General features: G+C 46.0%; 1 protein-coding gene and 2 pseudogenes across 1 annotated transcript; 1 reads left to right on the forward strand and 2 right to left on the reverse strand.

Annotated features, from left to right (window-relative positions):
• Positions 1-79,157: 79,157 nt before the first annotated feature.
• Positions 79,158-80,477, reverse strand: LOC100985889 (small ribosomal subunit protein eS1-like; annotated as a pseudogene).
• A 10,700-nt stretch (positions 80,478-91,177) lies between these two features.
• Positions 91,178-92,351, forward strand: LOC117978110 (small ribosomal subunit protein eS24-like; annotated as a pseudogene).
• An 11,377-nt stretch (positions 92,352-103,728) lies between these two features.
• LOC117974836 (translation initiation factor IF-2) lies at positions 103,729-112,068 on the reverse strand. The gene is given in 4 exon segments (XM_055094003.2): positions 103,729-105,634; positions 111,477-111,568; positions 111,571-111,753; positions 111,756-112,068. Coding segments are annotated over 4 exon segments (717 nt in total). The 3' UTR covers positions 103,729-105,505.
• Positions 112,069-121,896: the final 9,828 nt, after the last annotated feature.

Below are 121,896 nucleotides of genomic sequence, written 5' to 3' on the forward strand. Positions count from 1 at the left end.
ATTATAGGCATGAGCCACTGGTCCCAGCCAATTCCGTTCCTTTTATGCAGACTAGAAAATAGGTGATCAGAAAGGCCTGCCCTATCCACCTCAGGGAGTTGCTATGAAGATCAAATTAGATCATGTGCAACAGAAGTTTAGAAAAGATTCCCAAAGCACTGTGCAATGGGGATGTATTTTTAAACTCCACTGAGTGGACTTAAAACTATGTTTTTTTACTTTCTTTTTTTTTGTTTGAGACAGAGTTTCACTCTTGTTGCCTAGGCTGGAGTGCAATGACGCCATCTTGGTTCACTGCAACCTCCACCTCCCAGGTTCAAGTGATTCTCTGCCTCAGCCTCCCGAGTAGCTGGGATTACAGGCGCCCACCACTATGACTGGCTAGTTGCTTTCTTTCTTTTTTTTTTTTTTTTTTTTGTCTTTTTAGTAGAGATGGGGTTTCACAGTGTTGGCTAGGCTGGTCTCGAACTCCTGACCTTAGGTGATCCACCCACCTTGGCCTCCCAGAGTGCTGGGATTAAGGCTTGAGCCACCGCACCCAACCTGTGTTTCTTTTTTAAGCAAGAAAACAAATGTCTCTCCCCAGCACTCACTAAACCAATCCCTCTTTTTAATTTTTTTTCCATAGGATTCTTATCCTTCTTGCCCCAGTGCAAACAATCTATTTTCTTTTGGCCCTTCTGTCCATCTGTGAAAGGGTCAGGCTTTCTAGCTAACCCTTAATCAAATATTTTTGATGACCACAGTCAAGATAGTACTTATTATATGTTTTGAGATGGAGTTTCACTCTTGTTGCCCAGGCTGGAGTGCAATGGCACAATCTCAGCTCACTGCAACCTCTGCATCCAGGGTTCAAGTGATTCTCTTGCCTCAGCCTCCCAAGTAGCCGGCATTACAGGTGCGCAACACCATGCCCAGCTAATTTTTGTATTTTTAGTAGAGATGGGGTTTCTCCATGTTGGCCAGGCTGATCTCGAACTCCTGACCTCAGGTGATCTACCCACCTCGGCCTCCCAAAGTGCTGGGATTACAAGGGTGAGCCACCCAGACTGGCCAAGACAGTGCTTATTAATGCCTGAGATGCATTCAGGAGCACATGACCTGGCTGTGACTGTTCTAACAAAGTTCCCCAAATGGGTGGCTCAGGACAACAGAAAGTCATTCTCTCCATTTCCAGAAGCTTGATGTCTGAAACGGGCAGGGCCGTGCTCCCTCTGAAGGCTCTAGGGATGAATCCTTCCTTGCCTCTTCTGGCTTCTGGTGGTTGCTGGCAATCCTTGGCTTGTGGCCACATCATTCCATTCTCTTCCTTCACTCTCATGTGGCCTTCTCCCCTGTGTGTCTGTGTCTCTTCTTCTCTTCCCGTGAGGATGCCATTATTACTCCATTTAAGGTCCACACTATTCCAATATGACCTCTTTGTAATTAGATCTGCAGTGACCCTATTTTCTTTTCTTTTTTTTGAGATGGAGTCTTTCTCTGTTGCCCAGGCTGGAGTTCAGTGGCACAATCTCAGCTAGCTGCAACTCTGCCTCCTGGGTTCAAGTGATTCTTCAGCCTCACCCTCCGAAGTAGCTAGGATTACAGGTGCACGCCACCATGCCTAGCTAATTTTTGTGTTTTTAGTAGAGACAGGGTTTTGCCATGCTAGCCAGGCTGGACTCGAACTCCTGACCTCAAGTGATCCTCCTGCCTCAGCCTCCCAAAGTGCTAAGATTACAGGCATGAGCCACCATGCCCCGCCCCTATTTTCTAATAAGGTCACATTCTGGGATGCCTGGTGAATGTGAATTTTTGGAGGACAGTATTCAGTCTAGCAAAAGGCAGGGCATCCTCATTTTCTTCCCTACCTCAGAAATAAGGAAGTTAACTTCAACCCCTCGGAGAGAGAGAGAGGCTTCCTGAGCTTCCAACAATCAATTATCCAAATATTAGTCACAGAAGAGCACTAAGGGTTGTGCACAGCACGTGGCCAGCCCGTTCTCAGAGTCTGTCAAGTTTAAGGTGAACGCTAATCCTGAATGAGTTTTAAAATGTATTTGGCATTTCCTCATCATTGTAAAATGTTCTCACATCGTGATGGCTGGGGCTTCCCTCTCAGGTGTAATCTGCGAAGTCAGATGTGACACAGCCTGGGTGAGGTGGGCCAAGCTGGGAACTGGGTTAGGAGGGAAGCTGGGGAATAAGCGCCAAGGTCTCAGATCCCAAACTGGCTTTAGCCTGATTCACCCAGAGGGACCTGGTAAAAAATACACATTCCAGGGCCCACCCCAGACCTAATGAATCAGAATTACCTGGGAAGGAGCCTGGGGAGCTCTGTTTTCAGAAGCAGCCCAGCAGAATCCTACCGTCACACAGGGCTAGGAAACCTAGCTCAGTCTAGGGCAGTAGTTCCCAAACTCGTCTGTGCTTCAAAAAATACAGATGTTGATGGCCAGGCGTGGTGGCTCACACCTGGGATCCCAGCAATTTGGGAGGCTGTGGTGGGAGGATCACTTGAGCCCAGGAGTTTGAGACCAGCCTGGAGAACATTGGGAGATACTGTCTCTATAAAAAATTTAATAATTAGCCAGGTGTAGTGGTGCCCGCATGTGATCCCAGCTACCCTGGAGGTTGAAGTGGGAGGGTTGCTTGAGCCCAGGAGTTGGAGGCTGTAGTGAGCTATGATTGTGGCACTGCACTCCAGCCTGGGTAACAGAGCAAGGCTCTGTCTCAAAAACAAAAAACAGAAAAGAGATGCTATGTCCCATTCCAGAGGTTGAGGTTTAATTGTTCTGGGGTGTGGTCTGGGTTTTGGAAGATTTAAAAAAAATCCCAGGTGACCCTAAAGTGTAGATGAGTTTGGAAACCACATATCGAAGGCACACTTGAATGGGGGAGCAGTGAGGTGGCGTGGGCTAGCCGGCCAGAACCCAGGGGCGGGGCGGTAGGAACCAGCATTGCAGAGGCCATGAAGGCTGGGAAGCATAGTGTCTGGGACCCATAACCATGCTTGGAAGTGAATGCTTTAGACCTAAGACAATTGGCTCCTAAATGTGCAAACTGCAAGGCTGAAATGAATGCATGTTTAATGCTTTACAACACTGTCAAGGGATCAGCTGCAACTCCGTTCTGAGGGCATGATGCCTGAGATATGCCTGTCATGGGGGTTGATTTTAATGAATTTAATATGGTGTGGAGTGGGGCCTTCAAGAGTAAAGATGTCAGTTCTAAGTTGGTTGCAGGGGTCTGGGCAAAGGTCTTAAAACCCCATGGTGAGCAGATGGCCAATCCTGAACACCCCAATTTTAAAGCAGGGCCTTTTTTCCAAGAGGCTTTTTGAAAATAGCTCCTATTTTGAGGGGAGGAACCCTGGTAAGAAAGAGCCAAAGTTAAGCCCAGCTGAGAGGGGGTTGGCAGGCAGGGGTCTGCCTGATCCTCACTGAAGCTTGCTACTCAGGGTGAGCTTCCTAAACCAATGCAGATTTGCTGGCCCATTCAGCCTCCCAGATGAGAACCTGCATTTCAACAAGGTCCTCGGTGCAGCAAAGTTTGAGATATACTGGGCTAGAACACCCAGGGGACCCAAAGTTTCTCTGAAAACTAAGGAAAATAGGGTGTGGTTGCTCACACCTGTAATCCTTGTATTTTGGGATGCCAAGGTGGACGGATCACTTGAGGTCAGGAGCTCAAGACCAGCCTGGTCCAACATGGTGAAACACCGTCTCTACAAAAGATACAAAAATTAGCCAGGTGCAGTGGCAGGTACCTGTAGTCCCAGCTACTCGGGGGGCTGAGACAGGAGAATCGCTTGAACCTGGGAGGCGGAAGTTGCAGTGGCCCGAGATCGCACCACTGCACTCCAGTCTGGTGACAGAGTGAGACTCCATCTAAAAAATAAATAAATAAATAAATAAATAAAAATACTGGGCTAGAAGACCCAGGAGACTCAAAGATTCTATCAAAACTAAGGAAAATAATCTAGATCACAAATATATTCTCTTTCTTCTTCTCCCCATTGCCCCCCTCCGCCAGTAATCTTTATACACTCAAATAGAGTTGATATTCTACAATCAATTCTAGTCACTTTTATTTATATTTATTTATTTTAGAGATGGGGGCCTCACTATGTTGCTCAGGCTGGTCTCAAACTCCTGGGCTCAAGTGATCCACCCACCTCGGTCTCCCAAAGTGCTGGGATTATAGGCATCAGCAGCTGCACCTGGCTGTTACTTTTATTTTTGATGTTCAAATTATCCCTAACCTGGCCAGTGGGAGCTAATGCCTGTGAGACCATAGATTCTTTTTATGCACTCAATACATTTTTTGTTTATCTTACATTTTTATTATGGAAAAGATTCTGTTTTTTCCATTTGTTTCTATTTGATAATGAACCCCTCTGTGCCTATCACCAGCCTCAGCCGCCATCATCTCATGACTAAGTTGGGTTATTTTGAAGCAAATATCTTCTAATATTTAGCCAGTGTTCAAATTTCCCTAACCATCCTAAATGAGTGTTTAGAATAGTTGTTTCATTGGAAACAAGGTCAAAACAGGTACATTTTACATTTTTAGGCCAGTGTTGAAATTAAGTGTGAAACCATATGTGGGGTAGGAGGTGGGACTAACCTCTCAAGCGGGGCCTGGATACCAGACCCAATTGTGGACTAGCTAAGACAGATTCCACGATGAATAATACCAGGAGGTGGGAACATTAAGGTCCATTGTGAAGGTTGGCTACCACAATTATTTGATCAACTAGTTATCAACCCTGACTGCAGCTGAGAGAGATTTGTTTTTGCTTTTTTTTTTTTTTTTTCAGAGACAGGGTCTTGCTATGTTGCCCAGGCTGGACTCAAACTCCTGGGCTCAAGCGATTCTTCTGCCTCAACCTCCGGAGTAGCTGAGACTACAGGTGTGTGCCACTGTGCCCAGCAAGATTTTAAAAAATACATATGCGTGGACACCACTCTAAACCAACTAAATCAGAATCAGTATAGTGAAGTCATTAATCATTTTGCTCCTGGGTCTTTATGACAGTTTTGCTCCTGGGGAACTCCTGGGAATGTGGTAGAGAGAGAGAAAGAGATGGGAAAATAAGATTTTAAGAAATGTTGCTATGCATTTTGAAAATAATTTTTCTTTGGTGTTTGTCTTGAGGGACGGCGGTAAACATTTCAATTGTCTTTAAGTATGCTTGCACGCTGGAATGATGGTTCTTTGAATGCAGCATCGAACTGGGATTGGGCCACATGGCAGCCAGCGTGAGCCTTTATGCCACATTTATAAAACATGAATATCATGAGCCCACTCTCAGGGACCTTACAATTTGGAGGGTTAGGTCAGACACACAAATCTCTTGTATCTCATGGTAAAGGAAAGCTGGCGTGTAGCAGGAGATGGTGTGATAACAATAACATATTGCATGATCAATATGTGTATTCTTCTTGACAATATTAAACTTTTGGACCCCCTCCATTGTGTCATCAATTTGCTTAATACAGTTTCTTCTTCAGCGTCGGTTTTTAGGCCTGGCATAAGCTGTTTGAAACCCAGGCATGTACCCCGCCCATCATCTTTGGCCTAGTTAACACCTCCCCTCCCTGCATGGTGGTTTGCAGAACCTGCTTGTTCCTCATCCCACTGATCCCAAACCCAGGACACCCCACAGCTGCTGACCATGATTAAGCCTAACGGAGATTTAATGCCTTTCTTCTGATTCTCAGGGACTGACATTCATTCACTTAAATACTTGCAGAGTCAGCCAGGCGTGGTGGCTCACACCTGTAATCCCAGCACTTTGGGAGGCTGAGGTGGGTGGATCACGAGGTCAAGAGTTCGAGACCAGCCTGGCCAACATGGTGAAACCCCATCTCTACTAAAAATACAAAAATTAACTGGTGTAGCAGTGCGTGCCTGTAATCCCAGCTACTCAGGAGGCTGAGGCAGGGGATTTGCTTGAATCTGGGAGGTGGAGGTTGCAGTGAGCCAAGATAATGCCATTGCACTCCAGCCTGGGCAGCAGAGTGAGACTCCGTCTCAAAAACAAAAAACCCAAAAACTTGCAGAGTGAATTCAGGAAACCATGAAGTCCAGAGTTTGATCCAATCCCTTCCTTTTTCTCTTTCTCAAATATTTTGAGCCAGGTACTATTCTAGATTGTCCTGTGACATTTACAATCTAGGAGAAGGCAGGAGAGAGAACTAAGAACAGAGAGCATGTTCTGAGATGTCTGCTGTGTTTGCAGGTACCTTCCCTCAATTTCCCTACTCATTGGCCATGCTAGAAAGCAGGTCTTGGCACCATATTTGTACCATGGTACTTCCCCTCCCTATACTCAATTGGTTGGCCAGAAGCCCAATTGTCATTCTCTCTCTCTCTCTCTCTCTCTCTCTCTCTCTCCCTCTCTCCCTCCCTCCCTCTCTCCCTCTCCCTCTCTCCGTCCCTCCCTCCCTCCCTCTCCAAGATATCCAGTAACTGACTGATCAGCTGGTGATGGGTTCTGCTGGCTGCCATGATGGGCCACCAGCAAGAAGGGAAAATTGGTTGTGAGTGAGAGAAGCAGAGATAAGAAAGTCCACAGGGCTGATAAGAAAGACCATGGGCTGCCGGGCGCGGTGGCTCATACCTGTAATCCCAGCACTTTGGGAGGCCAAGACGGGTGGATCATGAGGTCAGGAGATCGAGACCATCCTGGTCCACACGGTGAAACCTCTTCTCTACTAAAAATACAAAAAATTAGCCAGGTGTGGTGGCGGGTACCTGTAGTCCCAGCTAATTGGGAGGCTGAGGTGAGAGAATGGCATGAACCCCGGGAGGTGGAGCTTGCAGTGAGCTGAGATCGCACGACTGCACCCCAGCCTGGGCGACAGAGCGAGACTGCATCTCAAAAAAAAAAAAAAAAAAAAAGAGACCATGGGCTTCTGAGAGCCAGAAAGAGGCATTTTGGTTTCTGTAACTGCAGTTTCCGTCCTCTCATGGCCTCTCATTTGTTTCTCGTGCCCATGAGTTTGCCTGTTAGAGATAAGGTGTGCTCCTTTCCCTCCAGCTCATGCAAATGGGTTTTTGTTTCTTACAATCATTGCTCCCAGATATGGATGGTGACTGATGCCCTACTAAATGCTGAAAAACAGCGGAGTGGCAGCACAGAAAAGCGGGCTTCTCTGAGGAGGTGACGTTAGAGCCCAGTTGGAAGGCAGGAGTAAATGTGCACGATGATTTTTTAGGATTAAAACCCAGTATCTCACTGCTTGGGCACATGTAGTTAGAGGTGATTTAAGAGTAAACTGTCCCAGTTGTACCCATTGTCAGTTACCTCACCACAGGGATTATGTAGCCCTGAGTTTGCTTAGTGCTTATTTATTTTAGGTTGTTGTTTATCCAAACCTCTTAAATGATACGCGTTTGGAACATGTGACAGCATCGTTCATTGATGTTGTGGACAAACCACTATTTTATTACTCAAGACTGGGTAATTTATAAAGAAAATGAGGTTTAATGGGCTCACAGTTCCATGTGGCTGAAGAAGCCTCAAAATCATGGTGGAAGGCAAAAGGCACATCTTACGTGGTGGCAGACAAGAGTGATGAGAGCTATTTTGGTCATTGTTCACTGGCCATAGAATTTACTTCTATATTTTGAACTAAGACGAGAGCCAGGTACACAAGACGGTTACAGGTCTGTCTTGTTGATGATGATGATGATGATGATGATGATGATGATGATGATGATGAAATGACTGACATGGTTCATGACTTGCTGTTTCTCATCATCTCAGAGCTAGATTTTTGGCTGGACTATTGGCTTGGGATAGATGAAAATCATTCCTTGTATCCCCTGATCTTAAAGTCAAGACTGAAGCAGCCTCCAGACTCAAGCCTTCATGGGGCTTCAGATACCATGAGGAATGGGCATCCCTGCAATATTGTCATGGCTGTCAAAAGTGTTATTGGAGCTGGGCAAGTGGGCGCTCTCCTGCCATTCCATCTTGCTTGGATTTCCCATTCAACATCAATCTTATTTCCTTTTTTTTTTTTTTTGACAGAGTCTCACTCTGTCTCCTAGGCTGGAGTGCAGTGGTGGGATCTCGGCTCACTACAGTCTCCACCTCCCAGCTTTAAGTGATTCTTTTGCCTCAGCCTCCCAAGTAGCTGGGATTGTGGGTACACACCATCAAGCCTGGCTCATTTTTTTTTTTTTTTTTTTTTTTTTGTATTTTTAGTAGCGACAGGGTTTCGCCGTGTTGGCCAGGCTGGTCTTGAACTGCTGACTCACGTGATCCACCTATCTTGGCCTCCCAAAGTGCTGGGATTACAGGTGTGAGTCACCGTACCTGGCCCCAATTTCCTCTTATACCATAAGTCATTGCCTGCAAATGTGTTTTCTCCATTAGTTTGCAAAAGCTTCCTGAGAGTAGGTCTGTGCCTCATTTATTCTGGAATCTTCCTGGCACAAAGCACAGGGCTTTATCCTCAGTAGGCATCCAACAAATGTTTAATATCATTCAACAGCTCCTCTTACCACTGCCCCCACCTTATTTGCAGGTGGCTAAGTACAATCAGAATAAGTAGGTATCATAAGATTTAGTCCAGAGTCAATTTGGGAAGAAATTACTTTAGTGATATGAAAAGAAAGCATACTATTTAGTCAGAATACTTCTGAGAGTATCCCCTGTCCAAGCATTTGCTGAATTTCTGTCTACTAATTTTCAGGTGGAACAGTATGGTTGCAGAGAGTACATTTGGACATAGATACACTTTCATGCATTCATGTCTTTAACAATAATTTGTGAGCCTACTGTGTTTGTTCACTAACTCCTTCGAACCTACCATATAAACTATATCTTTATTTTCCTTGTAATTTGGGAGGTCCAATGCATCATTAAGCTCACATGCCTGAAACTAATGAAGAAAATAGCTCGTTAACCAGCTAGTATAAAAATAGCCACCAAAACAAGTCAATCACCCGCCTTAAATCAGCCCAGTACTCCCATCTTGAGCGGAGAAGCTCATTCTGAATCACATTCAAGACACTGATGGAAGAACAGCTCTCTCTGGGTATCAAAACCACGCTCACCCCAAATCCTCCTCCCCAGAGTTCTACTCATTCCTCACCCACTGAACCCAGAACAAACCAGAAGTGCTTGAAATGAGGTCGGGTGGCTCCGTGTACCAATCGGAATTTAAAACTGTATCAATTCCTGCTATAGAAATGAAGCGTCTCCCCAGGACCAGCATTCCACGAAGGCAGCCCTTTTCTAGATGGAGAAAACAGAACCTGAAGACACCCGTTTCCCTAAACTGCTCTTGCTCATATGTAAGTACAAATGAAAAATGCTGACGCTGCTTCTGTTGGCATTGCTTTTTAATTACGGCCATCAATAAATCATTTTATCCTTGAACAAGACTTGAGAATGGCCCTAAGGCAGAGGCATGATTCCTTAGGAATTAGGCCAACAGAGAATGGGCTATCTCTCTTCCCACCCCTTCTCTTACTCTGCTGTCAGAAACAGAAACATTCTCTGTGAGTAGCTGGGAGCAGACGGCCGCACTTGAGTTCCATCTGGGGGTTCTGTTGACACAGTTTTACCCCAGCCTGCCTTGATGGCCACTGCCACACAAGCTGCATCTGTTCTTTCTTCTGCGCCTTTTGTTACTTCGTTATTTTTCCTCTTTCTACTGTAGTGAGCTGAATGGTGGCTTTGCACAAGATATATGCAGATCCCTGTGCCTAGAATCTGTGGAGGTGGCATTATTTGGAAAAAGGGTGTTTGCAGATGTAATTAAGTTAAGGATCTTGAGATGAGATTCTCCTGGAGTATTTTAGGTAGGCTGTACCTCTAAAGACAAGTGTACTTATAAGAGGACACTTTTGTCCGGGCGCAGTGGCTCATGCCTGTAATCCCAGCACTTTGGTAGGCCGAGGCAGGCGGATTGCCTGAGGTCAGGACTTTGAGACCAGCCTGACCAACATGGAGAAACCCCATCTCTACTAAAAATACAAAATTAGCCGGGCATGGTGGTGCGTGCCTGTAATCCCAGCTACTGGGGAGGCTGAGGCAGGAGAGTTGCTTGAACCCAGGAGGAGGAGGTGGCAGTGAGCTGAGATCATGCCATTGCACTCCAGCCTGGGCAACAAGAGTGAAACTCCATCTCAAAAAAAAAAAAAAAAAAGGACACTCTTTTTCACGCGCATCCGTGTGAAGAGACCACCAAACAGGCTTTGTGTGAGCAAAAAAGCTGTGTATTTCACCTGGGTGCAGGCAGGCTGAGTCCAAAAAGAGAGTCAGGGAAGGGAGATAGGGGTGGGGCCATTTTATAGGATTTGGGTAGGTAAAGGAAAAAGGGGTTGTTCTCTGGCAGGCAGGAGTGGGGGTCACAAGGTACTCAGTAGGGGAGCTTTTGAGCCAGGATGAGCCAGAAGAAGGAATTTCACAAGATAATGTCATCAGTTAAGGCAGGAACAGGCAATTTTAATTTATTTTGTGGTGGAATGTCAACAGTTAAGGCAGGAACCGGTCATCTGGATGTGTACGTGCAGGTCACAGGGGATATGATGGCTTAGCTTGGTCTCAGAGGCCTGACGTTCCTGTCTTCTTATATTAATAAGAAAAATAAAACGAAATAGGGGTAAGGTGTTGGGACGGCGAAAATTTTGGGGGATGGTATGGAGAGATAATGGGTGATGTTTCTCAGGGCTGCTTTGAGCGGGATTAGGGGCAGCGTGGGAACCTAGAGTGGGAGAGATTAAGCTGAAGGAAGATTTTGTGGTAAGGGGTGATATTGTGGGGTTGTTAGAAGAAACATGTGTCATTTAGAATTATTGATGATGGCTTGGATACAGTTTTGTATGAATTGAAAAACTAAACAGAATAAGAGAAGGAGAAAAACAGGTATTAAAGGACTAAGAATAGGGAGGACCTAGGACATCTAATTAGAGAGTGCCTAAGGAGATTCAGCATAGTCCTGCCAGCAAAGATTATTTATTTAAGAGTTAAGAGTGGCGGTTTGGGGATAGCACCAGGAGATATAAGCTGTGATGGCTTGGAGAAACAGTGTAAACCGGCAGCGTGAACAAGAGCAGGGCATGTATGAGTAGTTGAGAACGGTGAATAGGAGTATGACTAGACAGAAGATAGTAGGGATGACAAGTTTTTTGGGGCACAGTCCACGTTGGTCTGGTGTCTGGAATGAGACTGGGGCCTAATAAAAAGGAGCGTCTATACAGGAGCTCAAATGGGCTGTACCTTGTAGCATTCTGAGGACAGGCCTGAATTCTGAGAAGGGGAAGTGGTAAAAGTATTGTCCAGTCCTTTTTAAGTTGGTGGCTGAGCTTGGTGAGGTGTGTTTTTAAAAGACCATTAGTCTGTTCTACTTTTCCTGAAGACTGAGGACTGTAAGGGATATAAAGGTTTCACTGAATACTAAGAGCCTGAAAAAATGCTTGGCTGATTTGACTAATAAAGGCCTGCCTACTATTGGACTGTATAGAGGTGGGAAGGCCAAACTGAGGAACTGCGTCTGATAGAAGGGAAGAAATGACCGTGGTGGCCTTCTTAGACCCTGTGGGAAAAGCCTATACCTATCCAGTGAAAGTGTCTACCTAGATCAAGAGATATTTTAGTTTCCTGACTCAGGGCATGTTGAGTAAAGCTAATTTGCCAGTCCTGGGTGGGAGCAAATCCCTGAGCTTGATGTGTAGGGAAGGGAGGGGGCCTGAATAATCCCCGAGGAGTAGTAGAATAGCAGATGGAACACAGAAATTATTTCTTTGAGGATGGATTTCCACGATGGAAAGGAAATGAGAGGTTCTAAGAGGCGGGCTAGTGGCTTGTACTATAGCATAGCCTGACTTTTCTGGTGTGTGGCGATTAGGCTGGGTGGAACTGCAATCAATAAACTAAGTGTGATCAGGGTGAGAAACAGGAAAGAAGGACATATGGGGAAATGGGGTGAACATCAGGTGGATCAGAGAGATGCCGTCATGAGGGTCAGGTGTGGTATCAGGAATAATGTGGGAGGCCGGATTGAAGTCTGGGCCAGGAACAATGGTAATTGTGGGAGACTCAACAAAGAGTGAGTTCAGCTGAAGGAGCCGGGGAGCAGAAAGTATATGCGTCACTTGTGAGGAAGAAAATAGATTTTGGAAATTATGAGAGCGTAGAGAGTGAGTTGAGCATAGTTTGTGATTTTAAGGGCCTCTAAAAGTATTAGGGCAGCAGCAGCCACTGCATGGAGACATAATGGCCGGCCTAAAACAGTAAGGTCAAGTTGGTTGGACAAAAAGGCTACAGGAGGCAATCGTGGTCCTTGTGTAAGAATTTCGACTGCACAGCGCTGCACTTCGGTTGTGTGTAATGAAAAGGGTGGGGATGAGACAGGGAGAGCTAGGGTGGGGGCAGTCTTTAAAGCTGTCTTCAAGGAACAGAAAGAGGAGTGGGGAAAGGATTTAGGATCTATGGGGTCAGCTAGGTTTCCTTTTTTGAGTTTATTTAATGGTTTTGTTAGGATGGCAAAACCAGGTATCTAAAGGCAAAAGTATCCAACCATGCCCAGGAAGGAAAGGAGTTGTTGTTTTGTAGCTGGGGTTGGGGTTTGAGGGATTAGTCAGACACTATTGGCAGGGAGAGCACGTGTGTTTTTATGAGAATTATGCTGAGATAGGTAACAGACAAGGAAGAAATTTGGGCTTGACTGAAGTAATGGGGGCTGTCTGTGAAGCTTTGCGGCAGTGCAGCCCAGGGAAGTTGCTTAGCCTGATGGGTGTCAGGGTCAGTCCAAGTGAAAGCGAAGAGAGGCTGGGATGAAAGGTGCAAAGGAATAGTAAAGAAAGCATGTTTGAGATCCAGAACAGAATAATGGTTTGTGGAGGGAGGAATTGAGGATAGGAGAGTATATGCGTTTGGCACCATGGGGTGGAGAGGAAAAACAATTTCGTTGATAAGGCATAGATCCTGAACTAATTTGTAAGGCTTGCCTGGTTTAGGACAGGTAAAATGGGGGAATTGTAAGGAGAGTTTATAGGCTTTAAAAGGCCATGCTGTAGCAGGTGAGTGATAACAGGCTTTAATCCTTTCAAAGCATGCTGTGAGATGGGATATTGGCATTGAGCTGGGCAAGGGTGATTAGGTTTTAATGAGATGGTAAGGGGTGCATGATAGGTCGCCAAGGAGGGAGTAGAGGTATCTCCTACTTGTGGGTTAAGGTGGGTGGCAATGAGATGTAGCTATAGTCCAGGAATAGTCAGGGAAGCAGATAATTTAAAGTGTCTCGGCCTAATAAGGGAACTGGGTAGGTGGGGACAACTAAAAAGGAGTGCTTAAAAGAGTATTGTCTAAGTTGACAACAGAATTGGGGAGTTTTAAGAGGTTTAGAAGCCTGGCTGTCAATACCCACAACAGTTATGGAGGCAAGGGAGACAGGCTCTTGAAAAAAGGTAATGTGGAGTGGGTAGCCTCCGTATTGATTAAGAAGGGGACAGACTTACCCTTCACTGTGAGAGTTACCTAGGGCATCTGTGACGGTCCTGTAGGCTTCCAAAGTGATCGATCTGGCAGTGTCAGTCTTCAGCTGCTAAGCCAAGAAGATCTGGGAAGGGGTCAGTCAGAAAGGCTTGGGCCAGAGTTCCAGGGGCTCTGGGAGTGGCTGCCAGGTGAGTTGAACAGTCCAATTTCTAGTGGGGTCCTGCACAGAAGGGACATGGCTTAGGAGGAATCCAAGGCTGCGGGCATTCCTTGGCCTGGTGGCCAGATTTCTGGCACTTGTAGCAAGCTCCTGGGGGAGGCAGTTCTGGAGGAACACCTGGCCACTGCGCTTTAGGCGTTTGGAAGTTCTTATGTGCTGGAGATGCGGCTGGGGTTTGTCTCACAGTGGAAGCAAGGAATTACAACTCAGAAATATGTTGCTACTTGGCTGCCTCTACTCTATTATTATACACCTTGAAGGCGAGGTTAATTAAGTCCTGTTGTGGGGTTTGAGGGCCGGAATTTAATTTTCAGAGTTTTATTTAATGTTGGGAGCAGATTGGGTAATTCAGTGTATATTGAGAATAAGGTGGCCTTTTGACATTTTAGGGTCTAGAGCTGTAAAGCATCTCAGCGTTGCTGCCAAATGAGCCATGAACTGGGCTGGATTTTTATATTTGATGAAAAAGAGCCTAAACCCTATCTGATTTGGGATAAAGAAAAAGGAGCATTAACCTTGAATATGCCTTTAGCTCCAGCCACCTTTTTCAGAGGAAATTGCTGTTCAGGTCGGGGAGGGCTAGTCATGGAATGAAACTGTAAGCCGGACCCAGTGTGAGGAGGGGAGGTGATAAAAGGATTATAGGGTGGAAGAGCAGAGGCTGAGGAAGAATTGGGGCCTAGCTCAGCCTGGCGAGGAGGGGAGAGGTCAGATGGGTCTGTAGAAAAGGAAGATTAGAAAGACTCAGTGACGCTTGGGGTTGCGACTGAGGGGACAGGTGGGAGGGAAAGAAGGAAGATTTGGGATGATTTGCACTGGGAACAGACTAGGGAGGGACCCATGTGTAAAAGAATGCCTGGACGTCAGGCACCTCAGACCGTTTGCCCATTTTACGACAAGAATTATCTAGATCTTGTAGGATGGAAAAATTGAAAGTGCCATTTTCTGGCTATTTGGAACTACTGTCGAGTTTGTATTGGGGTCAAGCAGCATTGTGGAAGAAAATAAGGTATTTAGGTTTTAGGTCAGGTGTGAGTCGAAGAGGTTTTAGGTTTCTAAGAACACAGGCTAAGGGAGAAGAAGGGGGAATGGAAGGCAGAATCTTGCCCATAGTGAAGGAGGCAAGCCTAGAGAAAAGAGAGAGTAGAGACACAGAGAGAAGGGGTGGGGGGTTCTTGCCTTCCAGAAAAGCGGGAAAGGGGTCGGGGTGCAGAAATAAAGGGTTGTGATGCAGAGCTAAGAGGTCAGGGCACAGAAATAAGGGTTTGGGGTGCAGAGATAAGAGGTCAGGTCACAGAAATAAGGGATCAGGTCACAGAGATAAGAAGTTGGGGCATGGAAATAAGGGATCAGGGCACAGAGATAAGAGGTAGGGGCATGGAAATAAGGGATCGGGGCACAGAGATAAGAGGGGGTTCCTGCCCCTCCCCCAGAAAAGGGGGACTTGCTGCTAAGGGTGAAGGAGAAGGGGTTGAGGGGTTCTTGCCCCTTCCCCCAGAAAAGCGGGACTTGACACTAACGGTGAAGGACCAAGGCAGGCGTCCCTGCGTGGTCTGACACCTCTGAAACCTGTGTGGATAATCGTAGAGGTGTCCCTGCAATGATTAAACATCAAGGAAAGGCTGCCTTCCCTAGTCCATGACAGGCGCCGGAGTTTTGGGTCCACGGATAAAACATGTCTCCTTTGTCTCTACCAGAAAATGAAAGGAATTGAAATTAAGAGAAGGGAGAGATTGAAGTGTGGCGCCAAGACTGAAAGGAGAAAGAGGTTGAGGGATAGTGAGGGAGGTTGCAGAAGAGAGTAAAAAGAAGCCACTTACCAGATTTGAAATTGGTGAGATGTTTCTTGGGCTGGTCGGTCTGAGGACCTGAGGTCGTAGGTGGATCTTTCTCACAGAGCAAAGAGCAGGAGGACAGGGGATTGATCTCCCAAGAGAGGTCCCCCAATCCGAGTCACGGCACCAAATTTCACATGGGTGTGCATGAAAAGACCACCAAACAGGCTTTGTGTGAGCAGTAAAGCTGTTTATTTCACCTGGGTGCAGGTGGGCTGAGTCCGAAAAGAGTGAGTGAAGGGAGATAGGGGTGGGGGCATTTTATAGGATCTGGATAGGTACAGGAAAAAGGGGGGTTGTTCTCTGGCAAGCAGTAGTGGGGGTCACAAGGTGCTCAGTAGGGGAGCTTTTGAGCCAGGATGAGCAAGGAGAAGGAATTTCACAAGATAATGTCATCAGTTAAGGCAGGAACTGGCCATCTAGATGTGTACGTGCAGGTCACAGGGGATATGATGGCTTAGCTTGGGCTCAGAGGCCTGACACTCTTCCTCCAGAGGAGGAGACCCAGACAGAAGAGGAGAAGAGGATGAGGCAAGGTGATCACAGAGGCAGAGATTGGATCATGCAGCCACAAGTTGAGGAATTCTAGTAGCCTCTACAAGCTGGAAGAGGCAAGGAATGGATTCTCCCCTAGAACCTCTGAAGGAGCATGGTCCTGCTGTGCAGTGGTTGTGGAATATGAATGCACTCGTGCTGTTGGTTGGACTTTGCTGACCTTGTGTCTGTTATTCCCTGGCAGTTCTACAGGGCCTGGAGCTGATACGAAAAACCTCCCTTCTTTCCCAAATGGTCCCCAGCTTCCCCGTTCACTGAAGGCCCTGCAGTCGGGAACAGTCAGGGCTTTGGACCCAGTTGTGGGTATTTGGCCGACCCTTCCTCTTGTGTGATTCATGGACCCGCAGCATTGTGTCACCTGTGAGCTTTTGGAATTGAAGACTCTCAGGGCTCACCCGGGAGGACCTGCTGGGCCAGAATCTGCATTTTAACAAGATGTCCATGTGATTTGTGTACACGTTCAGATCTGAGAAGCGCTGGTAGGAGAGGCTTTAAGGTGGTAATTAGATCTTTTCTCCACCTGCAAGAATCTTAGTTTCTTCATGTTAAATCTATTAACTGTGGCAATGGCATGGGGGTTATAAAACAAAACAAAATCCTTACATCAAGAATGCACCCTGGTGTGTTATGGTTGTGGGTGAAATGAAATGTCTGGAATTTGCTTTAAAATGTTGTAAAATAGCAAGAAGGAAAAGAAAAGCGGGAACTGGAATGAGATTGGCGAACTGTTGACAAGTTCTTGCAGTGGGACGATGGGTGCATGGGGGTTCGTGGTGCAATTCTCTCCCCGCTTTTTGTGCATATGGGAAATTTCCATAATGAAAAGTTAGAGATCAGGCACGGTGGCTCATGCCTGTAATCTCAGCATTTTGGAGGCTGAGGTGGGTAGACTGCTTGAACCTAGGAGTTCAAGACCATCCTGGACAACATGGCGAAACCCCATCTCTACTAAAAATGCAAAAATTAGCCAGGCATGGTGACAACATGCCTGTAGTCATGTTGAGGCATGAGGTTGAGGCATGAGAATCACTTGAACCCAGGAGGCGGAGGTTGCAGTGAGCTGAGATAGCACCATTACACTCCAGCCAGGGTGACACAGTGAGACCTGGTCTCAACATCTTTTTAATTTTTTTTTGAGATGGAGTCTTGCTCTTTTGCCCAGGCTGGAGTGCAGTGGCATGATCTTGGCTCACTGCAAGCTCCACCTCCTGAGTTCACTCCATTCTTCTGCCTCAGCCTCCAGAGTAGCTGGGTCTATAGGCATCCACCACCATGTCCGGCTAATTGTTTGTATTTTTAGTAGAGATGGGGTTTCACTGTGTTAGCCAGGATGGTCTCATTCTCCTGATCTCGTGATCTGCCCACCTTGGCCTCCCAAAGTGCTGGCATTACAGGCATGAGCCATCGTGCCTGGCCTTAATTTTGTTTAATTTATTTCTTTTTTGAGACAGGATCTCACTGTGAAGCCCAAGCTGGTGTGCAGTGGTGCGATCCCGGCTCACTGCAGCCTCTACCTCCTGGGTTCAAGCGATCCTCCCACCTCAGCCTCCAGAGTAGCTGAGACCACAGGCATGTATCACCACACCTGGCTAATTTTTTCCCTTTTTCTAGAGTCTATGTTGCCCAAGCTGGTCGTGAACTCCTGACCTCAAGCAATCTTCCCGTCTCAGCCTGGGAGTAATCCCAAAGTGCTGGGATCACAGGTGCGAGTCACTCTACCCAGCCTCAACTGTTTTTCATGACTCCACTTTTTCTCCCCTCTTGGAAATGAGTAGTCTTTGAGGGAATGTCATTTTGTCTCCATCTCTGGTTTCTTTGCTCAGTGCACCTGTGTTTGGGGCTTTGTTGATCTCCAGGCCTTTTTCAGCAGCGTTGTCCCTGGAGAGCAGGATGGGAGCTGATGGCTTCTCAGCATCTTTTAACTCAGTTTAAAGATGACTATCAACAACATCTAGTCAGCATCTGTTGCTCTCGGCAGCTGGGACTTCATTTCCTTTCTCTTTCTCCACCTCTCTAACCTCTTTAAGACTCTATCTTTGTCATGGGCGCAGCATCACCTGTGTGGCCCTTAGGCTCTCTTACTTACATGTGATCTGCATATTATGTCTTTACTTCAGGGCTTCTCAACCAGGGGGTGATTTTGCCCCCCAGAGAACATGCGGCCATGTCTGGAGACAGTTTTGGTTGTTGCGGCTGGAGGAGGTGGTGCTACTGGCAGCTAATGGGTAGAGGCCAGGGATGCTGCTAAACATCCTCCAATGCCCCGGACAACTCCCACTAAGACAGAATAATGATCCAGCCCCACATGTCAATAGTGCTGAAAGTGAGAGACCCTGATTCCATCTTAGAGATCATCCAAGCACACTTGGCCAAATTGTTTTTGCTACTGTCCCATGAAGAAAAGGCAGACTCATGACTGACGGCAACATCGATGGGAATTTTGTTTACCTCTTCTTGGTGGACTTTGGGATATGATGACTTACCATTTGTGCAAGTTGTGCATTGCACACCTCCAGGGGGCGCCACCCACATATTTATGAAAATGCCACCCCAGGAATTGCACAGTACATAGTCTACATGGCTATAAGCAGTTTCTCTGGCTTTGGTGTTGCCCTGGGGTGCTCTGGAACTGGGAGGAACTTTATTTCTGGCCATTAGAGGCCCTGAGCCTGACATTGAGTATCCTTTCAAGAAAGGAGAAATGTTGAACAGAGAGGACCTCATTTTTTAAAAATTTTTTTGTTATTATACTTTAAGTTCTAGGGTTCATGTGCACAACATGCAGGTTTGTTACATATGTATACATGTGCCATGTTGGTGTGCTGCACCCATTAACTCATCATTTAGTATTAGGTATATCTCCTAATGCTATCCCTCCCCCCGACCCCCACCCCACAACAGTCCCCGGTGTGTGATGTTCCCCTTCCTGTGAGAGGACCTCATTTTTATAACTCTTGACCATCATCTAGTTAGGGAGTGTCCACTTTTCACCCCGGGCCATATCCGTTTGACAGATGTAAAATCATCAAATGATAATATCATGAATTACACTTTTGATAGCTTCTGCCCGGAACATGGTGGTAAGAGCTTCTCATTTTCAATTGATTCATTGGGGGAGAAAATATACACGGCTGCCCTAAGACTTTCTATGACACACCATTTGCTTGATGGGATTTCTTTAGTTTCTGTAGCATAACTTCTTCTAACTGGTCCTCAATCACTTTGCAATAAAACCTGAGATTGTGAAGATGTTCATTGTCATTACCAGTGACGGAGCAGTAAGTACAGAGTTCTGGAGAGGGAAGGAACCGAGAGATTTAAACTAGCAGAATGAGCCGCTCACCCTCAGAATTGCTTTTAATCTTGGTGAGAACTGAGGGGAATTTCGACAGGGTTCAGCGGGACTGCGGGGAGTGGGGCTGGGAGGTGGCTGTTTGCACGTGTGGTCAACAAATCCAGTGAGGAGGTCCATGTACTGTGGGCAGCCCCACAGTTGGAGTTGGGATTGCCCTGGACTGAGTACTGGCTCATCAGACTGCAAACCGCCATTCTCAAGACATCGAGGCCCAGGCTGGTGCAGGAGATGCATTGCAGTGTGTCAGCCTTTCTTCCATCGCTCCTCTCCAGTGACAGCCCCCGATTTTCCACCGGGGAGTCACTAGTCCCCCACAGCATGTGTGCGACTGGCCACTCCCCACCCTGATCTGGGGCTGGGGCATGTGGTCCCAGCCTGGAAGTCAGTATCCTTCCACCACCCTGGCCACAGTGATTGGGTCTGAGAAGCAGATTAGCCAAAGGAGAGACAATCTTGGAAATTTCATGTTCATGCTTAAGAAACTAAAATGGAAAGTTGAGGGAGGGTGAGGGGTCATTCTGATGATATAGTTTGAGGACCTGGATGTAGCCACACCTGTAGCTGTCAACTCTGTGCCATAGTACTGCTTTTTTTCTTTTTCCTTCAAATTTAAATACTTTCTAGAGGCAAGGTCTTTCTATGTCGCTTGGGCTGGGTTTGAAAAGTCCCTTTTGGGGGGATGCTTTCACTGCTTCACTTCCTTTCTATGACAGCTCAGGGACTCAGAAAACAAGGGAGAAGACTTTTTTTTTTTTTTTTTTTTTGAGACAGGGCTTGCTCTATTGCCCAGGCTGGAGTGCAGTGGTGCAATCACAGCTCGCCACAGCCTTCATCTTCTGGACTCAAGCTACCCTCCTGCTTTAGCCTTCTAAGTAGCTGGGACTATAGGCGGGTACCACCATGCCCAGCTAATTAAATTTTTTTTTTTTTTTTTTTTTTTAAGAAATGAGATCTCCCTATGTCACCCAGGCTGGCCTCAAAGTCCTGGGCTCAAGTGATCATCCTGCCTTAGCTTCCCAAACTTACAGGTGTGAGCCCCCAACACCAGTCAACACTGTGGTCTTATGCACCTGGTGTCCCCCTAGGCACTGAGCAATGATCCTCCTGCTTCAACCTCCCAAAGTGCTGGGATAACAGATGTGAAGCACCATGTGTGGCCCACATAGTATTGTTATGGGTTAAATTGAGTCCTCCTCAAAAGATGTTGAAATAAGGCTCTGAATGTGACCTTATTTAGAAATAGAGTTTGTGCAGGCCGGGCGTGGTGGCTCACGCCTGTAATCCCAGCACTTTGGGAAGCCGAGGTGGGTGGATCACCTGAGGTCAGGAGTTTGAGACCAGCCTGACCAACATGGAGAAACCCCATCTCTACTAAAAATACAAAAGTAGCTGGGTGTGGTGGTGCATACCTGTAATCCCAGCTACTCGGGTGGCTGAGGCAGGAGAATCGCTTGAACCCAGGGGGCAGAGGTTGCATTGAGCTGAGATTGTGCCATTGCACTCCAGCCTGGGCAACAAGAGTGAAACTCCATCTCAAAAAAAAAAAAAAGAAAGAAGAAAGAAAAAAGAAATCGGGTTATTGCAGATGCTATTGATTAGGATGAAGTCATCCTGGAGTAGGGAGGGCCTAAGTCAATGACTGTTGTCCTTATAAAAGAGGAGAGGGCACGCTGAGTCACAGAGACACAGGGAAGAAGGCCGTGGATCGGACGGAAGATTGGACTGATGCGTCTGCAAACCAAGGAACACTGAAGACTGCCAGAAGACCACCGGAAGCTAGGACGAGGCAAAGCAGGACTCCCCGACAAGTGCAGGAGGGAGTGTGGCCCTGCTGGCACCTCCATTTCAGACTGGTGGCCACCAGAACCACAAGACAATTTCTCTTGTTTCAAGTCACCCAGCTTGTGGTACTTGGTTGTGGCAGCCCTAGGGAATGAATATAAGTACTTTCTTTTTTTGAGACGGAGTCTCACTCTGTCGCCCAGGCTGGAGTGTAGTGGCGCGATCTCGCCTCACTGCAAGCTCCGCCTCCCAGGTTCATGCCATTCTCCTGCCTCAGCCTCCCGAGTAGCTGGCACTACAGGCGCCTGCGACCACGTCCAGCTAATTTTTTGTATTTTTAATAGAGACGGGGTTTCACCATGTTAGCCAGGATGGTCTCCATCTCCTGACCTCGTGATCCGCCCGCCTCGGCCTCCCAAAGTGCTGGGATTATAGGCGTGAGCCACTGCGCCCGGCCGAATATAAGTACTTTTAAATTAACTCTCCTCTTCTCTCCGTCTTCTTCTAAATCATCATTTTTGCCTAAGCAACAGCTAGGGTCTAATACGGATGTGATGACTCACTTCAAAGTGGGGGAAGCCAGGCCCGATGTCCGCCCAAAGCTCCTGCTGCCTTGGCCCTGGGCTCAGAGACTGGACCATCATTCTGGAGGCTTGCTGGAGATCTGAGACAAGGCAGCATTCTCTGTTGCCTTTAAACAAAGGCTGGTGGTCGCCCAGCATGTGAGCTACACCGAGGATCTATTTGGAAGGCAGAATTCTGAGATGACCCCTTAGGTTCTTGCCCTGGATAAATGCCTGGTGTAATCTCTCCCCTGGAGTGTAGGCAGGGCCCGTGGCTTGCTTCTAATCTATACCTATGGAAAAGTTGAAGGGATTTTGCAGATGTAACTAACCCCCTAATCCGTTCGCTTTTAGTTAATCAAAACGGAGATTATTCAGAGTCGGTCTGACATCTTCAGGTGAGATCTTCAATGAGGGTCTGGAGGAGAGAGACTCCTTCCTCCTGGTTTTTGGTTTTTGGTTTTTGTTTGTTTGTTTTCGAGATGGAGTTTCACTCTGTTGCTCAGGCTGGAGTGCAGTGGCACGATCTCGGCTTACAGCAACCTCTGCCTCCCGGGTTCAAGTGATTATCCTGCCTCAGCCTCCCAAATTGTTGGGATTACAGGCGTGCGCCATCATGCCCGACTAAGTTTTGTATTTTTAGTAGAGACAGGGTTTCACCATATTGGCCAGGCTGGTCTCGAACTCCTGACCTCAGGTGATCCACCAGCCTCTGCTTCCGAAAGTGCTGGGATTACAGTTGTGAGCCACCATGCGCAGCTGTTTTTGAAGAAGCCAGCCACGTGAGTTCCACAGTTGCATGGAAATAAATTCTGCCAACAACCATGTGAGGTTGGGAGAAGACCCCAAGCCTCATATGAGACACTAATTCCAGCCGACACCTTGATCACAACCTTGTAAGGACCTGAGCAGAGCACCCAGCTAAAGCTGCACCCCCAGACTCCTGACCCACAGGAAAGGAGAGGGAATAGATGGGTGTTTTAAGCTGCTAAATTTGTGTTGATTTGTTATGCAGCTTAGAAAACGAATACATCATTCCATGTTTAAAAAATCATAAGCTAATCACACCATTCGATTTTTTTTGTTGTTGTTGAGACAGAGTCTCACTCTATCACCCAGGCTGGAGTGCAATGATGCAATCTCGGCTCACTGTAACCTCTGCCTTCGGCGTTCAAGTGATTCCCTTGCCTCAGCCCCCCAAGTAGCTGGGACTACAGGCATGCACCACCACACCCAGCTAATTTTTGTATTTTTAGTAGAGATGGAGTTTCACCATGTTGGCCAGGCCAGGCTGGTCTCGATCTCCTGACCTCAAGTGACCTGCCTGCCTCAGCCTCCCAAAGTGCTGGGGTTACCGACATGAGCCGCCGCACCCAGCCCGACACACCATTCAATTTTAAGGAACTTCCAGGTGCTGTGGTCAAGCCCCTCTTGTGTGGCATGGAGGTAGGGAGAGATGGGTTGGAAGATGACTGGATGGGGGCATGGAGTTAGGTAGGAAGAGGAAAAGTGTCTTGAAGGAAGTAAGTCCCTTCAGATAAGGGAGGGAGAAGCTTGATTAATATGCAGACTTGCACAGTCCTTCAGTCCTGGGGATACTAGAGGAGAGACAGGTCTTGCTTTGTATTTGAGAGTTGCCATCCCAGGCAGAGGCCCTACTTCCACCTTCTTGCAGGTGGGGCTGGGGGGCAAATACTTAGAGGAGAAACGAACACCCTTTGTAAGCATGTGAAAAGTTTCTGGAGTGGAGAGATGAAGAAGCAGGATATTTGGAGTCAACAGCCAATGTTTTAATTTTATTTTTTATTTTTTATTACACTTTAAGTTTTAGGGTACATGTGCACAACGTGCAGGTTTGTTACATATGTATACATGTGCCATGTTGGTGTGCTGCACCCATTAACTCATCATTTAACATTAGGTATATCTCCTAATGCTATCCCACCCCCACCCCACAAAAGGCCCCTGTGTGTGATGTTCCCCTTCCTGTGTCCATGGGTTCTCATTGTTTAATTCCCAGCTATGAGTGAGAACATGTGGTGTTTGGTTTTTGCGATAGTTTGCTGAGAATGATGGTTTCCAGCTTCATCCATGTCCCTACAAAGGACATGAACTCATCATCTCTTATGGCTACATAGTATTCCATTGTGTGTATGTGCCAAATTTTGTTGATCCAGTCTATCATTGTTGGACATTTGGGTTGGTTCCAAGTCTTTGCTACTGTGAATAGTGCCGCAATAAACATACGTGTGCACGTGTCTTTATAGCAGCATGATTTGTAATCTTTGGGTATATACCCAGTAATGGGATGGCTAGGTCAAATGGTATTTCTAGTTCGAGATCCCTGAGGAATCGCCACACTGACTTCCACAATGGTTGAACAGTTTACAGTCCCACCAACAGTGTAAAAGTGTTCCTATTTCTCCACATCCTCTCCAGCACCTGTTGTTTCCTGACTTTTTAATGATTGCCATTCTAACTGGTGTGAGATGGTATCTCATTGTGGTTTTGATTTGCATTTCTCTGATGGCCAGTGATGATGAGCATTTTTTCCTGTGTCTTTTGGCTGCATAAATGTTTTCTTTTGAGAAGTGTCTGTTCATATCCTTTGCCCACTTTTTGATGGGGTTGTTTGTTTTTTTCTTGTAAATTTGTTTGAGTTCATTGTAGATTCTGAATATTAGCCCTTTGTCAGATGAGTAGATTGCAGAAATTTTCTCCCATTCTGTAGGTTGCCTGTTCACTCTGATGGTAGTTTCTTTTGCTGTGCAGAAGCTCTTGAGTTTAATTAGATCCCATTTGTCAATTTTGGCTTTTGTTGCCATTGCTTTTGGTGTTTTAGACATGAAGTTCTTGCCCATGCCTATGTCCTGAATGGTATTGCCTAGGTTTTCTTCTAGGGTTTTTATGGTTTTAGGTCTAACATTTAAGTCTTTAATCCATCTTGAATTAATTTTAGTATAAAGTGTAAGGAAGGGATCCAGTTTCAGCTTTCTACATATGGCTAGCCAGTTTTCCCAGCACCATTGATTAAATAGGGAATCCTTTCCCCATGGCTCGTTTCTCTCAGGTTTGTCAAAGAACAGATAGTTGTAGATGTGTGGCATTATTTCTGAGGGCTCTGTTCTGTTCCATTGATCTATATCTCTGTTTTGGTACCAGTACCATGCTGTTTTGGTTACTGTAGCCTTGTAGTATAGTTTGAAGTCAGGTAGTGTGATCCCTCCAGCTTTGTTCTTTTGGCTTAGGATTGACTTGGCAATGTGGGCTCTTTTTTGGTTCCATATGAACTTTAAAGTAGTTTTTTCCAATTCTGTGAAGAAAGTCTTTGATAGCTTGATGGGTATGGCATTGAATCTATAAATTACCTTGGACTGTATGGCCATTTTCGCAATATTGATTCTTCCTACCCATGAGCATGGAATGTTCTTCCATTTGTTTTTATCCTCTTTTATTTTGTTGAGCAGTGGTTTGTAGTTCTCCTTGAAGAGGTCCTTCACATCCCTTGTAAGTTGGATTCCTAAGTATTTTATTCTCTTTGAAGCAATTGTGAATGGGAGTTCACTCATGATTTGGCTCTCCATTTGTCTGTTACTGATGTATAAGAATGCTTGTGATTTTTGCACATTGATTTTGTATCTTGAGACTTCGCTGATGTTGCCTATCAGCTTAAGGAGATTTTGGGCTGAGATGATGGGGTTTTCTACATATACAATCATGTCATCTGCAAACAGGGACAATTTGACTTCCTCTTTTCCTAATTGAATACCCTTTATTTCCTTCTCCTGCCTGATTGCCCTGGCCAGAACTTCCAACATCATGTTGAATAGGAGTGGTGAGAGAGGGCATCCCTGTCTTGTGCCAGTTTTCAAAGGGATTGTTTCCAGTTTTTGTCCATTCAGTATGATATTGGCTGTGGGTTTGTCATAGATAGCTCTTATTATTTTGAGATGCGACCCATCAATACCTACTTTATTGAGAGTTTTTAGCATGAAGGTTGTTGAATTTTGTCACAGGCCTTTTCTGCATCTAATGAGATCATCATATGGTTTTTGTCATTGGTTCTGTTTATATGCTGGATTTTGTTTATTGATTGTGTATGTTGAACCAGCCTTGCATCCTAGGGATGAAGCCCACTTGATTATGTTCGATAAGCTTTTTGATGTGGTGCTGGATTTGGTTTGCCAGTATTTTATTGAGGATTTTTGCATCGATGTTCATCAGGGATATTGGTCTAAAATTCTCTTTTTTTTTGTTTTGTCTCCGCCAGGCTTTGGTATCAGGATGATGCCGGCCTCATAAAATGAGTTAGGGAGGATTCCCTCTTTTTTTATTGTTTGGAATAGTTTCAGAAGGAATGGTAACAGCTCCTCCTTGTACCTCTGGTAGAATTCGGCTGTGAATCCATCTGGTCCTGGACTTGTTTTGATTCGTAAGCTATTAATTATTGCCTCAATTTCAGAGCCTGTTATTGGTCTATTCAGAGATTCAACTTCTTCCTGGTTTAGTCTTGAGAGGGTGTATGTGTCAAGGAATTTTTCCATTTCTTCTAGATTTTCTAGTTTATTTGCATAGGGGTGTTTATATTATTCTCCGATGGTAGTTTGTATTTCTGTGGGATTGGTGATATCCCCTATATCATTTTTTACTGTGTCTATATGATTCTTCTCTCTTTTCTTCTTTATTAGTCTTGCTAGTGGTCTATCAATTTTGTTGATCTTTCAAAAAAACACCTCCTGGATTCATTGATTTTTTGAAGGGTTTTTTGTGTCTCTACTTCCTTCAGTTCTGCTCTGATCTTAGTTATTTCTTGCCTTCTGCTAGCTTTTGAATGTGTTTGCTCTTGCATCTCTAGTTCTTTTAATTGTGATATTAGGGTGTCAATTTTAGATCTTTCCTGCTTTCTCTTGTGGGCATTTAGTGCTATAAATTTCCCTCTACTCACTGTTTTGAATGTGTCCCAGAGATTCTGGTATGTTGTGTCTTTGTTCTCGTTGGTTTCAAAGAACATCTTTATTTCTGCCTTCATTTTGTTATGTACCCAGTAGTCATTCAGGAGCAGGTTGTTCAGTTTCCATGTAGTTGAGTGGTTTTGAGTGAGTTTCTTAATCCTGAGTTCTAGTTTGATTGCACTGTGGTCTGAGAGACAGTTTGTTATAATTTCTGTTGTTTTACATTTGCTGAGGAGTGCTTCACTTCCAAATATGTGGTCAATTTTGGAATAAGTGTGTTGTGGTGCTGAGAAGAATGTATATTCTGTTGATTTGGGGTGGAGAGTTCTGTAGATGTCTATTAGGTCCGCTTGGTGAAGAGCTGAGTTCAATTCCTGGATATCCTTGTTAACTTTCTGTCTTGTTTATCTGTCTAATGTTGACAGTGGGGTGTTAAGATCTCCCATTATTATCGTGTGGGAGTCTAAGTCTCTTTGTAGGTTTCTAAGGACTTGCTTTATGAATCTGGGTGCTCCTGTATTGGGTGCATATATATTTAGGATAGTTAGCTCTTCTTGCTGAATTGATCCCTTTGTCATTATGTAATGGCCTTCTTTGTCTCTTTTGATCTTTGTTGGTTTAAAGTCTGTTTTATCAGAGACTAGGATTGCAACACTTGCCTTTTTTTTTGTTTTCCATTTGCTTGGTAGATCTTCCTCCATCCCTTTATTTTGAGCCTTTGTGTGTCTCTGCACATGAGATGGGTTTCCTGAATACAACATGATGATGGGTCTTGACTCTTTAAAAGACACACACTGGTAAATTGGATAATCAGATAATTTAGCCCATTGACATTTAAGGTTAACATTGTTATGTGTGAATTTGATCCTATCATTATGATGTTAGCTGGTTATTTCGCTCGTTCATTGATGCAGTTTCTTCCTAGCCTCAAGGTTCTTTACAATTTGGCATGTTTTTGCAGTGGCTGGTGCCAGTTTTTCCTTTCCACGCTTAGTGCTTCCTTCAGGAGCTCTTGTAGAGCAGGCCTGGTGGTGACAAAATCTCTCAGCATTTGCTTGTCTGTAAGGATTTTATTTCTCCTTCACTTATGAAGCTTATTTTGGCTGGATATGAGATTCTGGGTTGAAAATTCTTTTCTTTAAGAATGTTGAATATTGGACCCCACTCTCTTCTGGCTTGTAGAGTTTCTGCTGAGAGATCAGTTGTTAGTCTGATGGGCTTCCCTTTGTGGGTAACCTGACCTTTCTCTCTGGCTGCCTTTAAGATTTTTTCCTTCATTTTAACTTTGGTGAATCTGACAATTATGTGTCTTGGAGTTGCTCTTCTCGAGGAGTATCTTTGTGGCATTCTCTGTATTTCCTGAATTTGAATGTTGTCCTGCCTTGCTAGATTGGGGAAGTTCTCCTGCATAATATCCTGCAGAGTGTTTTCCAACTTGGTTCCATTCTCCCTGACCCTTTCAGGTACAACAATCAGATGTAGATTTGGTCTTTTCACATAGTCCCATATTTCTTGGAGGCTTTGTTCATTTCTTTTTATTCTTTTTTCTCTAAATTTCTCTTCTCACTTCATTTCATTCATTTCATCTTCCATCACTGATACCCTTCCTTCCAGTTGATCAAATCAGCTACTGAGGCTTGTGCATTCATCACGTAGCTCTTGTGCCTTGGTTTTCAGCTCCATCAGGTCCTTTAAGGACTTCTCTGCATTGGTTATTCTAGTTAGCCATTCATCCACTCTAGTTAGCCATTCATCTAATCTTTTTTCAGGGTTTTTAACTTCTTTGCCATGGGTTTGAACTTCCTCCTTTAGCTCGGACTAGTTTGATCATCTGAAGTCTTCTTCTCTCAACTTGTCAAAGTCATTCTCTGTCCAGCTTTGTTCCATTGCTCTGCGTTCCTTTGGAGGAGGAGAGGCACTCTGATTTTTAGAGTTTCCAGTTTTTCTGCTCTGTTTTTTCCCCATCTTTGTGGTTTTATCTACCTTTGGTCTTTGATGATGGTGACGTACAGATGGGGTTTTGGTGTGGGATGTCCTTTCTGTTTGTTAGTTTTCCTTCTAACAGTCAGGACCCCCAGCTCCAGGTCTGTTGGAGTTTGCTGGAGGTCCACTCCAGACCATGCTTGCCTGGGTATCAGCAGCAGAGGCTGCAGAACAGTGGATATTGGTGAGCAGCAAATGTTGCTGCCTAATCGTTCCTCTGGAAGTTTTGTCTCAGAGGAGTACCCAACCATGTGAGGTGTCAGTCTGCCCCTACTGGGGGGTGCCTCCCAGTTAGGCTACTCGGGGGTCAGGGACCCACTTGAGGAGGCAGTCTGTCCATTCTCAGATCTCCAGCTGCATGCTGGGAGAACCACTCCTCTCTTCAAAGCTGTCAGACAGGGACATTTAAGTCTGCAGAGGATTCTCCTGCCTTTTGTTTGGCAATGCTCTGCCCCCAGAGGTGGAGTCTACAGAGGCAGGCAGGCCTCCTTAAGCTGCAGTGGGCTCCACCCAGTTCGAGCTTCCCAGCAGCTTTGTTTACCTACTGAAGCCTAGGCAATGGCAGGCACCCCTCCCCCAGCCTTGCTGCCGCCTTGCAGTTTGATCTCAGACTGCTGTGCTAGCAATGAGCAAGGCTCTGTGGACGTAGGACCCTCCGAGCCAGGTGTGGGATATAATCTCCTGGTGTGCCAATTGCTAAGACTGTTGGAAAAGCACAGTATTAGGGTGGGAGTGACTCGATTTTCCAGGTGCCATCTGTCACCCCTTTCTTTGACTAGGAAAGGGAATTCTCTGATGCCTTGTGCTTCCCAGGTGAGGCAATGCCTCACCCTGCTTGGGCTCACACTCAGTGCGCTGCACCCACTGTCCTGCACCCACTTTCTGACACTCCCCACTGAGATGAACACAGTACCTCATTTGGAAATGCAGAAATCACCTGTCTTCTGCGTCGCTCATGCTGGGAGCTGTAGATTGGAGCTCTTCCTATTTGGCCATCTTGGCTCCACCCCACTATTATGATTCCTACACAGAGTCCTTTGCTTTCCAGCAGCCTCCTCTCCCTCCTTTTTAGGTCAGAATCCCTCTATTTTAGTGGCAACTCGGATTCTGAAATGACCAGGTCTTTGTCTCAGAGACCTCACACATGCTTTTCCCTCTGCCTGGAACACTTTTCCTTGCTCTGGTCCCCTGAGATCTCTTTCAGCTCAACTGCCCCATGCTCTGAGAGCCCCTTTCTCCCTCTCTAGGTTGAAGCCAGTTTACCCCTGTAGTTTGTGCCTGGAAAACTCGTTTTCCTCCTTGGTGCCTCCCGAGTTGTCATGGGATGTATGTGCCTGTTAGGGTGTCTGGTGTCTGCCTCCCCACTGGACTGCATGCTCCTGGTGAGCTGGAGGGACTGGACTAGCGCAGGCCAAGTCCCTGGGGCTGGAAGCAGCAGGGCAGAAGGCACAGGCAAAAGGCCTTTGTGATCTGGGGGGAGGTGAAGGAGAGGGAGAGAGATGAGAGAGGCTGGCCGAAGATGGGCCAGGGGCCAGGCTGCGTGGGATCTTTTGGGCCACAGAAAGACATTTGAATTCTCATGTAAGAGAACCAGGACACCATTGGAGGGTATGAGTCACCTCATCTAACTGAGCTCTGTAAATGTCAATGTTGTATTATTTGTATACAATTCTTTAAAAGTGATTTTAATTATTTACCTTTTTATTTTTATTACTTTTATTTGTTTTTCTGAGACAAAATCTTGTGCTGCTGCCCAAACTGGAGTGCAATGGCATGATCTCAGCTCACTTCAACTTCCACCTCCTGGGTGCAAGTGATTCTCCTGTATCAGACTCCCAAGTAGCTGGGGTTATAGGCGTCTGCCACCATGCCCAGCTTATTTTTGTATTTTTAGGAGAGACGATGTTTCATCATGTTGGCCAGGTTGGTCTTGAACTCCTGACCTCAGGTGATCCACCCGCCTCAGCCTCCCAAAGTGCTGGCATTACAGGGGTGAGCCACCATGCCCGGCTTTATTTACTTTTTAAAAAAAGATCAGGCCAGGCACGGTAGCTCACGTCTCTAATCTCAGCAATTTGGGAGGCTGAGGCGGGATGATTGCTTGAGGCCAGGAGTTCAAAATCAGCCTAGGAAACATAGTGAGACACCCCCGGCCCCAATCTCTAAAAGAGTGAGAAAATTAGGCACGGTGGTTGGTCTGTATCCCCAGCTACTTGGGAGCCTGAGGTAGGCAGGACTGCTTGAGACCAGGAGTTTGAGGCTCCACTGAGCTGTGACTATGCCACTGAGCTACAGCCTGGGCAACAGAGTGAGATCCTGGAGCCTCCTCAGTCTCCCTAGAGCTGACCCAGCTCTGCTTCTTATTCCGGGAATGACGGGCACTGGGGCTTTGATGGGCATCGGGTGAAATGGGCAGAGTGGCGCTTACCCAGGATGGTGGTGAAGTGGGATGGGGAGGTCATCGTGACAAGGGGCGGCATGAGGTACTTGGCCTTGACACCCTCCCTGGCCAGACGGTCCAGGTTGGGGGTGTCCACATCCTGATCCTAGTCCCAGCAGAAGCCCTGGAAGGAGGTCAGCACCAGCTGTGAATGCTCTTCCTCCCTGGGACGGGGTGGCTACCCAGTAGGACAGGTGGCAGCAGCAGCAGCAGCTGGAGGGCCCCGAGCCCTGTCATCCCACGAGCACCTGTCATGCACTCCTCACAGAGTTCATGGGCTTCTCCCTCTTTAGTCCGTTGTTGAACAAAGTCCACGTTAATAATTCAGCCCAGCTCTGTTGTGAGACAAACAACACGGAGTGTAGCAAGGTGCCGCATATTTGCAGGACAGGATGAAAGCGTTCTGGAGATGGATGGGGGACATGGCTGTACAATGTGGTGGATGCACTTAACGCCACTGAATTTTTCCTTTGAAAATGGCTAAAATAATAGATTTTGTGTGTATTTTACCACAATAAAAAATTAAACTGGCCGGGCATGGTGGCTTACACCTGTAATCCCAGCACTTTGAGAGGCCGAGGCGGGTAGATCATTTGAGGTCAGGAGTTCGAGACCAGCCTGGCCAAAATGGAGACACCTTATTTCTACTAAACATGCAAAAATTAGCAGGGCGTGGTGGTACAGGTCTGTAATCCCAGCTACTTGGGAGGCTGAGGCAGGAGAATTGCTTGAACCTGGGAGGCGGAGGTTGCGGTGAGCCGAGATTGTGCCACTGCAGTCCATCCTGGACGATGGAATGAGACTCCGTCTCCAAAAAAAAAAAAAAAAAAAAAAAAAATTCAAACGGTGTGAAATATTTTGGACTCTTATACTAATTCCAACATTTTGAAGATCTGGGGAGAACAAACTAGATTGGTGCTTTCCTTGGCTTAGTATGTCCTGTTTTTATAGGGAGAGCAAATTATTGTTCACCAGCACTATTAAAATAGCTACAACCGGATGGGCATGGGGGCTCACACCTGTAATCCCAGCACTTTGGGAAGCTGAGGTGGGAGGATCGCTTGAGCCCAGGAGTTCAAGATGCCAGCCTGGGCAACATGGTGAGACCCTGCCACTACCAAAAATACAACAACAACAACAAAAATAGCTGGGTGTGGTTGTGTGCACCTGTAGTCCCAGCTACTTGAGAGGCTGAGGTGGGAGGATCACTTGTGCCCAGGAGGCTGAGGCTGCAGTAAGCTGTGATTATGCCACTGTACTCAGCCTGGGTGACAGAGTGAGACCCTGTCTCAAAAAAAAAAAAAAAAAAAAAAGCTGCAGTGGACTCAGTGATCATGAGCCAGGCACTGAACACATATACATCATGTCATTTAATTTTTTCTCTTGTTTAAAATTATTTTTTCCTCTAATCCCCATGTTGATCAACATTTTCTTAATCCTAGGAACTTATTAGTTGAAAATTTTGCATAAGAATTAAAAATTGCCTGGCATGATGGCTTACACCTGTTATCCCAGCACTTTGGGAGGCTGAGATGAGAGAATCGCTTGAAGCCAGGAGTTTGGGCCAGTCTGGGCAATATAGTGAGAATGAGACTCTATAAAAAAATTAAAAACCCTGGGTGTGGTAGCGTTCACCTGTAGTCCCAGCTACTTGGAAGACTAGGTGGGAGGATTACTTGAGCCCAGGCGGTAAAGGCAGTAGTGAGCTATGATTGTGCCATTGCACTGCAGCCTGGGTGATGGAGTGAGACTATCTCTAAAATAAATGAATAAAATTGTGGTATAATATATGCAACATTTACCATTTTGTGCATCTGAAAGTGTACAATTCAGTGACATTTTGTACATTTATCATGTTGTGCAATTATCACCACTACCTAGTTTCAGAGCTTTTTCAACACCTCAATTGGAAGCCTCATATCCATTCAGCAGTCACTCTGCATACCCACTCCTGCAGCCCCTGGAAACCTCTCATCTACTTTCTATCTCTGTCGATTGGCTTAGTCTGAACATTGCATATAAATGGAATTGTACAATATATGACCTTTCATGTCTGCTTCTTTCACTGAGCATGTTTTTAACGTTCATCCATATCACAGCACGGATAAGTTTTATTTTCTTTTTAGACCCTGTCTAAAAGGAAAAAAAAATTGTAAAACAAAAACAAAAGAATATACAGGATGGAGATCAGATGTATCCTGCAAAGCTGATAATATTTACTATCTAGCACTTTACATAGAAGCTTGCCTACCTCTGAATGACATGCAGGTACAGGGATGACATTTATCTTGACACTTATAGAAAGACCTGGAAATTGTATAAAGACGTCATCATTGGAGTTCCAGTAACAAGAAGCGGCAAGACATGACGGTGTGTCCAGGTGTTCAGGTGAAGTTTAGGGAAGGTCTTGTCTTGACAAGGTCGGATGTGAGACCCAGATGAGATAACCCCATTTCCCTTGCTGAAATTGCCTGAGAATTTCGTTCCAGTTATTCGCGTGGGTTGATTCTTTCGGTGGGGGGTGGGGTGGGTGAGGAGGTGAAGTGTCAGGGGAGTTCTATTTTGTATTTGCACAACTTGGCTTTCTTTTCACTTGGTGTGGTGTTTTGCTGTCTGAGGAATTTCACAGAATTTTGTGATGAGTATGCAGCGTAGTGGTTTGAATCCTGCCAGGCCAAGGGTCATATCTCAGGTCTGCAACTCATTATCTGTGACGCCTTGGGGCAGGTCCCATCACTCTCCAAGCCTCTGTTATATAATCCATGGAGTTGTGAGGTTCAGATGAAATAATGCATGCTGGCAGGAATGGTTACTGCTCATGGGATTTCCATGTGCTCCCCGTATTCCCCAGACCCCCAGTAGTTAGATGGATCCATGCCAGGGTCCAATGCTCTATAAGTGGAAGTCACTGACATCACCTCTAGTCTACAGCTTTTGAGGGCTTGGAAATAACTATCTCATCCTCTCATCTCCTGGTGCAGTAATTATGAGAGAATCCCTGCAATAAGATGTTAGAATTTCCATTATTCTAGGTCTTTGAGTGGCCATATGGAGCACACCATACCCAGCCAACCCATTGTGGACATGGAATGTAAGAAATCAACCTTGGTTGCTAAGCTGCTGAGACTCTGGGGTTAATTTGTTACTGCAGCATAACCTAGCCCATCCTGACACATGCAGCATGCAAACCACTTATGTTGACCCTTAGCCATGGTAAGTGCTCCACAGATGTTAGTTACTTTTGGTAGGAAGATAGATTGCCTCTGAAAGTTTTGTTAGCTGATCTCATGATGCCAATGTTGTTATTTTGTAATTGGATAAATTGGACTTGGCTCTCCTTCCAGCATGTGGGAGACACAGATGACTGAGAGACAATAAAGCACTATTATCTTCAGTTTGTGTCCTTGGATACCCTTGGTGGCAATGAACAATGTATGCTCCTCTGAGAAAACTGGACCTAAAGGAGAAGGGGAGGTGATACCAGAATTGGGAATGTCCAAGGCCCCAGGCATTCCCTGGTCTGGAGACCACTTTGAGTCCTTGGTTGGGAAGATTCTCCAAGGGAACATAAATGCTTTTATTGTCTAGTTTGTCTCTTTGAGCATTAAAACTCTTTTTTTTTTTTTCATTCCAGTAGCTTTTGGGGTAGAGTTTGGTTCTTTGAGAATTGCATACTAATTAATTTTAGGGGTCATCCGTACACATCTCTATATTCCTGAAACACAGTAGAAACAGCCAGCAATCAGGCAACCATCTACCATGACCACTAAAACAGCCCCAAAGTGAAACACCAGATGTGATCTGCTAGGTTTAGTGGAGGTGGCTGGCTCGAGAGTTGATTATATTCATTATCGTCACTGTGGTGATTATGGCCACAACATTGTGATGTGTCTTGGTCTTCTTCTGGTGAGTTGCAGTTTGGAAGGAATAAATCCATTATTCTTTTTTCTTTTTCTTTTTTTTTTTTTTTTTGAGTCTCGCTCTGTCACCCAGGCTGGAGTGCAGTGGTGCCATGTCAGCGTACTGTAAACTCTGCCTCCCAGGTTGAAGTGCTTCTCCTGCCTCATCCTCCCAAGTAGCTGGGATTACAGGTGCCCACCACAACACCTGGCTAATTTTTATATTTTTAGTAGAGATGGGGTTTCGCCATGTTGGTCAGGCTGGTCTTGAACTTTTGACCTCAGATGATCCACCTGCCTGAGCCTCCCAAAGTGCTGGGATTACAGGTGTGAGCCACCACCCCCAGCCCCATTATTCATTTAACCAATATCTATTGAGCACGTTGGGTATGGTGGAGGATGAACTGCAGGAGAGGGAGGAAGCCTCCTCCTGCCATTATGTTTTCAAGTTGTGCTAATACTGCACCATGGGACACGCAGGCTTGTGGGTCCCAGAGCTCCAAAAGCATCTCCCAACCACACCATCCTGACCCAGGTTCTACTGAAAAATACATGAGTCTAGCAGAGCCATCTCTGAGACTTCCCTTCTTTTGAACGGCTGATCTGTCAGTCATGGGGATCCCTTATGAAACTGCAGTGTGCTTTGTGAAACTTGAGGTTGATCAAAGAATACCATTAAACTTTGTTAAGAAATCTACGTATTGATGACATACGCAGTGGGGTGGAGGTGGGGAAATTCCCAGATACATTTTAGAAATTATCTCAGAAGGAGGTAATAGTCAGACTCTTGGTTGCCAGTGACAGAAACTCATCTTACTAGTGTGGAGTGGAAAATGGATCATGTTTTGGTCTGCACTCCCCAACCCCAACCCCAAGCAGATCCTGAAAGAGGGACAGGATTGCAAGTGGATTATTTAGGAGATGATTCCAGGGAACACCAACAGGGGAGTGAGGAACTGATTCATGAAAAGGCAGGAGGCGACACAGGGGGCTTCAGTGAGCAGCTTACCACTCCAGGCAACTAGGATTTGACCCCACTGGGGACCTCTGGGAGGTGATGTGGAATGCATTTCAAAGTTGTTCCATCCAGGGGGTGAAGATATTGAAGGATTTATAGCCTGGCTCCCATCCATCACTGGCTGAGGACTGGTCCCAGGGCATCAACTCTCTGGCTTTTCATTTTTCCTTTTTTTTTTTTTTGAGACATAGTCTTGCTCTGTCACCCAGGCTGGACTGCAATGGCATGATCTCGGCTCACTGCAACATCTGCCTCCAAGGTTCAACCGATTCTCTTGCCTCAGCTTCCTGAGTAGCTGGGATTACAGGCGCCTGCCACCATGCCCTGCTAATTTTTTTAATTTTTTGTAGAGAAGGGGTTTTGCCATGTTGGCCAGGCTGGTCTCGAACTCCTGACCTCGTGATCCACCTGCCTTGGCCTCCGAGTGTTGGGATTACGGGCGTGAGTCACTGCACCCGGCTTCTGTGGCTTTTCTGACATATTCCATGCCTGACTTTGAAAAAACTCTCAGGTGAAAGTCTTGGTTGTATGCAGTAGCAAGCATGGACTAGATTGATAAATACCAAGGGGCTTACCACAAGATCTCTTTCTCCATCTCTGGATGGAGACACCATCAGATCTCTCTCTCTCCATCTTTGTCTCTAGATTTGTCTGCATACTGGCTTAATTTCTTCTTACTCAAGCCTTTTCTCCATAAGGCGAGATATGTGGCCACAAAAGCTCCTGTATTTCTCACTACACACAGTTCCTGTCATCACAGAGAATGATTAACTTGGTCTGGTTCCAGTTTGGAAAAATATTCAAGGGAAGAATTCTGATTGGCCAATTTAGGCCAGATGTTCATCCCTGGACCAATCAACTGAGGCCAGAGGGGTGGAGTCATGTGAGAACATGGCAACCCCCATGAGAGCCATGTGACTGGAGTAGGAAGTGTGAGTCTCCATAGAGGGGAGGGCTGCTAGGCTGAAAAGGCAATAGATGTCTGCAGCGAAAGGAATAGATTAGGAGATGTATTCTGTTAAACCTGTTAATTATTAAAAAAAGAAACTTTCAATATAGAGTTACAGTATATGTGAGCTGGTGGCTCACGCCTATAATCCCAGCACTTTGGGAGGCCGAGGTGGGCAGATCAGAGGTCAGGAGTTCGAGACCAACCTGACCAACATGGTGAAACCCCGTCTTGTGCACCTATAATCCCAGCTACTCAGGAGGCTGAGGCAGAAGAATCACTTGAACCCGGGAGGTGGAGGTTGCAGTGAGCTGAGATCACGCCACTGCACTCCAGCCTGGGCAACAGAGTGAGACTCCCTCTGAAAAAAAAAAAAAAAAAGTTACATTGTGGTTCCTTCAGCATGATTTATCAGAAAGGAAAAACCATATGCATATTTCTTATGCACAGGCTACTGCTAAGAATTCAAATTCTTAAATTCCAAAGATTAATTACAATGTTTCTCAAGACACATAAACTGTGTTAGAATCTGTTTATAATGAGGCTGAAGTTGAGTAAGAAGAGAACTGGCATTTAGTACACTACTTTTCTTCTGTCGAGTACTATCAAGTTTACGTTCTGCCTGGAAGTAGATGCACCTCAAGGGAGGGTTACATGTAAAGGTGTGTGTGTGTGTGTGTGTGTGTGTGTGTGTGTGTGTGTGTGTGTGTGTGGTAGTTTCCAAAGATGGGCACGACTTTCTGCAAACGCTCGTGCAGTGTAATTGAACCAATCTTTCCTTTAAGATTGGTTAGATTGTAGAGTTTATATTCCTGTACATGAATCTGGCCTGCCTATGAATTGTTTTGGCCAGTGGAATGCTGCCAAAGTGATGGTGACCAACTTTTAGCCGTGAAGCGAAAATAAACCTTGGGGCCCCAAGATCACTAAGCTAGGCCAGGCTCGGTGGCTCACGCCTGTAATCCCAGCACTTTGGGAAGCTGAGGCAGGCGGATCACCTGAGGTCAGGAATTCCCATCACTTTGGGAAGCTGAGGCGGGCAGATCACCTGAGGTCAGGCGTTCAAGACCAGCCTGGCCAACATGATGAAACCCCGTCTCTACTAAAAAATATGAAAATTAGCCAGGTGTGGTGGCAGGCGCCTGTAATCCCAGCTACTTGGGAGGCTGAGGCAGGGAAAATTGCTTGAACCCTGGAGTTGGAGGTTGCAGTGAGCTGAGATCGCACCACTGCACTCCAGCCTGGGCAACAGAGTGAGACTCTGTCCCAACAACAACAACAAAATATTACTAAGCTAAAGAGAAAAGTCAAGCTGGGAACTGCTTAGGGCAAACCTGCCTCCCATTCTATTCAAAGTCACCCCTTTGCTCACTGAGATAAATGTATATCTGATTGCCCCATTTGGAGAGGCTAATGAGGAACTCAAAAGAATGCAACCATTTTTCTCTTAACTACCTATGACCTGGAAGCCCCCTCCCCGCTTCGAGTTGTCTCACCTTCACCTTCATCTGGAGTTGTCTCGCCTTTCCAGACTGGACCAATGTACATCTTGCACATACTGATTGATGTCATATGTCTCTCTAAAATGTGTGAAACCAAGCTGTGTCCCTACCACCTTAGGCACATGTTGTCAGGACCTCCTGAAGCTGTATCACAGACGTGCATCCTCAACCTTGGCAAAATAAACTTTCTGAATTAACTGAGACCTCAGATTTTTGGGGTGCATATAGTCTTAGGCCTTGAGAGCCCTCTCGTAGTTTCCATATTTTTGCCCTCTTGGATGCTGGCACCAAGCAAGCCTTGGTTATCCTGCTTAAAGGGCCACTTGGAGAGGGGCTCTGGAGGGCGAGGGGCCACATGGAGGAAAACAAGGTTCCCCGGCTGACAGCCAGCACCAACTGACAGGCACATGCGTGAGGCTGTCCTGGATGTTCCGCCCAGCTGGCCCTCCAGCTGCAGGTAGCCACACAAATGAGCCCAGGTTAAACCAGCCAGGAAGTCTCCATGCAACTCACAGGGTCATGAGCAATAATGATTTGTGGTGGTTTAAAATTTCTAATTTTAGGGTGCAATAGGTAACTGAAATAGCCCACAAGTCTGTGAGCCTGTGGAGGGTGCATTTCCCACCTGTTGAAGCTTCTCAATTCCCAGGATCCAATCTGGATAAGACTCTTGTTCTCAGTGTCCTTGATGGAAATGGCAATGAACTTTTTGCAGATTGGACCATCTCAGGGGAATCCCAAAGATCGGAAACTATTTTCTTTCTTAGAAACTTCCACACAGCATTGAGCCTTAGGAATTTCTAAGAAGGATCTGAAATGAAAAAACATCTTTTGAAAAGGTATTTGTGTAGCTTCACTTCAGCGAGATTCATGGTGGGTGTTAGACTTAGTGCTGGTGTTAAGCCAAACCATGTTTTTCAAAGACTCATCTGGCCTCAAGGTTGGCAGGATCGGAGTGGCCTCCCAGGATCTATCACATCCTCAGAAGAATTGGTTCAACTGGCATGTACCCAGATCTCTTTGAGCTAGTATGACAGTCCCTTGAGTCAAAGGCTGCCACATCACATCTCCTTTAAGTCCCCCTAAGTACTACCCCAGAAGCATTGACAAAGTGTGCTATTACTGAAGATTTCAGGGGGACATAAATGAAGAGATTAAACTGCAAGGTACCAAGACTTCCATCTTTGCTAAAGACCCTCATCCAGGCTGGGTGCGGTGGCTCATGCCTGTAATCCCAGCACTTTGGGAGGCCAAGGCGGGCGGATCACCTGAGATCGGGAGTTGAAGACCAGCCTGATCAACATGGAGAAACCCCATCTCTACTAAAAATACAAAATTAGCCAGGTGTGGTGGCACATGCCTGTAATCCCAGCTAGTAGGGAGGCTGAGGCAGGAGAATCACTTGAACCGGGAGGTGTAGGTTGCGGTGAGCTGAGATCGTGCCATTGCACTCCAGCCTGGGCAACAAGAGCAAATCTCCATCTCAAAAACAAACAAACAAACAGAAAACCCTTATCCAATGGTCATGCCACTCTATCTGGCCATGAAATTTCTCCTCCTGGCTTTCTGTAGCAACAGCCTTCTGAGGAACCTCACTCTGCCATTCAAAACCCCTTCAACTTGTACCCTTCATCAGCAAAGTATTTAGCTCAATATGTATGCCTCTGGGGGAAATCATCCACATGCCATTTAAGGATATTTCCAGCAACATCATCTTCACTACCCCAGGACAGCATTTTGGAGTGGATGACCTGCCTGCTGGATGTGGTGTTCTTGAGCGAGTTAGAGAAAACCCTACACTTTGAGATGAATTAAGAGTTTGTTTATTTAGCCAGCGGCTAAGAAACGGCTAACGTTTAAAGTTCTCTCGGCTTCGAAGAAGGGGCTAAGATTTTCTTTTATACTTTGGTTTAGAAACGGGAGGGGGGTCTAGTTAAAACAATTTTACATAAGTAAAGTAGGCAAAAAAGTTAAAAGGATAAATTGTTACAGGAAAGTAAACAGTTCTAGGTCTAGGGCCTTTAAGACTATTATAAGGTGATAGACGCGGGGCTTTGGGCGTTATCAATTGGATGAATTCCTGGGAACTGCGGATATTGCTCACCACAGCATCTTATCAGTTAATTGCATTCTTCGATGTGCTGGGAGTCAGCTTGCACAAGTTAAGTCCTTGAGGAAGGGGCTGCCAGTGAAAGAGCCAAGATGGAGTCTGTCTGGCTCTCTTAGCTAAGGGAGAGTCAATTCAGGTGGAAACAAGGCAAGGTGATTAAAAGAAAGGGAGAGTCTAAAAACAGGGTGAGTAAAAACAAGGTTGGGCATTACATTCCTCACTTGTGTTTTTGGGGAATCAAATCGTTGATTCTTCAGTTATAACAAGGGGTTATATTGGGTCTTCAGATACATAAGTTTGACAGAAGCTATGCGTTGTTTTACAAAATTAAGAAAGGAATTTAATATACAAGGCCCCAAAATTAGACTTATTAGTAGGATGGGGAGGGGGTCCCGCTAACTTAGTAATTAGAGTGGTTAGCTATGGGTTCTAGTTGAACATGCTTTGATACTAGGGGATGTTATTTTCTTGTTCTTGTTGGCCCTTGTCTAGATTTTCTTGCACTTCTTGGAGTGTATCTTTTATGACTAAGAAAGGTGGAGGAACAGTTAAATCAACTTTGTCAGGGTGTTTCTGCAACATAGGGTTACTTAGATCAGTTAAAGGCCTGACTGGCTTGGGTGGTCTTTATGAGACTAGGGTTTTTTTGGATGGTGAACATAGACTTAACATTAAATCCTGGGATAAAAAATCTTAATCTTCATGACATGCCATGATACTATTGAGTTGAATTAAGGTCATGGACAGTTATAGTAAGAGGATTACAATTTTTTCTAGTACATAATTTAGGATAAGAAGCACGACTTATGGAAAGAGTTGAAGATCTGGTTGATCTTTTAGAGTAGGTGGCTAAAGTTACACATGTCTAATCAGGGCAGAAAAACTGATAAGCATCTTGACAGCTAGCATCAGGGTGATTTCTAGGACAGAGGTGAAAGTCAATATTTTGGAGTCTTTTTTCTGTACTATTGGAGCTTCTACAATTAGTTTGGCTCTTGGAGTGTCTGAATCTTGCTGCAAGGTCAACACTTCCTGCTCCTGGGACTGGCAGATTGTGTTGCTTTTCGTGGGTATGGGCTAGCTTTGGGAACAGTACAAATAAATCAACTGCAAAGGAGACTTCCTTGGAGGTACTGGCCTTCTAAGTGGTGTTTGCAAATACACGTCCTGATGTGAAAGAGGTGAGGAGAAAGGAGTAGGAAGGCACAGAGGATGTAACGGGCAAAAACAAATAAGTGAGGTAGATAAAAAGAATGAATCTAATGGCTTCACCTGACCTAGGCGCAGTTTTAAGGTGCCTGACTTAGGCCTGGGGACTTATGTTTTGAGCTGGGCTCTGTTGGCCTTTTTGATGCGGGAGTGATGAATCTAGGCAGGAATGCCGTCTACTTTCAGAGCAGTTGGAGTCGTGAGGATGACGGTGTGAGGTCTTTTCTAAGCAGGAGTGAGTCTTTCTTTTTGGAACTTTTTAACAAACGCTGGGTCTCCTGGCAGGAAAGAATGGCAGGACTTTTTCTGGTCAGGAATTTGATTGGGATGGGCTCCTTGAACAAGTGGCAGGATGACCTCTTGTACCTGTTGGAGAGACTACAGGTACTGTAATAAATTAGTTTGTGATATTTCTGCTAATTTGGCATCTCTTAGCTTAGGCAAGATAGGCAGCGCCTTCTTATACATGATTTCAAAGGGTGAGAACTTAGCCTGGTAGGGGGTGTACCTTACTTTAAGTAGGGCTAAAGGAAGGAGACTTACTTAATTTACACTGGTTTTTAAGATTACATTTGTAAGAGTGTTTTTTAGGGTGTGGTTCATGCTTTCTACTTGCCTGGAGCTCTGGGGTTGATAGGCACAATGGAGCTTCTATTGAATGTTTAACCCCTTACTGACTGACTGAGCTATAGGTGAGGTGAAGCCTGCTCTGTTATCAGACTTTGTGGCAGCAGGCAGCCTATATTGAGGGATGATTTCATTGAGTAAAAACTTAACTACTGTGTTGACTACTGTGTTGGTGGTTTCGTTTTCGGTAGCAAATGCCTTAGTCTATCTGGAGAAGGTGTCTACTAGTACTAGAAGGTATTTGTACTCAGCCTGGTGTGGTTTTACTTCTGTAAAGTCAATTTCTTACTATTTTCTTGGCGAGTTTTTTCAGAGACAGTGGCCTGGGCTGGGTTTAGGACTTTGTTTGGCATTTACGTGGGCGCAGGTTGTGCACTGGAGAGCTGCTTAATCTGTTAGGCTTTGAAGATGGGGGATCTTAAAATCGCTCCGGAGGAGCTGAGGTAGTTTTTCTCTTTTTAAGTGGGTGGTAGACTGTAGGTGACTGATTAAAGTTTCTTTAAGAGTTCAGGATATGAAGATTCTAGAGTCAGGAAAAATCTACTAACTTTCCTGATTTTTATTGGTTCTGAGATCTGAAGCCAGTTTTTTGTTGTTGTTGTTGAGTATACGGGATTGTCAGGCAGATCTGGCTGTGGAAAGGAGACTGTGGGCAGCAAGTTTAGAGGCGTGACTGAAAGTTGCGCTGCGACCTGAGCTGCTGAATCAGGTTTCTGGTTACTATGGGCAACGGCCATGTTTTCTTTTTGATGTCCTTTGCAGTGGATCACAGCTACCTGCTGAGGTGAGTAGCCTGTTTTCCTGGTAGATGGCTTTACGTACATGCACAGTAGCTAAGGCGTACTTGCTGTCAGTGTAAATGTTAATACGTTTATTCTTTCTTTATCAGAGAGCCTGAGTGAGGGCGATCAATTCAGCCTTTTGTGCTGAGGTGTTCACTGGTAAAGCTTGAGCTTACAACACATCTGTCTCCATGGTAACAGCTGCACTGGCTTTTCATACTTCCTGCTTGAGGAAGCTGCTACTGTCTGTGAACACGGCGGCATCTGCCTTTTCTAGGGGCCCATCTTGAAGATCAGATCGGCCAGTTTCGATAGTTTCTAACAGTTCTTGACAGTCATGAGCAGGAATAGTGGAGTCTGGGTCAGGAAGTTGTGTGGCTGGATTGAAACACTTTGTGGGAGAGAAAGTCCAACGAGGCTGATCTAACAGTAAACTTCGATACCGCAAGATGCGAGCATTTGACATCTATTTGCCAGAAGCACTTCGTAGTAAGGTCTTCACAGCATGAGAAGCTGTAAGGGTTAAATTTTGGCTTAGGGTTCACTTATCATCTTCTTGGACTAGGCTTGCTGCAGCCTCTATGGCTCGCAGACAACTTGGCCATCTAGAGGCCACAGGATCTAGTCTCTTAGATAAATAGGCCACTGGGTGTCTTTAGGGTCTTAGATTCTGAGTCAGCACCTCTTAAGCCACTCCTTGGCTTTTATGGAGATATTAGGGAGGGCTAAAGCAGGGGCTGCAATTGATGCTAAATTAATGCGCTATTTCATTCTGCACTTCTTGGATAGCTGCCACTAAGATTTTTGTTTGTCTTTTGAGTGCTTTATCAGCGGCCTTTTCAGCTGCCTGTGTTGCTTGTTTTTGTTTTTTAACCTTTTGATGGTCAAAAGCTTTTTGGGCTATTTCTAAAAGCTGACTGATATTTATTCTAGCAAATCTTTCTAGTTTTTGGAGTTTCTTTTTAATATCCGGGGCTGCCTGAGCCACAAATGCTAAATTAAGAGCACGGCTATTTTCAGGAGCTGCCGGGTCAAAAGGGGTGTAAATCCGATAAGCCTCCTGGAGGCGCTCTAAAAACCTTCTTGGTGACTTATCGGGCCTTTGGACAACTTCGGTGATCTTAGACAAGTTTATGGGTTTCTGAGCGGCTCTTTTAATACTTGCGAGGAGATACCGGTGAAAATCGTCTAAAGCTCCCTTTCTACTTGAGGAATTTGGGTCCCAGTTAGGCCGGGTAGAGGGAAAGACCTCCTCAAGGAGGTCTCTAGCTTCTTCTTCCTGTCTATTGGCTGATGTGAGGAAGTACTTTTTGGCTTCTTTTTGGATACGTTCTTTCTTTTCAGAGGTGAAAAGGGTTAAAAGGAGCTGTTGGCAATCATCTTAGGTGGGCGGGTGAGTCCGGAGTACAGACTCTGTCAGAGAGGTCAAAGCCTGGGGCTTTTCAGAGAAGGGAGGATTATGGGTTTTCTAATTATATAAGTCAGAAGTAGAAAAAGGGACATAAACTAAGAAGGGTGCTGAGCGCTCGTCACCTGGAGGGACTTGTGCCTCTCTCAGTGGTAGTAGAGGGGCTACTTCTTCCTGCCACGGTCATGACTGAGAGGCAATGGGTGGCGAGCCTACAGGGGACGTCGTCGAGGAGGCACGGGATAACTTTAAGGGAGCACGCTGGCTGTAAGGCGGTGGGACTGGGTGAGGGAGACTCTCCTCTTCTTCAGAGGGAGGCAGTACAGGGGAAGCCGAACCGGCTGAGGGTCGAGGTGAAAACGCGGTCTGGCTTAGGAGGACCTTGGAGGAAGAATTATGAATGGCGCATGAACGGAGCCATGGAGGGGGCTCCTCACTAAACTTAGCTATTGATCAAAGTGGGGAAACTGATCAGGGTGGCTAGGAGTTTCAGTAACAACCTGCCACACAGCTTGAACAATTGTGAGGTTCAGTGACCCTTCAGGGGGCCACTTGACTTTAAACTTTGGCCATTTTATTTTGCAGAGTGTCTGGAGCTTGCCTGTTTTAAGGCGGACTTTATAATCCTCTGAGAAACTGAGAGGAAAATTCTGCAGCACACATTGGGGTGGGCTTTAACTTTTACAAGGCTGGGAGGAAGTGTTTCTTATTTTTTTTTTTTGAAGACAATTTAATAAGATTTGAGCATAAATATTAAACTTAGCATGGACAGAGAAACTTATTTCTTGGGGGACTGGAGTATTGAAAGAACAGAATCAGCATGACTAGAAAGAGCAGAAAAACTACAACAGCTAATACTACTTGCTACATTACTGTAGCTTTAAGATTGAGGGATGAGGACTAGAGCCAGCCTGAGATCTTCTGGGTCAGTTTGATCTAGGTGTTCTTCTTCTTCTAGATCTGCACTTTAAATACTTTTGGTGTCTTTATGACTTAAAGGAAATAGCTTAAACTTAGCTTTTTCTTTTAAGGGTTTAAGGAGTGAGAGCAGAACCAAGTCCTGGAGATGCTGAACTTGCCGTCGCACCGGAAAATGAGATGTGCAGGGTAGGGGGCAGGGACGACGCGAAAAGGACTACTCAGATCACTTTTAAGATGGGAGAGTAGCCACAGAGGAACAGAGTAAGAATCTCAACGAAGTAAAGTAGTACGGGTGTACGTTCTATTTCAGGGCACAGGAAAAGTTACAGAATGACAAAAGAGGTGAGCAAGGAAATCTGCAGGGTGGCTGTTTTGAACTCATTACTGGTTTAGTTTAGAGGAGGTCTAATCACTTGGACGTGGAGTATGACAGTCTAAATACTTAGAACTTTCATGGTGCTAGAAATCTTAATCAGGCAAACGTGTTTCACACTTGTTCTTGTAACAACACTTGACTTGCTTCTGGCAGAAAAGACAGGACTGTGGTGGCCATCCTAAACGATTGATGAGAAATATAACCTCCTGTGACAAAAAGTCAGCACTAAGGACTTTGAAGAAGTTTTTACTTAGATGTCTTGGGCAATATCACCGTCTTGACATGCAAAACTTTCACAACTACTAACAAGACAATAGACACTGAACAGAACAATCAACATAAACAATTGACTTTAGGGCACGTAAACAGTTATGACAGTTTCTTCCTTTTTTTTTTTTTTTTTGTTAGACAGACAAGGGGAGGGGATCCAGTGATGGGATCAGTCAGATGCCTGCCTGGCCGCTCCCCCTGAGGGGACTTGGGCTCCTCTTAGCATTGGCAGACCGGTATCAACTTGCGGCTCAGATCGAGCTATGCCTGATGCTGCCTTAAGCCTTAAGAGGTCGCCACGGAACCGCAGGTGAGGGCCCACTTGAACTCCGTAGCTTTCGCCGTGGAGCTACAAACTGCAGGACAAACGCAAGCCCTTGTCCTCCGTCATTCATTCATTATTCACACAGAGTTTATAACAGTTTTTTTTTTCTTTCTTGGAGATTCTTCAAGAAACTTGAACAAGAGATAGAAAAAGAGAGACAGAGAGAGTGACTGGTCTGCCAGAAACCAGGACTCAGTCCTCCAGCATCCTGGGATGTGGACTGAGCCAAGGGAGTGCCCCTGTCAGGGCCACTTCCCTCCTAGACAGAGACACAGAGGTGCCTAACAGAAAAGCAGGGCTCCACCTTCTAGCGTCCTAGAGAAACGGGCAGAGTCAAAAGAGGGACGCCCTCATCAGGGCCGCTTTCCTCTTACTAGAACTGAAGTCAAATCTGACCTACCTGACCTCGGGGTCAGAAGTGGAGGACTCAGAGGTGGAATTTTTGTGGGCACCCACACGGTAGTCGATCCGCTCTCCTCTGGAAGACGGTCACCTTTCGGGGACCTGAAAATTTTATTTTCAGGTGGCGCCCCCACTACAAGCCGGCCGTCCTTCCGGGGGGGGCCCGGAGCAAGCCCGGCTCTCGCCTGGTGGTGTTTCTCACTGGGGCCTCCAAATGTTGTACTTGAGCGAGTTAGAGAAAATGCCACACTTTGAGACGAATTATGAGTCTATTTATTTAGCCGGTGGCCAAGATACGGTTAATGCTTAAACTTCTATTGGCCCTGAAGAAGGAGCTAGATTTTCTTTTATAGTTTAGTTTAGAAAGGGGAAAGGGGTCTAGTTAAAACAATTTTACAGAAGTAGGCAAAGAATTTAAAAGGATAAATTGTTAGAGGAAAGTAAACAGTTCTAGGTCTAAGGGCTTTAAGACTATTACAAAGTGATAGACGCGGGGCTTGGGGTGTTATCAATCAGACGAATTCCTGGGAACTGCGGATATTGCTCGCCACACAGTATCTTATCAGCTAATTGCATTCTTAGCTGTGCTAAGAGTCAGCTTGCACAAGTTAAGTCCTTGAGTAAGGGGCTGCCAGTGAAAAAGCCAAGACAAAGTCTGTCTAGCTCTCTTAGCTAAAAGAAAGTCAATTCAGGTAGAAACAAGGCTAAGTGATTAAAAGAAAAGGAAAGTCTACGAACAAAGTTAATAAAAACAAGGTTAGGCATTACAGATGGGGTCATCCTTATATTCAGCACAGTGTTTGTTCTGAAACTTCAATGGAGTGCTCCTAGTTCGATAACTTGGGCCATGCCAAATAAATTGAATTTCTCTTTCTTAACAACAGATGTTTGAATACAGCCCCGTGTCCCTCTCTGCTCCTTCCTGCCTTCCTCCTCTCCTCTTCCTTCCCTTCCTTTTCAAGAGCAGGCTTTGCAAACTTTCTTGAAAGCATCAGATAGTAAATATTTTCGAATTCGTGGACCATACAGTCTCTTGTAGTAGTTACTCAACTCTGCCACCCATAGCATGAAAGCAGCTGATATAGGGTGAATATGTGTCCCCACCCAAATCTCATGTTGCAATGTAATACCCAGTGTTAGAGGTGGTGGGGCCTGGTGGGAAGAGATTTGATCATGGGGGTGGATTTCTCATGAATGATTTAGCGTCATCCCTTTGGCCCTGTCCTTGCAATAGTGAGTGAGTTCTTGCAAGATCTGATTGTTTACCAGTGTGTAGCACCTCCCTCCTCACTCTCTTGCTCCCACTTCAGCTTCTGCCATGATTGTAAGTGTCCTGAGGCCTCCACAGAAGCTCAGCAGATGTCAGTGTCATGCTCCCTGTACAGCCTACAAAACTGTGAGCCAATTAAACCTCTTTTCTTTATACATCACCCAGTCTCAGGTATTTCTTTATAGCATGAGAGAACAGCTTAATCCAGCAGCCATAGACAATATGTAGCAGTGTTTCAGTAAAACTTTATTGACAAAAACATGTGCAGGCAGGTCAGATTTGGCCCATGGGCCATAGTATCCCTACCCCTGCTCTGGAATATTCTCTTCAGCCTGGATGGACATTTCTAGGTTCTTCTTCTTTTTTTTTTTTTTTTTTTTTGAGACAAAGTCTCACTGTTGCCCAGGCTGGAGTGCAGTGGTGCAATCTTTGCTCACTGCAACCTCAGCCTCCTGGGTTGAAGCAATTCTCCTGCCTCAGCCTCCCAAGTAGCTGGGATTACAGGCACCTGCCACCACACCTGGCTAATTTTTGTATTTTTTAATAGAAATAGGGTTTTACCATGTTGGCCAGGCTGGTCTCAAACTCCTGACATCAGGTGATCCACCCACCTCAGCCTCACAAAATGCTGAGATTACAGGCGCCCACCACCACACCTGGCTAATTTTTGTATTTTTAGTAGAGATGTGATTTCACTATGTTGCCCAGGCTGGTCTCAAACTCCTGATCTCAAGTGATCCACCTGCCTCAGCCTCCCAAAGTGCTGGGATTACAGGTGTGAGCCACTGCAGCTGCCCTCTAGTTTGTTTTTTTTTTTTTTTTTTTTTGACCATTGCTTATTTGGTGTAACTTTCATTTTCTTTCCCATTGTGGTAGCCATTTTCTGAATGCCTGTTAGTTTTTCCGTCTCTCTCCTCTGTAGTCCCTGGAATCAGATGAACTCCTCTGCAGGTGCAATGGTGTAACACTCTCTAGTGCTGAATTTTGAGCAGGAGAAAGAGAGCAAGAGTGACCAGCACTCTTGGAAACTCTGGCCTCCTGAGAATTTGGTGTCTTCTCTACAAAGGCTGCAAACCTGTTAACCCACAGGCCAGAGAGAGAGAGAAGCCAGAAGCATGATCTGTTAAGCGTGAGTTTAATATTTGATGCCCAGAGATCACGGTGTTTTTTCATGAGAATTAGAGGGGGAGACACGGCCACAGAGAACAATTTCTATCCCCAGGTGAGGATTCAGGAGATAATTGTGTGAACAGAACTTCCTGAGAATTGAGATGGGGGAAAATCGCTGGTGTTAGAAAGGTGAAAAGGTCACTAATTAAGGCTACGACTATGCTCTGAGAGGCGAAAGAAGAAAATGAGACTGCCAGGCATGAATAATGAGAAATCTTTGATGGAATTAGCCATGCAGAACAGATACTAAATGCATCCTCATTCCTCTCATAGTCAAAAGTTTTTGCTGAAGCTGGATGGGAAAAAGAGAATCCCATTTCACTAAGTATAAAAGAGGGGATTTTAGAGACGGTCTCAGAAGAAAGAGATGTGGGGGTTTGGTGAAACTCACCAGAGGCTGAACCCTCTCCAGCATAACACAGGGATTGGGAGGAGTGGGGTGGCATTAGGCCAGGTGCATGGCCCAGTGCTGCTCTCTCTGGACTTTCTGCTCTCTCTGGACTTGTTTGCTAGCTGAGCTCATCCATTTGCATAATTTTCAGTGCCATTTCTCAGCTGATGAGTCCTGAACTTTTGTCTTGAGGCTAGACTTCTCCTTCAAACAGCAGTTTTAAACACTCAACTTCTTTCTTGTTTTTTCCACTTGTCAACTCATGAACACCTCAATCTTGTTACATCCAAAGCCAAACTCATGGCTTGGAGTGGTAGGTGGTGGCTGTATTCCCAGTGCTATGGGAGGCTGAGGTGGGAGGATTACTTGAGGCCAGGAGTTTGAAGCCAGCCTGGAAAACACAATGAGACTCCCTATCTACCAAAAAAAAAAATTAGCTAGGCATGGTGAAGTGCATCTGTAGGATCTGTAATCCTGCTACTTGGGAGGCTGAGGCAGGAGGATCATTTGAGCCCAGGAGTTTCAGGCTGCAAAGAGCTATGTTAGACCAATGCACTCCAGCCTGGGTGACAGAGCCAGAGACCCTGTCTTAAAAAAAAACCCAAAGCCAAACTCTCTTTTTCCTCCTCTTTCTCCATGGGCTCTGTCCCTGCCATCTCTGTTCTGTAAATGGCATCACCCCCTGCTGAGCTACTCAAGGTGGTCATAACTCATGTGTTGTGCTAACTCTGTTTTTGCCCTCTTCTCCAGTCAGCAAGTCCTGTGATTCTAAACTTTATCCAACTTGTCCACTCTCTGTAGCTTCACTGTCATTATCTTTGCCTAGGGCACTGCTATCCCAGCTGGGCTACAGCAGCAGCCTCCTAACTGGTCTCAACTGGCCCTCTGCACCTGCTCTTGATGCTCAGCAATCCATTTCCCACCTGGCAGCTTCAGTGATCTTAAGGTGTCCACTGAGTCTCATCCCTGCCTTTCCTGCCCATGGCACATAGAATAAAATCAAGACCCCATGTCTTCTGCCTGTTCCTGCCGCCTCTGCAGCCCTCTCCTATCTCCTCCCCTTGGCCTAGTCTATTTCAGCCACTCTGGCCTCCTTTTGTTTTGTTGGGCTTTCAAACCTTTTTCCACAACAGGGCCTTTGCACTTGCTGCTTCAGCCTGGAATGATTTTCCTCTGCACCTCCCCAAATTAGACCATCCTTTAGGTCTCAGCAAAAATGGTGCTTCCACAGAGAGCTCTTTCCTGACCCCTTTATAAAGTGGACTTCCCTGCTCTTCTCCACCTTAACCTCTTATTATTTCTTGTTGTGGGAAGTCAGGGACCCCAAATGGAGGGACTGGCTGGAGCTGTGGCAGAGGAACATAAATTGTGAAGATTTCATGGACATTTATCAGTTCCCAAATAATACTTTTATAATTTCTTATGCCTGTCTTTAATCTCTTAATCCTGTTATATTCATAAGCTAAGGATGTACATCACCTCAGGACCACTGTGATAATTGTGTTAACTGTACAAATTGATTTTAAAACATGTGTGTTTCAACAATATGAAATCAGTGCACCTTGAAAAAGAGAATAACAGCAATTTTTGGGGAACAAGGGAAGACAACCATAAGGTCTGACTGCTTGCAGGGTCAGGCAAAAACAGCCATATGTTTCTTCTTGCAGAGAGTCTATAAACGGATGTGCAAGTAGGAGAGATATCACTAAATTCTTTTCCTAGCAAGGAATATTAATACCCTGGGAAAGGAATGCACTCCTCGGGGGAGGTCTATAAATGGCCGCTTTGGGAAAGTCTGTCTTCTGCAGTTGAGATAAGGACTGAGATACACCCTGGTCTCCTGCAGTACCCAAAGGCTTACTAGGGTGGAGAAAAACTCCACCCTGGTAAATCTGTGGTCAGACTGGTTCTCTTGTTTTCTGTTGTTTTCTGTTTTCTGTTAAGATGTTTATCAAGACAATACATGTGCCTATGAACATAAACCCTTATCAGTGGTTCTGCTTTTGCCCTTTGCTTTGTGATCTTTTCTGGACCCTTATCAGTAGTTCTGCTTTTGCCCTTTGTCCTGTTCCCTCAGAAGCATGTGATCTTTGTTAGACCCTTAGTAGTAGTTCTGCTTTTTGCCCTTTGAAGCATGCGATCTTTGTACCTACTCCCTGTTCTTACACCCCCTCCCCTTTTGAAACCCTTAATTAAGAACTTGCTGGTCTGAGACTCAGGGGACATCATGGTCCTACTGATATGTAATGTCACCCCCAGCGGCCCAGCTGTAAAATTCCTCTCTTTGTAGTGTCTCTCTTTATTTCTCAGCCGGCTGACACTTATGGAAAACAGAAAGAACCTATGTTGAAATATTGGAGGCAGGTTCCACCAATACTTCTTTCATGGATTTACTTATTTTTTGTTTGTCTCCCTCTGTATCCTAGAAACTCCTGGAGGGCAGAGCTGTGCCTGCCATTTTCATCATTGCATTACCACCACCCAGCACAGTGCCTGGCACAAAAGAGTTGCTCAATAAATAAATCAGGATGAATGGATAAATACACAGATAGGCACTTTGAACTACAGATGAGCTTAAATACTTTGTGTTTTCTTAGTCAAACATGTGCAATTAAGCATGTGATAAATGTTATAATGACCACACCGGTGTCTTGCCTTATGTTCTTTGCAATCACTAAACAAAGTCAATTTTGCCTGTTTTGACAGTTGTGTTTTCGACCTAATGATCTGTTTCTTTTAACTTCTGGCTGTTGGCTTTGTTTGGGTTTGTTATCCTGACAAAGTGGCAGATATTGGTATTTGCTCTTTTGTTTAAAAGTCACGAACTTTAAAAATGCCTTTGCTTTTGGTAAGAAACCCTAGTTAGGACAGTCTAGTAGTCAGGATGATTTGGGTTGTAACAACAATCCCCAAATCTCAGTGGCTCCATGCAGTGAGGTATTTGTTTGTTTGTTTTTGAGGCAGGGTCTCACTCTGTCACCCAGACTAGAGTGCAGTGGTGCAATCTCAGCTCACTGCAACCTCTGCCTCCCAGACTCAAGTGATTCTCTGCCTCCTGAGGAGCTGGGATTACAGGCCCATGAAACTACTGTCTGGCTAATTTTTGTACTTAGTAGAGACAAGATTTCACCATGTTAGCCTGGCTGGTCTTGAACTCCTGACCTCAAGTGATCCACCTGCCTTGGCCTCCCAAAGTGCTGGGATGACAGGCATGAGCCACCATGTCTGGCCATAGTGAGGCTTATTCTTGGTCATTTTGCATGTCTTGGCTGTGTTAGGGCATTGTGGGGTGGTCTGTTCATTGTGTTCACTCAGGGATCCAGGCTGACAAAAGCACCATCTCTGCATGTGTCCTTGATCACCACTTCAGGGGAAAGGGAATGTGGTGGATCACAGAGCCTCTTAACACTTCCACCTGGAGGTGACTCAAGTTGCTCCTGCTCATGGTTCATCAGACAAAAGGGATCACAGAGTCATGGGCAACTTCTCTGTGCCTGGAAGGGGAACCAAAATATGAATAGCTACATTGATTTTCCCTAGCTATTACACAGAAGTCCTCATTTAAACACAGTTACTTATTTGTGTTTTGAAGCTAATTGTATTCCATCAACCTTCACAGAAGATATGTGCACTTCCAAGCTATTATTAAGCACAGTTTTTTTTTTTTCTTTTGTGACAGAGTCTCACTGTCTTGCCCAGGCTGGAGTGCAGTGGCATGATTATGGATCACTGCAACTTCTGCCTCCTGGGTTCAAGTGATTTTCATGCCTCAGCCTCCCAAACTGCTGGGATTACAGACACCTGCCACTGCACCTGGCTAAGTTTTGTATTTTTAGTAGAGATGGGGTTTCACCATGTTGGCCTGGCTGGTCTGGAACTCCTGACCTCAGGTGATCCACCTGCCTCAGCCTCCCAAAGTGCTGAGATGACAGGCGTGAGCCGCCACACCTGGCCTTGAGTATGATTTTTGATTGGGAACGTCAGAGTTAGGGTTTTAGTCTGAGGACAGTATGACGTGAAGGTGAAAAGCAGAGCTTGGCTGTGAGTTTGCTGGGATTCCTGTGCTACTTCTACAGTTCTTTGGCTGTGTGGCCATCACCTTTGGCAAGTTCCTTTACCTTACTATGTGTTGGTTTCCACATTGATAAAATGGAAAAGAATAATCATAATCATAATATCTATTGGTGTTGAGATAACCCAGTGGTTGACACATAAGGACTCAAAAATAGTTTTGTTTTTTGTTTTTAAGATGGAGTCTTGCTCTGTTGCCAGGCTGGAGTGCAGTGGTGTAATCTCGACTCACTGCAACTTCTGCCTCCTCGGTTCAAGCGATTCTCCTGCCTCAGCCTCCTGAGTAGCTGGGATTACAGATGCCTGCCACCACTCCCAGCTAATTCTTGCATTGTTAGTAGAGATGGGGTTTCACCATGTTGTCCAGGATGCTCTCGATCTCTTGACTTCATGATCCACCCACCTCAGTCTCCCAAAGTGTTGGGATTACAGGCATGAACCACCATGCCTGGCTCAAAAATACGATTATCAATTTTGGGGGGCAGTTACTATATTTTGTGAAAATCAGAGTTCAGTACCTTCTAACCCTGGGTTGGGATCTATCCCTGAAGGAAAAGGCTTCTAAAGAGGAAGGCATGGACAGAGGGGCAAAATTTTAGTGGATGTTGTAATGACTTTAGGTATATGGACCTGGGGTTATGTTCTAGCTGGAGCCACCAGGTAGCAAGGCAGACTTTGCTAAATTCTATCACTTTCCTGGGCCTCAGACTCACTTATTACAAATGGGGTTAAAGCATCCCTCTTTCAGGACTAAGACAAAGAATATTAAGTAAGAGGGGATGAAAGCAACTTCCATCAATGCTCAAAAGTATTCATTTAACTTTTTTTTTTTTTTTTGAGATGGAATCTCTCTCTGTTGACCAGGTTGGAGTGCAGTGGCATGGTCCCAGGTCACTGCAACCTCCACCTCCTGGGTTCAAGTGATTCACCTGCCTCAGCCTCCTGAGTAGCTGGGACTACAGTTGTGTGCCACCACACCTGGCTAATTTTTGTATTTTTAGTAGAGATGGGGTTTTGCCAGGATGGTCTCGATCTCTTGACTTGTGATCCACCCCCCTTAGCCTCCCAAAGTGTTGGGATTACAGGCATGAGCCACCATGCCCGGCCCACTTAACTTCTATATTACTTTCCTGTTGGTGGATTTACCAGTGCAAACTGAGCAGCTTAAACACCACCCAGTTATTATCTGTTTTCATGACAGGGTCACAATACTGCAACCAGAGTGTCAGCTGGAGCTGAGGGTCTTATCAGATGCTCAGGGTCCTCTTCCAAGCCTATTCAGTTTGTGGACTGAATTCAATTTCTTGCAATTGTTGAACAAAGGCCCTCAGCTCCTAGTGCTGCCACCTCCAAAGACAGCTCACAGCATGGCCATTTGTGTCTCCTTGGAGGCTAAGGGTTGAATCTCTGAAACCTCACCTTTAAAAGGCTCACATGATTAGGTCTGGCCCACCTAAGATCATTCTGCTTTGGATGAACTCAAAGTCAGCTGAGCAAATGTGCTTATTAACAAAGCAATTGTGACCATAATCACATTTGCAAAATTCCTTCCCCTTGGCCCAAATCACAAGCTCTGGACACACTCAAGAAGAGGAGATGATACAGGGAGCAGATATAAGACAGTGGGTCTCTTGGGGGCTGTCCTAGAATTCTGCCCATTACAACTTCCTTTCTCGAGGAACAGCAGGCCTGGGGAGAGATGATCACGGATGAGCACAGCCCACAGGTGGTGAGCACCTGGTGCTGGGGTAGGATGCAGGAGCCTGTGAAGCAAGTATGAAAAGCCTTCTCTGGGCTGGGTGCAGTGGCTCACGCCTGTAATCCCAGCATTTTGGGAGGCCGAGGTGGGCAGATCACAAGGTCAAGAGATCGAGACTATGCTGGGCAACCAACATGGTGAAACCCCATCTCTACTAAAAATACAAAAATTAGCTGGGCGTAGTGGCGCACGTCTCTAACAACCCAGCTCCCCAAGTGAGCAATTCCTGTCCCTTTTAAGGGCTCACAACTCTAAGGGGGTCTGCGTGAGAGGGTCGTGATCATGAGAGGGTGGTGATAGATTGACCAAGCAGGGAGTATGTGACTGGGGGCTGCATTCAGCAAACCCCATCTCTACTAAAAATACCAAAATTCAGCAAAGTCTCAGATACAAAATCAGTGTGCAAAAATCACAAGCATTCTTATACACCAATAACAGACAGCTAAATCATGAGTGAATTTCCATTCACAATTGTTTCAAAGAGAATAAAATACCTAGGAATCCAACTTACAAGGGATGTGAAGGACCTCTTCAAGGAGAACTACAAACCACTGCTCAATGAAATAAAAGAGGATACAAACAAATGGAAGAACATTCCATGCTCATGGGTAGGAAGAAACAATATCATGAAAATGGCCATACTGCCCAAGGTAATTTATAGATTCAATGCCATCCCCATGAAGTTACCAATGACTTTCTTCACAGAATAGGAAAAAACTGCTTTAAAGTTCATATGGAACCAAAAAAAGAGCCTGCATTGCCAAGTGAATCCTAAGCCAAAAGAAGAAAGCTGGAGGCATCATGCTACCTGACTTCAAACTCTACTACAAGGCTACAGTAACCAAATCAGTATGGTACTGGTACCAAAACAGAGATACAGACCATTGGAACAGAACAGAGCCCTGAGAAATAATGCCACATACCTACAACTATCTGATCTTTGACAAACCTGACAAAAACAAGCAATAGGGAAAGGATTCCCTATTTAATAAATGGTGCTGGGAAAACTGGCTAGCCATATGGAGAAAGCTGAAACTGGATCCCTTCCTTACATCTTATACTAAAATTAATTCAAGATGGATTAAAGACTTAAATGTTAGATCTAAAACCATAAAAGCCCTAGAAGAAAACCTAGGCAATACCATTCAGGACATAGGCATAGGCAAGGACTTCATGTCTAAAACACCAAAAGCAATGGCAACAGAAGCAAAAATTGACTAATGGGATCTAATTAAACTCAAGAGCTTCTGCACAGCAAAAGAAACTACCATCAGAGTGAACAGGCAACCTACAGAATGGGAGAAAATTTTTGCAGTCTACTCATCTGACAAAGGGACCTATGACTTTCTTATAACCAAGAGAATATGGCAGAGGTGATGGGATGTAGTGATTATGTTAGACAGGATGTTAAGTTGTCTTGCTAGGAGGCTGTCTGTCTTGCTGGCTTTGAAGATGTGAGCTGCCATGTCATGAGCGGCCAGATGGAGAGGCCCATGTGGCAAGAAGCTGAGGGCAGTTAGAAACTGGGGCCCTGAGTCCAGCAGCCTGCAAGGAACTGAATTCTGCCAACAACCAAATGAGCCGGGAAGCAGATCAATCACCAGTCAAGCCTCTAGATGAGAACTGAGCCCTGGCTGACACTATGGCTGCAGCCTTGCACTGAACCCAGCTGAGTCACGCCTGGATTCCTGACCCACAGAAACAGTGCAGTGATAACTGTGTGCTGTCTCAAGCCACAAAGTTTGCAGTAATATTGTTGCACAGCAATAGATAACTAATATAAAAAACTGCCTTACATCATGTACATTACTGAGGGAAATGTAGAACCTGGATTTGAGCTCTCAGAGTTGTGGTCTCAGTCTCCCCAGGGAGACCTGTCCTGGGAGACAGTTATACCAGGCTGTGATGCTGTGATGATTCTTCTCTTCCTACCCAGAAGTTTTCAATAGGCATGTCAAGCATGTGACCCAAGCTACATATACCAAACGTATTTCTGACAAATGCCAGGACATCGTGAAGTTTCTTGTTTTACTGAGAGCTCTATAAAGGAAGGACCATCTCTGTCTTTTTAGTATTTATTGATCGTTCTTGGGTGTTTCTCGGAGAGGGGGATTTGGCAGGGTCGTAGGACAAGAGTGGAGGGAAAGTCAGCAGATAATCATGTGAACAAAGGTCTCTGGTTTTCCTAGGCAGAGGACCCTGCGGCCTTCCGCAGTGTTTGTGTCCCTGGGTAGTTGAGATTAGGGAGTGGTGATCACTCTTAAGGAGCAAGCTGCCTTCAAGCATCTGTTTAACAAAGCAGATCTTGCACCGCCCTTCATTTAACCCTGAGTGGACACAGCACATGTTTCAGAGAGCACGGGGTTGGGGGTAAGGTTATAGATTAACAGCATCCCAAGGCAGAAGAATTTTTCCTAGTACAGAACAAAATGGATGGAATCTTGTTCTGTCACCCAGGCTGGAATGCAGTGGTGCGATCTCAGCTCACTGCAACCTCTGCCTCCTGGGTTCAACCCATTTTCCTACCTCAGCCTTCCGAGTAGCTGGGATTATAGGCATGCACCACCACACCTGGCTAATTTTTGTATTTTTAATAGAGATAGGGTTTCACCATGTTGGCCAGGCTGGTCTCGAACTCCCAGCCTCACATGATCCTCCCGCCTTGGCCTCCCAAAGTGCTGGGATTACAGGCATGAGCCATTGCTCCTAGCAGTATTTTTTTTAATGAGGCAAAATTCACATAACATACAAGATCCTGTATGAAGCCATACACTTCAGTATCATTAAATACATTCACAATGTTAAGCAATCATCATCTCTGCCTAGTTCCAAAACATTTTCATTAACAACCCCCGACCCCCCAAAAAATAACCCTGTATCCATCAAGCACTCTCCATCCCCTCCCCTTTCCCCCAGTTCCTGGCAACCACTTACCTGCTTTCTGCCTCTATAGATTTGCCTATTCTGGACCTTTCACATAAATGGAATCATGTAATATATATAATAACCAAAAGGTAGCAACAACCAAGCTGGCCATTTGGTTGAGGAATGAATAAACAAAATGTTCTGTATCCATACAGTGGAAGTATTGTTGCCTACTACATGTGGATGGACCTTGGAAACATCATGCTGAGTGAGAGAGAGCCTTGGTATTGTCTCATCTCCCCAGGAGATTCCAAGGTGCAGCGAAGGTTGAGACCCACTGACAAGCAATGGATATGGTTGGGTGCAGATGAAATAAGGCAGCCACGGGCAGGAGGGACGTCTCATTGACGATGACTATTTGTGGATGCCTAGCAGGGGTGGGGATGAGGTATGATAACAGCAACCCCGATCCCAACACAGCGTGACCGATTTTATCTTCAGTCACCTGAAACACCTCATGGGGTGTGGACACAGGACACCTCTGCCTCCCAGATTCAAGAGATAACTCCTGCCTCAGCCTCCTAAGTAGCTGGGATTACAGGCATGTACCACCACGCCTAGCTTATTTTTATACTTTTAGTAGAAACGTGGTCTTGTCATGTTGCCCATGTTGGTCTCAAACTTCTGGCCTCAAATGATCCACCCACCTCAGCCTCCCAAAGTACTGGGATTACAGGCATGAGCCACAGTGTCCAGCCTCCAAATTCCATTTGAAGTTTGACTTTCCGCCTCCAGAAAATCCAAACCTTTGCCCAAGTCACAGTGGGACACCCCGGAGTTAATTTGAGAGAAATGTGCTTTTAAAAAGAACTCCAGGCCAGGCTCAGTGGCCCACACCTGTAATCCTAGCACTTTGGGAGGCCGAGGCGGATGGATCACGAGGTCAGGAGATCAAGACCATCCTGGCTAGCACGGTGAAACCCCGTCTCTACTAAAAATGCAAAAAATTAGCCGGGCATGGTGGCACATGCCTGTAAGCCCAGCTACTCAGGAGGCTGAGGCAGGAGAATCGCTTGAACCAGGGAGTCAGAGGTTACAGTGAGTCGAGATCGCGCCACTGCACTCCAGCCTGGTGACAGAGACAGATTCCGTCTCAAAATAAACAAACAAATAAAACCCTCCGATATGAACACCAAACTAGAATCACTCCATTGACTTTCCTCCTCCAATCAGGGGGAGTGATGGTGATGGTGCACGAGTGTCTATTTGCATTGAGTCTTAATGGAAAATAAGGTTGTGTCACTCAAAGGAAAAACAAATCACAGCCCAGACTGGAGCTGTGGATGAATAACATGGCTGAGTGTTGGTACAGGCTTTCCACAGCAATATTAAAACTGAAAAAATCAGCAATGAAGCTCCCAGCCACATTTCTGCCAAATGATTTGGGGAAAACAACAGAGGCACGCCTCAACTTTTCCTTCGCTGCACAAAGTGGGTTTGGCTGGAAATGCCAAAGGTGCTTGTTGCTGGGATCTTTCAAATGAGAGCAAGCTGGGAGTCAACCTCCTGCAGCCGCAGGCCAGAAATGGGTTGAGACCAAACTATTATGGTAACACTGATGCACATCTAAACAGATTTAACTCCCTCCCAGCAATCCAGATTAATTTAATATGCTTTTTTAGTGGCATTCCGCATTGCTCATTAAAGCAAATGAACGTCCATCTCTCTGTGATAAATTAGGGCAAAAACAATTCATATGTTTAGGGCATAGGGAAGGAGGAGTTGTTGGCTGGTTAAAAAAAAAAAAAAAGTAACTGCAAATGGCCTTTCAAAGTCTAGACATCTTCATCATAAACACAAACATTCCTCTTCACAAAGGGACCTCAAGTAACCTTAGGCTGGAGGGCCCACCTGCGTATGTTTTTCTTCTCATTCTTTCTTACCTTCCCTCCAGCCCACCCAACCCACATTCAGTGACCAAGTCACGTGGGTTTTACCTCCTAAATCTTTCTCAGATCCATTCCCTGCTCAGCCACTCTCCTGACACCACCAAAAACCAAGCCACCATCACCTCCAGCTGTTTGACTGCAAATGCCTCCTGACTGGCTTCTGTTTTCCCCTGGCCCTGTGACAATCTGCACTCCTCACAGGGACCAAAGCAATCACTTCAGAAGGTGCATCCAAACAGATCACTCACTTTCAATGTGTCCCACTGCTCTGTGGGTTAACAAGGATAAAAGCTCGGCCAGGCGCAGTGGCACATGCCTGTAATCCCAGCACTTTGGGAGGCCGAGGTGGGTGGAGCACGATGTTAGGAGATCCAGACCATTCTCACTAACATGGTGAAGCCTGTCTCTACTAAAAATACAAAAAAATTAGCCGGGCATGGTGGCGGGCGCCTGTAGTCCCAGTTACTCGGGATTCTGAGGCAGGAGAATGGCGTGAACCCGGGAGGTGGAGGTTGCAGTGAGCCGAGATCGTGCCACTGCACTCCAGCCTGGGCGACAGAGTGAGACTCCATCTCAAAACAACAACAACAACAACAACAATGATAAAAGGTCACCTTTACTGAGCACACACTATCTCAGTCCATCCCTACATAAGCTCTTTATTTCCCCAGTGGGGAAGCTGGGACACAGAGTAGTTATGTGGGATGCCCAAGGTGGGACCACTCCTATGAAGTTTCAACACCCTAATGTGACACCCTCCGTGACCTAGCCCCTCTCTTTCTCCAGCCTCATTTCCTGATTCTCTCGCTTGCCCTGCAGCCTTCAGCCACACAAACTTCTTGAACGTCCCTTAAATCTGGCTGAGCGCAGTGGCTCATGCCTGTAACCCCAGCACTTTGGGAAGCTGAGGCGGGTGCATCACCTGAGATCAGGAGTTCGAGACCAGCCTGTTCAACATGGTGAAACCCCATCTCTACTAAATATCCACAAATTAGCTAGGTGTGGTGGAGGGCGCCTGTAATCCCAGCTACTTGGGAGACTGAGACAGGAAAATCGCTTGAACTCAGGAGGCAGAGGTTGCAGTGAGCCAAGATCACACCACTGCACTCCAGCCTGGGCATCAAAAGCGAAACTCTGTCTCAAAAAAAAAAAAGGCCCTTAAATCTGCTCTATGCCTATCAACCTCAGGGACTTCACTATGCTGTTCCTCACCCTGAAATGCTGTTCCTTATTTTCCACCTAGTGAACTCATCCCACCCCCCCTCCTCTCCTTAAGTGTCATCTCCTCAAGGAAGATTTTACTTTTTTAATACAACTATTAAAATATAATTCGGGTACCCTATGATTTGCCCATTTAAAGTGAACAAATCAATGGTTTCAGTGCATTCACAGAGCTCGGCAACCACCATCATGATCAATTTTAAAACATTTTCATCACCCCAAAAAGAAACCCTGTATCCATGAGCAGGGTCCTGCCATTTCCTCCTCCCACTAAGCCCTGACAATCTACATTTTTTGAGATAGAGTCTCTGTCACAGGCTGGAGTGCAGTGGCACAATCTCGGCTCACTGCAACCTCTGCCTCCCAGGTTCAAGCAATTCTCCTGCCTCCTGAGTAGATGGGATTACAGGCATGTGCCACCACACCCATCTAATTTTATATTTTTAGTAGAGACAGGGTTTCTGTCTTCATAGATTTGCGTGTGCTGGACATTTCATATAAATGAAATCTTATAACATGTGACTTTTTTGACTGGTTTCTTCCACTTAGCATAATATTCTCATGGTTCATCCGTGTTGTAGCACGTGTTAGTACGTCATTCCTTTTGATGACTGAATAATATGCCATTGCATGGTCAAACCATGTTCTATTTCTCCACTCATCGGTAGACAAGCATTTGTGTTGTTTTCACTTTGGCGTTATTGTGAATAATGCTGCTATGAGCATTTGTGTACAAGTTTCTGCATAGACATATATTTTCATTTCTTTCATAAACTGGATTGGAAGTGCTGGGTCAGAGAACTCTGTGTTTAAGCTTTTGAAGAAATGCCAGACTGTAAGAAAGAAAGCCTTTCCTCGCCCTGTGAGACTGAGCTCCCTCTCTCCATTTATACGTTCTCTTTATGCCCTTTGCTTCTCTTTCAGAGCAATTCACGTTGACCTGGGTCACCCTCAACTTAAGGCTCATAACTCCCCTAGACCCTCAGGGCCCACACTAAATGTGATGAAATAGGATGCAAGCCACATATTTACTTTTGCATTTTGTAGTAACCACATTTTAAAAAGTAAAACAAAAGAAGTGAAGGTAATTGGAATAACATCACAGATTTAAATAAATCTATCCAAAATACCAGGTCTACATGTATAAAATATTTTAACATGAACAAAATACTTTGCTTTCTTTTTATATGAATGCTTCACAATCTAATGTGTATTTGACACTTCTCGCATATCTCAGTGTGATGGCAGCACCCCATATGGGAGGCCCTCACATGATGCCAATGATGGGCCCTCCTCCTCCTGGGATGATGCCAGTGGGACCTGCTCCTGGAATGAGGCTGCCCATGGGAGGCCACATGCCCATGATGCCTGGATGCCCAATGATGAGACCTCCTGCCCGTCTCATGATGGTGCCCAGTCAGCCCAGAATGACTCCAGCAGACAGATAAGGATAGAGGGGAGGCCTCATTACATCAGTGTTGTTTTTTTGTTGTTGCTGTCGTGTGTTTTTTTTGTTTTGTTTTGTTTTGTTTTTGAGTCAGAGTCTTCCTCTGTCACCCAGGCTGGAGGGCAGTGGCACGATCTCCGCTCACTTCCTGGGTTCAAGTGATTCCCCTTCCTCAGCCTCCTGAGTAGCTGGGACTACAGGCATGTGCACCATGCCTGGCTAATTTTTTTTATTTTAGTAGAGACAGGGTTTCACCATGTTGGCCAGGATGGTCTCAATCTCCTAACCTCGTGACCCACTTGCCTCAGCCTCCTAAAGTGCTGGGATTACAGGCGTGAGCCACTGCGCCCGGCCTATATGAGTTTATGTTTACCTGCTCCCTTCACCAGGAGATCATGCGCTGTGATGCTGGGTTTTCTTAACAGCATAAGGAAGACTTGCCCCCTTGCCCTATCAAAGACAATAGTTTTGGAGGGGAGAAGTGGGACCAAAAAAGACGCAGTTTTCATTTGTATTGGGAAATGTGAAAATAAAATTGTCAACTCTTTTAGTTAAAAACAAAAAAAGAAAAAGAAACAAGATGTGGGGCTGCCATATGCAATACCGTGGATTCCAGGGATCTTCTACTCTGGAGGCAAAGATTATCTTTGCTGAAGCCAGACCAAGCTGACACAAAGACCTTTTTTTTTTAAATGTGACTGTGTTTTATTTTACAATGTGTAATTCACTTTAGAAGGGCAAAGTACCTGTCTGGGGAAGACTATTTAATTTCCTGCATTTATTTAGAATGTTGGCTGATGTTATTATGAAGGGAAACAGCTCTAACAAGTGAGTGGCCCCCACATAGACACAGCTCATGAGTTCACGGGGCAAAGGAATTGAACAGCAGCTTCTTAATAGACGGCCTTCTTTGTGGTATGGAAATAATTATCAGCATGTAAAAGACTATATATATATTCAACAATTCTGACCCCCTGCAAAATACAAATCTACAACTGATTTGCTTCCTGGGCTCCTGAAAACAACTTTGTCAAAATTGTGCAGAAATAAAATCAGCCAATCATTGCCCCTTGGGGACGCAGGACAAAGCAAGTCAGCCATGACCTATGTGGAGTCGGCCGTACACAATGACATGCAGACCTGCAGGACATCGAGTCCCTGCTATCGTCCCTCCCCAGTCAGGCCCCCATTGCCTGGGCTGCAGCCAGAAGGATTCAGGCACAAGTGCATTCAACAAATACTTATTTAATTGTATTGGTGGTTAGAGGGTTGCAGTTGATTAAGATACATTAATGGAACCATGTCCTCCCTGTATCCAAGACTCTGCCATTTGTCTCTGCAGTTCCTCCCACTGAAGAATCGGAGTATATTTCTCCAGCCCCTAATATTGGGTTTAGTCATGTGTCTAGCTTGGGCCACTGGAATATTAATCTGCATGACCAAAAACTTGGAAAGTGTGCATTCATTTGTGCTCGCTCACTCCTGCTATCACCATGAGAACAAGCCCAGGCCAGACTGCTGCTTCCAGCAGAAGATAAGAGACACCAAGAGCAAAGTCGAGCTTCCCAGACATGCTCATGCCAGATTAACCAATCCTCAGCTGACCCATAGATCCATGAAAATAAACAATTGTTGTATTAAGCCACTGAGATTTGGAGTGACTTATTATGCAGCATTTTGTGACAACAACTAACTGATACAAGGGTCACCGTCCTTTATCTCTACAGATTTTAACCAATTTTTAATAGCTAGATGGAGATCTTCTAGTTGCCTTTATTTATAATGAATATGACTGTAGAGCTAGTTTGGTCTGACACTCCCAGTAACCTACCCAGAAATTCAGAAATACTTTCTTCTCCAACCCGCCTCAACCAACCTTTTGTTTGTTTGTTTGTTTGTTTTTGGGTTCTCCCTCTTTGCCTAGGCTAGAGTACAAGTGGTACAGTCAGAGCTCACTGTAACCTCAAAATCCTGGGCTCAAGTGATCTTCCCCTTCAGCCTCCTGTGTAGCTAAGACTGCAGACATGTGCCACCATGCCTGGCTAATTTTTTTATTCCTTGCAGAGACAGGGTCTCACTATATTGCCAAAGTTGGTTTCAAACTCCTGGCCTCAAGCAGTCCTCCTGCCTCATCCTCCCAAAGTGCTAGGATTACAGGCATGAGCCACCACACCCAGCCTCTTCTTTTTAAATAGAAACCCTATTTTATTCTGACAGCGTGTTGCTTTTTTTTTTTTTTTTAAGAAAAAGTTGGCCCAGCCCCAGGGAATAAATTGTGACCGGTCTAAACAGGGTTGGCAAACTATAGACCAAGGGCCAAATCTGGCCCTCTGGCTGTTTGTATAAATTAAGTTTTACTGGAATAAAACTAGGTCCGTTCATTTATGCATTGTCTACATATGCTTTTAGGCTATGATGGCACCACTGGGTCACTGCAACAGAGGTTATCTAGAGCAAAAGCCTAAAATATTACCGTTTGCCTCTTTATGGAAAAAGTTTGCCATTCCCTAGTCTAAGGTTTAGATTCTGAGCTTATCATTTTAGCCTAATCCCCCTTACCAGTGACTGGCTCAAAACAAGTCTGTGATTCCATTCTGACTGTTCTACTGAGTGAATTCCCCCTTCTTCTCATGCAGAGCTGATGAGGGTAAGTTGTATTAATAGGACATATGCTCAGGTTTTCTGAAAAATACTTTTATCTAGAAATGCATAGGAATTTGCTGGTGCCTGAATGTACCATCTGGGGGCCTGGAGATTGACTCAGCTGCCTCCAGAGCTAGTGTTCACACTTACTACTGAGAGGCCTGAGGAAACGCCTGCCTACCCATCACCAGAACCTGCACACATCACCTGGAGAACTAGAGATGAGACTGCCACACACACCACCCAGGAGCCCAGTGGCGCACCTGCCCACCTGGCCCAGTGCTGCCACTGCCAGCAACCAAAGAAGCCACCTGGGGGCCCAGGGATTGGCCCACGCAGACAGACTATCATCAGTGCCCATATACACTGCCCATGGTCCCTAGTATTGACAAACCTGGTCCACCACCACTACCACTAATGCTGAAGGACAAGACTTCCTGGCATCCCCATCCTCAGCAAAGCCTCACCACAGCCTCCAATAACAACTGCAGTCTGGCCAGGCATGGTGGCTCATGCCTGTAATCCCAGCACTTTGAGAGGCCGAGGTGGGTAGAACACGATGTCAGGAGTTCGAGACAAGCCTGGCCAACATGGTGAAACGCCGTCTCTGCTAAAAATACAAAAATTAACTGGGCATGGTTGCACGTGCCTGTAGTCCCAGCTACTCAGGAGGCTGAGGCAGGAGAATCACTTGAACCCGGGAGGCAGAGGTTGCAGTGAGCTGAGCTTGTGTCACTGAACTCCAGCCTGGTGACAGAGCTAGACTCCTTCTCAACAACCACACACACACAAAAAAAACAAAACTGCAGTCTAAGCCACTGAATGACTCACAGACACCACTCATGCCAATTACAGCTGAAGAAATCATATGCAGACTATACCACTGTACCCACCCAGAATCAAAGCCAAAGTATGATATCCAATGAACATTGCAGATACAGCTCTAAGAAAAGCTCTTTCCCATATAAAAGCCAATCCATAAAATTGGAAGGAGTGACTGTTATGTCAGAGGCACAGATAGTCACATAAGGATGCAAGAAATATGAAAAAGGAAACATGACATCTCCAAAGAAGCACAATAATTCTCCAGCAAGAGATTCCAATGAAAAGAAAATCTATGAAATGCCTGAAAAAAATTCAGAATAATGTTATTAAAGAAACTCAGGGAGATACAAGAGAACATAGATAATGAGTACAAAAAAATCAGGAAAACAATTCATGATCTGAATGAGAAATTCAACAGAGATAGACAACATAACAAAGAACCAAATGCAAATCCTGGAAGAGAATAAGTCATTGAAAGAAATACAAAAGATAATTGACAGCTTTAACAATAGAATAGATCAAGCAAAACAAAGAATTTCTGAACCTGAAGACTAGTCTTTTAAAATAATCCAGTCAGATAAAAAGAAAGAAAAAAGAATGAAGCAAGGCTACATGACATATGGGACACATATGTGACCAAAAACTGAAATTCTGGGAGTTCTGGGTGGAGATGAGATGGGTAAAGGCATAGAAACCTATTTAATAAAATAATAACTGAAAACTTCCTGAAAGCTTCCAAATACAGGAAGCTCAAAGGTTACCAAATAAATACTACTGAAAAAGGTCTTCTTCAAGGCACATTATGGTAAAATTGTCAAAAGACAAAGAGAAAATGCTAAAAACAGCAAGAGAAAATCATCAAGTCACTTATAAGAGAATCTCCATCAGGCTAACAGGATTTCTCAGCAGAAACCTTACAGGCTAGGAGAAAAGGGGATGTATACTACAAGTAAAAAAAAGAAAAACAAATGTTTTTCTTTTGTAAATTTAAGATCTCACGAGACTTATTCACTATCAAAAGAATAGCATGGGAAGTACCTGCCCTCCATGATTCAACTACTTCCCACTGGGTCCCTCCCACAACACATGGGAATTCAGGATGAGATCTGAGTGGCGACACAGCCAAACCATATCAAAAGGATATACAAAATAAACAGAAAACAATTAACAAAATGACAGGAATAAGTCATCACCTATCAATAATAACTTCGAATATGGGTTAAATTACCTACCTAAAAGATAGAGACAGGCTTAATGGATAAAAAATGACCCAACAACGTCTACAAGAAACTCACTTCACTTGTAAAGACACACACAGACTGAAAGTGAAGGGATTGAAAAAGATATAACACACAAACAGAAATCAAAATAACCAGGAGTAGCTAAACTTACATCAGATAGAACAGACTTTAAGTCAAAAACTGTAAAAAGGACAAAGAAGGTCATTATATGGTAATAAAGGGATGAAGTCAGCAAGAAAGTATAACAATTCTAGATATGCATGCAACCAACACAAACACATCCAAACACACATAGCAAATATTATTAAATCTACAGGGAAAGATAGAGTCCAATACAATGATAGTTGAGAACTTCAATATCCTACTGTCAGCATTGGACAGTTCATCTAGACATAAAATCAACAAAGAAACATTAGATTTAAGCTGCACTTTAGACCAAATGGACCTAACAGATATTTTCAGAATATTTCATCCAGCAGCAGCAGAATATTCAATCATCTCATCAACACATGGAATATTCTCCAGGATAGACCATATATTAGGACACAAAACAAGGCTCCACAAAATTTTAAAAATTAAAATCATATCAAGTATCTTCTCAGACCACAATGGAATAAAACTTGAAACCAATAAGGAGAAGAAATTTTGAAACTGTACAAATACATGGACATTAAACATGCTATTGAATGATCATTGGATCAATGAAGAAATTAAGATGGACATCAAAAAAAATTTTTTAAACAGAAAATGGAAACACATCATGCAAAACCTATGGGATACAGCAAAAGCAGTACTAGGAGGAAAATTTATAGCAATAAATGCCTACACCAAAAAAGTAGAAAGATTTCAAATAACGTAATGATGAATCTCAAGGAACTCAAAAAGAAAGAACAAACCAAACACACAATTAGTAGAAAAAAAAAATAGTAAATAAGATAGCAGAACCAAATGCAACAGAGACAAAAAAAGAAATGCAAAGAATCAACAAGATAAAAGTTGGTTTTTTGAAAAGTTAAACAAAATTGATAAACCACTAGTGAGGCTAACCAAAAAAAAAAAAAAAACCAAAAAACAAACAAAAAAGGAGACCCAAATAAATACAATCAGAAATGAAAAAGGAGACATTACAACTGTTACCAAAGAAATAAAAAGGATCATTAGAGGCTATTATGAACAACCATATGCTAACAAATTGGAAAACCTAGAGGAAAGGGATAAATTCCCAGACATACACAGCCTACCAAGATTAAACTAGGAAGAAACAGAAAACCCGAACTGACCCAAAATGAATAGCAGATTTGAATCAGTAACAAAAAGTCTCCCAAAAGAGAAAATCCCTAGACTAGGCTTTTATGCTGATTTCTACCCAATTTATAAAGAAAAACAAACACCAATTCTTCTCAAACTATTCTCAAAAGTTGAAGAGGAGGGAATTCTTCTTAACTCATTGTATAAGGCCAGCATTACCCTGATATCCAATCAAGAGAAGGACACAACAAAAAGAGAAAACTACAGGCCAATATTCCTAATGAACACAGATGGAAAAATTCTCAGCATACTACTACCAAGCCAAATCTAATGATGAATGAAAAAGATAATATACCATGATCAAGTGGGATTTATCCCAGGAATGCAAAAATGGCTCAACATACACAAATCAATACATGTGATACATCACATCAACAAGATGAAAGGCAAAAACTATCTGATCATCTCAGCAGTTGCAGAAAAATCACTCGGTAAAACTTACCATTCCTTCATGATGAAAACTCTCAATAAATTATGCATAGAAGGAACACTTCAACATAAGAAAAGGCATATATGACAAATCTACAACTAACATCCTACTCACTGGGAAAAATTGAAAAGCCTTTCCTCTAAGAACTGGAACAAGATAAGGATGCCCACTTTCACCACTCTTATTCAACACAGTATGGGACATCCAAGCCAGAGTGATCAGACAAGATAAAGAAATAAAAGGCATCCAAAATGGACAAGTGGAAGTCAAATTGTCTCACTTTGCAGATGACATAATCTTATACTTGTAAACAGAAAAACCTAAAGACTCCACCAAAAAACTCTTAAAATGGGTAAATTAGGCTGGGCATGGTAGCTCATGCCTATAATCCTAGCACTTTGGGAGGCCAACGTGGGCGGATCACCTGAGGTTTGGAGTTTGAGGACAGCCTGGCCAACATGGTGAAACCCTGTCTCTACTAAAAATACAATTAGCCAGGCATGGTGGTAGGTGCTTGTAATCCCAGCTACTTGGGAGGCTGAAGCAGGAGAATCACTTGAACCCGAGAGGCGGAGGTTGCAGTGAGCCAAGATTGCACCACTGCACTCCAGCCTGGGCAACAGAGTGAGACTCTATCTCAAAAAATATAAAATAAAAAATAAAAAAAAGTTTAAAAAACGGATGTAAAATTCAGTAAAGCTTCAGGACACAAAATCAACATACAAAAATCAGTAATGTTTCTATATACCAGTAACAAACTAGCTAAAATAGAAATCAAGGAAGAAATTCTATTTACAATAGCTACAAAAATAAAATGCCTAGGAATAAACTTAACCAACGATGGGGGAAAAAAACCAGAAAAACCTCTACAATGAAAACCACAAAACACTGATAAAATAAATTGAGAAGGACAGGAACAAATGGAAAGGCATCTCATGCTCGTGGGTTGGAATAACTAATACTGTTAAAATGACCATGCTACCCGAAGCAATCTAGAGATTCAGTATAATCCCCATCAATTATATTCTTCACAGAAACAGGAAACAAAAACCCTGAAATTCACATGGAACCACAGAAGACCCCAAATAGGCAAAGCAATACTGAGCAAAAAGAACAAAGCTGGAAGCCTCACACTACCTGATTTAAAAATAAACTGCAAAGCGGCCGGGCGTGGTGGCTCATGCCTGTAATCCCAGCACTTTGGGAGGCCGAAGTGGATGGATCACAAGGTCAGGAGATCGAGACCATCCTGGCTAACATGGTGAAACCCCGTCTCTACTAAAAAAAAAAAAAAAAAAAAAAAAAAAAAGCCAGGTGTGGTGATGGGTGCCTGTAGTCCCAGCTACTCAGGAGGCTGAGGCAGGAGAATGGCGTGAACCCAGGAGGCAGAGCTTACAGTGAGCCAAGATCTCGCCACTGAACTCCAGCCTGGGTGACAGAGCAAGACTCTGTCTCAAAAAAAAAAAAAAAAAAAAAAATATATATATATATATATATATACACACACACACACATATATGTATATGTATATATGTATATATACACTGCAAAGCTATAGTAACCAAAACAGCGTGTATTGGTATTAAAACAGACACAAAAACAAAGGAAACAGACTAAGGAATCCAGAAATGAATCCACATATTTACAGCTAACTGATTTTCAAGAAAGCAGTCCAGAACATACATTGAATAAAGGACACCCTCTTCATTAAATGGTGCCAGGAAAACTAGATATCCAAACACAGAAGGATAAAACTAGACCCTTATCTCTCATCACTTACAAAAATAAACTCAAAATCAATTAAAGACTTAAATGTAACAGCCACAACTATAAAACTACTAGAAGTAAACACAGGAGAAACGCTTGAGAACAAAGATTGTATGGCTAACACTTTAAAAATACAAGCAACAAAAACAGACAAATGGGATTATATTAAACTAAATACCTTCCGCATATCAAAGAAAACAATCAACAGAGTGAAATGACAACACCCCTCCCTTACACCATACACAAAAATTAACTCAAGATGGCCTACAGACTTAAATGTGAAACCCATAACTAGAATAACGCTGGAAGACAACCTAGGCAATACCACCTGGTACATAGTGATGGGCAAAGAGTTCATGGTGAAGATGCCAAACGCAATTGCCACAAAAGCAAAAATTGACAAATGGGATCTAATTAAATGAAAGAGCTTCTGCACAGCAAAAGAAACTAACAAAAAATAAACAGACATTTCTCAAAAGAAGATATACAAATCACCAAGTTTATGAAAAAATATTTAACATCACTAATCATCACGGAAATGCAAATCAAAACCACAATGAGATATCATCTCACACTTGTTAGAATGGGTATTAAAAAGACAAAGCACAACAAATGCTGGCAAGCATGTGAAGAGAAGAAAACTATTGTATATTGTTGGTGGGAATGTAAATTAGTACAGCCATTATGAAAAAAAGTACAGAGATTTCTCAAAAAACTAAGAACAGATCTACCATATGATCCAGGAATCCCACTCTTGGGTATATATCCAAAAAAGATAGCAGTGTATCAACGGGATATCTGTACCCCCATATATACTGCAGCACTATTTACAATAGCCAAGATATGGAATCAATCTAAGTGTCAATTAATGGATGAATGGATAAAGAAAATGGGAATATATGCACAATAGAATAGTAATCAGCCATAAAAAAAGAATGAAATCCTGTCATTTTCAGCTAAATGGATGGAATTAAAGGTCATAACGTCAGGTGAACTAGGCCATGCACAGAAAGAAAACTATTGCATGTTCTCACTTATATGAGCAGTTTATGCTCCTGGAAATCAAAGCAGGGCCATATTTCAGGTCAGTAGGGTCAGGGATAGAGACCGCAGTTACGGACTTGTGTGCCCTGGAGCTATATAAAGTTGATATCATGGAGATAAAGAGTAGAATGATAGTTACCAGAGGCTGGGAATAGGAGGGGTTTGAAAAGAGGTTGATTAATGGCTATAAAAATATATAATAGAAGGAATAAGATCTAGTGTTCATTATCACAGACAGTGACTACGACAATTTGTTGTATGTTTCTTTTATTTAATTTCAATAGTTTTTAGGGAACAGGCGGTATTTGGTTACATGGAGAAGTTCCTTAGTGGTGATCTCTAAAATTTTGGCATACCCATCACCAAAGCAATTTACCCAATGTATAGTCTTTTATCTCTCACCCCCTCCCACCTTCCGCCTGAGCCCCCAACGTCCACTGTTTCATTCTTGTGCCTTTGTATCACCATAGCTTAGCTCCCACTTACCAGTGAGAACATGCAATGTTTGGTTTTCCATTCCTGAGTTACTTCATTTAGAATAATGGTCTCCAACTCCATCCAGATTGTTATGAATGCCATTATTTTATTCCTTTTTAACACTAAGTAGTATTCTATGGTATATATATATATAATATATATATATACCATATATATTATATACTATATATAATATATATATACCATATATATATTATATATATACCATATATATAATATATACATATACCATATATATTATATATATACCATATATAATATATATACCATATATATATAATATATATACCATATATATATAATATATATACCATATATATAAAATATATATATACTATATATATAATATATACCATATATATAATATATATACCATATATATAATATATATATACCATATATATATATAATATATATACCATATATATATACCATATATATACCATATATATACCATATATAATATATATACCATATATATAATATATATACCATATATATAATATATATAATATATATACCATATATATAATATATATATACCATATATATAATATATATATACCATATATAATATATATATACCATATATAATATATATATATACCATATATATATGGTAGAAATGTGTTTTTTATATAAAAAAACATTTTTTTAAGAAACATGCAGGAATACACTGTACCTCTTCCTTGCTGTCTCTGGATATTGTCACATGAGGACTTGACATGCGGATTGTGGCAGCCTCTGTGACCAAGAGCAGAAGACAATAGCAGCATAGAAACCTCAAATGAAAAACCTAGCATCTCAAGCTACTAATGCAGCCAACCTTGGCATCAGCTATCTCTGGTCCTAGTACATGAGGTGATAAGCCCCCACTGTTCAAGTTGGGTGGCCATCAATTGCTGCAGAATAGAAGTTAATGAGGCTTCCTCCTCCTGGATCCCCTACTAGACCCTGACATGCCCATTCGGTCACAGGCAGAAAGGGAAGCACAGGGTAAGGAGACCTGGCTGACTGTGCCAGACGCAGATCTTACCTGTCCTGCTTAAAACACTCAACTGGTTAAACAAAAAAAGGAAAAAGACAGTAAGGAGTATAACACTCCCCAGATGCAACTTAATCTAACACTCTATACTTTAAATTTTCTAAACATACATAGAAATCAGACCACTACTTCTGCAGAACATTTTACTGGTAAAAAGAACAGCCCACATGAGGGAAAACTGATTTGGTGGAAAGACAACAACAAAAAAAACATGGGAAATAGGGAAGGTGATAACATGGGGGAGAGGTTTTGCTTGTGTTTCAGCAGGAGAAAATCAGCTTCCTGTTTGGATACCCACTAGACATTTGAAGTTCTACAATGAACCCATCAGAGATGCAAATGAAAGTGCCTCCGCAGAGACAGAAAACCCGCAATCGAGCATCATCGACTCGCAGGGTGAACAGAATGGTGATATCAGAAGAACAGATGAAGTTACCATCCACCAAGAAAATGGCACACGTGGGGAGCCAGGGAGACGAAGAGAAAGAAAAAGAGACAGAGATCAGAGAGAGACACAGAAAGTGAGACTGGGGAGAGAGATAGTGTAAGAGAGAGAGAGAGACCGTAAGAGAAGGGAGACAAAGAGATAAAAGGTGCGAGTCAGCAGGTGAGGAGAAAGACTGAAAACTATGAGAAACAGCAACTAAGACACAAAGGAGGTGGGAGACTGTCTGGGTGCCGCAGCACCCACACTGTCCTCTTGCCCCCTGTCACTTGGGTTAAAACCACCGGAAACTCCACTATTGCAAATTTTGTATTAATCCTTGTATGTCTGTCCTTTCTATTGTTAGTCTACAGGTGTATCCAGCAGCTCCAGAGAGACAGCCACCAGCGAGAAGGGGCCATGATGATGGTGGTGGTTTTGTGAAAACGATAAGGGGGATAATGTAGGAAAAAGAAAGAGAGAGCAGACTGTTACTGTGTCTACATAGAAAGGGAAGACATGAGAGACTCCATTTTGAAAAAGACCTGTACTTTCAACAATTGCTTTGCTGAGATGTTGTTAATCTGTAGCTTTGCCCCAGCCACCTTGCCCCAACCACTTTGACCCAACCTGGAGCTCACAAAAACATGTGTGTATGAAATCAAGGTTTAAGGGATGTAGGGCTGTGCAGGACGTGCCTTGTTAACAAAATATTTGCAAGCAGTATACTTGGTAAAAGTCATCGCCATTCTCTAGTCTCAATAAACCAGGGGCACAATGCACTGTGGAAAGCCGCAGGGAGCCCTGCCCTTGAAAGCGGCGTACTGTCCAAGGTTTCTCCCCATGTGATTGTCTGAAATATGGCCTCGTGGGATGAGAAAGACCTGATGGTCCCCCAGCCCGACACCCATAAAGGGTCTGTGCTGAGGTGGATTAGTCAAAGAAGAAAGCCTCTTGCAGTTGAGATAGAGGAAGGCCACTGTCTCCTGTCTGCAGCTGGGAACTGAATGTCTCGGTATAAAACCCGATTGTATATTTGTTCAATTCTGAGATGGGAGAAAAACTGCCCTATGGTGGGAGGTGAGACATGTTTGCAGCAATGCTGCCTTGTTATTCTTTACTCCACTGAGATGTTTGGGTGGAGAGAAACATCAATCTGGCTTACGTGCACGTCCAGTCACAGTACCTTCCCTTGAACTTCATTATGACATAGATTCTATTGCTCACATGTTCGTTGCTGACCTTCTTATTATCACCCTGCCCTCCTACTACATTCCTTTTTGCTGAAATAATGAAGATAATAATCAATAAAAACAGAGGGAACTCAGAGACCGGTGCCAGTGCAGGTCCTTGGTATGCTGAGCGCCGGTCCCCTGGGCCCACTGTTGTTTCTCTATACTTTGTCTCTGTGCCTTATTTCTTTTCTGTCTCTCATCCCACCTGATTAGAAATACCCACAGGTGTGGAGGGGCAGGCCACCCCTTCATTATGAGATTACAGGCATGAATAACCCCGCCTGGCCACCTAACTCACTCTTGGGAGGCCAGAAGTGATGCTGGAATTTTCTTCCTCTGTGGGTTAAAAAGGGAAAATTAGGGAGAACACAAGGCATGAGAGATGCAGCGATGGATAGGTCTATATGGAGCTTCTGTCTGCATCCAGTAGAAAATGCATTTCTAGGCACCAGGTTTAAGAGTGAAAACCTGGAGTCTTGTCTCTTAGCATTCTCCTTCCCCACAAACCAGAGAGGGAATATATTTTGCTCCAGCACACCCGGATGTAGAAAATGTCACATTCCTGTTTCTGTAACTTCAGTTAAATCTGCTCTGAGTTCCTGGATGCCTGGCAGGTGGAGAATTCAATCTTGTCGTTACCAGCATTCCTTTCCCTTCTCCATGGTCTTATGTAAGAATTCTGGGCTTACACACTGTTGGAAAGCCAGGTAGCAACTACATCCCCCGAACTCTCCATTCTTCCAGCTGCTCATGATCCATCAGCCTTTTTTGGGCCACCTGCTACAACCAGACCCTCCTCACAGCATCATTCCACTCACCCACAGGCTCAGCCCCAGGGACCCTCACTAGAACAGGTCTCCACTATGCATAGGAACTCACAAAGACCTTCTCTTCATCTTAGCTTCCTCTGATATCCAACCACTCCCCCGCTTCTCACCTTAAACACAGATGGCGGCTCCTTCCCATCATTCCAAAACTTGGGGATTGTCCAGCCAAATTCTCTTCAGACACCAAAGCTTCACCCGCCCTCTTCAGGGAGGTGATGCAAGGGCATCTGAGATCTTTGGAAGCCCAATTCTGGCCTCTCTTTGGGGTGGGCTGAGAGTGGGAACTAGATTCTCTTTTCCAAGTGCCATGTTTACCTTGTTCGTCATTGTATTATCTCCAATGCCTGGCACGTAGTAGGCACTACAGACTGACACATAGTGGGTGCTATTAGTGTCTGTATAATGGAACTCTTGAGGTTGAAGCTATTAGCAGAAACCTGCCAAGCAAAGGGATGGAAAACCAACCACCAAAAATAAAATAAAATAAAATAAAATAAATAAGAAAACAATCGTGGCTTTGAGCTCTAAACACACAACGCACCAGCCCAAGTTTGGGCAATTTTAATACAACAGCCATTTTGCCTCTAAACAAACTGGCACTGGAAACCTCCCTCTGCCTCTTAAAGAGAACCAGTTTCTCTTTCTCTAAGTGGGCAGCATTTCTCCCCGGTGGCAGTACCCAGCCCACTGCCACCAGCAAAGGACTGCATCCAGGAGCCAAGAGCTTGAGAGTTTAAAGAATAGATTTTATAGGGAAAAACAAAGTAACATCCACATAAATCTGGAACTACCACCACTTTCCAGAGGCCGAATCCCATTTGTGGAGTCTCTTGCCTCTCAAGCACCTTGCAGTCAGCTCAACTACATACTTTTGGGATTCGTTGCAGAGAAGAGTGAAGGTTATCTGCAAAATAAAGGAACCAGGGCTCAGAATTCCCAGAGCAATCCATGACAGAGGAGGTGAGTAGAAAAGGGAAGGGTGAAGTCAAAGGAGAGAAGTCAATGAGTTGGCCAACACTAAGCAAGGATCATGGGACCCTCTCCATGGCCCCATATCTCAAAGGAACTCAACAAAACCCATCAATGCTTGGTGTGTGTTGTATGCTCCTGGAAATGAAAGCAGGGGCCACATTTCAGGGCAGTAGGGTCGGGGGTAGAGGCAGCGGTCATGGACTTGTGGGCCCTGGAGGATGGGATGATTCTGAGACATTGAATCCCTACACTGATCTCAGTAGAAATCTCAGGTAGGGCTTCAACATTCGTGGACCAAGGACTCTGCGGGCCTGAGAGCAACAGCCTTGGTGCATGTCCCAGCTCCATCTATCCCAACTGGGGCTTCGAACAAGTTATTTTTTTAACGTTATTTTAATTGACAAATCATAATTGTACACATTTATGTGATGTTTTGATATGTGTATACAATGTGGGATGATTAGATCAAACTAATGAACACGTCCATCCCCTAATTTACTGACAATTTTCATGATGAGACATTTGAAATGTACCCTCTTAGTTATTTTGAAAGATACATTATTATTGACTATAGTCATGCTGCTGTGCTATAGATTTCAAAGCATATAATCCAGGAACCCAACTTCTGGGTAGAGACAAAAAAAAATTGAAATCAATATGTCGAGGGGATCCCTACGTTCGTATGTTCACTGCAGTTCTATTCACAATACCCATGATATAGAATCAACCTAAGTGTCTATCAGTGGATGAAAGGATAAAGAAAATGTACTATATACACACAACGGAATGCTATTAACCATTAAAAAAGAAAGAAACCCTGTCATTTTCCACAACACAGATAAACTTGAAAGACATTGTGTTAAGTGAAATAAGCCAGGCACAGAAAGACAGATACTGCATGGTTTTATTATATGTGGAATCTAAAGAAGTTGAACTCACAGAAATAGAGAGTAGGACAGTGGTTATCAGGGGCTGGGGTGGAAGAAAGGTAGGGGATAGGAGACACTGGTCAAAGGGTACAAAGTTTCCAATAGGAAGAATCAGTTTTGAACAAGCTAAACTCCTCTGAAAGCTCAGTTCCTCATCTGTAGAGCAGGGACGCATCATTAACCTTCTAAGGATGTTGCTGTGAGAGTAAGAGATGATGTTCAGCACAATACCTAATGCACAGTCAGGTCTCCTTAAGCTTGAACCTGCGTCGCCATGACCTCTACATCACAGGACAGAAAGTCTCACAGCCAGTGTCTCAGTTCCCAGTGAAAAGTGGATCCCAGATCAGGCTGAATAGCAGGATCCCTAGGGGATACCCCACCCTACTGAGTCAGAATCACCAGAGGTAGAGCCTGTGTATGTATGTATGTATATGTATATGTGTGTGTGTGTGTGTGTATGTATGTATGTATGTATGTATGTATGTATGTATGTATAAGAGACAGGGTCTTGCTCTGCAGTCCAGGCTGGAGTGCAGTGTCACAATCATAGTTCACTGCAGCCTCAAATTACTCCTGGCTTCAAGCCATCCTCGCACCTCAGCCTTCAGAGTAGCTGAGACTACAGGCACATGCCAACAAGCCCGGATACTTTTTTTTTTCTTCATTCTCTTTGGAGAGAGTCTCACTCTGTTGCACAGGCTGGAGTGCAATGGTGCAATCTTGGCTCACTGCAACCTCTGTCTCCCGGGTTCAAGTGATTCTCATGCCTCAGCCTCCTGAGTAGCTAGGATTACAGGCATGCACCACCACACCAGGCTAATTTTGCTTTTTTCATTGTTGTTTCTTGTTTGTTTTTCACAAATAGGACTTTTTATTTGCCACTGTTATAAGTCTGACCTTTAAACAGATTCTTGGACTGGTGGTTCATATCCATCAGCTCATTCAACATTAGCATGTGTCTCATCCCTAGTGGGTTTTCCAGAACTACTACCTTCACCATGAAGCTCCATGCCTTTCAAACCCAGGGGTCTCCAGCATTTTTACTTTTCTAATGAAGACATCATGGAGAGGATAAATTGGCAAGCCTTTTTGACATCTTTTATAATATTGTCTGGAATCAATTTATTGACCACTTCTTTCAAGTCATTTGTCTGCACCTCTCAGGTCATGATTTCCATCATCTTCTTCTGGATTTGGGGGAATGTTAGTGCTGAGCATAAGAGGTCTTCAGTATCAGATTGTTGTGTTTTTAGTAAAACCAACACAAAACAGATGAAAGAAGTAACCATCGGTAGTCTTGACATCAACATGAGCTTCAATCATTATTAAACATTTTTCAACCATGGAACATATTTTGTCACAGGTAAGACCCATGCCATAGAAGTTAGTCAGGCAGTTTTTGCCCTGAACATCTTCAGTAATCAGCTTGAATTTTCTAAATGCAACTTTATCACTCTGCACATCAGCAAGACTCACTTCAAACACAAGACCCTTGAGACCATCAGATGCAATTTGGGTTCCTTGGGTCCTGGTGACCAAGTCTTTCCAATATTTCTTATATTGAACATAGCAGGTGCTTTCACATCATACTGATCTTTCTTAGAGAATGGACCAACTACTTTCTTCTTAACTCCCTTTTTGCCGCCTTTCATAAGGCACTTGTTCTTAACAACCGCCATGGTGCTGCTCAGAGTACCAAAAGGCTAAATTTTGTATTTGTGGTAGAGACAGTGTTTAACCATGTTGGCCAGGCTGGTCTTGAACTCCTGATGTCAGGTGATCTGCCCGCCTCAGCCTCCCAAAGTGCTGGGATTACAGGTGTCAGCCACTGCACCCAGCTGCTATTTATTTTTTCTTTTTTTTTGTAGAGACAGGGTTTGACCATGTTGCCAAGGCTGGCCTGGAACTCCTGGCCTCAAGCAATCCTCCCACCGCAGCCTTCCAAATCACTGGGATTTCAGGTGTCAGCCACCATGCCCAGCCTGGAATCTATTTTTAAAGCCAATCAAGTGTTGAATAAAATTGCAACTTGGGCTGTTTTATCTTTGCATTTTTTACATTTCAATGGTTTTTAATATATTCAGAGATATATGCAAACATTACCAGTCAATTTTAGAACATTTCATGACCTCAAAAAGAAACCTCATACCCTTTAGCTAACACCCCCTATCCTCCCATGCCCCTACCAGCCCTAAGCAACCACTAGTTGACTTCCTATTTCTATAGATTTCCATCTGAATGAAATCATGTAGAATGTGATCTTTCATCTGTTTTGAAGGTTCATCCACGCTGTAGCGTATGTGCTTTGCTCCTTTTAGTGATCAAATAATATTCCACCATGTGGGTAGACAACATTCGGTGTATCTCTTCATCTGGTGATGGGCATTTGGATTAATTCCCTCTTTGGGATATTAGGAGTGATGCTACTGTAATTATTCATGTACAAGTTTTTGTGTGGACCTGTGCTTTCATTTTTGAATACGAAAATATGGCACATCTCCAAGGAAGACATACAAGTGGCCAATAAGCATATGAAAAGATGCTCAATGAAATTCATCATCAGGGAAACAGAAATCAAAACCACAATGAGATACCACGTCATACCCATAAGGTTGGCTAGAATCGAAGATACAGAAAATTGGCCTGGTGCAGTGGCTCATGCCTGTAATCAAAGAACTTTTGGAGACCAAGGCAGGCAGATCACCTGAGGCCAGGAGTTTGAGACCAGCCGGGCCAACATGGTGAAACCCTGTCTCTACTAAAAAAATACAAAAATTAGCCAGGCCTGGTGGCAGGTGCATATAATCCCAGCTACTTGGGAGGCTGAGGCAGGAGAGTAAGTTGAATCTGGGAGGCAGAGGTTGCAGTGAGCTGAGATTGTGCCACTTCACTCCAGCCTAGGCGACAGAGCAAGACTTCATCTCAAAAAAAAAAAAAAAAAATACAGAAAATAACAAGTGTTGGTGAGGATGCAGAGAAACTAGAACCTTCATACACTGCTGGTGGGAATTAAAATGGTGTAGCCACTGTGAGAAACACTTTAACAACTTCCCAAACCATTCTACATAGAGTTACCAAATGACCCAGCAATTGTACTCCTAGGTATAGGCCCAACTTGGGCTCTTTTAATCTATGGAAAATGAACTGTGGGTACTTGGCAAGAACAAAGAGGGAGAGAGGAAGAAATGGTGCTATGAGGGCACATTGATTGGTCTCTAGTACACAGGGCTCCTACTGCAAGTGGTCTCTAAATGACTTCATCAGTTGCTCATAAAAAAAATCACCCTCTGCTCCAATCGTGGAGGAAGAAGTATGGATTGGACCTGGTGAGCCACGGTAAGACTGACGGCTAAACTGTATGAATGATGAGGGGATTTGCACGTATAATCTTGACTGTACTCGATTTTTTATTTTACCCATTGTCTTTGAAAACCTAACTCTTGACTAAGAACTAACTTTCCTGTACTTGTTGTTGACTTTAATTTCCAATTCCACATAATCCAAATATGATATGCTGAGAAATCTCTCAAAGGAAAAATGCTAAGAATACAGGCACCGTTATATGGCAAATTTTGCAGAATTAACACAAATTGCACTTGTAGTTACGAAGCACAAAACATTTTCATGGGTAAAGAAAAAAGTGTTCTTCATTCTAGTAGAGGCTGCAGGATGAGGCCGATCAAGTTGCTTGCCCAGCCAGACCTTGGGCTCTTACCAAATTTGTGTCAGAGTCAACTCTGATGGAGTCTGTATCCCAGTCATCTTTTTTTTTTTTTTTGACATGAAATCTCGCTCTGTCTCCCAGGCTGGAATGCAGCGGTGTGATCTCAGCTCACTGCAACATCTGCCTCCTGGGTTCAAGCAATTATCCTGCCTCAGCTTCCCAAGTAGCTGGGAATACATGTGCATGCCACCATGCCTGGCTAAGTTTTATATTTTTAGTAGAGACGTTTCATCATGTTGGCCAGGCTGTGCTCAAACTCCTGCCCTCAAGTGATCCGCTTGCCTTGGCCTTCCAAAGTGCTGGGATTACAGGCATGAGCCACCATGCCCGACCTCAGTCATCTTTTTATCCTCCACACCTGGCAAGTTCTAGACACACTGTGGTTCCATACAAGTTTGTTGAATAAACAGGAGACAGATAGAAAGTGGGAACTCTGGAAGTAGAGAAGATTCCAGAAATTGTGCATATTTCCTAGAGACTGTGACCAAATTCCTCAGTCCTGCCAGAGTTTCCCTATCTCAACTCAAACCTTACGTGTGGGCCCAGGCGCAGTGGCTCACACCTGTAATCCCAACACTTTAGGAGGCTGAGGTGGGCAGATCACTTGAGGCCAGGAGTTTGAGACCAGCCTGGACAACATGGTGAAACCCTGTCTCTACTAAAAATACAAAAATTAGCCAGGCATGGTGGTGTGCACCTGTAGTTCCAGCTACTCGGGGGGCTGAGGCACAAGCATTGCTTGAACCCAGGAGGCGGAGGTTGCAGTGAGTCACGATTATGCCACTGTACTCTAGCCTGGGCAATAAAGCAAGACTGTCTCAAAAGAAAAAAAACCCTTATGTGTGGGCCTTGTTACAGAATTAATGTTTATATGGACAATATGTACCTGGGTGTATGTTAAGAGCATGAGTCATCCACAAGATTTTAGCAAAGTCCATTTAGAAAGCTCAATGCTTTGGGCTTCCACTTGCCTTGCTGCCTATGTCCTCAGAAGGAGGCTTCATCCTTCCATGTACCCAGCAAATCCTTTATGCAGAGATGCACACAACACACTCCTATCCTTGGCTATGACACCTTGAAAGGCTCCTCTTGGTGGCCCCTGGTGCTCATTTCAGAGCAGTTCAAATTAAGGTGATCAGCTTTCATGCCAATCACTCTACAAATCACTCCTATTATGACCAATTTTTCTAAATGCTTTATTGAATTATTAAAGAAATGTGCGCATAGAAGAGGTCAACACAGTACTTTTCTTACAAACTGAACATACTGGCCAGGCGCAGTGGCTCATGCCTGTCATCCCAGCACTTTGGGAGGCTGAGGTGAGCAGATTGCTAAAGCCTAGGAGCTTGAGACCAGCCTGGGCAACATAGTGAGACCCCCCACCTACAAAAAATAAATAAATACAAAAATTAAGCAGCAGTGGTGGCACATGCTTGTAGTTCCAGCTACTCAGGAGGGCTGAGGTGGGAGAACTGCTTGAGCCCAGGAGGCAGAGGCTGCAGTGAGCCATGATGGTGCCACTGTGCTCCAGCCTGGGTGACACAGCAAGATCCTGCCTCAAAAAAAAAAAAAAAATCTCCATATTACCGACAACCAATTCAAGAAACAAAATATTACAGCCCCTTCCAGGATATTCCTGGGATCTCTTCCATCTCTACAAACCCCTGACTACAAACAGTCTCCAACTATTTCACCTGACATTGTACTTTATGAAAGCAGCAGTTCTCAGATGGGGGCTATTGTGCCCCCTGGGGACATTAGGCAATATCTGGAGACACTGGGGGTTGTGTCTACTTGAGGGGAGTTGTGTTACTACATCCAGTGAGTCCAGGGATCCAGGGATGCCGCTCAACATCCTAAAATGCACAGGGAACCCCCACACATACAACAGAGAAATTGCTGAGCCGAAATGTCAGCAGCGTCACAGCTGACACCCTGACATACAGAGAGTCACACAGTATCTGTTCTTTCATGCTCAGGATCTCTTTCATTCTAATCATTTCATAGGAAACAGAAATGTCATTTGGAGGCAGGTAGAGTCCAAAACAAAGAAAATCCAGAGTTTTTTTTTTTTTAATCAGCCTGGTGCCTTTAGAGCTAGGATTTGTTTTCCATTCTTTCTGTCTCATTTTCAAGTGATTTTTCTTCAAATGGCATCTGCTGGGCTCAAGACCCGGAGATCGCCGCAAAGCTGAGATTCACATGGGAATTTTGTACACACCCACACAGGTATACACTGCCGTTTGCATGCAGACATCCACCCACAGATACACACATCCGGAGACCAAGACAGAAAGCAAACCCCACCATAAAAGCACAGTCCCCCAAACAGGAGAAATGCACCATTCACTCCAGGGAGGTACCTATTGGTTTAATTCAGCCTCTGATAGGCTGTTGCCAAGCCCAGCTCTGAAAGTCTTCCCCTCTAGGAAAGAGAGATAGATTTTTTCTTTACTCAAGAATATAGATCTAAAAAAACAAACACTTCTGCATCTCAAAGCAGGCTCTACCTCCTGAGCTACACATATTGATCAGCAATTTATTGTCAATTTTCTTTTATTTGAACTGGAGAAAAATATAATCTAATTATGTTCTTACTGACAGTTGGGAATCAGTCACACTAAATCCAATTCTCTGGGTTCTCATGATTAAGGTGTTTAAATTGGGGGACAACAAAGCAAAAGCATTGGTCATGTTTTAATATAATTAGTACAGGATATATCTAAGGGATTCAAGTATCACTGTAGCAAGAAGCTCATTCTGCAGTAAAAGGGGGATTCTGCCACTAGGATTGAGTTAGGGTTGTTCATGGATGCACCGTTTTATCAATGTCTCTTCAAGAGTCCATGGAATGTGGAATGGGAAAGACTGAAATAGTCCAAGTCTTGGCTAAGCTTCTATCAAGGGGTGTTAGGAGCTGATAAAATAGCCTGGTCTCTACAGACATCCTACACTGTAGGTCTCTAAGCTACAGATTCTCAGATTTTTCTACTTTATAAACCAGTAAAAATATTTTTTTTTAATTTGAGAACCAACATAAGGTTGCTTTTTTTTTTTTTTTTTGGTAAGAAGGAACTTTTTTAACTTACCAGTTTTGTACACACACACACACACAAACACAGACACACACATACACACAGAAATTCCACCATGATTGGTCAGAATAGGTTAGGTTTTGCTAAAATAACAAACAACTCCTAAATCTTGGTAACTTCAAATATCAGAAGTTGTTTTTGTCACTCATGCTACATCTGCAGGGAGGTGTGGGGTGCTCTGTTTTCCACCAAACCTGCCCTAAGACTAAGGCTAATGGGGGCTGCATTACCTCGAGTATCACCAAGCAGGGAACAGAGGGAGAAGAATGCTAGAGAGCCCTGTACTAAGAATTAAATGCAGTCTGATCTCAGAGGTGCAGTGTACTGCTCAGCTGTGCAGATAAATCTGTTAAGGTAAACCAAGATCCTTGGACCCCAGTATCTTCATCAAGATTGTGACACCCTGATTTTCCACCCTGGAAATTGGTGGTGCTGTGGGTTGAGGAGTCCGGGTTTGGATTTAGAAAAGCAGGGAGGAGAATCTGTAGAGCGAGCCACCATGTAAGAAATGGATAAACGCCCTCTCCCCTCTCCCCTCTTTCCACGGTCTCCCTCTGATGCCCAGCCGAAGCTGGACGGTGCTGCTGCCATCTCGGCTCACTGCAGCCTCCCTGCCTGATTCTCCTGCCTCAGCCTGCCGAGTGCCTGCGATTGCAGGCGCGCGCCGCCAAGCCTGACTGGTTTTCGTATTTTTTTGGTGGAGACGGGGTTTCGATGTGTCGGCCGGGCTGGTCTCCAGCTCCTAACCGCGAGTGATCTGCCAGCCTCGGCCTCCCGAGGTGCCGGGATTGCAGACGGAGTCTCGTTCACTCAGTGCTCAATGGCGCCCAGGCTGGAGTGCAGTGGCGTGATCTCGGCTCGCTACAACCACCTCCCAGCCGCCTGCCTTGGCCTCCCTAAGTGCCGAGATTGCAGCCTCTGCCTGGCAGCCACCCCGTCTGGGAAGTGAGGAGCGTCTCCGCCTGACCGCCCATCGTCTGGGATGTGAGGAGCCCCTCTGCCTGGCTGCCCAGTCTGGAAAGTGAGGAGCATCTCTGCCCGGCCGCCATCCCATCTAGGAAGTGAGGAGCGCCTCTTCCTGGCCGCCATCACATCTGGGAAGTGAGGAGCGTCTCCGCCTGACCGCCCATCGTCTGGGATGTGAGGAGCCCCTCTGCCTGGCTGCCCAGTCTGGAAAGTGAGGAGCATCTCTGCCCGGCCGCCATCCCATCTAGGAAGTGAGGAGCGCCTCTTCCCGGCCGCCATCACATCTGGGAAGTGAGGAGCGTCTCTGCCCGGCCGCCCATCGTCTGAGATGTGGGGAGCACCTCTGCCCTGCCACCCCGTCCGGGATGTGAGGAGCGTCTCTGCCCGGCCGCCCCCTCTGAGAAGTGAGGAGACCCTCTGCCTGGCAACCGCCCCATCTGAGAAGTGAGGAGCCCCTCCGCCCGGCAGCCACCCCGTCTGAGAAGTGAGGAGCGTCCTCCCTCCTCGTCCGGGAGGGAGGTGGGGGGGTCAGCCCCCCGCCCGGCCAGCCGCCCTGTCCGGGAGGTGAGGGGCGCCTCTGCCCGGCCGCCCCTACCGGGAAGTGAGGAGCCCCTCTGCCCGGCCAGCCGCCCCGTCCGGGAGGGAGGTGGGGGGGTCAGCCCCCCGCCTGGCCAGCCGCCCTGTCCGGGAGGTGAGGGGCGCCTCTGCCCAGCCGCCCCTACTGGGAAGTGAGGAGCCCCTCTGCCCGGCCAGCCGCTCTGTCTGGGAGGGAGGTGGGGGGATCAGCCCCCTGCCCGGCCAGCCGCCCCGTCCGGGAGGGAGGTGGGGGGATCAGCCCCCCGCCCGGCCAGCCGCCCCGTCTGGGAGGGAGGTGGGGGGATCAGCCCCCCGCCCGGCCAGCCGCCCCGTCCGGGAGGGAGGTGGGGGGGTCAGCCCCCCGCCCGGCCAGCCGCCCCGTCCGGGAGGGAGGTGGGGGGGTCAGCCCCCCGCCCGGCCAGCCGCCCCGTCCGGGAGGGAGGTGGGGGGGTCAGCCCCCCGCCCGGCCAGCCGCCCCGTCCGGGAGGGAGGTGGGGGGGTCAGCCCCCCGCCCGGCCAGCCGCCCCGTCCGGGAGGGAGGTGGGGGGGTCAGCCCCCCGCCCGGCCAGCCGCCCCGTCCGGGAGGGAGGTGGGGGGGTCAGCCCCCCGCCCGGCCAGCCGCCCTGTCCGGGAGGGAGGTGGGGGGGTCAGCCCCCCGCCCGGCCAGCTGCCCCGTCGGGGAAGTGAGGGGCGCCTCAGCCCGGCCGCCCCTACCGGGAAGTGAGGAGCCCCTCTGCCCAGCCAGCCGCCCCGTCTGGGAGGGAGGTGGGGGGGTCAGCCCCCCGCCGGGCCAGCTGCCCCGTCGGGGAAGTGAGGGGCGCCTCTGCCCGGCCGCCCCTACCGGGAAGTGAGGAGCCCCTCTGCCCAGCCAGCCGCCCCGTCTGGGAGGGAGGTGGGGGGGTCAGCCCCCCGCTGGGCCAGCTGCCCCGTCGGGGAAGTGAGGGGCGCCTCTGCCCGGCCGCCCCTACTGGGAAGTGAGGAGCCCCTCTGCCCGGCCAGCCGCCCTGTCCGGGATGGAGGTGGGGGGGTCAGCCCCCGCCCGGCCAGCCGCCCCGCCCGGGAGGTGAGGGGCGCTTCTGCCCGGCCGCCCCTACTGGGAAGTGAGGAGCTCCTCTGCCCGGCCACCACCCCATCTGGGAGGTGTGCTCAACAGCTCATTGAGAACGGGCCATGAAGACAATGGCGGTTTTGTGGAATAGAAAGGGGGGAAAGGTGGGGAAAGGATTGAGAAATCGGATGGTTGCCGTGTCTGTGTAGAGGGAGGTAGACATGGGAGACTTTTCATTTTGTTCTGTACTAAGAAAAATTCTTCTGCCTTGGGATCCTGTTGATCTGTGACCTTACCCCCAACCCTGTGCTCTCTGAAACATGTGCTGTATCCACTCAGGGTTGAATGGATTAAGGGCGGTGCAAGATGTGCTTTGTTAAACAGATGCTTGAAGGCAGCATGTTCGTTAAGAGTCATCACCACTCCCTAATCTCAAGTACCCAGGGACACAAACACTGCGGAAGGCCGCAGGGTCCTCTGCCTAGGAAAACCAGAGAACTTTGTTCACTTGTTTATCTGCTGACCTTCCCTCCACTATTGTCCTGTGACCCTGCCAAATCCCCCTCTGCGAGAAACACCCAAGAATGATCAATTAAAAAAAAAAAAAAAAAAAAAAAAAAGAATTAAATGCTCCAGGCTAGAAGTCTAACACTGCACCTCTGCCCCCAGCCTGTTGGCCAGTACTAGCCACATCCCCTTCCCCACCACAGGGCAATGCATGAAGACAGGAGAATTGGATACATTACAAATTTCTACCCTATGGCATTTCATAAAAGAGAAAAAAATGCAAATACAAAAATGTTTTAATAGAATAGAATATATACATTTTTAGAATAAGAACAGTCCTCCAAAAAGGACAGCTGGTGGTCTCTCACCAGTGGGCACATTTCTGTGACATTGTCTCTGTTTTTCCATTTTATCCTTGACCTATGAACATTTTATACAGATGGGCCAAAGAACACCATGTGGGGACCACTGCTCTAATCAGGTGATGAAAACGGCCCCAAGAACAGAGCACAGTCTCTTTAGCAAAGACCCAGCAGGGCCAGGGTGACCATGTTCTCACCATCAATGTGCAGACATCCACCTGCAGAATCCTCACATCCCAACATCAAACAGTGGCTCTTTATAGCTTGATTCTAATGCACTTTGATCTTCATCATCACTGTAAAGCTCTCTGGCCCCAAGATCTAACATCGCCACTCTAGCTACATCCTGCAACTGTTCACCTCTCCTGCCTCCTCATCCCTCTAAACTTCTCTTCACAACCTCATGTTTCCTTCTTGCTTTATCTTCCTGCTCAGCCTGGACCTTACAGTCACCTTCTTGTAATGTGCTCCTGAACTAGTTCTTCCCTGCCTCCAACCACACCCACCTGGAAAATCTCCATACCCCATTGATGACTTGCCTCGCAACTGCCCAAGGGCTGCTGAATGATACTGGAAAGAATCACAACATGGATCTGGTAGTTCCACTAAATAATCTCACCATCCAACTCTACGGTAGACTTCACTTCTGCTCAGCAATATTTTTAAGCATCACAAATAAATTCCAAACCATATTTGCTAGAACAACTGACTTTAAACCTCTTCCGTATCTCAAAGCCCCCCAAACCCATCCCTAGGGGTTTCAGAGCCCAGAGTTGAGTTCTCTCAACTCACTTCCATCTCACCCCTAGATCACTGTATCTTGACCCTCTTCCTGTGCCTTTCCCATCTTATAAGAAGCATCCTTCTCCTTTTCCAAGCTACCTTCTCCACTTGTGCCTCATTTGAGACCTCCCTTTATCACCCGTTCCCTTGGAACTCCCATGACTCACCACCTTCACTTGTCATTTCCTCATAAATATTTTGCACCATGTATGTGCCAGGCGTTTTAACATATAATCACGCTTAAGTCTCCACATGCTAACAAGAAAAACCTTGATTATTCCTGCTATGCCCTCAAGTTATTACCCTCCCCGCTCCTTTCCTGTGTTCCCAAACTTTGTTGATCTTCATCAATCCCTCTGATGCAGATGGCTCCGAAGTTTGCATCCTATTAGGTTGGTGCAAAAGTAATTGCGGATTTTGCCATTAAAAGTAATGGCAAAAATAGCAATTATTTTTGTACCAGCCTAGTATCTTTTCTCCTTCTACCAAACTTTGTCCCTGAGCCATCTCATCACCTAAAACTACCTCCTCCATGCAGTTGATTCCCAGATCTCTATTATTCTACTGAAAGTCCATTCCCCAACTTTCTCGGCTAGAATAACAGAAGCCCAATTAGAATTCATGCTACCAGTTTCCCACCACCACCACCACCACCACCACCGTCACCCTGCCATTGTTAGCAAAACCATCTCTTGAGTGGAGCTCAAAGATTTGTAATCTCCCACTCCCCCGAAAGATAACTTCAGACTCAGCCTAGAAGTAAAGATCCTTCAGATATGGCCTCAACTACCCTCCAACCCATGTCCCCAGTGCATCCCTTTGATGCCCCCTTCAGTGGAGTTAAAATGGAGTGAGTGTTTTTCTTTTCATATACTCCTGGTGTTCTTCCACAAATACAATTTTCAACTCTTGAATATTTTCAAGGATTCTCCATGCTACACACAGTGAAATCCAAACTCCCCATCAGGACCCGAGTCTTCCTAAACCCTCTTTGCACTTTTCTGCCTCCATGCTTTTCCTTGGGTCATCCTCTTCTCTAATATAACCTTGTGTATTACTCTAGGTTCTCCAGAGAAAGAGCAGAGAGATAGAGGTAGAGCTATACACATACAGAGAGACAGATTGATTTGTTGTAAGAGATGGCTCACATAGTTATGGAGGCTAAGGAGTCCTGGAGTCTGCAGCCAGCAAGCTGGGGACCCAGGACCTCCAATGATGTAGTTTCAACTCGAGTCCACATCTAAAGTCAGGACAAGATTGATGTCCCAGCTCAAATATAATCAGGTAAAGAGAGCAAATTCTCTGTGACTCTACCTTTTTGTTTTGTTCAGGCCTTCAGTGGATTGGATGAGGCTCACCCACATTGGGGAGGACAATCTGCTTTATTGAGTCTACCAATTAAATGTTATCCTCATCCAGAATACCTCAGAGACACACCCAGAATAATGTGTAGCCAAATATCTGGGCACCCACAGCCCAGTCAAATTGATACATAACACTAACCATCATGTCTTGCTTCTACTCTCTCCACATTACTGCATATCCAAATCCTTCCCTTATTTCCAGGCTTAGTTCAAATGTTACCTCTTAACTAAGCCTTCCCTGCTAACCTCAAATATTAATAGAATTGGTTTCTCCCTTCTCTGATGTCTCAAAATACGTTGTGTGTTTCTCTTTTACTGCATTCACTACAAACTCCCTTATAAATCAAGACAGTGATTCCCAGACAAATTATCAAAAGAGTATAAAAGAAGTCTTGAGTGTGAAATATCTCATGGAATATAGCACATGGCCTCTTCATGAAGAAACTACTGGAGAGAAGAAGACAAGCTGGAAGAGGCCAGGGAAAGGGGGTTAGTACAAAGCACAATGAGGCTGGGCTCATACAGTGGCTCACACCTATAATCCCAGCACTTTGGGAGGCCAAGGCCAGCGGATCACGAGGTCAGGAGATTGAGACCATCCTGGCTAACACGGTGAAACCCCGTCTCTACTAAAAATACAAAAAAGTTAGCCAGGCATGGAGGCGGGCACCTGTAGTCCCAGCTACTCGGGAGGCTGAGGCAGGAGAATGATGTGAACCCTGGAGGCAGAGCTTGCAGTGAGATCGCACCACTGCACTCAAGCCTGGGTGACAGAGCAAGACTCCATCTCCAAAAAAAAAAAGCACAATGAAATATCAGTGGATGGGTGCCTATAATTTCTAAGGAAAATAGAGTATAATCCAAGAATTTTATAGCCAGCTAAATTATTGCCCAATCAAAATAGGCAAAAGACACTATCACATGTTCAAGAACTTAAAGAATACAGTATTTCTGAGCTCTTTAAAAAAAAGTCTTCATAATAAAATTTAGTCAGCCAAGAAATTAAAAAATAAGCAACTCGTGAATTGAATGACCATGACAAAAGGCTAGTGATGAGAGGTGAATCCATTTAAAAATAGGACTATGATTGCAGAACAGAAAGAAAAGGTGGTCAACCTTAACGACATAAAACAACCTAGAAATAACTAGTTTCCAGAGGTAAAGGGAGGGACTGTAGGAAGTAGAAGTGCTAATGCCCTTTATTAAGTCAATTAATCAGGTCTAAAATTGAAACGTGGTTTTAAATATATAACTTCTTGTTTATTTTCCTCCCTAACTACCTGAGGGTCAACCACCATCATGAATGACACAGTAACTATCTGGACCAGGAAGTTCATGACCAATCGACCGCTCCAGAGGAAACAAATGGTCACCAATGTCCTTCACACTAGGAAGGCAACAAAATGTACAAGACCACTATGGGTGTCATCTTCATATTAATAGTTGGACTCAGAACCCATTTTGGTGGTGGTTAAACAATGGGCTTTGGCATGCTATCTGGTTCTTTGAATTATGCAAAGAAAAATGAACTCAAACATAGACTTGCAAGACACGGCTGGCATGAGAAGAAGATGACCTCAAGAAAAGAGCAAAAGGAATGCAAGGGCAGAATGAAGTCAAGAGACTGCAAAGGCCAATGTCAGTGCTGGCAAAAAGCAAAAGGATTAAAGATTTTGCAATGATTTATTTGCAGTGACTGCACAAATTTTTCATGAGATGATCAGTCAACTGTAAAGACTTCTACATATATATAAAACATCTTAATATTTTTCATCATCTTGATTTCTTAGATGTTCTAGAAACTGATTTTTAGTGAGGAAAAACTATGCTTATCTGAGTTGACCAGTTCCTTCAGTTTCACTTCCATTTCTTTTTCTTCTGATAAATTTACACAGCATTCAATTTGCTACTTCTTGTTTTTAAAATCTCATTTTGTGTGATCAGAAGTGTCTGTTCATGTCTCTAGCCATCTTTGTGCATAGCAAGGAATGCTGTTCACTTAATATTAGGAGGTTTATTTCTTGGGGTTGTGAGATTTGGGGTGATTTCTCTCCCTTTTTGTACTTTTCCGTATTCATTAATTTTTTTGAGACAATGTCACCAATGTCCTTCATACTAATATTTGGACTCAGAACCCATTTTGGTGGTGGTTAAACAATTGTCACCCACATTGCAGTGCAGTGGTACGATCTCAGCTCACCAAACCTCTGCCTCCCAGGCTTAAGCAATTCTCCTGCCTCAGCTTCCCCTGTAGCTGGGATTACAGGTGCGCACCACTACCGCCTGGCTAATTTTTATATTTTTAGTAGAGATGGGGTTTCACCTTGTTGGCCAGGCTGGTCTTGAACTCCTGACCTCAAACGATCCACCCGCCTTGGCCTCCCAAAGTGCTAGGATTACAGGCGTGAGCCACCGTGCCCAGCCTTTTCTGTATTAAATTTTTAAAAACGCAACATTTAAAATAATCGTCATTCTTTTTGAATCTACTTTGTATTATAGGTATCCAAATACTCACCTATTCTCTCTTACGTGATGACAAACTTGTTGAAATGTCATTTCATTTTGTGGCTCCAGTCCCAGGGATTCTGAGTCTGATTCTAAAGGGTCTGCATGCAGAGCGAGCAAGCCGCCTGGATGATTCTCTTACAGGTGTTTTAAGGGCAGCAGTTTGAGACACCCTGATGCAAAAGAACGAACCCTCAAGGAAGTTGGCTGTACATGTATTTTCCTTCCTAGCACAGGAAACGACAGAAAGATTATCCAATCAGTACCACTCATAGCACCTGATTATATGTGTATGAAGAATTCAGAAATGGTTTGATCAAGGCTGAAGACCTAAAAAGAGGCTCTTCTCTTGGACACCAAGTCCCCATCTCATGCGTTGTTGAGTTAGTAGAAACTGAGGATGATGTTTCTTCCTCCAGCATTGGTATCCCATGGTTTTTGTTCAGTAGATGAAGTACCTCCATCCCCCAACATCCCCAAGCTCTATCCCAGTTTCCTCACATACACTTTTTTTTTTTTTTTGAGACAGAGTCACGCTCTGTCACCCAGGCTGGAGTGCAGTGCAGTGGTGCAACCTAAGCTCACTGCAACCTCCACCTCCCAGGTTCAAGCGATTCTCCTGCCTCAGCCTCCTGAGTAGCTGCGACTACAGGCACCCGCCACCACGCCTGGCTAATTTTTGTATTTTTAATAGAGACAGGGTTTCACCATGTTTGTCAGGATGGTCTTGATCTCTTGACCTCATGATCCACCTACCTTGGCTTCCCAAAGTGCTAGGATTACAGGTGTGAGCCACCACGCCTAGCCTGAGACTTTCAAGTAAAGCCACAATGGACCACAGAGCTTAGACATCAGGGCTAACATGGAATCTCTGTCATTAAATCTTGAGATCTTATTATCTTTGCTCAAAGAAAAAAATAATCACAATTGACATTTTGAGGAGAAGACATCTGAATGTAAACTTGATCTTAGAGGATATTAAGGAATTACTGGTAATTTGATTAGGAATGATAATGATCATATAAAAAATGCCCTCATGTTTTTACAGGGAAAGTAAATTACATAGGGGTGAATATCATGATGCAATTTCAAAACTACTGTAAACTATTTTTTAAATACTTCAGAAAAACAAATGGAGTAAATATTGCAAACGTTAATAGTTTTTAAACCTATGTGATGGGTATATGATAGCTCATTAAACTAGTCTCTCTACTTTTATGTATATTGAAAATTTTTCATACTAATAATAAAAAAAAACCCTGGCCAGGCACAGCAGCTCATGCCTGTAATCTCAGCATTTTGGGAGGCTGAGGTGGATGGAGGACTGCTTGAGCCCAGGAGTTTGAGACCAGCCTGGGCAACATGGTGAAACCTCATCTCTACAAAAAATAGGCAAATGAGTCAGGCATGGTGGTGTGCACCTGCAGTCCCAGCTACTTAGGAGGCTGAGGTGGGAGGATCACCTGAGCCCAGAAGGTCAAGGCTGCAGTGAGCCAAGGTCACGCCACTGCACTCCAGCCTGGGCGACAGACCCTGTCTCAAACAAACAAGCAAACCAAAACCCTCTTGGTCCCATTTCCCAAAAAAATAATTTTTTTGAGATCTTACCATCTCCTGGCTTGTTGCAGAGTACAGGAAATCAAGACAAAGTACAGCACACAAGGAATAAGGAGGGAGGGAAGCGTGGGGGAGGCTGACACTGTGGACTCTCCCAGCTCAGTCGACCCATGCACCTTGCTTCATGGAAGAAAGGAATGGAAGATGAATCGTGCCTTTCACACACAGTGACCTTCCTTACTAGTAAATGTGCCTCCAGAAGTGTCCAAGAACTCAGCACCAGAGCCAGGCTGGCTGCATGAGAATCACCTGTGAGCTTTTGCAAACACAGGCCCCTACTGGGTCCAAAGGTATTCATCTCTTCGAGAGGAGGAGAGAGGCAGAACAAGGAAAGGATGGGAAGAAACCAGCCTTGTGCACAGGAGGATGCTGGGATTCCTCCTGCACGTTTAGCGCAATGCAGCCTATTTTATAAAGTCACAGAAGCTCAGAGAGGTAAACCTGCCCAGGTTCTCATAGCTTGTAACTGGCAAAACCCGCCCAAATCTCTGTCTCTAGAGATATTTCCACTTCCTTCAACTCTGGAGCTGTCTACCTTGTAAAGACGACAGATTCCACTCATCACTCACTTTTGTTTGCAGATATTGCCTAAGGTCCCTTGTGAATATTTAGGTCAGGGCTGTTTTTTTGAGTTTTTTGTTTGTTTGTTTGTTTTTACCAAGCAATCTTGTGGAAAGAACCCAAAGTGGCTCCCCCATTTAAGACCCTGTAAACAGGGAGACGAGAGTCTGGAGTCATGGTCTGGTTTCCACACCTTCCTTAGATTTCCCTGTGTGTAAAATCCAACAACAATCTTTGACAAATTGCCTGCCCTAGGGGAGAGATGGAGGAAGTGTTAACTTTGCTTTTTTTTTGTTTTTTATTTTTTCTGTTTTCAGACAGAGCCTCGCTCTGTCGCCCAGGCTGGAGTGCAGTGGAGCCATCTCGGCTCACTGCAACCTCTGCCTCCTGAACTCAAATGATTCTTGTGCCTCAGCCTCCTGAGTAGCTGGGACTACAGGCAGACGCCACCACACCTGGCTAATATTTGTATTTTTAGTAGAGATGGGGTTTCACATATTGGCCAGGCTGGTATCGAACTCCTGGCCTCAAGTGATCCACCCCCCCTCAGCCTCTCAAAGTGCTAGGATTACAGTCATGAGCCACCATGCCCAGCCACTTTGCTATTTTTTTTTAATAGACAGCTTCGAGGTCCAGTATGCCATGGGTGCCAGGACCAAATTTTTCCCTGGCTAACTCGGTCACATCCTGTCTGGGATCTCCAACTACTACCCATCCCAAAAGTCTCAGCTAAAACAGCAATTCAACGAGGAACTTTTTTCTGAGGCTCCAGGATTGGGCCAGGCCGTCTCCATGGCTCTCTGCCCTTCCCCTACTGCAGAACTTAGCAGCTGTATGTCACTATTGGTTCAAACATGTGTCTTAATCTCTATTGAGTGTCGATGATGCACTTTTAAGGTGACATCTTATTTAATCCTCACTATATCTGCAAGAGTAGAAGCTATTAATAACCAATTTTCAGATAAGAAAATCAAAACACAGTTTCTATAACTTACCCAAGCAGCTAGCTAGGAGGCAGCTCAATTTGAGCTCAGGGAACTAGATTCCAGAAACCATATTCTCAATTACTACAGCAGATACCTCCCCAGAATCTAGTAGGTGGTTAATGAGTCTTTGTGGAATAAATGAACAGAAGGACAAGCAGTGGATGGATATATAGGTGGGTGGGTGGATAGATGGGTGGATGGAAAGATGGGTGGGTGGGCAGGTGGATGAATGAATGGGTGGTTGAGTCGGTGAAGGGATGGTTGAGTGGGTGGAGAAATGGATGAGTGGTTGAGGGGGTGGAGGGATAGATAAATGGGTGGACAGGTGGGTGGATAGATGGGTAGATGAGTGAATGGGTGGATAGATGCATGGATGAGTGGATGGATAGATGGTTTGGTGGGTGGGTAGGTGGATGACAGTTGGGTGCATAAGAGAGTGCGTTGGATGTATAGATTGGTGGGTGGGCGGGTGGATAGATGGGTAGGTGGGTGGATGGATGTATGCATGTCTGGATGGATGAATGGACGGAATGGTGGATGGATGGACGGAATGGTGGATGGATGGACGGACAGATGAACAGATGGACTTGAGCATTTATTCGGGGTCCTCCACAGAATTGAGTGATTTCCTAGGGTGTGTCATCACCTGCAGGTGGGTGGGCAAGGGGGCTTGCCTCTGTAATACTCATGATTATGGGTAGTGCTCAGCCTTAGTCGCCACTCTCAGAACACTTTATTGACTAGAAAAGTCAAAACTGGCATTGACAACTAGTGCAAATTACAGCTATAACTAACAGAAGATGTTGAGTGATGACAGCTGGGCAACCAATAATCAATAACTTGGCTGTGTCATGTTACTGCCATGTTGGGCAGGTAGAGCCACGGGTTCCCTAATCCCTCCATCACATTGAGGATGCTTATCAAGACTTCCCCAACCATGGGGACAGGGATCTTATCAAATACTTGCAGTTCACCCCAAAAGGCTCACCCTCTTCATTCCACCTGCACATGAACTTCAGCTCAAAGACATTTCCAGTCCTCCAGGTCAGCCCTTCTTCCAGCCTTTGAATTAACCCTGATGACTGCCTGCCCATTAGGTATCTTCACCTTTCATCACACAGCCTTTTCCAAGGCTTTCCTTCAGTCCAGCCCTCACTAAACGCTGGAACTGTTGTTGACAAAATCCAGAACAAGCTGGCTGGGGGATACAGGTGGGAAGCAGGCTGTAGTAATGGGGAAAAATTCTAAGCAATCTCGAACACAGAAAAGAAACTGAACAGGTAAGAGAGAGGCAGTAAAGAGAAGAAGTGTTAATTTTGCATAACTGAAGCTGAAGAAGATCGGGGGGCATGGCAGACCACAAGATAAATATGATATAGACTCCTTTTTAAAAAAGTATAAACACCCACCCTTTCCTACTGACAACTGTGCTTCAAATATTGCTAAGGTCTTTACTAAAGGCGAGTCAGAAAAACGGGGTATTTTATGCAACACAGTAAGAAGGCCCATAGGCAAGCATGTTCCTGACACCACCTTCTAGGATAACCCCTGGGATTTTGGTTACACCTGTCCTAAAGTTGTCTCTCACTCCTGCTGTTGGAGAGCTACCATGAGAGAAGAACCATAGTGAAGTGGTTAAGAGTGTGCACCCAGCGACCAGCCAGATCGCTTCAAACCATCACTATCTAATACCGAGCAAGTTACACAATGTTCCTGAGCCTCAACTTTCTCATCTGTAAAATGGGTATGATGTCATTCATTAATCAAATTCTAGGTGAGCATATACTAAACACCAGAGACACAAATGAGAATCATGAACAGGCATGGCCCTGGCCCTCACGGTGACCACAGTCTTGAAGGGGAAGGATAACACACACAAGAAACAGGAATCCGTAGCTGAGCTAGTGTCTACCAAAGAGAGGCACCTGGTGTCATGAAAGCAGATAACAGGGGGTGGCTGTGACTGAGTCAGTGTGGCCAGGCGTCCCTGAGGATGTAGTGACTCCACTGTCAGATGAAACCATGACCAGGTGAAGAGGCAGGGAGAGGGAAAATCTTTCCAGGAAGAAAGAGCAGGATATGCAAAGGCCCTGTGGCAGGAAAAGAGCAAAGGAAGTTCAAGAGCCTGAAAGAGGCCAGAGAGAACAAGTGAACATGTGGATAATCACAGCACCGACCTCATACAGGACTTGCAAGAAATCGAGACCCTGTCTGTAACAGATTCAGCAATGACTAAATAGAAACTATCTCCTAAAAGCACACGATGAGGCTCCTTGGTGGTATTTCCCATGTGAGGCTGCCATGGACTCAGAGGCCGAGTTCAACCTGCCTGTAGACAACCTCCAAGCCAGCTAGACACACATACACCCTCAGGCTCAGGATACCCAGGACAGAGTCCTGGATGCTTGAAGTCATGATAAGTATCCAGAATGACACAGAATTCCAGCCAGGCATGGTGGCTCACACCTGTAATCCCAGCACTTTGGGAGGCCGAGGTGGATCACCTGAGGTCAGGAGTTCGAGACCAGCCTGGCCAACATGGTGAAACTCCCTCTCTACTAAAAATACAAAAAAATAGCCGGGTATGGTTGTGGGTGCCTGTAGTCCCAGCTACTCAGGAGGCTGAGGCAGGAGAATCGCTTGAACCCAGGAGGCAGAGACTGCAGTGAACCGAGATTGCACCATTGCACTCCAGCCTGGGCAGCAAAAGTGAAACTCCGTCTCAAAAAAGAAAGAAAAAAAGAAGAATGACACGGAATTTGTTAAAGTGGGAGAAAGGGCTTTCTTCCAAAGCTAGGCCTGGTTTCTACAGACAGTCTTTCAGATGAAAATTAAGCAGCTCTTTGCAAGCACCTCAGAGGAGAACCCCTCACCCTGATGCATCAGACACACAGGTGGATCCAAGACAATTGGCTGCGTGCATGTGAACAAGCCCATGGTGGAAATGCAGTGCTTTATTTGTTTGGGGTGGTTTAATCACCAGGAGGGAGAAGCTTCTAAAGCAGCATTCAGAGGTGGCTGTTGCCTGGGTTTTCTGAAAGGGGGAGGCGGTGAGGATGAGAGCTTCCATTTCATCTGCAGGCCCCTTGCAGAAGGAGCTGAGGAAAGCTTTGCAGCCCTCTGCACACTGTTTGCCATCTTGTCTGGCTGGGCAGCTGAGCTCCAGATGGGGGCAGATGGGATAGCTCTTGCTACCGTATTTGGAGAGAGATGGCAGGGAAGTCAGCCCCCATGAAGACGACAGGAGCAGGCAGGTGCTGGACAGTGCTGCCCAGGCCCCTGGGGCTGAAGTGTCCAACCCCACAGCCTCTAGGTGTCACTAAAGCAGCCCAAGAGGATCTTCTCTGTCCATCTCCATCCTGGCACCTACAGACACTTGGAGAGAGTCCTTCACACGGGAACTCACAAATGCACACTGATAACCCCCACACGGAACTCTCACACGTAGCAAGTGAAAAGACAGGATGCCAGTTTAACTTGAATTTCAGATAAACAACAAATCATTTTTTAGGGTAAGCAGGTCCCAAATATTGCATGGGATATATTTGCACCAAAAAAAAAAAAATGGTTAATGAGAAATTCAGGTTTAATTGGACTTCCTGTATTTTAACTGGCAAGCCTAACCCTGCATAAACACAACCCTGAGCTTGAAACTCACAGAGAAGCCACGGCCGTGATCACACACGTGCACAAAGCCATATGCCTTACAGAGTCAAGGGCTGTGATGAAGGTCCCCACCCTTGCACACTTCCCTGTCCTCTGTCTGGGCTCAGAGTAAACAGAGGGTCACCTGGCATCCCCGTCTAAGCTGGGCTTGGAGGTGTCCTAATGAAGCAGGATGCTGACCTGCACTTCCCCAGCTCAGCGGGGGCTGCAGCCCGGCCTAGCTTCCAGTCTCGGGCCTAGAACACACAGCACAGCCCCAGACCTTGGCAAGAAGGCTTCATCTCAAGGGCCACTGGTCCAGGACCTATTAGAAGCCCCACTTCTTTCCTCTGTTTCTGCTGCCATTGCCCCAGTCTCTGACCCTGACACTCAATCACTCTATAAACACAGCAGGTACTAGGGGTGGCTCTGGGCTCGGCACTAAAGACATCGCCCCTGGTAAAGCCACAGTCTAGCAATGACAGTCAACCACGTATCAGCAACAGCCCTGCCCCACACGTGCTGACTGCGCACAAGGCCGGCACTGTGAACGTGCTCTCAACAGTGATCTCACTGAACCCTCATGGCAGCTCTAGGATGCAGACAGTAGCATCACATTATCCCCATTTTACTTTTGAGGAAACTGAGGCCTGAAGAAGGCAAACGCAGGCCTCGAGATTTGCAGTAACATTGCCAGGAATGTTTGAGAAAGCAAACTTCTCCAGAGTGAAGCAGTCTGCCAAAGCTCAGAAGCCAGAGTCCCTGTTAGCAGGGGCTGGGGGGACTGTGGGGTGGGGGCAGACAAGCAGGTAGGGGCTGGACCCCCCAGGACACCAGGGTGCAGACTGGTGTGAGTAAAAGAAAGAGAGGCGGTCGTGCCATCATCTGCAGAAGATGATGTCTACAGAGGACAGTACCATGTGAGCCCTTGGGGAGCCGGATGACTGGATGGATTTTGCACAGGATGCAAATTAACCACACATCCCCCTCTGACCTAGACAGCCCACCTCCAGGAACATCCCACAGAAATGCAGGCACGGAGCACCAAGTGATGTGTGCAAGGAAATTCATCAGAACACCGTCTGTGATTGGGAAAAGGCGGAAACCATCCAAAGACGTATCGGTGCAGGGCTGGTTAAACGAAGCATGGTGCATCCACACGTCAGAATAACTGCTGGGAGAAGAAGGTGGTAACCGGGTTCCAACATGAGACAATGTCAAAGACATGCTGCCTGAAAAGCAGGCTTTCCAAAGAATAAATATAGCATTATTCCATTTTTATTTTTTTAAAAAGGTTACAATAAACACTTATGTGCAAATACATGTGCTTGCGTGCACAGAGGAAAAAGGTGTGGACAGGAACAGAAAATCAAATTCTGCGGGTTCTCACTCATAAGTGGAAGTTGAAAAATGAGAACACATGGACACAGGGAGGGTAACATCACACACTGGGGCCCGTCGCGGGTGGGGGGCAAGGGATGGGAGAGCGTTAGGACAAATACCTAATGCATGCGGGGCTTAAAACCTAGATGACGGGTTGATAGGTGCAGCAAACCAGCATGGCACATGTATATCTATGTAACAAACCTGCACATTCTGCACATGTATCTCAGAATGTAGAATAAAAAATAAAAAGAAAACAAAAAGGCGTGGAGAGGTATACCCCAACCCTTCCCAGTGTTACCTCTGAGAAGCAAGATCAAGAAAAGTAAATCAAGAGGATGTTTAGTTTTTTGTTTTCCATATAAATTTTTTTTTTTTTTTTGAAACATAGTCTCACTCTATTGTCCAGTCTGGAGTCCAGGGACACAATCTCAGCTCACTGCAACCTCCTCCTCACTGCAACCTGCTGCTACTGGGTTCCAGTGATTCTCTTGCCTCAGCCTCCCAAATAACTAGGATTACAGGTGCGCACCACCAAGCCCGGCTAACTTTTGTATTTTTTGTAGATACAGGGTTTCACTATTTTGGCCAAGCTGGTCTCGAACTCCTGGCCCACCCACCTTGGCCTCCAAAAGCGCTGGGATTACAGGTGTGAGCCACCATGCCTGGCCTGCATTGCTTGAATTCTCAGACCCTCTCATCTGGCCCAATTGCAAGAGTCCAAGGCAGGAAAGGCAGAAGGCAGGGGCTTACCCCTCCATCAGGACAACATAGAACAGAGTCAAAAAAAGAAAAACATGAATGGATCAGTCAAGAGGGCCGTGCACATGCCCTCCCAGGCACCTACACCTTGCAACTTAAGCTGACAAGCTTTCAAGCGACAGTCTTCCTTCCTAGAGACTAGCAAGGACACAAGCCCTGGCCAGTCCCCTCCAGGAGGATGGTCTGAGGGATAAGGTGGGGTGCATAGTGAGGGGTGGCAGGAGGAAAGGGGGACACGAAGCCAAGGAAACCAGGGCACCCCATGCTTCCTGAAGGCAACTAGAACAGGGCGCCACACAGAGCCCCTGTGTACCTGTTTCTACAACAGCCTGAACACAAGGAAAAGGAAAACAAGGAAAATACACAAAGCCCAGCCTCACCTGGAGCAGGTTAAATAAAGGTGTGTGACTTCATGTCCTTTGGAATTGGAAATCCCAGCTTCCTCTTCTGTGTCTTTAAGGTCCTGGCTGCTGTGCCACAGCTCCCTTCTCTTCCCTCCTCCTCTTGTCCTGACTTTTTTTTTTTTTTTTTTTTTGAGATGGAATCTTGCTCTGTTGCCCAGGCTGGAGTACAGTGGCCACAATCTCAGCTCACTGCAACCTCCACCTTCCGGGTTCAAGCAATTCTCGTGGCTCAGCTTCCCGAGTAGCTGGGATTATAGGTGTCACCATGGCCGGCTAATTATTGTGTTTTTAGTAGAGACAGGTTTTCACCATGTTGGCCAGGCTAGTCTCAAACTCCTGGCCTCAGGCGATCCGCCCACCTCGGCCTCTCAAAGTGCTGGGATTACAGGTGTGAGCCACCATGCCTGGCCCTCTTGTCCTAACTCTGCCATCTCTTTGCAGTCTCCCCTGAGCAGCTTTTCCTGGGCCCGCCCTGCCCCTCTCCAGAGCTGCACTCTCAAACCACTCCCCAATGCCCCCTGGCCCTGGCTCCTGCCCCGGGGCTCTGATCCTCAGCTGGTGAGGTCTAGAGGGTCAGAGGGAGCCAGACTCCCTAGAGAAGCTGAGGCAGGAGCCCTGTGCTTAGGAGCTAAGCTAAGCTAAGGCGGGAGCCCTGTGGGTAACTTGCCCCCTTCCAGCTGGGGCTGAATAGAAGGGGGAAAGGCTGCCCCCAGAATACAGGGCTCTCAGAGGCCCTGGGGATCTGTGCTGGCAGTCAGGAGGACTGCCACCTCAGCGCACTTGCCTGCAAGGAGGGCTGTGCAGGAAGCTGCATGTTGCTCAGAGAACAAAAAAAGGAAATTAAATGCACCATCTGGTTATTAGGATGAGCTTTTGAGACAGACACTGAAATATGCATGCCTAGACATTATAAAACTTGGGGGAAATGTTAATTTCAATAACGCCACTTCTTGTACTTGCAAAAACTATTCTTTTATCTCTCTTCCTAGTCATTTGGGGGCTCTATCCCTCAGAGTGTCAGCACCAAGACAGCCGGCCTCACTGGGTTTTGTACACTGTGCAAGGTGAGATCCCAAGCCCTTGCCTGGAGACCCATCTTAGGAAAATGTTAGAACAGGGCAACAAGTTGCCATTTCCTCCCTCCTTTCTCTTCCCCATACAAAAATCAGAAAGCACGCTAGCCCAGACCTGTGTACATTTCAAGGGTGGCTGGACTCATGGCCGCCTGGGACGTCAGGGTGGTACAAAGTCCTCTTAACCTAAGACTGTCGGGGTACAAGGATCAGCATTTTTTTTCCTTTTTCTTGAGGGCCAGATGGTAAATAGCTCAGCTTTGCTGGCCATAGGTCTCTGTCCCAACTATTCAACTCTCCATTGTAGCAGGAAAGCAGCCACAAGACAATATGCACTGAAATGGGTGTGGCTGTGTTCCAATAAAACTTTATTTGTATGAAAAGGCAGGGGGCTGGTTCTGGCCTGTGGGCTACAGCCTGCCTCCTCTGCTACAGCGTGATCTCCAAGGACCCATCCATCTCGTAGACCAGAAGCTGCCACACAGGAGCTGCTCAGATACTTGAAGGAGGAATGGAGAAGGCAAGCAGCCCCCAGTGCACAGACGTGAGGGTCTCCCAGCAGCACCATCCTTTGCCATCTCATGCCGAGGGACAAAGCCAGAGCAGGGCTCTCCACCAAGGCTGAGTTCTCCTCCAAGGAAATGTGATAACAGGACAGAAAGCATCGTGGAAGGATAGGGGCTTTGGAGTCCCACAAACCACAGTTTGCAAGACCAGGAGCAACCTGCACTTCCTTGCACACACCCTGGGTGGGTGCTGGAGCATCTAGACTTAGAGTGAATCTTTTCTCCCTCCTCCCCCAACTGGCTTCCATTACACTTCCAGCAACATTGTGGTGTATGTACACGATGGAATACTATTCAGCCTTCAAAAAGAAGGAAATGCTGCCATTTGAGACAACATGGATGAGCCTGGAGGATATTATCTTAAGTGAAATAAGCCAAGCATAGAACGACAAATACCACATGATCTCACTTATACGTGGAATCTAAAAAAGTTAAACTCGGCCAGGCATGGTGGCTCATGCCTGTAATCCCAGCATTTTGGGAGGCTGAGGCTGGCAGATTGCTTGAGCCCAGGAGTTCGAGACCAGCCTGCATAACATAGCAAGACCCCAACTCTACAAAAAAATACAAAAATTAGTGGAGCGTGGTGGTGCATGCCTGTACTCCCAGATACTCAGGAGGCCGAGTTGGGAGGATTGACTGAGCTTGGGAGGTCAAGGCTGCAGTAAGCCAAGATCACAACCCTGCACTACAGCCTGGGCAATAGAATGAGATTGTCTCAAGAAAAAAAAAGAAAGAAAAAGAAAAGAAAAAAGTTGAATTCACAGAAGCAGAGTAGAATGATGGTTGCCAGGGTGGGGAAGTGGGCAGATGCCAAAGGACACAGAATGTCATTTTTAGAGAAGAAGAATAAGTTCAGGATATCCATGGGACAACATGGTACCTATAGTTAAAAACAACATATCATACACTTGGAAATCACTAAGAGAGTAGATTTTTAAGTGTTCTCACCACAAAAAAAAATAAGTCTGGGAGGTGGTTTGTTATTTAGCTTGATTTAGCCATTTCGTAATGTATACATACTTCAATCACATCATGTTGTATACCCTCTTGTACATAATTTTTGTCAATTCAATAAATTCAACAACTCCAAAAAACAAGACATTCTCTTTACAAAAATAATTATTAAAAATAAAATTCAGAATTCTATTTTATTCATTTATTTATTTTTGAAACAGAGTCTCGCTGTGTCACCCAGGCCGGCTGAAGTGCAGTGGTGCGATCTCAGCTGACTGCAACCTCTGTCTCCCAGGTTCAAATGATTCTCCTGCCTCAGCCTCCCAAGTAGCTGGGATTACAGGTGTGTGCAATCACACCTGGCTAATTTCTGTATTTTTGGTAGAGACAGTTTTGCCATGTTGGCCAGGCTGGTCTCGAACTCCTGACCTTAGGTGATCCGCCAGCCTCGGCCTCCCAAAGTGCTGGGATTACAGGTGTGAGCCACTGCGCCTGGACAGAATATAAAAGATTCTTTAATTCAACTAAAACATTAAAACATAGATTATTTCTATAAGTGGTAATTGTTCTAACATGTTTTGGTCAAAATAGTCTCCTTACCCATCCACAATTAAATGGTTAATTGACATTTGATTGGATTTTGATAAAGTTTTCAAATCATGATTGACTTTTCCAACGTACAGTAAAATGTGTGTGAAAATATTCCATAAAAATTCATATTTAAAAATGGTCAGGCATGGTGGCTCATGCCTATAATCCCGCACTTTGGAGGCCAAGGTGGGCCGATCACTTGAGGTCAGGAGTTTGAGACCAGCCTGGCCAAACCTCATCTCTACTAAAAGCACAAAAGTTAGTCAGGTATGGTGGCATGCACCTGCATTCCCAGCTACTTGGGAGGCTGAGGCAGGAGAACCCCTTGAACCTGGGAGGTGGGTTCCCCAGGCATAGAGCAAAACCCCCATCTTGTCTGTCTCCACTCTCATCCCAGGCAATCGAGGTCATTTCCACAGCCTCAACCACAGTCAACCTGGGATGCCTCCCAAGCCCGAGGCTCCAGCCCAAACCTGCCTTCCTAGCCCCAGACCCATCTGTCCTGGCACACATTGCCCCCTGGGTCCCAAGCAACCTCAGCCAATGAGTCCAACGTCAACTTCCTGTCCTTGCCTGACACTGCCAGCCCTGAGATCAGACTTGACCATTTACCTCCAGTACCTGATAGGTCCATCAGTGCTCTGTAACATATTCCACAAACATTCCCCAAACCAGGCACCAGACTCCATACATCAACTCCGTCATGTGAGTCACCAGCATCCCTGGCAGGGACCCCTGTCCCAGCCTCCAACTCATCTCCTTCCTGTCCCTTGAGTTCTGTGTCACATTCCAGAGGCCACAAGAAGAAAAATGACCACCTTAATGAAATTAAAAGAATTGAGAAGACATTTCCCTATGGTCCAAAGTCTTTCCAACTGAGAAACACATATCAAGATCCAGCCTGCCAGCCCTGCGGTTAAATGTTCCTGAAATAATTAAAGCCCAGGGCAACACAGCCCCCACTCCACAAGTATTCCCAGCACAGTAAGACTTCCTTCTCTGCAGGGGCTTGAAATGTCCAGTGTGTACCCTGCCCCTCTCTGTCGTAGCTAACAGGAATGTACTCCGTGTCTTCTTCCTGCTCAAAGGACCGTCCACCAACCTGCGCAGGCAGCACTTTTGGCCAGTGGGGGATGGGAGAACTTCCCACCATTTCCCACTTACGCACTGCATTCCTCAGGAGCCTGCCTCACAAATTACAAGGGTGCCACGGCAGACACACCACGTTCCAGTGGGTGGTCATGTCTTCATGTCAGCTTGAAAGATCATCGCCAGGGAAATATCTATATCTCAGCAGGGAGAGCTTCAGCCTGTGTAGTCCAGCTGTGCTCAAATGGAAATCCAGAAACCCGGAAGCTGGTCAAAACACCCTGTCTTGAAGAGCTGGCTCTGCAGGTCACCAGCGTGGGAGTGAACTGGGTGGGCCACCTGCCCTGCCTGCCCACATCCCTGCCTCCTGGAATCCTGGACCCTGAGAACCAGGGGGATGTGGTGGGGAACAGGCAAGTCTTGTGCAGAAAGACAAGATGCCACCCAAATCCACTCTGCAGTCTAGGTGGGTGATATTCTGGTCTGCACCGCACCAGCGCATGAGGGGATGGAGGATGGAGTCTAGACAAGCCAAATGTAAAAAGATATTGCCCAAGTATTTTGTGCTTTCTCTGTGTTACAATGCTATGCCCAGTCCAGCGTGGTGGCTCACACCTGTGATCTCAGCACCTTGGGAGGCTGAGGCAGGTGGATCACCTTAGGTCAGGAGTTTGAGACCAGCCTGGCCAATGTGGTGAAACCCCATCTCTACTAAAAATACAAAAATTAGCCTGGTGTGGTGGTTGGCACCTGTAATCCCAGCTACTCGGGAGGCTCAGGCAGGAGAATCACTTGAGCCCAGGAGGTGGAGATTGCAGTGAGTGGAGATCATGCCACTGCACTCCAGCCTGGGCAACAGAGTAAGACTCCGTCTTAAAAAAAAATAAAATGAATAAATTCTATGCCTGGCATTTTCCATGTACTGTCTTATTATCTCAGTAAATCCCATATAACCTTCCTATGAAAGTGTGTCTCATTTATCTCCATTTTATAGATGAGAAAACTGAGGCCCCTGGAGTAGTATTAATTTTCCAAGACCGCATTGCTCACCAAGGGTACAGCAGGGACCCAAGCTTGAAACTCTCACCCTCCAACATTTCCACAAGTGTAGACCAATGGCTCTCAACTGGGGTGGTTTTGCTCACATACCACTCCCTTGCTCCATGGCATTTGAAACCATCTGGAGACATCTGGGGTCGCCATAGCTGGGAGAGGAGAATGGTACCTAGAGGATGGATACCACAGATGCTGCTAACCATCCTACAGTACACGGGACGCCCCACCACCACCACCACGAATGGTCTCACCCCAAGTGTTGTGACTGTGGCAAAGCTGAGAACCCAGGTTTCTCCTCAGCAAGAAGGAAAATCCCTGCAACGTGGATGCACCTCTACAGGAGCCCCAGGCTCACAATAACCTTCCCTCATCTGGTTTCAACCCTGGATGCTTTCACCTGGTGCATCCATCAGGGACTTCAGGGACTCCAGTGAGTTATTACCCTTGAATGCTCGGTTCTGCCTGACAACCCAGAAATTTCTGCTGAGGTGCCTGGTCTTGGGGAAGGCTCAGCAAATGGTTGAGGTTGATAACCAAATACCTAGGAGAGACTTTTCTCTCCCTCCAGGAGGAGCTGTGGGTCAGACACACCCTGGGATCATTCACAAGCCGTCAATAAAGGCTTGGGGAGCGCCAGGTTTTCTAGGCCTTCTCAATGGGGTGGGTGTTTATGGATATACAAGAAGCCTGTGAAACTTCTGATATTCGCAGGAAATCAATACCCCTCACCCTCCACACCCCCCTCCCCACCTCCCCACCATAAACAGATGCCCTGCAGCAGGACTTGGCACTCAGGGGCTCCTGGGGTCCCAATTTACCTGCTAAAACATCCTCTAGCCACCACCGAATAAAGCAACCCCTTGCCACCCAACCACAAGAGCACAGCCTGGGAGCCACTCCAAGGGACGTACAGTAACATTAAAACCTCAGCCATCCAGAGCACCAGGCCTGTGATGAGAAAGAACATTTTATCCTTAAAGCATCTGAATGCCCATGCTGCTTCTTGCAGAGAAAAGTCCAAAATAATCTGCTATTAAAGAACGAGGATGGTTTTGACATTTTTACCAAGCTAATGGTCTACGCAGACAAAATCTCATAAAAGGGCACTCTGTTCTTCTTGATCCACTCAGACATGGCCTGTGAGTGAAGAAACAGGCTCTCCTCCTCAAAGAAATCACTGCTGATTCTCACACCAGCCTGACACTGCTTCATGGGTTCTTCAAAGAGTATTCCCATAGAAACTAAAAAGGAAGAGGAATGTGTCTGGCGGGCATTGTGGGCAGCGGTGGGCTTTGGGCCAAATTTTAAGTTTGAAAATCAAGATTCCCTCTTTTCAAGGGGCCGCCAGACTGAGCAGATACAGGCACTGTGAAAAGAGGGTGCCATGTGCAGATTCAGGAAACAAGGATGGTTTCTGTTCAGTTCCTCCATCATCCTTCAGGTCATGCGATTCCCATTTCCCTCTGTGGACCAAACAATTCAGTGGGGTTTCTGCCTTTTAAATATTTCATTATCAACTTATCACCCTTTTAGCCTCCAGAAAGCATTTTAACATGGAGACTCTGGCTTAAGACTCTTGTGGGTCTGTCTCTCTCTCTCTCTCTCTCTTTTCCTTGAAACGGTCTCACTTTGTCACCCAGGCTGGAGTGCAGTGGTGTGATTACAGCTCACTGCAGCCCGACATTCCAGGCTTTAGCAATCCTCCCACCTCAGCCTCCCAAGTACTTGGGACTACAGGCACACACCACCATAACTGGCTTTTTTTTTTTTTGTAGATATGAGGCTTCACTCTGTTGCCCAGCTGGTCTTAAACTCCTGGGCTGAAGCAATCCTCCCCTTTCGGCCTCTCAAAGTGCTGGGATTATTGGCTTGAGCCACCATGCCCGGCTAAGAACCTTGTCTCTTGTGATGCACCCCAGAACAAAGCATCACTGCAAAAACACACCAAGCCATGAGCTTCAGTCCTAATTCCCATTTATCCACCATACAGTATGTGCCAGGCACAACGCTAAGTGCTTCTATGGATGAGCTTCCCTTAATCTCAGCAGTAACAAACCCAGGCGATGGGGCCTGTTGACAGATCCATTTGCCACTGAAGACAGTAAGGCTCAGAGAGGGTAAGTGGCTTGTGCCATGTCAGCCAGCTAAGGAGGGGCAGAACCAGGATGCAAACCCCAGCCGCCTGGCTCCAGACTCGCGTTCTCAAGGTCCCACTACACTTGGTCACTCCACTGCATTCTGGTATCCTGGTCTTTGGCAGAGTCCACGTAAAAGAGGGAGGTAGAGGGAGTGAGAGGGACTTCAGGCAATAAAGTTTCCCGGCGTTACACTGTCACCGTAATTGTGTCCCCGACCAGGACCTCTCCCTTCTCATCCTTTCCGTGATCGGCCCTGGAAAACCTTCCAGAGAACTGTCCTTCTTCTCCCGGGATCTCAGAGAAAATTCGCCTGAGTTCAGTGTCCACGTGACCCAAGCTCTGAATGCGGTAACGTGCACGGAGAGATAAGGATGTCACCATGAGCAAGCCTCCCAGACAGCATCAAGGAGCAACCCCAAGACTGGGCAGGGTGGGCTCTAATGCCGCCCACTGCGAGGAGGGCTGCCCGTGCTGCCTAAATGGTTTCAGAATGAAGGCCACTCTCTCGCCCAGGTGGGGCTCGTTAACCACGAATCCAATTATTAAGACACGCTCAGCTGAGCAAATGGTCAAACAAAAAAACATGCGGAAGGAACAAAGAGGTCAACCCCAATATCCATCAAAAATCATCAAGGTGGCGGCCCTCATTGAGGGGTACAGCTCTCCAGTGGGCTCTCATCTGCCCTCCAAACCCATGTGCCTCCCCAGTGGAAGGCCAGCAAAGCCACACAGGAAGAGTTGGGGTAGGAAAGCAGAAAGTGAACCCCAGGAGGCCAGGCTGGCCACGGAGCCCCATCGCACACACACAAGCCCGGTGACTCAGGGGCTCACGTGTGCACGACACCGGGAGCTCACAGGGACAGCGCCCCGGGGGATGCAAGGAACTTTGCCTCTCTGTCCCTCTCTGTAGGGATGGAAAGAGGAGAGCGATTTCTGGGATGGAAGCCATCTGCCTCCTCTCAACTCTCGCTGCCCAACCAGAAAGGGAAGAAAAACAGGAAGATGCGGGACAGGTGAGGAGCTGGGTGAGCGCCGCCAGCCCGCAGCCCAGCAGAGCAGGGCTTGGCCAAGCCTGGCGCCAGGCACTTCCCCCCTACCCCCGCCACAGGCCCCTCGCCAGGTGAGAGGCACCGGCAGGGTCCCAGACAGGATGCCTAGCGCGACCCCCGCCACTTCCTCTGCTAGGGGCCCCCAGGACGCGGGGCTCCCCCTCCCCTTTGGGCTAGCCGCAGAGTCCAGCGCGTCTCGCGGCCAGGGACGTCGTGGGACAATCAGGAAGTCGAAGCCACACAGCCGAGAAGGGGCAGCTGGCGTCTCGGGGGCCGTCACGAGCTGTCACTCCGCGCCCGCCGGAGTTGCCGCTCAATTACCAACTTCAACCCAGGGCCGGCCACGGAGCCTCCCGCCGCCCCTACCCTGCTCCCCCGGGACCCCCGGACCCCAGCGCCCGCGTCACTTACTCCTCTGCAGTCGCCACCTGTCTGGGTGCCGGTCTCCTCCCTGCCCGGCCGCGGCGCGTCCTCCCGGTCCTCGGGCTGTGCGCTTCCCCCTCCAGCAACAGCCGCAGCCTCTTCTCTTCGGGAGCGACGTCGTCCCCCTCCCTCCTGGGCTGGCCATCCCTGCCTCGGGGCTTGCCAGTGGCTTCGCAGCTGCCGGAAGGGCTGGCCATGGCTCCGGGGGTTCTGCCTGCACCTGGGGAAGGGGAAGGACCCGGCGCGAGCGGCCTGTCGGCGGAACTGGGGCGTCTGAGCGCAGGCTCGGTGGGTCCGCGCGGCGCGGAGCTGGGCATCGGGGCGGGCGCGGGCTCTTCTGCGGGCCGCTCCTGGCTCTCTGGCGCCCTCTGCTGGCCGCTCGCGCGCACCGCGGACACGCCGGGCCCTGGCCTGCGCTGCGCTCACCTGCCCAGGCCCAAGCAGTCGCTGTCCCCTGCCTGTGGCCATACCCGCTCTGGCCAGGCCCTGCCCCTCCTCCCCGCCACAGCCAGGTTGCACCCCGATGGTCTCCCTGTCCAAGGAGGAGAGAAGAGAAGGGACGCCCCGAGAGGGTGGACATCGGCCACAGCCACCTTGTCTTTGCTCTTACCCTGTGTCTTGCATGATTTGGAGGTGGCGGGAAAACCGAGGCTGCTCAAAACTCGTGGAGAATTCCGCCTGCAGGATGACGTGAATGCACCTTCTCATTGCCTACCAACAGATCTTTTTTGAGCATCTCTGTGGACCAGGCATGGTGATGGGGAAGGGATATTGTGGTGAACATGACGGGCATTGCCTTCACACAGTGGGGCTCAGCGCTGGGTGAGAAGGTATTGAGAACGGACATTGTCAATTGGGCAAAAGGAGGCGAAGGAGAAGTGCTGGGGGCATGGGAACTGAAAAAGACAGGAGGCTCAGCAGGTCTTGGAGCTGGGAGAGGGACAGCAGCAGCGGCTGTTCCAAAGGAAGTAAAAGTTGAGAGACGTCTCAGAGAGTTTTTCTCAGCCCAGTGGAGCATGTTCGGGCAGAGGGAACAGCGTGTGCAAAAGCCCAGAGGCTGGGAAAGAAGCAGAAAGAGGACTGTGGGGCTGGAGCGTGGAGGGCGAGGGGAGAGAGGTGTGGTGGGCACACAGATTGCCTGGGACCCAGCCGTGCAGGGACAGAGGAGTTAGGGGATACTTGCAGGCCCCCAGCCAGGGCTCAGGCACAGAGATAATGCAGGTGGGCAAAGAGAGGAGATGTGGAGAAATATTTTGGAGGCATGCCCTGATGAATGAGCCCAGGATGCACTCTTAGTGTCAGTGTGGAGCTCCTTCTTTGGCTGTGTGATCAGCTGTGTGATCAGCTGAACCCGGGGGTATTTTCTGGACATCGAGGTGCTACACCAAGAGTCCAGGACAGGCTAAGTGAGCACCAGCAGCTCCTGGCCTACCTCAAAAGCAGGAGAGACAGGGGAGACTGGGGATGCCAGGGAGGAAGGGGAAGCCAGGAAGGCAGGAGAGGCCAGGGAAGCAGAGGAGGCCAGGGAGGCAGTGGAGGCAGGAGAGGCTGGGGAGACTTTGTCCTTTCCATGATTCTGCCCGGGATCCTAGGCCCCTGAACTCCCTGAGCTTCTCCACCCCAAGCGCTGGAACCATGTTGCACAATGGTCTCTCCACTAAGCTCCTGATGGCGGCCCCTACCCTGCTGTGCTCCCTATTTCAACCCTAACAGCTCTCACAGTGGGCAGCACATAGTAGGTGCTCAGGAAACACTGGTGGGAGAGCACATGGGTGTGCTCAGCACCTTCTTCTCTCCTCCAGCTCTCCCCTGTCATGAAATAATTCTGATAACGACACATGGACTTTGAGACCCTCTTCTATTACTTTCCATATGCTAATCCATCTATACCTCACAGCAGCCCTGGGGGTGGGTGCTATTAGGATGCCCATTTTACAGAGGAGGAGACTGAGGTATAAAGAGGGTAAGTGACATAGGCACACTACAGGGGCCGGGGCCAAGTGTTCAGAGCACTCAATCCCCAAAGGCAAGGTGGATGCAGTTACCATAAAAGACAGCAGAGTCAAAGCTGCAACCAGAATAGCCTGACTCGCAGAGACCTATGGTGCCAGCTGATCGTGGCATTCCTAGAAGTGGAATAGGTAAGAAGCCTGCCACATTTTTACTGGATCTGTGTTTGCAGAAGAGTTCTAGGTCTGGTGAGCAGAAGTCTAATCTGAATCATAAAAACAGAGTCACAGTCCCCAGTCAATTTCCAGACATAAGCCAGTTCACAGACCCAGAGTCCCTTGTCTGAATGGGAAGCCAGGTCCCCTCCAGAAAGGACTCTGCTCCACTGCCAAAAATTTATACTGTCAATCTTTCTCCCAGCCTGCCCCCAAGGGAATACACAGCCTTTTACCAGGATGACTGAACAGGAGAAAAGGAACTAATGAGACCTGTGCAGGATCACTGGACACAGGCTCTGAACTGGCACTAGGCTGAGACTAGGGTCTACCAGTCAGAATAGGCATTTTGGAGGTCAGGTGAATGTTGGTGCAACTTCATGTCATGGTAGATCCATTGGGTCCCCAAATCCATCCTCTGGTTATATACAAAGTGGCAATGCTGAGATTCAAATTCAGGGCATCCAACATAGAGGTTGTGCTCTTACTAATGAAACATTCTGACACTAGTAACCATTTCAAAATGCAAACACCTCCTGGGGCTAGCCAGAGTCCTCCAAACAGTCATGTAAATTGGTTCTGTCAAGGATTTCCTCCCACCCCCTGCTGAGAGCCAGTTGCAAGGAGAGACTAGGGAAGGGCATTGGGTAACTTTGTTGCTAAAAGCTCTTCTGGATAAAGACATTTGGGAAAAGAAGAAAATAGAGTTCAGCAGAAGAGGTAAGAAAGTAAGTTTATGTTTGGCCAGGCACGGTGGCTCACACCTGTAAACCCAGGACTTTGGGAGGCCGAGGTGGACAGATCACGAGGTCAAGAGATCGGATCATCCTGGCCAACATGGTGAAGCCCCGTCTCTACTAAAAATTCAAAAATGAGCGGGCCATGATGGCACACGCCTGTAGTCCCAGCTTCTCGGGAGCCTGAGGCAGGAGAATCACTTGAACCCAGGAGGCAGAGGTTGCAGTGGGCCGAGATCATGACACTGCATTCCAACCCGGTGACAGAACGAGACTCCATCTCATAAAACAAACCAAAACAAACCAAAACAACCAAAAAAGCAAGCTTATTTTTAAGCCTGAACAAATGTAGTGGTTTAGGGGTTCTGCAAATACGGCCCAAATCAGGCTACAAGATGTTGTGGCAGCAACACTTACACCCAGTCACTCCTGGCTGGCTGAGCTACTTTTCAAAACACCCTTGCACAGCTGTGCAGAGCGGCTGGCTCCACTGGCAGCCGGCAGAGCCATAACTCACACTGTCACCACTCCCGTCAAACCCTTTCAGTAAGCACTTTCTTTATTTTTTTTTGAGACGGAGTCTTGCTCTGTCATCCAGGCTGGAGTGCAGTGGTGCAATCTCGGCTCACTGCAAACTCCACCTCCCAGGTTCATGCCGTTCTCCTGCCTCAGCCTCCCAAGTAGCTGGGACTACAGGCGCCCACCACCATGACCGGCTAATTTGTTGTATTTTTAGTAGGGACGGGGTTTCACCGTGTTAGCCAGGATGGTCTCAATTTCCTGACTTTGTGATCCACCCGCCTCGGCCTCCCGAAGTGCTGGGATTACAGGCTTGAGCCACAGCACCCGGCCTGGTAAGCACTTTTAATCAAAGCAACAGGAATAAACATTTGCTGCAGAACGGCAATGTGCAGGGAGGAACATGCTTCCACTCAGGCTCAGAAAGCAAAACCTCCTGGCTGTTTGCATCTATGCGAGAGCTCGCAGGAAAAGCCCTCTGTGTGGCTGCCAGCCTCACACACTCCCCCCAAGGGGCGAGTTTCTCTTTCCATGTTAATCTATGCCCTGATGTGCCATCTGTCAACCACCACACCATTCTCAGTTGACATTTCAAAGCATCTTTGCCCTGTGAATGGTCACCAGCCCTGCCCTGCAAGCCCCCAGGTGACATTGAACTTAAATGAGAGAGAAAACAGGTTTCGGGGTGGATTTCAGTTCAGCATCTTGGAGTCTCTGTGTGGACATGAAATCTGTCTCCCCAGCCATGGGCTGCATCCTTGTTTGTCATCTGGTTTGGTTGTTGGGGACTTGGAAACTCGTGGGCACCTTTGCAATTTGTCAAGAAGCTGCACGGCCCTTCCAACAAAAGCAAGCAATAGGAACAGAAGCCCAAGGCTTCAGATCAAGGTGCGACTTAAAGCAGCCTCAGTGTAAAAGCAAACAGGAGTCAGAGGGATGCCTAAGGCAGAGTCTAGTCCCCAGGGCAGCTATAAGGCAAAGAGAAAGGGAGAGAGATAGACAGAGACAGAGACAGAGACAGAAAGACAGAGAGAGATGGGAGGAGACATGAGGCACCCAGGCCTCTGCATCAAAATCCCTACAAGAGGGGCTTCCTAAAAATGCAGGAGGCTGAGGTGGGCGCTCACAGAAGTTCAAGACTAGCCTGGGCAAAATAGCAAGACCCTGTCTTTACAAAAAATACAAAAATCAGCCAGGTGTGGTGGTGCATGCCTGTGGTCCCAGCTACCCAGGAGGCTGAGGTGGGAGGATGGCTTGAGCCCAGGAGGTAGAGGCTTCAGTGAACCGAGATAGCACCACTGCACTCCAGCCTGGGCAATAGAGTGAGACTTCATCTCAAAAAAATTTTTTAAAAATTTTAAAAAGATCACTCTGGCTACTTGAATGGATGATAAGAAGGTAAGAGCAGAAGCAAGGAGACCAGCAGTGAGATTCTGCAGGTGGGAGTCCACAGTGGCTCAGACCAGGCTGGCGCTGAAGACTGGCTGGATTCTGTATATATTTTGATGATGAAGCAACTCACTGACTCTTGAAGAGTGGGCTCTAGGAGACAGTATTTTTAACAAGCTCTCAGAGGATTGTAATGCAGGCTGAAGTTGAAGAACTCCTGATTTAGGTGAAGCTTCTGTTTCATCCTTGGGGAAGTACCTACTGACTTTTCTCCAAGCCACCTCAAAAGAGGTGCTAGACAAGATGTGCTCCAATGTCTGAACATGTGTGCACAGCTCTAGAGCCGACCTCAGGACACTGAGTCAAAGGTTAGGAGTACAACAGTGAACAACCACCATCCTCTTTTCAACGAGCTTTGCATTTAATGAGAGAAATAAAAAGCAAAAAAAAAATCATTTTCAACTCAGAATGGTAAGAGTTATGGTGACAGTATGCCTGGGGCAATGGGAGCACAAAGAAGGGGCACCCAATCGGCCAGGTGCAGTTGTTCATGCCTGTAATCCCAGCACTTTGGGAGGCCAAGGTGGGTGGATCACTTGAGGCCAGGAGTTCAAAAACAGCCTGGCCAACATGGTGAAATCCTGTCTTTACTAAAAATACAAAAACATTAGCCGGGTGTGGTGGCAGGCACCTGTAATTCCAGATACTCAGAAGGCTGAGGTGGGAGAATTGCTTGAACCCGGGAGGCAGAGATTGCAGTGAGCCAAGATCGCACCACTGCACTCCAGGCTGGATGGCCAGAGCGAGACTCCGTCAAAAAAAAAAAAGCCAGGAGATGGGTGGGCATGCAATCTCTATCAGGTGGTCAGAAATCCTTCTCCACCACAGGACTCCTCAGTTGAAGACTAGAAAATGGTAGGAATCAGCCAGGTCGATAGGAGAGGTGTGGAAGATCATTCCCAGCAGAGGAAAGAGCATGTGCAAGAATCGAGACATGAGAGGGTGAGAAGCTGAGAGATGTTCATATAATTGTAAAAAGTGACTAATGTAGAGGTAAGTTGGAGCCAAATCTTAAAGGCTCTTTGTCACGTTTATCTTGTAGACAAAGGGAGACAGTAGATGGTTTTAGGCAGGGGAGTAATGATCCACTTTGTGCTATAAAAAGAGCAGTCTGGCTGGAGGAGAGTGGGAGGTGAGTAGACCAGGTAGGAGGTTGCAATACACCAAGTGAGACAAGATGGTTGGCTGAACCAAGGCTTTGGCAGTGAGGATGGAGAGGAGACAGTAGACTAACTTGACTGAGAAAAAGGGAGGAATGAAGGAGGAGGCCCAGGTGTTTTGGAAGCTGGGTGGATGGTGGTGTGAATCTGACGTGGTGAGCCCAGGCAGAAGAGGAAATCAGGAGAGGAAAGGTAAGATGAGGTCAATGCAAGAAAGACAGCCAAGTGGAGATAACAACTGGGCCGTTGGATTCATCAGCCTGGAGTTATACAGAGAGCTCTGGAATGGAAATAAAGAGGAAAGGGCCAGAGGGCACTCTCTAGGCAGCTTGTCCAGGTAAACTTCCGGGTCGAAGTGCGCCCCGTTCAGATCAGTGGGGTCCAGGGGGTCGGGCCCTGCGGGGAGTCCCACCGCCTCCCCTTTCGAGAGGCCATTGTAAAGCTTTAGCATCCTGTGCGCCTTCCGCCGACGCTCCGTGAGCCTCCACATCGGGTCCTTCTGGGGAGTCCCCAGGTCCACAACATGGGCTAGGCCCAGTGACAGCTGCCGCCGCCATAGCTCCAACTGCAGCCCACGGGCGTAACTTTATATTTTTAAGTTGGATATATGGAGCTACTTGGCTTTTGCTTTCATCACATCGTTGAGGAAAGAGGTGGTTGCTTATGGTACCCCTGTTTTTACTGCAACCTGTAATGGAAGAGAACCTCCCTGTTGCAGAGAGCAAAACACTGAACTAAATTGTGCTGTAACACAGCCCTGTGTTGGGGGATTGGGAGTGATCATGCAAACACTTGCAAATTTGCACAGTGACAGAGACAATCGTTTGGGCAGCTGTTCACTATATGAAAAGGCAATTGACCAAAAGTCAGTTACTGAGCTATCTCAATACTTTCATTTTATTTTAACTTTTGGCAACAGGGTGCAATTAAAGGAGAGAAAGAAAACAAAGTGATAAGTGTAAGATAATGTACACACATGTGTAAAAGAAAATGACAAGACAGGATGACTATTTGTCTCTTGGTTAGCTCCTTGGGCTCTATGTCTCCTTCCTCAGAGAACCTCGTTTTCCTTTGTCCAGATTTGTTAGGGTGGATAATCCAGGCTCCTGCTCCCCCATGATGGAAGCCAAAGACGTCCCTGGAGGCACCTCCCGCTGCACCCTTTCCTGCACTGCCCACATGGACACAACTCAGCCCATTAGACTTCCTCTCAGAACTTTAGTCTTGAGCAAAGGGATTAAAGGGTGAAGTGACTGAAGGTATGCCCTTCCAAAGTGGTACGTGAGCTAATGGCTAAAGTTTGCCAAGCCCATCCAAGCGCATTTTTTCGTAATTTTTATTTATTTTTTTTTTTAAGACAGAGTCTTGCTCTGTTGCCCAGGCTGGAGTGCAGTGGTGTGATCTCGGTTCACTGCAAGCTCTGTCTCCTGGCTTCAAAGGAGTCTCCTGCCTCAGCCTCCCCAGTAGCTGGGATTACAGCCATACGCCACCATGCCTGGCTAATTTTTTTTTGTTGTTATTGTATTTTTATTAGAGACAGGGTTTCACCATGTTGGCCAGGCTGGTCTTGAATTCCTGACCTTGTGATTCGCCTGCCTCAGCCTCCCAAAGGACTGGGATTACAGGCGTGAGCCACCGCGCCCAGCTTCAAAGAGTTTTAAGCAGAGCTCAGAGGTCTTAACCACAGGCACATCGGAGGAGCATTTTTGAAACGCTTTCCAGCTTCCTCAATAAGAATGGAAGCCAAACTCCGAATTGATGACTCCTTTGAGGAAGTCGAGAGCTGTAAGGAACGCCAGGAACAGGGGCAAGGGGGGGATGGGTCCTGAATGATCCTGTGCCGATTCTTTCTGGAATCCTCGATGTGATCTCAGCTGCCCTTTCTATACATGACACAGTGATTGTGGTACCCACTGGTCTAGCTGTGGTCTACAAGGAAGCCCCAAAGGGAAGGGAGCAGGGCCATCGGCCTGAGTGACAAGGATTTCAGAGGGCAGGTTGGATGCAGGGAGAGGACTGGCCAAATGCCATGTGTATGGACTTAGACTGCCGGTTCAAATTGGACTTCATCCTTTTTGACTTCGTGATCTGGTACAAGCCACATGAAAATCCGTTGCACCTTTTCTAGTCTGTAAAATCATCATGAAATGTGCACTAATAACGTGGAGACTATGCAGATGAAATGAAACCAGCTGCATAGAGAACAGAGCTCAGAGCCTGGCCTTTAGGAAGCCCTCAGTAAGGGTTCATGATGCCATGGTGTCTGTCGTCATCCTCTTTATCCTCATCATCACCTTCATAATCTCTTTGTTGTTTTAGGGAATAGTTTAGAGGGACTGATTCCCTGCTATCATGGGTGAGATGTCTATGAAAAGGACAACCAGTGGGGGAGGAAAGCAAAATTTTGAATAAGATTTCTGAGACCCCCAGCACAACCAAGAACAGAAACTCCACAGTCTGCTGAGCACAGAGTTTGCATATTGGTCTCCTCACGTCTGCCCAGCGCATTCTCCTGTTTGTCCTCAGGAGGAGGAAACAAACAAGGCTCCTGACCGTCCCTCAGCACTCACTTGAAGGGGTGGCCTGCCCCTCCACACCTGTGGGTATTTCTAGTTGGGTGGGACGAGAGACTGAGAAAAGAAATAAGACACAGAGACAAAGTATAGAGAAACAACAGTGGGCCCAGGGGACCAGCGCTCAGCATACCAAGGATCTGCACCGGCACCGGCCTCTGAGTTCCCTCAGTTTTTATTGATTATTACTTTTATTATTTTAGCCAAAAGGAATGTAGTAGGAGGGCAGAGTGATAATAAGGAGAAGGTCAGCAACGAACATGTGAGCAATACAATCTAAGTCATAAGGAAGTTCAAGGGAAGTTACTATGACTGGACGTGTCTCTAAGCCAGATTGATGTTTCTCTCCACCCAAACGTCTCAGTGGAGTAAAGAATAACAAGGCAGCATTGCTGCAAACATGTCTCACCTCCCACCATAGGGCGGTTTTTCCCCCATCTCAGAATTGAACAAATGTACAATCGGGTTTTATACCAAGACATTCAGTTCCCAGGGGCAGGCGGGAGACAGTGGCCTTCCTGTCTCTCAACTGCAAGAGGCTTTCCTCTTTGACTAATCCACCTCAGCACAGACCCTTTACTGGTGTCGGGCTCGGGGACGGTGAGGTCTTTCTCCTCCCACGAGGCCACTTTTCAGACTATCACATGGGGAGAAACCTTGGACAATACGGCGCTTTCAAGGGCAGGGCTCCCTGCGGCTTTCCACAGTGTATCGTGCCCCTGGTTTATTGAGACTAGAGAATGGCGATGACTTTTACCAAGTATACTGCTTGGGAACATCTTGTTAACAAGGCACGTCCTGCTCAGCCCTAGATCCCTTAAACCTTGATTTCACACACATGCTTTTGTGAGCTTCAGGTTGGGTCAAAGTGGTTGGTTCAAAGTGGCTGGGGCAAAGCAACAGATTAACAACATCTCAGCAAAGAAATTGTTGAAAGTAAAGGCCTTTTTCAAAATGGAGTCTCCTATGTCTTTCCTTTCTACATAGACACAGTAACAGTCTGATCGTTCTTTCTTTTGCCTACACTCACTGAACTGCCCTTCCCCTCTGCTGGGCCATGACCATGGAGAACAGGTCCACTGTCCTCCCTGCGTGGTGCACCATGGAGGCTCAGACTCCATCCTCGAGGCTGGCAAGAAGACAGGGTAAGACATGAGCCTCCTGATACAGGTGATGTCTGTGGAGCCCACAGGACTGCAACCTCACACTGCAGGGCTGGAGGCACAGACTGACTATTTACTATTCTGTGCCCTGGGGGCTCAAGGCACAGAGCTCCTCATTAGCCAAAGTCGCCCAAGTTCCCCAACCATGAAGGATTTCCTCATAATAATGCAAGAAGAAGAAGAGAAAAGTGAGTGTCCATAGAAGCTTTGGGGCTCTTCCTCTAATCAGGAGAAAGCTGGTGTGTATTATTCACTTCTTTCTTTTCTTTTTAAAGATCCAACTGCTTTAATTTTAATCTTTCATTATGGGAAAATATACCACATATAAATATTAAAAATTATAAATATATATAATTTTATATAGAATGGCCAGTATAAACATTTACAATTTCCACTCTTTTTCAGTTTACAGTTTCATGACATTAAGTACGTTCACATTGTTTAGCAACCATCACCGTCATTGTCTCCAGAACAGTTTTATCTTTCAAAATGGAAATTGCACCCATTCACCAAGCTCTCCACTCCTCTCTCTCGCCCACCCCTGGGGGCCACCTTTCTAGTTTGCAACTCTATGAGTTTAACTACTCTAGACACTTGATAGATAAGTGGAATCATACCGTGTTTAATTTTCTTGTTTTGGAG

This window comes from Pan paniscus, chromosome 9 (genome assembly GCF_029289425.2).
Source record: "Pan paniscus chromosome 9, NHGRI_mPanPan1-v2.0_pri, whole genome shotgun sequence".
Taxonomy (NCBI): domain Eukaryota; kingdom Metazoa; phylum Chordata; class Mammalia; order Primates; family Hominidae; genus Pan; species Pan paniscus.